Below are 141495 nucleotides of genomic sequence, written 5' to 3' on the forward strand. Positions count from 1 at the left end.
ATATATAATATATACATATACTGTAAATAAAAACTTTTGAGAGGGGTCTGGTATTGCCAAAAGTAGTTATATATATATAGTTAGTTGTTATATATATATATATATATATATTAGATATTTACTCACAAATTAATTATTATTATTATTGCTGTGCGAATATACTCATTTGAGGTTTATGCACATTATAGGACGATTATTATTATTATTATTATTAGTTGTAGTAGTATTATTATCATTGTATTATATTATTATTATTATTATTATTATTATTATTTATTTTATTTTGTCTGGTACTGTTGGCCTAAATTCATGTACAATATATTGTATAAGTCATCTCTGCTAATTAGCATGCATCAGCTCTGTACAGCTACGGTATATAAACCATTTGTTATTTTATAAAGTATAGGCCTAGCCCTTATTGTTTATACTAATAAAGTGTTTAAAGAAGGTTTATTGCAGGGACGACCGAGATATTCGTTTAGTAATAAACGTATTAATGTCACTAATTTCAACCTTTGTTCTTTTTTCTAAAATGATGTGTTGTGCTCTTATTTATCTACCATTTATATCCATTACTGTACACATCTTTCAATTAATATTTGCTAGTTGACCTATCTATATAAGGCATAAAATTGAATTGTTTGTTTGCCCTTCTTTTCTTTAATGATAAAAAGTGGCGGGTAGAATTTTTTTTTTTTTTTTTTTTTTTTAAGATACTCATTAGATGGGATAAAACCCACAGAGGCCTAGAATGGCAATTTTTTTGCCCCTATTTCTTTCAGTGAGTTAGGAGTGGGTGAGGAGGGCAAACAAACGCACAGTACAAAACGGACATGATACATAATGAGAATTAGTCAATTTAGGAACTCTGCGGTATATATACTTTATTGCCGGAATATCGGTGAATATTGCGTTACAAAATAAGTTTCAACATAAGTAGGCCTAATGGTCTACTTTATCGTCACTGTCCTTGCACGTTTAACCCTCCTACGTTGGCCAGGTTTACGTGCGCTCTTTGGGGTGACTGGAAAAGTAAGGAGACCATCGGAAGAAGTTATTGTCCTTTTCTTCTTGGGTGGTGCGGCATTCATAAAATCACTAAAGATCTTGTCTTTATCGTCATTACGCTTTTTTACCCAATCATAATGTTTTACTCCATATTTTGCTACCCATGGCGATAAAATGAAATTACCAACTCCATGGAGAGCTCTGCGAATATCGCATAACTGGAGCTGAACAATACTTTTAATCCTGTCTACTAAATCTGGTAGTTTGAGAGCTTTCCAATTCGTGCTTAGCTTTAAAATATTATTCATAGATTCACAAGAATTGTTCTTCCAATCTAATGGAATCCATGTATCTCTTCCATGCGGAATAATTATAAATTGAAGAATCTTATCACATATCTTCTTAAAGTATGCTACAAAATCTGGTAGTTGTTTAGTATATTGTTCATTAAGACACATAGACAGTTTCCTAAAACTAAATTCATCCTGACAGGAAACCAATCCATCACTTTCACTAAATATATCGTTCAATACTTTTTTAGAGTTCAAACAAGAGTTCAAATTTGTCGGAAAATCAAAAATATATTTATATTTTTCTACTCGAAAATTTTAATCGTCTGCCATTCTTCATTTATAGTTTGAACTATCAATTAGCATAAACACTGAGGACCTATACTTGATAAAATAACAATAATGGCTTATGTAGCTGCAGGGCTGATATATGTCAATAAACTAGAATACTGTACAATCGACAAATTTATCTACATAACATACAATAATAAAATTGAGCGGTTCCGATGCGAGTAGTTAATTGATGAGAATAAAAATGTATAAATAAAACAATTTTATTTTTGTAATCTTGAATCTATTTGTTTATATTCTACCCGTAACCCAATGAAATTTTTGACTTCGGATAAATTTGTCGTACTGAATCTTATTTATTTATATATCTATATGTATAAGTTTTTTTCTTTGTTATTCTTTATATTAATGCAGAAAATCTCCTTTCCTCAATTGTTGTACACTTGATACAAATCCAATAGACCTACCAATTTTCTTTGTTATTCTTTATATTAATGTAGAAAATCTCCTTTCCTCAATCGTTTTACACTTGATACAAATCCAATAGGCCTACCAAATGGAATGAATTCTGAACTGACAATTTTATCTTCCGTGGGAGTCACACCCACATTTATTTTGTCAGTATATATTTTTAAATTTTCTATTTTTATAACAGATATATAATTTAAATAGGTATACGGCCTATTACATTAACATATAATAAAAATAATATAGCATAATAATAATAAATAAAAATAATTATTCTTAATATTATTATCATGTGTAATAAATAGTGCAATTTTGTACATTAAATATTACTATTAACAAAACATATTTTTCATTTTTATTATATACAATTGTTAAGTTAATTAGACTTCACGTGGAGTTCCTTGAATACTTTAGAATAAGTCTCTCGATTATAATTATAAATTATTGAGCTTACACTCCCAATGATACGGTGTATCAAAACCAACAAAATTACATTAAGAAACACAAACACAATATTTGAAAGAACCTTCCTTTCATTTTTTATCTATTTATTTACCATTGAATCACAAAAAGCGGTACTACTGCCATTTATTTATTTATTTATTTTCATAGAAAACATCTCAAAATACCATCTTTAAAAACATTATTCATAAGAATTTAACTAGATTTGTCTCTGGGCTAAAACATAACATAACTACAGGATCAATACAAATAAAAAAAAAAATAAAAATAAAAATAATAAGAGTCAAAAACACATAAGTATAAAAAATACAAAGCAGATACAGTAATAAATACAGTTATTGTAGAATAATAGGCCTATACATACAATAGGCATACACGCAGGATGAAATGTAACGTACTGTACCAAAGAGTATAATTAGACTGTACGTAGTGAATGTTGTAGAGGTCAAGGTTGAACGCGTTTCTGGAGACGTGAATGCGTTACAGAACCTCAATGTCACCGCATTACCTTCCGAAGCACGGCGGAAAAACCTGTAAAAAAAAAAAAAAAAATCATTTTTACCATATTTTGGATAATTACCGTACTAAAAGTTGGTTTCTATTGATTATTAAGTAGTTTTCTACTCTCGTGTGGTAATATTTTTATCATTTTTGCACCCGTGTGGTCGCGAGTGGTCCCGTGTGGTCGCGAGTGGTTCCGTGTGGTATTTAGTAGGACCGCATCCACATTCCACGACGAATAAACTGCTTGACGCTTAACACAGATACCATTTACAAAAACATCTTTTTTTAAACGGTTTTAAAATACTAGCAAACAAGGAAAATGAATAATAATAATATATAAAAATGCAGTATAGATTTCTCTTCAGCTAAGTAATTTTACTCATAATTATAATAGGCCTATATAGGCCTAATAATAATAATTTTATTATATTATCAGGTATTTTTATTCATAAGTGAAAACCCATATGAATGATAAGAACGGCCAAATTTACATTGGAATATCTAAAGTTTGACACGATTTTTTATGGGGTTACCGAATGCAAGCCTTTGAAAGTCGGTACATTTTAGGAAATTCCCTATCTTATAACACTAGCTCAAAATCCTGTATGTAGCACCAGTTTTTTTTTGGGACCCAGTTCACGAGCCTCGTTTTCGAATACCGCGCTCCAAGATCGAGTGCCGTCACCGTCATTGTGGTCGCCCATCCCTCTATTTTAAATTAAAAATCAATCGTTTCATCCCCGCACCCCCCTTTAAGTACTGCGTCAATAACATTTAGTTTAGATATAAAGTATTTATTAAAGTTTTCATAGGTTTGTTTTATACGGAAGCACCTAGGTGCCATTCCACATATTTGTCAATATACAATTTGTATTATGTCGACTTGTCAAGATAATCTATCTCGCCATGACAACATACAACTTTTACTATGTTGACTTGCCAAGATAATCTATCTCGCCGTGACAACATACAATTTTTACTATGTCGACTTGTCAAGATAATCTATCTCGCCATGACAACATACAATTTTTACTATGTCGACTTGTCAAAATAATCTATTTGACAACATAAATAAATAAATAAAGAAAAATTGATCGCCCAAACGCATCAGAGGTTATTTTCGGGCGTCTAGAAAACAAAAATTTCTCCAAAAAGGTGTTATCTTTTTCGGTCCCGGCCCCTCCCCCCTTCGGACATCTGTGGATTCGCCCCTGAATTGGCCTACATGCCAGCAACTAAAGATATAGGCTATTTATAATGATGTAGCTGGGCATGTATTTTATGGTGATAATTAAAAGATGAAAAACAGTGAAAGTAAGCATTGTTCTGTGTATATCATTTGAATTTCTTAAATTTCGAACGAATGACCGCTGATTTTCGTGTAATTATGTACCCATTTTTGTCTTCTAATCGGATTAAAATCTGGTCGAATTTTGGCCGATATCGAAAAAAAGATTGGTTGGCCGTGAGATGGCTACGGGTGTTTGGCCGTGAAAACTGTTGACTATCTGGCAACCCTGTTTCGCAATTCATTACATGGTTCACTGATTATGATCTGAGCATGTGCAGTAAGCATTCGCTTGGCTGCAACAGTGTTCGGTTGACTGTATGTATTTGCATAAACAAACAAGGAAATCGTTTCCAATCTCAGGTCATATGTTACTGGTCATTTGAATTCATTGTTGAGGTAAAGTGTAGTCATGATTTAATATGTATACCGTGTGCTAATACGTCATTGGGCATACTGGCTAAAACTGTTACCATGTATATACAATACTTTGACATCATTATCTGTACTCTCAGTGATAAAATTTCATTGTATACAAATTAAATATTATTTTATTAAATAAATAATACCGTATATTTGTGTTTCTCCCCCCCCCCACCCCCACGACAATTGTTGACTTTTTTTTTCTACCATGATTCAACCAAACACGGTTCAGTCACACACGTCATAGCTTTCTCATTCTTCCAAAAACTTTTAGGCGCACTCGGTTACTCCGCAACTTTGAAAGACTTCCTTTACTATACAGGTATTATGTTTAGTAATAAAGTCCGCATGGCCATTCGGTTATCAAGAAAAATGTGTGGTGTTGTTTACAGTAGGAATCGTTCTAAGACAGGTCTTATATTTACTTTTATTTTTAGCTCATGACTCCATCCCATCATTCCTCCATACCGGATTTACTTGATCTAATAGCTCTATGGGTTAATACTAGACGATAACATAGTGTCTAGCTCCCGAGGGGGCATAGACACAAAAACCGCTTATTATAACTCAAATAGCACGCATCATACTTTAGCAGCGTGTGGAAGCGACGCATTCACTGTAACAATGAAGCGGCTTTATTAAAAACTATTTTATCCATGATCAAACGTCTCTTTTTTACTTTTTTTTTCAATTTCCAGACAGCTTCGCGGCCCTCTAAAAATGTTTCGCGGCCCAAATTTTGGTCGCGGGCCATAGTTTGCGGAACGTCGGTCTAGAAAAGTAAGATCTAGAAAAGATCTTACTTTTGTAGACACCCATCGGACGGCCTCTTGCAGTTTTATACTCTTTGGTTTGTCGAAATAGTTGAAAAAAAGTCTTCGATATGTTCAGAGTGAGTCATGGCAATCATGTAGGACGGCCAACAAGAGTTATGCAGTTACATTAATTAATGGATTGTGTCATTATGATGTGGTTTCCTCCTCCGTAGAATTAGGGATTGTGTGCCTTGGATGGTGGTAGCATTGTTGCAGGCCAGTTTTCACTTCAGCAGGGGCGGCCCCGGTCCTCCTTTTGAAAAGTAAAAAAAAAATTTATTCCCCAAAACGCCTCAGAGGTTATTTCGGCTGTCTAAAAACCAAAAATTTCCCCGGACCCCCTAGAGTGGTGTTATCTCGATCTGCCCCACTTTCAGCCCCCTTTTTGGATATAGGCTGGATCCGCCCCTGTTGTACGTTACTTTTCGGTATGTGTGTTGATGTGGCGTGCGCACCTAGGCTTGAGTCTTTTGCTTTAGCTCACTTTATTTTGCCGAAACATTTTCAAAATTTTATGTCATTTTTGAATACTTTCAATCACCTAATTTGAATTGAATCCAACTAGGCCTAGGACTGTTTATCATTCCTCCAACATTATTTTCCTCCCAAGCCTCCAACATTACTTTCCTCCCAAACCATGCACTATTTTTTTTTGTGGATGGTGACATGAAATGTGTCAAAAAAAAAGTTTTATTTGCTACGACAAAAGGCAAGAAATGTCATTTGTCATTTCCCTTTATTTCAGGACGTATTTATTCGTGCTTCAGTGATGTAGATCACGACATCATGGAACAACAGCACTCTGAGTCTGAGGCCTGCATTTGGTGCTCTGCACCGCCAGAGAATGCACAGAAGAATTTCAGAGCTTACATTTCTATACCAACCCCGGATTGGGCAAATACGGCAAATGAGGACATGTCACATTGTTTGGACTGTGTAAAGATGTACCATCGTGGAAGGGCTGTTGTTGTGGCGGAAAAGCCTGACATTGAGCAAGTAAATCCTTTTCAAAAGTTTCATAATTGAATAATATGATGAATATTGTTTTATTGATGTTGCATTATTGTGAAGGCGATGACACTGATAAAACAAGTTATGTTGACATATATTTTTGGAACATAATATGAGGCATGTTGTGGCAAAATGGCTAAAGTTGTAGCAAAAATTAAAATTCAAGTTATTGGTATTTTCAGATCCGAGTATGTGATCTTTAAAATGAGGGGTCATTCATTCAAATTGGACATTTCAAGCCTAAGTTATTGGAAAGTGAAAGTACAGTACTCTTAGAATCAAGATAAACATGATTTTGAGTAATTGCCTTTCAAAGTTACTTGTGCACTGTTTAATAGAATAAACTATTAAAATAACATTCAATAAACAATTTGTTGAACACTTTCAGAACTAATACTTTGGTACATGATTAATAAGACATTAAACTGTTAACCTATATGAAAAACAAATTTGGATTTTTAGGCAATTTTCGAGCTCCCATACTCATTTACTCAATACTGGCCTGTGTGACAACTTAACCATTTCGCCACGACATGCTTCATATATTTAACACAAATAATTTGTCTACTTCCTCAGCGTAAGTGATATACATCAGAGCATGGACCTAGGCCTATCAACAACCACAGTATGAGACGGTGGTACTAAACTTAATTACTGGTACTGGTACTTGTAGCCGTCTGATTTTTTAGACATTCGGCAGCCATTGAGATTATGTTGGCGTTTAAAGACTGCATATTGTGATGAGGGACCCGTGTAAAAACAATTACCAAACACAAAAAATATGGAAAACTGAATGCTATTAAAACTAAACAAATGAGTTGTGACCACTGGCAAAGGCATTGTCTTAATGATACACACATAAACAGTTGTTTTTTTTTCAATTATATGGCTTTTCTTTTCCCATAATCTTAAATACACTGTAGGCAATTTTTTCCTGTTTCTAAATATATATATGGTAATAGATTGCATCTGCAGTCAATTTATATCATCCAGTTGAGTAGATTTGCTGCCCCATAAGGTGAGATATTGTGGTCTGAGTAAAAAAAATGCCCAAAGCATTCAGTGGTTCTGATATAGGGATTTTCAAATCCGCTTTAATAAGTGTAAAGTGTATTTCTGAGCAAAGCTAGCAAAGAATGTCTTTAGCCCTGTCTAGACTATCAAAAACCTGTTGTATGCCCATCGGTGGGATGGCCAAGGGGGTGGGGGGGTGCTACAGCCATAGTATCGGCACTTGTCACGAACAGCACGCTCGTCTATGGTTCTGGTGGTGGAACAAGACTTCTTGGATTCTTGGATAAGGACCATAAACCGTAGGCCCGGTGCACTTCGGTATACACGTGTTATAGAAATCCAACCACATTATTACATATATATATATAGTCATGCTTTGCCTATTTAATGTATGGTCATGATGTGATGTCATCATGACCATGTTTAGGCATGTCACATGTTTTTGTCAATAGAATTTGATAGTGTGGACAGGGCTTATGTTTTGACAGGTTGCATATTATAAGACCATAAGAGTGTTGTCTTTTACTATATGTCACCATTCATCAAAAAGTAGTTCGTTTTTTCTCTGTGATAGGCTCTCTTTCCCACTGAGGTGCATAGACTGCAACATTCCTTGAACGAATGTTTGGTAGACCTATCTACTGAACATCAGGATATTTTTGATAGTGATAGTGATAGTGATGATGCTTCTAAGAGTGATGAAGATATGTTGGACAACTTCTGGGAAAACTCACAACAGGAAGCCTGCCTTCTACCAGTACCAATGCAGGAAATACTTTGGTTTCCATTTTATCTTCAGGATGAAGATGTCAGTAAGTTTTACCTGCTTTTTTTTTTTTTTTCTTTTTTAGTTTCTATGGCAATCCTACATTGAAAATGTCCCCCAATTTTTATTTGATCTAATGCTATAGCTCGCTTCGATTTTACATTACAGATGAGATATTTTGTCGTCTTATGAAGGTGCTTCATAGAATTGATCCACTTGTCACTGTTGTTGATAAACCTCTTAGCGGATTGTTTATGTTATTGATTCATCCAGATATTAGGGTAAGCATATTGGTGTTAATAGTTAGCACTTAGATTTACAAGAATGCAAATGCTTCTGTGGCCTTTACAATTGCTTATCCACTTAACCCCTAAGAGAATTTTTATTCATATTTGACTGGTAACACAAGTAGCATGCAATAGTCTATGTCGACATTCAATAAATTTTTCAATTTTGTAATAATAAATAAATTACGATTATAATGGTCACATACAGTATTTGATATTTTGCTTCTTCCAGAGGATACAACATGACCAGAAAACTGTAATATTGTGTAGAAGCCCTGAACAGGTTAATTTTTCTTAACCAAAAGCAGCTATACCTCTATGTCTTAACAGGCGCGGATCCAGAAATCTTCTTACGGGGCCCCAATAGGTATTCCACACCCACCTCAGCCCTACCATGGTTGGAGCTGAGGTGAGCAAATTTTAAGAATAGGCCCCTCTAGACGCTTGGAGATGGCACTCTCAGATGGTAAAAATGCTTTTTAAAAGCAGTGTTCCTCGACAAAATTATTGACTTTGAATACTACTATCCTACTTTATGAATCATGCCTGTTTAGATGTAAACATTCTGATCTCTTTGCCCCTGTATTGGGTTGTGATAGTCTCATTAACATAATAACGTATACAATCACTTTTTTGTTAAAGATATCAAATTGGGCGAACAAATCAGTAGCACACCTTGGCAATCATGCAATCGAGAGCTATGAGCAATTTACCCATGCGATCACTTTGATGTTGTCAGTCATATCCTTCCGCTTATTTGAAGATCGCACACTTTTTTGTGAGGAAGCCCCGAGTGCTCGTCCCATTTTATCCTCGCATTTGTTTCCTCATAAACAGTTGGTTTACTGGCAAGGTATGTAACTATTTCTTGTTTATTTCTACAAAGTGTTGCTATTGTAAGGTCCTTTATAGATAGCTGTCCCATAGCAAAACAACAAACTGCTTTTATATTTGTGAGCTGTCATGACAAAATAAGTCTTGTGGAAGCCAGGTCAATTTGATATATTCAAGAAAAAGATTGAGTTTCAATTTCAGGGGCAGATTGCTATAAAACAGTCTTAACTGGTAGTCTTAACTCCTCGAGTAAAGCTGGCTTTATCACTTAGACGGTCTTACTAAAGTCACTCCGCTATGACCATTGCTATAAAACCATCTTCGCTTATACTGCGTTGGGTATTGAAATGCTACAAGGCAGGGATAAATTTTAACAGACAGGGACTAAGGCAAAAAAAATTGTATGATTATGACACCGGAAATGGCAATCTCGTACCTAAATTTTATTATAAATGTTTCCTTTTTTCTAAATTTTTTTTAAAAATTGTGAACAAAGTTAAGGGGGGAGGAGGGTTACCTGGCTCAGCTGGCCCCACTTAAATCCATCACTGTAGTCCACACGTACCTCAGCCCCACCATGGTTGGGGCTGAGGTGAGCAAATTTTACAAATTGGTCCCTCTAGACGCTCAGAAATGGCACTCTGAGATGTTAAAAATGCTTTCTCAAAGCAGTGTTCCTATACAAAATTATTGACTTCTTCCTGAAAGGAGCTATGGTACCCCTCCCGTGACACCCATCCCCTCATGGGCGTTGCAAACGTATAATCAAAGACTTTTTATAGTGATTCTATACTGAGAGTAGCAAAGCAAATTATGATTATGACACCTCTAGATGCCTGGAATTGGCACTCATTCAGACGTAAAATTTTAATATTTTATCCATTGACAAATTTAGGGGTTGCTGCCCAGCTGGGCACCTCACTCTCATCCCCCACTGGAGAAATATGACCCATGTCCTACAGTCGATGTCAGAAACACATGCTGTTATGTATCAGCAAAGCCCTATTGGCTCAGGGTGCTATAGAGCGAACACACAGGGGCACCGAAGGGGACCCTAAGGGTCAGTGGCACTACGGACCACTGCACAAGAGCGTTATGCCACTAAGCATGGATAGCTCTTCTAGCTGGGTACTACATTCCATAATAATGGCTAAAAAAACTTGTCTTATGTCTCCGTCTTTTGGCCTTTTTTACATCCTGATTTATGAAATCAGCGTCGGGCATATAGTGTTGTTGTATTGAGTTCGTCATCAATTAATAGAAAATCCAAAATTAGAGAGAGGTAAAATAATCAAGCTCTCCTAATCACCCATTGCTGGACCAGCCACTGAACTCATAGTTACACTGCTTTTTCCCCCTCTTTCCTCCCTTTATTAGCTTTTTTCAATTATTGCTCCCTCTTTTATTTTTTGGTGGGACTGACAGGGAGGGGGTGGCACCGGCCCCCGTGGATCCCAGCTGGATCCGTCCCTGCATTTATGCTGTTGTTTTGTTGGCAACTTGGCAACATTATCCAAGGACCAAGATTTAGTGGAATGGTTCATTTTCATATATCTAATTTGCCACCTTTCTCCTCAATCTGCATGTGAGTGTTAACCTTGGGACACCCAGTATCACTGGCTTGGCCAGCCATCCATAGCCAACTTGCCCATGTCACTATGTTCCATTCTATCATTTTTGTATTTAGAGGCTTGCTGGTACTGGTACTGGTACGGGCATTTATAATGCGCCTCTTCCTTGCGGTTATAAAACGAAGTTCCTTTCCCTGGTCATTGGGTCCACATGTTGCTGCTGCTAATCAGCGCAGGAGCAGGCAACCCTACCAGGTTCCCATTTATACTCCTGGGTGGAGAGATGCAGATAAAGTGTCTTGCTCAAGGACACAAGCGAAATGCACAGCGAGGGATAGAAACTCCGACCTCAAGGTTGGGAAACCAAACCGTTCCCACTGCGCCAAACCGCTTCTACACAATTTATATAAAAGGAAATTATAACTGCAGTACAAAAAAACCAAAACTATTGATAACAAATATTGGACTACGACTTCTATTATTTGTAAATTTCAGGCTTAAGTTGTCTTTTGTGTTGGATCAGTGAAGAGAACTTGAATCAACTTGGAAGCGAATTGCACTCAAATATCACCAGGATTTACTCAACAACTCTTACAGAGAATGAATTTAGTAAGTACAGTATCATGTTAGCTCTACAGAAGGCAATTTGGAAAGAAGAAGCATTTAATTATTCTTTGATGATTTCCAGTGGTTGCGATTTTGCGAACTGTATATATGGTATTGATTTCAGATACCAGCTGTATTGTTATTAATTTAATCATGTTGTAGCAAGGTTTTTGTTATGTTCTTCAAAAAATTTTTGAACAATGATATGTTACGCTGGCAACATCATGATTCACAATTGTGCACAGTCCGGTGTAGTCCAAATTTGAATTGGTATTTAAGATTTTTAATTTAAACTAATAATTTAATTTATTTGTGTGAATTATTTATTTGGTTTATGTGGCAGAACATCATTAACCAACAGAAATAAAATATTGTCATTCAGAAAGTACTGATGAACGCAACTCATTTTGGCCAAAACTTTTGGGCTTCCAGCAACTCATCGACAAATTGGGATTTCGTATTTGGCAGTATCTAAACGATGCACCAGATGTGGTTTTCAACAGTATCTTTAACCATCCAAGTGTCAGAAGTGCAGTCAGTCATCTTAAAATGTGAGGTTTTTCTTTTATTTTTTTGAATATGTCAATTTACTGGTATTGTAAACACAGTTGACTTTGTATACTGACTCTCTGCCTAGTGCCAGAACCAGGCCATCATTTTGATTCTTACCAGCATACAGGTACAGATCACTTTATTGTCATTTACATTGTGATTGAGATAAGGTTTCCATAACTGCTTCAGTAATGAGTTTGTTTTGAGCATTTGTGTTAACATATGGATCCATTATTTTTAATATTTTCAGGAGACATACAGCATTGGAACACCAACCAGTAAACAGAGTGCATGAGACAACTCCATATGCCTGGATTAGACCATTTGGGTCCTCATTGTTGGACTATGACTCCATAGCTAAACATTGTGTTACTATGGTGCTAGACATACTGACAAATGAAATGAATGAAGCATTGACTAATCAGATGAAAACTACATCAAATCAACCAATAGGAAATCGAGAACCTAGTCTCTACATGCAGCATTCAATTTCAATTTTGGTTGAGATTCTGGAAAGTCTAATTACATGTAACTTTTTATGTGTGTCAGTAACTTGCTTTGAAAAATGTCTTAACATTATGGTGCTCTTCTTAAAAAAGTTTATGCAACAGCAGGGATCTTCTCAACAATTTACAAGTTGGCAGTCATCTCCACTGAGATTTATCAGAAACCTTCTGAACATTTGTGTCAAAAAGAAGATCTCTTTGACTGAATCTCAGCTCTTAGTTAAAGATATTGATTCATGTACAAATTTTATGGATGTTGACCAGAATGTACTAAACATGTGCATACAAAATTTTGTGGGACAGCTACATTCTATGAGAATTGAAGATACAGTTAAGGTCTACAATGATGAGGGTGCAAGTACTTCAACAGTATTAGAAGATAACAAATATGATTGTACTGGTCCCTTTGAGCCTCTTGTTTCCATTGAGGATGATTTTCCTGGGCAAAGTCCGGATTATATGTTTGAAGATTCATCAATAGCAAATAATGTGGAAGTCGATGAAGTCATTGTTAGTGGTTCAGACTCTGAAGACGAATTGCCCGAGGCTACTGGATTGTTGGATGACAGAGTGATGGACAAAAAGGAAGAAATCCCAGACAATGATTTTTACGAGTCAAGTCCAGATTTAAATTTTGTAGAATCATTAAAAAATGAACACCAGCATTCTGTTGGAATTGAAGATAAAGTTAGGGGGGTCAGCAATGATGAAGGGGCAAGTACGTCTACAGCTTCAAAAGAACATGCTAAGGATTATTGTAGTTGTCCTTTTGAGCCTTTTGTTTTCATTAAGAAAGAAATCCCAGACAATAATATTTCTGAGCCAAGTCCATCCAAGAACATTGATGCAGGTAAGTCATTAGTAGTAAAAGGTTGAACTTGTTCTAGTAAGTTCTAACTGTGAAATTGAAGAAGGATTCCCATGTCCCATTAAGGGAAGGAATTAGTGATTGAATTTATGCAATTTTTTTGTACATAACATCAGCAGTTACTCATCATTTTCCGCAGGGTGTTGTTATTTAGAATAACAACTCCCTGTTCTGAGTAAATATGCATAAAAAATAATTATGATCCCCATCCAAAATGGAGAAATGCTATCTACCAAATCACAATAAGATTGGAGTTGTTTTTTATCCATTAAAATCCAGAATCAGAATAAAAATTGAATTTGTTTTTTACTCCTAAAAATCTTACCCTAAACTGTTCAGATTTTTTTTACCAAATATCCTGGAAACTTATGTTTTTGTATTTTTATAGACATTGAGCATGTAAGGCAAGCACCCTATACTATGCAAGATACGGCACCAGATACTATTCCAGATACATTTACTGAACAAAGTACTCTATCATATAGTGAAGCCCATTTTTCGCCGAATACTGGTCTGGACCCTGCACAAGACACTGCAATACATTCTGCACCATATCTTGCATTAGATACTGTACCATATTCTTTACAAGACAGTACACCAAATGCTGAACAAGACACACCACCAGATTATTTACAAGATACTCTATCACATACTGTAATGGATAATTCATTAGATACATTATCAAATGATGTAGCAGGAACTGTCAAAGACACTGCCCCACATATTTTAGACACTGGAGTTAACAGACTCCGGGAATTGATAAAAATAAGTAAAGAAAATACAAAAAAGGGTCATCAGATTGTACAACATGTTAGAGAAGCTAAGGAGACAGTAGGTCTGACTACTTCTGCACTAGATTTGACTTCAACACCAAAAAGGACTTCAAAACCTGTTGGTATTGATTCAAAAGTCAAATCAAGTTCAAACGTTGTTGGGAGTAGTGCTACTCGAGCAAGTAAGTGGTCACTTGACAAACTCCGGGATTCATTAAAAACAACTGAAAATAAACCTATGAATATTAGTCAGTTTATAAAAGTACAACAAACCAAGAGAGCTAAGAAGTGTAGAACGAACACAAGTTCAGCAGAAGGTCAGACAGTAAGTCAAGATGCTCTTCAAGATTCTTCAACAGATTGTGTACGAGCAGCACCTGATCCACCAGATATTGCACAAGATGTTTTACCTTGTACTGTGAAAAAGTCTCTACTATATAATGCAACAGTTACTATAAAAGACATTGCACTAGACACTGCACAGGAAACATTTGAACAGGACACTGTAAAGAAATCTGCAGCAAATACTGTAACAGTTACTGAAGAAAGCATACCGTATACTATTCAAGATACTGTATCAAATATCAAAGTAAATGATGCTTCAGATACTTCATCAGATGATGTACCAAGAAATAACAAAGGTACCACCCCCCATAGTTTATCTCCTTATAAAATTTCACTAGACAAACTCCGAGATTCATTGAAAAAGACTGAAAAGAAAACTATGAATTTTAATCAGTTTATTAAAGTGCAGCAAGCCAAGAGAGCCACGGAAATTAGACAGAACAGAAGTTTGACAGAAGGTCGAACAGTAAGTCAAGATGCTCTTCAAGATTCTTCAACAGATTGTGTACGAGCAGCACCTGATCCACCAGATATTGCACAAGATGTTTTACCTTGTACTGTGAAAAAGTCTCTACTATATAATGCACCAGTTACTATAAAAGACATTGCACTAGATACTGCACAGGAAACATTTGTACAGGACACTGTAAAGAAATCTGCAGCAAATACTGTAACAGTTACTGAAGAAAGCATACCGTATACTATTCAAGATACTGTATCAAATATCAAAGTAAATGATGCTTCAGATACTTCATCAGATGATGTACCAAGAAATACCAAAGGTACCACCCCCCATAGTTTATCTCCTTATAAAATTTCACTAGACAAACTCCGAGATTCATTGAAAAAGACTGAAAAGAAAACTATGAATTTTAATCAGTTTATTACAGTGCAGCAAGCCAAGAGAGCCACGGAAAGTAGACAGAACAGAAGTTTGACAGAAGGTCGGACAGTAAGTCAAGATGCTCTTCAAGATTCTTCAACAGATTCTGTACGAGCAGCACCTGATCCATCAGATATTGCACAAGATGTTTTACCTTGTACTGTGAAAAAGTCTCTACTATATAATGCACCAGTTACTATAAAAGACATTGCACTAGATACTGCACAGGAAACATTTGTACAGGACACTGTAAAAAAATCTGCAGCAAATACTGTAACAGTTACTGAAGAAAGCATACCGTATACTATTCAAGATACTATATCAAATATGAAAGTAAATGATGCTTCAGATACTTCATCAGATGATGTACTAAGAAATAACAAAGGTACCAACCCCCATAGTTTATCTCCTTATAAAATTTCACTAGACAAAATCCGAGATTCTTTGAAAAAGACTGAAAAGAAAACTATGAGTTTTAATCAGTTTTTTAAAGTGCAGCATGCCAAGAGAGCCACGGAAAGTAGACAGAACAGAAGTTTGACAGAAGGTCAGACAGTAAGTCAAATTCCTATAGTATATTCTGTACCAAAGAATTCACCAATGTCAACATCAAAAAGACCTGAACAATGTCCTTTTAGTGATTCCAATGGTAATTCAAGTTCAATCGATGTATGTAGTACAGATACTGAAGTAGAATTAAACTTTTCAAGTTCAGTGATGAAAACTAAATCTAAAGTAATTAGGCAGTCACACTTTATAACAACTGAGCAAAGACAAAAAGCTGAGACATTAACTACTCCAATAAGCAAATCAGGTTCTCCCATTGACAACCAAGTTGCATCTGAAAAGCATAATTCTTTGATCAGTGAAACAGTAACACAAACAAAAAATATTCATTCCAACCAAGTAGTCTTTGGAACTCATGAGAATCTGCAGGTCCAAGAAAAAATTATGATGGAAGCTGCAGGAAGGTCTCACCAGCAAATAACTTCCAAAATTTTAAAAGATGCAGCACCAGATACTGTACAGGTTGCAGTGCCAGATGCTGTACAAGATGCAGTGCTAGATACTGTACAAGATGCAGCACCAGATACCATACAAGATGCAGCGTCAGATATTGTGCAAGATGTTGAACCAGATACTGTAAAAGATAATTTTCTATATACTATAAAAGGTGTTCTACCAGATACAGTTCCTGGTACTGCTAAGTGCGCTGCACTAGATCCTGTAGAGGACACTGCGGCAGATCCCATAAAAGATGTTGCACCAATTACTGCAACATACACTGAACAAATTATTTTGCCGTATACTGTTCACAAGTCTGTACATGAAGCTGCAACAAATACTATGCCAGATACTGTAGAGGTGATTACATCAGGTCTTCCCTACATGTATACACCAGACAGAATCCGAGATATAAAAAACACAAAGACAGAGAAAATCGAAAATCTTACAAAGTTGATTAAAGTACAGCAAGCCCAGAGAGTTGCGGAAAGTGGTGTAAAAAAATCTCTGTTCATTAGTTTTGAATCAGTAGAATGTGAAACAACAGCAAGTTCAACATCTGATTCTGATGCAAGAATTCAGACATTGACAGATGATCTGACAGTTGTCCAAAGAGAACAAAGACAAGCAGTGGAGACATTAAACCTACCAGCAAACAAATCAGGAACATTAAATCCAGATTCTCCCATTGATGAACAGATTACATCTAAAAGGCATGATAACCCTCCAATCACTGATGCAGAAAATATGTCTCTAATCCAAGCAGTTCCTGGACCACATAAGAAACTTTCAGAAACAGCTATGATTAAAGCTGCTAATAGACCTCACCAGCAAAGAAATCCCAAAACTCACCAGGCAGAAAATTCTCCTGACCGATTCAAATCAAGAAAAGCATCATTTGCACAAGACCTTGAGGCAACTGAGTTACAAACCAGATTTATGTCTGTGACTCAACAAGAGAGATTTCATTCTGATGTGCCCTCTGAGACATTAGCCACCGGCTCGATAACAACAGCTGTTAGCAAGGAGACCAGTTCATCATCTAAAGCTACTGCAGTTCAAAGTCAGTGTAATCGTATCATTAACCTTGATCAGCTTATTGCCATCGTGTTGTCCTGGGATCCAATGTGGCTTGACAAGCAAGGTAATGTATTGTCTTGTAATTCTGGGTTCATAGCTGTGGGAGTCCTTACGCAGGGAGTATACCTACTCAATGTTGCTATTATATAGCATATCGACCAATATATTTAATGTCAAAACCTACCTAACCAGGTTTATACTGGGATAGAGAGAGAAACAGTTGTCAGTGAACTGCCTTTGCCCAAGAGTCACAAGCAAGATTTAATATGCTGCCCTCAAGGTTGAGAGTCTGAAACATAACCAATGTGCCAATAGTCCCAATAAATTTTAATTGATGATTAAATGTGTGTTCGATAACTAATTTAATGCACGCTTTTGCGTTTTTAGTACATTTTGATGGTAAATTATTAGGTTTTAAAATGCCTATTCAAGAAAGCCTATTGTAAACCATTCAGATTATGAAGTCATTCAGGCGTAATGAACGGTAACCAACGTCTGGTTGACAACAAAGGGTGCCACCTGGTGTTGTAACGACATGACTGTTGAACTCTATATGGGTTTGTAGACAAACCCATATAGAGTTGAATAGCTTGGTAGTTAAGATGCTCACCTTCCAATCTCATGGTTCTGGGCTCAAATCGTGTAAAATTTTTTTTTTTTTTTTAATGTAATGTTAGATTTATATAGTGCTTTATACTGAAATAGTCTTGAAATTTCGCTTGAGGTGTAGACTAGCTACTCTTGTCTATCCACAACAGGGGCTAAATGTACCAGTACACTGGGGTAGGTCCCTACTCTTCTCAAAAGATGTACTGGGTTCACATGTACTTTAAAGTTCACATGAGCCAAATTGTGTACATTGTTTATAGTCCTAATGTAAGACTTTTTTTATGCTTTGTTTCGCGAACTTATTTTTTTAAACATTGTCAGAGTAGGACGAAAAAAATAAAAATAAAATTTTGTCTTCATATTTAGCAAATACGTTTGCCAAAAACATCCAGATGGAGGAGAAAAAAAAGGGATTTTATTGGTGAATGTAAAAAGTGTAATAATGGGATGGTTAAATGCTTTAAATTTATATACTGTAATTAAGAAGAATTACATATCTTATTTTTGGAGATTTCAAAGCAGCGGCAGGCATAATAAAAATAAGAAAACATTTTTTTTCCCCTGACATTTCCATATTTTTATGGCAGTGAGTGCGCTAATTGGCCACAAATTAAATTTATTTTTATTTGAAGTCATTATTGGCGAGCGGCTGGTTCACTAAACAAGGTATAAAAAAGTCTTTCCTTATCCGAGAAATGTTCCAGCACAAGAACCATAGACAAGCATTCTGTTCTAACCAGCGTTGATGGCTGTACGCTGGGGCACCCCTGCCATCTAACTCCTCTCCATAAGCCTTGTTATGAGACTTAGTTTATGTAGAGCAACATCATGTTTGTCAAGTAAAGGGATTTCCACCTATCTAATAAGACAATGGTAATGAAACAATTCATCTGTAAATCAATGAAAACTAAACTTAAGTTTCATTAACGTTTGATACTTGATCCTTTTAATTTTTGTGGTTTTTCCAGATTTCACCATCAAAGACATAATCAAAATGGATCACTATGGTAATTTCTTGATTTAATTTATACCTTATGTTGAAGTAGACTAAGAACCATTTGATGTTGATGTGATGTCTCTAGATCCTTTTCCATATTTATTCTTTATGTATTAATATTTACATTATATACCGGATAAGACGACCCCCAAGTTTGAGATTAATTTTTTTCTGTATGTCAGCCGTATAAGTTTTTCTCCTTTACCTCCTAAAGTAAAACCTGACCAAATTGGTGGGAAACTGAAGAGTGGCTTGATGAAAGTTCCATTGAGGTTTGACTCCATCCATTCCTACATCAACATCTTTGTTCCTCTGCTTTGTCTCGAAAGTTGGCACTACGTAAGTTGTTCATCCTTTAATTTATTTAGATTTTTATGGTCACACATGATCATATGGTGATTCTGGGCAGGACTAGGTATGACTTAATAGCTACACCTTATCTGCCATGTTGCAGTAATGTGCAACAGAGCTTCAACTGTTTTTTCCTTTCACATACATTGATATAGAAGTAAAGAGGGAAGCATGCGTATCGGCGGCACCAGCGGGGCAGGGGGCCCCCATCGGTCAGGTCAAGTCCCTCCATCGGCCAAAGCTTGTCGGGCAGTCAGACACAAAAAAAAAAAAATATAGGCCTAGTTTTCCCATCCCAGTACTGTACTGCCTACACCAAGCCCAATCTGTCTCAGCAATCGCTTTATCTGGGTTTGATCAGTCAAGCAGAACATAACAATGGTGTATACCATACCCACCCCCGACTGTTCTGACTGTGTCATTAAGAAATCGAACAGGTATTGTACAGTAAATGTAATTAAGATGAATCTAAAGTGCATTCATTTGTACATCTTTACATAAGGTTCTATAACGTTGCACTTCGGTTCTCTATAAAGATTTTTCAAGATTTTAACCCAAGTCCCTATGTCATCCTAACCGCCAAGCAAAAGCTCCAGTCTTATGCCATACTACTTCTTCTTTTCTTCTTTTTGTTCTTAATAAGGAACTGACTTCAAACTTTAAGACTCTGCTACTCCAGCTCAGTTTTGCATCTAAGTATCAGGCTGTGTGGTATTCTATTTTTTAACTTGGTTAGGTATGGGGACACAAGGCTTCCACAATAAGATTCATACTATTGTATTAAAAGGAAATCCCTTAACAGTTCTTCTTATATTGTATTATATTTTATTTTATGTATTTATTATTTAAAGGTTCTTCAGGAATATAAAAAGAATAAAGGAACCAAGGGTAACTATATGAGAATGGACAATGTGATCATGTCTGGACATTTCTTAACATGCAAACGTAAGTTTTTTATTTTTTTTTCATTCGTATACCCACTTATCTCTCTGAAATACCTAAGTCTTAACTGGTGTTTTTGCTTAGCAAAGTTTTCTCACTATTTCAAACATCAAAGATAATTCATATGGACAATGAACCTCCACTTCATTCCTTTAAAACTTAGTGGTGCTTGTCATCATGGCGATGAAAGCAGCTGGGAATCAATGAATAGATAACATTATAATAAATGGATCTCTGTCGTACCTGCTTCCAATGTCATTAACTATGCTATTTCGGGGTTGTCTGTTGTGAGTTCCCAAATAAAACCATAGTTTTCTACTGAACAGTTAGATAGTTTCTTAAACTAAGTTTAAGAAACTATCTAACTGTTCATTAACCACGCAGCTTAGTTTTCTACTCATCATAGTTTTCTATTTCTGTGAAGTTGGTGGAGTGGACATGCATCAGTCTTTGTCATCTTTCGACTTCTTCCCTTAATTTTTTCTGCTCACAACTTTGTTGAAAACCAAAAATGAATAAACAATAAATAGAAGACAATAATATATAAGTAACCATAAATATATAACAATAATAAATAGAATTTTTAATTAAATAAATTTTGTTTTGTGAATTCTGTTGAAAAACTGTCAATCAAGGTAAACAAATCAAGTCGACATTTGAACTGTAATCTGCCTTGTATCTTTTCAAATTCCAGGAAAAATATTTTCCAAAGACTCAGAGCGGAAATATCCCTGTAAAGAGGATTTGGTGATCTTGTCGCTTAGTCTTAATACGGCTACATCAGGACAAAAGTTTCCAAGCTATCGAGTATTTGCCATGGTAACAAAGACAGGCATCCACTGGAAGAAGTCTTAATATCGGATAAGTTTCGGCCTTCCAGGCTTCATCAGTGCAGCTAGGGTACAGAATCAAACGAAATATTCGACCAGCTTAAGCAGAGCCCAGACTAGCCAAACCACCACTAATGATTACAGAGCCAAACCTAGGCAATATTATACACAGCCCATGTGTGAATGCAAATAGTGGAACACAAGCTATGCGGCTCGATTCCAGTAGATACAGAAGATATTTTGTCATTCTTAACATGTCCTATGAAATTCTTACACACAGCACTAATCCGTGAATTTATTTTTATTACCAAATTGTTCATATTTAAACAAGTACATGTTTCTATTTGTTTGTTTTGTGTTTAATTATAAATAAATAATTAAAATAATAATATTGATGATTATGAAAGATCAAACAAATGTCTGATGGTATATAATTTGTTTGCCTTTTCAGCATCCCAAGGGATTTCTATGTTAGAGGTGAAGTTGCAAGTGAAGGTACCACCACAAAAGGAGAAAAAATTCATGACATACATTCGAAAAAACAATAACATACAAATACTGGTAAGTTTGTACTTCGTGGTCGGGGGTTTCGAAACTCAGGCTGTACAAGTCGCGTGTGTCTTTGGGCAAGACACACTATCGGCGTTCGTCACTCTCCCAGCAATATCAATAGGTACCGGTATATGCTGGGAAAGTAAACGGACTCCAGTCAAATCCATCAAAGCATTGAACATTCTGGCCCCAAGAAAGGGAGATGGGCACTTCGGACCTGTACAAGCTCAAATACACCTTTTATAAATTGTAAAAAAAAAATCAATTTTAAGGTTCACAAAATACATCAGATCTTGACATCTCCATGAAGGCATACCAGAGATCCAACTAATTATTTCTATAAAGTAAAAATATAGGACTATGTGAGTTCCTACCTTTACTCCTAGATAGGCTTTGAGTTTTCAAACAAAGGCTGGCACTGACCACACTGCTTGCGTTCCTGGACAAAAAGTTACTCTTCTTCACCATGAATTGGTGCTTGGTAGGAGGTGAATGATTCAGAATGAAATTGGTGGTGCTTAGCAGGAGTGAATGAGGTTACATTATTGTGTATGGTATCATTTATTCAAACATCTACTAGCATGTTCTATTTTTTTGTGTTAGGTTGTTACTAGTATGATGTCACGTCTTCAGCTTTTCATGTGTTTCAAAATTCTACAGAAGCACTTGTTGTCTGGGGATATTTTGTCTCCCGGCGTACCACCAGTACCACAGATGATTGCTAGCCCTCAACCATCCAATTTGATAACGGTTTGTTTTCAATTTCACAATATTATATTGTATATATTTTTATTATACTTTACTAGTGCACTGTATCTACTTGTCTTTTACATACTGTACTTTGTTTGAATCATGATGTAAATTATGCAGCATGATTGGCTTAGATACTATAATACATACTCCCAAGTATCGAAATGCACACCATCAGGTCGGGATTCAATATTTCGACATTAATTATCAGGAATAAAAAATTATCCATATTTGCAAGCTTATATGCACAAGTACCAAACAAAAGTGTTTGAACAATCAAAACATTACCCCATGTAGGTGACATAGTTATGAATAAACTAAAGATCAAAGCATCCTTACCCTACTGATCAAAGTTATCTACAAAAAAGAAAGCTCCTTTGAAGCTTTCAGCTCATTGTTAAGCAATAGGTGTAGCCTACGTATAGCAAATGCTTCTATAAACAATAGTATAGACCATATTTTGCGAACTGTCAATAATGTTAGTATTAGAAAATATTAAACCTAATAACATTCCCCATCTAGAGTATTTAACAATGACTACTACTCCTTGCTTTCACATTCAGAAGCTGGATGAGTGTCAGTCAGAAGCTGCTGATAAGATTTTTACTTGCATGGAGACAGAGTTAATGATTCCAAGTATCAGCCTACTACATGGTCCTCCAGGGACTGGTAAAACACGGACCATTATCAACATTATTGAAAGAATTTTGAAAGTAAGATAACATTTATGTATATGTGTTACACTGTAATAATTGATTCCATGCACTATTTGTATAGCTGGCACATCGACTCGGAAACAATGGCATATCTGGAGATATTAACATGTGCTAGGCTGATGGATGTGCAGGATGAAAATGTGGGTAGCGTGGTGTCCTGCAGTAATTCAAGTGCAATAACGTAATTGTTATACATGCAATTATTCAGTAGGATGAGGTAATTCATGTAAAAAAATCACCCGCATGTCATTGACATGCAAGTATTATAGGCTGTATTTTTCAAAAATAAATATAATGAAATAGTATATGATTGTATTTATAAAATATGTTGTGCTTAGACAATTTTATAATGTTTTAAAAATAAAATTATGAATTCATAAGCGAATGAAATTAATTTTAACAGAAAACAAGACCAGTAGACAACACCAGGCTACATCAAAACATCAATATGGAAAACCGTTCCAGAATTATTGTGTGTGCTCCATCCATTATAGCTGTTGATCGACTGATGCTGAAAGTTGCAAAGATGTGTTTGGAAGACGAGGAACAGTTTGGCAATGGAATACGTTAGTTCTGTTTTTGTTCTGTAAGAAGCAAAATAATAATAGTAATTATGTTTTGCTTCATATAAAAATAAGTATAATCTTTATTATAAGTCAGTGGTGATATCATCACTTTCATTTGCACTGAATTTTCCTATCCCTGACTGATCACTAATTCAATTTTTTGCATCTCATGTGCAAAACGCTCAAAGCTGGGGTGATTTTGCTACAGCACATCGCGATAGAATATTTTGTTGCTAGGCCAAGCTATGAATGCACACAGCAAACCTAAATCTTGCTCTACAGCGCTGGTTAACATGAATGAAGCCTAGACCATCCTAGGCAATGCCTCAAAAGGCATAATGGTTATGAGATAACCAGGTGATTGACTTACAAAAAACTGAAAAATAAGACAACACTGAAATAATTCATAAAAATTCATTTTAATCTATTAAACAAATGTGTACCAGAAGGTTAGGCCTACCTAATAAACTTCATTAACCACAATCAATTTATCAGTCTTCTTTGTATCGCGAAGATTTGGGAAGAGCTGTGTGAAGAGTGTCAGTGCGCGTACTAACAAATCATTCTAGTATGTGCAGATAATGTACACGTACAGTGATCACTTAACCGGCTACCGCAACCAGCCGTTTGATTTATGATTACCATATGTAAGGCAACCGCTTTGCAACACAGCATGGCCATACAAAGGTGACTGACCTTTTTTTGATATTTTTAAATGTTTTTGTTGCAAAATTTTAAAGATAATTTAAAGTATATTTATGGTCATTTATGTTTTAGCTTTTAATTCCATTCTGTAAATGGCGGGTTTCCCGCTGTTAAATGTGATTGTAAGTAAATAAATGAATATTAATGTTGATTACCTTATGAGAAAATACTTATATTTTAACATTATTATTTCTGTATAGATAATCCAAAATTCAACTGTGGTTCATACAATATTGTGCGTGTGGGTAACAGTGTGGATAACAGGTGTATGCGATACCAGCTCACCACTATTGTAAACCAACAAATGCAACATGGTAAGTTACAAATGCAACAAGTGACTGAGAGTGCGTTCACTTGTTATTAGATAGATAATGTAGACAACTTAGATGTTCAGAGAATTTTGAGACCGAGGGCAAGTAAGATATCAGTATTCAAGGGCTATAGTAAAGTATTTGCTAGATGCAATGTTCCCTGAATGCACTTTGGCTAGAATGTGCAAAGCAGATTCAATTAAGAAATTGAATTTGGTTTCCATATTTTCATGTGCTCGGCTATCACACTTCATGTTCTGTCACAAAATGTATGCCTACTGTGTGACAATGCATGGTCTATAACAATAACAACTCTCCCTGACTGTGGCCATGTCCAAAATTCTATAACAAATTTAAGATGGCTGATGGCACCAGAGGCGGATCCAGAGTTGTCCAGAAGGGGAGGGGGTGAAAAATGGGGCCGATTGAGATAATACTGCCCCAGGGGTCCGGGGGAAATGTTTGTGTTCCAGATGCCCGAAAATAGCCTCTAAAGGCGTTTTAGGCGCTCAATTTTTTCGTTTTCTTTCTTCTTTTTTTTCTTGTTTACCTTCCAAAAGGAAGTGGGGGGGGGCCCTGCTGGCACCACCCCCCCCCCCTAAATTCGCCCCTGCACACGATCATCTTAAAATTCCACCTCCCCATAACGCACTATTAAATGCCAGAAGGCTCTCTTTGTTTTACCCTATGTCTTGTAACAACCAACTATTTTGTCTAAGCCATCTTTTTCCCACTTTCATGTGCCATGATCTTATATAAATTGTCACAAACCTCACTCTAGTCTTTTTTGCCTCCTGGTAAACATATTCCCTATGAGGATTGAACTTAAATTGGTTATGACAATTTTATAGTCTATGCAAATGTACAGGAAGGGCATCAATTAGCAAGAAACTTTTTTTTTTTATTTTGAAGCTATTGAAGTTTTGAATCTATGTGTGTAAAATATGTATTGATATGAATTATTATATTTGAAATCTAGCAATTAAAAAAGATAACAATGTGGAAATTGCTAATTGCCAGAAAAAGCTTGATGAAGCAATATTACGCAGTGCATGTTTAAAGCTCAGTTCTGAAGCAAGTCCGGTAGAGGTAGGTAAATTATTTGTTGTAGTACGGTAGTCTAAAGCAAAGATGTTGAGTCGCATGGGTGACATAAGACTAGCCTTATATGTTGGTTGGCTTGCCAAAATGTTTTCTGTGAGACATGGGTTGTTTATTGTCCGGTTTTCTTGCTTTTGTAATGTAGTTGGTTTATATAGTGCTTTATACCGAAGTCTCAATGTGCTCGAGGTGTGGATTAACTTGTACAATAACTTGCTTCTCCCCTAAGGGTTTCTTTGTGCCTGAGCTACCCGGAAAACCTGCACCAGCTACGTGTATCTCTTGTCTGTTCACAACAAGGGCTTAGCTCAATACGCCGGGGTAACCCCCTACTCATCTGAAAAGATGTTTTGGTTCTTTAAAGTGCACATGAGCCAAACTGTGTACATTGGGCCTACGGTTTAGCGTCCTTATCCAAGAAGACTTGTTCCACCACCAGAACCAGATGAGTATGCTGTTCAAACCAGCACCAACCAATAGGTGTTTAGCTTGCCTGTTGACTAAGAATCTAAAAAGAAAAAGATGTTTTATGAGAATCTAATGATCAGTGGAAGTTTGCACTCATTTATATCATGGAGGAATAAGATGAAATAAAGTTATTCCTCTATGTTTATATGTAGGTATACCATCAATAGCAAATCACAAGAGAGATACCTCAGGATTTTTACACTTACTGAACAAGTGGCATAGTTAAGCATGAATGCATGCTCATTAAAATCTGTAACCAAGTGTCATTTTTCTGATTTTGTACTTTATTATATAGTGTAAACAAGCTGAAGACAATATAGACTGTTTAGAAAAAGAGTTAAAAGATTTGAAGAAGAAAAGCATCGAGGCAATTGTTTCTGTAAATAAACAAAATATGCAAAAAGAAATACTTAAGCGTGCTGATATCATTTTCTGCACTTTAAACGGTAGTGGCTCCACCTGTTTGAATACACTTAAAACAAGTCGACATCCACATTTCAAGTATGTGATCGTAGATGAGGTGAGTAGGATATTCTGTAATTATAATTTTCATTGTAATTAGTATTATTGATGTTACCATTCAGAATTTTGAGCTCCCTTCTGACATCTGGAATATTAATAGTTTGACCATCACCACTCATTAAATGATTTTTTAATTTCTTTTTTCTAGGCATGCCAGTGTACTGAATTAGACACACTGATTCCACTACAGTTTAAAGTGTCTAAGCTACTACTTGTTGGTGATCCTCAACAGCTCACAGCCACAGTGTTGTCAGAGGTTAGTGTTCTTAAACAAATAAATATAATCATTAAACTTTTGGTAATGTAGTTTTGTTTCTGACCAAACGTACCTCTTCCATGACTTCTGGAAAGCGGACAATGTTACTTCAAGCAAACAAAATCTTCTACAAACAATTTTGTGTTGGGTAAGCTGTTAATTATTAATTAAGTTTGCATTGTCCACAGAAAGCAAAAGAGTTTGGCTTTCAACAGTCTCTGTTTGAACGTATGTATAAAAACTTCAGAGGACAGCTGACTCTACAAAGGAACCCAGTGCACCTGTTGAGGACTCAGTATCGAATGCATCCAGAAATCTGCAGCTTTCCATCAAAGCACTTCTACAATAATAAATTAAAAACCTCTCTGTAAGTACCTGATTTACAATTTTTCCTGTCTTCTAATACCTCCGAACATTGTACTGAAGCCAATCACAGATAATTTTATGTCACTTTCTCTATTCTCCATTTTTCTTCTAACCAACTGTCCCTTTCTTCACTGCTGCTCTCTTTTTTCCAGTATTCTTCCAACTCTCCTAACCTTACTAAGCAGAATTTGCCAGAAAACAATGGATATTTCAACCGATAACTTTGTTATTACAGGCCTGAACCTACCAAAAGAAACTATGACTCCTTTCCATTTAGACCTTACTTGCTATTTGACATCATAGAAGATGGAAAAAGGTCAACAGACAAGTGAGTAAAGCATTATGCTGTTTCAGGGCCTGATATGTTAAACAGCAATACATATTTATAATGCCTTTAATTGATGCTGATGCTAATATGCAACTGCTACTTTAAATATATAATTCATTGATTGATGATTAGATAAAAGAAGAATTTGTAATATTTATAGCTAATTCATATGAATATATAAGCTGCCCTAAATATTTTTTTAGGAAACTTGTTTAACAAATATCTTAGGGTTTAAAGCCCCATTCCCGGCAAAATTTCAGTTTTTAAGAAAAATCTAATTTTTGTATAATGTTATAAAGATTTATAAATATAATACGGAATTGCTAGTTTAACTGAATTTAGACATTCCTAAGAATGAAAAAAATGTAAAATAAGACTGAAATTTGATTTTTTTTGTGTTCCACACAAAAAAAAAATGCGGATGAATTTTTTATTTTGATTTTGCGATAGGTCGTGAGAAGAAATATCGTAGGCACCGAAAACATTTGCCTATCCAGCGCTGCTAGGCTAGGCCTAGCCTTACCTCGATTTAGGTTCTGTTATCACACATAAAAACGGACGACATGATATTTTCCGTTGCTAGTATTGACACTTGTGAAATATAATATTTCATAGGAATTATTTCAAATTTGTTAAAAAACTGATTCTGACTGAGATTTTGACACTTAAACAAACATATCTCAGCCTAACCGAACGCTTAAACAAACATATCTCATCCTTAATCGAACGACCGCATTGTGCGAGATACGAAGTACAAAAACTAATCTCATTAGAGAGGGCGCACTTTATTGACTGTATAAAAGTATACGTAAAAGCGAGAGTATTCCAGTGGATTTGATCTACAACCTCTGAATTTGCCTAGTAACGATGAATTCGTCCAGAAAATGGTAATATTTTATGAGAAATAGACTGTATTTCTCATTTTTTTTATTCTTTTGCGTAAAACTAAAATTCATGCCAATATTTTTCCATGATTTATAATAACTGGAGTAATGCAAATGAATATTTTCTAAAAAAAGTCAGTTTTTAGTGAAATTTTGCCGTGAATGGGGCTTTAAGAATAAAATTACATTTTAATTAGAGCAGTCAATCCATAGATTGTATATCTCCGTCTTGTGCCTGATGAGTGTTTCCATTATTTTCTTTTATGTAAATGTGCCTGATGAGTGTTTCCATTATTTTCTTTTATGTAAAAAATCAAATTTCTGTGACCATGAAATTCCTAAGTTTTTACGTAATCTTGCTAACAGACGTCAGACAGACAAGTAGCGGTGATTACAAAGCCTCCTTGGCGGACTTAAAAATGGTTTTGCCATAAAAGTATAATTTTTGAACGCATGAAATGAAGTGAAGAGTTCCTAGTATTCCATAATTTAATAATAATATGAATCTCAAATTTTTTTGTTTCAAGTTATAATACAAAATCAAAGCCTTTTTTTATCAGGCCTTTAGACTATCACAGCTAGCATACATTTAGATGTACTGTAAATGCAATGTTTTTATTTTTGTTAGGGATATCATAAACAAAGCAGAATGTCAAATGGTATCCGCTTTAGTTTCGCTTCTGGTTGCCATTGAGAAGTTTAGAATTGGCATCATAACACTGTGTGAACAACACAAGATTTTGCTGAACGAAAAAATAAAAAGGTAAACACAAGTTTTTGTTAAATGAATATTTGCAATATCCAAAGTTTATTTGATTATCCAATAAAATCAATTGTAAGAAATGAAATAAAAACCTTAATTCAGTTTTACTCGCATTCCAAATGTATGGCCACAGAATCCTATTTGGATACTTTATAATACATTCATACAGGAGCGGATACAGAGATGTCCGAAAGTGGGAACGATAAAGGTAAAACTACCCTAGGGTCCGGGCATGCCCCCGCGACTAATTTCTGTTTTCTAGACGCCCGAAAATACCTCTGAGGCATTTTTGGCGATCAATTTTTTCTTTTATTTTTTTTTAGTATCAAAAGGGGGTGGACCCGGGGCCACCCACCCCCTCCCCAAATCTTCCCCTGTCAAATTAACACTTTGTAGATACATTTATATTTTTTTGCGCTGTACAATTATTATAAATAGAAAATGATTCAAATTGAATAATATTATTTATTTTCAACATAATTGTTGTGTGTAGTAAATAATCTTGATTAAAAAATATTCAAAATCACCTGTGAGGTTGAGGCTCAGATCCTGGGAACCAGGTATTTGGAATTGTTGTGCATATTAGACAAGGCAGGCTTAAACTTGCCATTTATCTTGGATGTAGGACATGTTTTTGCTAATGACACTATAAATAAAAATAATTTTGTATTATACAAAGGTTATTTTCTTCTTTTTTGTCTCTTTAAACTTGTAGACTGACCAACACTGATGAAAGTATTGGGCAAAATGTTGAGATTTCTACTGTTGATGGCTTTCAAGGGCATGAGAAAGATGTCATTATTTTGTTTTGTGTCAAAGCAAGAGGGAGCGGCATTGGGTTTGTTTACTAAAATATAAAAAACATAAAGCTCTTTATCAAATTTTGTGAATTGTCATAAATGAGCATGATGATGTCATACCCATATATGGGTGTGACATATATAGATGTCATTATTTTGTTTTGTGTCAGAGCAAGAGCTGTCTCTTATACACATATCACAGGTATTTGACACATAAAATTTGATAGTGTTGACTGAGCTTTAAATATTTAGGCTATGATTAGACTGCTATCCTCTCTATTTGGGGAATTGTTTAATCTGAACCAACCTGGGTTGGCTCATGTTTATCATGAAATCGCTCTCAACCCAGACAACTTAACTCAGTCAAAGTACCCGAAGGTTCAAATTTTTGACTTCTTACTCTAGCTTTTGGTCACCATTCACATTTAGCGAAACAAGCTCATGATTTTACTAGCTAAAAACCGAAAGGTCCACTGATTAATCTCAGATAAGATAGTATAATACATACTCCAAGTATCGAAATGTACGCCATTGTGTTGGGATTCAATATTTCAACATTAATTATGTCATCATCAGGAACTGATTCCTAATGATGACATAATTAATTTTGAAATATTGAATCCCAACACAATGGCATACATTATACAATTTTACTAGCTAACTTTGGTCAAATTTATGCTCCCACTGGTCAACATATACGTAGTGTGCACATTTAACTTGTTTACGGTACTAGAGATATTATTGTACACCAGACTAGAAGAATTATGAAACAAGTCATTTGGCACACTGAATTCACACAGTAGTTCTAAAATCCTGCTCACAAACTGACAGAGAGACAGTGATGAATTCCTAACTCATTGGTGGAGGTAATAATAAGCTTTTTATGTTACGATAATAATATAATGGTGATAATCATCTGGTTTTATCTGTTTTTTTTTATTTGGTTGTAGATTTGTTGGTGATTGTAACAGAATGAATGTTGCCCTTACTAGAGCAAAAATGGCCCTCTACATTGTAGGATGCTTCAGGACCCTCCAGGTATATAAAAAAATCCCATGATCTCTGTGAAATCAATTATTCCATCCATCAGTTCATTCATCAAGCCACCATCCATCCGTCCATCCATCCATTAATCCATCCATACATCTATCCATCCATTCACCCATCTATCAGCTCACCCGTCTACCAACCATTCAGTCAATGAATCCATCAATCCATGAATCGGGATTGTTCATCTGTTATTTTCTGTATATTTCTGTTGCCTAAGCTGTTGTTTTGTGTATCTTGTTTTCTACTTTTCATTGCTGCTATTAGCAGAGTATTTGTTTTCATTATTAACATGTGTGTAACTGTGTGAAATAACAGTGTATATAAGTTTGTTTGTTATATGTATTCATTGTATATTTTCAGAAAAATAAAGATTGGGGAGAGCTACTGAGAGATGCAAAGCAAAGGAAGCTGGTACTCCCTGTACGTGTTGGGCAATATGATGAAGTTGCAGAACTGTGCAGGAAGGACCCTAGGTCTCCCAGTGGTAAAACCAGAAGAGAATGTAGCTTTGAGAAAGAAGCTAAGGAAAAAGGAAAGCCTTTTGCAGAAGATAATGGGCAGGGAAAATGTCAAGCGAAAAAGGCTAGGAAGGAAGAAAGGGTGCTAGAAGAAGGTACTGGTGTACAAACTAGAAAGGAAGGTAGCCAGATAGGAGGGAGTGGGAAGGCATGCCCATGTATAGGTTCTAAGGGCCATAGTGTGGAGCCAAGGGAAACTTTGAATCTTCCCTCCTCAAGTAGGAATGTAGAATCTACATATGGAAAGAATGCTAAGGAGCTTGGTGAGGTCATAAAATCTGTAAGTTTAAAGCATCAACATGGCCCTCTTGTAAAGGAAATCTCAGGTCTACTTCCAAACCCAGATAGGAAACGAGGCAGAAGTAGTAGCCAAATAGGAGATCAGCAACATAAAAGGCAGAAACGAATTGGGACACAGGATGGAGGTACAATGCAGCAGTGTAGAATTGACACCCAAGTTGTACAACCATTGCAGAACCGTAAAAAGCATGTTAGTTGTGGCGATCTGCAGCCTAATCTAATGCAGGAGCATGGGGATGTCATGCGTGGCATTCAAGAGAGAGAACTAGTGCAGAAACGTAAAAGACATATCAGTGATGGTGATCAAGAGACCAGTCAAAGGCACCGAAATGAAAGAAGTGGCAATACTGTCAACCAGGAATGGCAGGACACCCAGAGAGACAGATCTTCAAAAAGAACTACCACTACCGTGACAGAACCGAAGCTACAACCACTCCAGCACGGAAAGAAGCGGATAGCACACAAGCCCAGAGGACAGTCGTGTGGACCCACTTCATCATGCTTTGACAGAGAAGGCCAGGAACCAAAGCCACACAGAAATGAAGGATTTCAAATTGAGGCAAGTAGATCAATGCAGTCAACATGCTCCTCTGCTAGAGTTAAGCAAGTTACATTTTCTGAAGAGACCCAAGTTCGTTTTATTGAAAAAAATGACAAGCTAGACATGAATGTGTAAACAAGTAAATTCTCATATAATTTTATATTTTAAAAAGAGGTTTGACAATGTTTGTATACTAGATATATACAGTATTTATGTGTGTGCCGAATGGTTATTAATCAAAATGTTTTCTTTTTTAACAAACCAATTAATATGTACTGACTTTTACTGACATTTTCTATGTTCATTCATCATTTTCAGAGTGACGACACTGTTGTTAATTGGTTTGTTAAAATAGGAATTTTCTTACATCGTATCTACAAATGAGATGAATGTTTTCAACTATATTAGTAACTGTTCAAATGTTTGGACTGTACCTAGGAGTATGTTAAAATCAACATATTTACATTACACTTTGGATTAAGTATGTTAGAATGAACCAGGGGCGAATCCAGAGATGTCCAAAAGGGGGGGGGTGCGAAATCGGGCTGAAAGTTGTGCCGATAGAGACAACACTGTTCTAGGGGGTCTGGGGTCATTCCCCCACAAAATTTTCGTGTTCTAGACGCCCGAAAATAACATTTGAGGCGTTCTGGGCTATCATTTTTTCTTTTTGTTTCTTTTTTCTTTTTTTTTCTTCCCAAAAAGGGGGGGGGGGCCGCAAAATCTGCCCCTGGTGAACAAAATATGTTATAGGCAGATGAGGACAAATACATTGTTCTGTTGCTCAACAGCTGTGATTAGAATATCAGGGTCGGTCAGCCAAGGAGAAATTATTATATTTTTCTGTACTATAGTGGACTTTTCTTTTAAGCCCCTTCCCTTATATTGTTACTATTTCCACAAAACGACATTAAGGAGCTTTCGATTGCACGACGACGGTAGGACGTACAGTAGAACGTAATGACCTCACTAAAAGTCATTTGCGCATGCGAGAACGTTAAAGTCACCTCGTCGAGTAGATTCTGCAGAGAATGTAGGATGCCAGGTAGGACGGTCACGCATGAGCGATTCCGTTCTAGCGTCGCATCGTCGCACTAATCAAAAGCTCCGTAATGTAAAAACATAGGTAAACATGTATTTGTGAGGCAACACATTTGCTTGTTGGACGTGCGAGTATTTCTAACACTGTTCTGATTGTTCAGTTGCTAAGTTGACACAGAGACCTCAGAAAGATCAATTGTGTATTAGTGTATATAAATGTATAACTCATCTTGAATGCAAGTAATATTAGTGGATGGCTATCCATTGCAGTAGCAGATCCAGGATTTTTTCACTGGGGTCGGAGATATACAGTACGTAGTAATCATGGACTTATGGTCATTGGCGTACTAGAAGTCTTGAAATGGGGGTGCTGATGCAGGGGGTGCAAAGGTGAAGTGGGGGGGCCCGCTCGATTATCAGTTGAGGGGCGCTAATTCACAAAATAAGGTGATTTTTAACTACTTGACCGTGATTTGGGGGGTGCGTCTTTGGTAGCAAGTAATTTTTGGGGGTGAGGGTGTGCGCACCCCACTAGATACGCCACTGCTTATGGTCTAATGGGTGGGTTGGTGTGTTACCTATTACTGCATATCCCTTATCTAAATGATTTCAGCCAGTGGTGTAACAATCAGTCACGGAGTAAGAAAATGTTGGGCCCTATGTTTATTATATCTCGATTTGCAGTGCCATGAAATTATCTAAGGATCCCCTTCAAAGTAGAATATATGCCCTACCAGGAATTACATTGTTTTCATTTGCTATTTTTAGGTGTAAATATCTATTAGATCTGTTAAAGCATGCTGTGTCTTTGGTGCCCCTTTGGACTTGATGCCTGGTGCTCAAGAGAACCCATAAGCATTCAGCGCCACTGTTTCAGAGTTGGTTAGAGATTTTTTGGCTAGTGGGGGCTTGCGCCCTCATTATCCACACTAGATCTGCCACTGATGAGTATGTAATGTAGTTTTGTATTGATTTTTCTAGTTTGATACTGCTATCTTTCAATTATAAGCCAGAGTCACATCGATTTACCCCCTCATTTATCTCTGTATATAATGATCATATAGTGGGTTTGGTGCTGTTCATGTCAATTTCCCTAAACGAGATGTGGGAATGACATAGGGATGGGCATGGGCAAAATTTCATGGTCTGAAAGTCTTGTGACACTGGCATTATGGCTCTTTTGCCTGCAGTATTTGTATAGAACGGTCTTCACACTTTTTAACTTTTGATACATTTTATAGCTCTTTTGCATGCAGTATTTGTATAGAACGATCTTCACACTTTTTAACTTTTGATACATTTTATGGCTCTTTTGCCTGCAGTATTTGTATAGAACGATCTTCACACTTTTTAACCTTTGGTACATTTTATGGCTCTTTTGCCTGCAGTATTTGTATAGAACGGTCTTCACACTTTTTAACTTTTGGTACATTTTATGGCTCTTTTGCCTGCAGTATTTGTATAGAACGATCTTCACACTTTTTAACTTTTGATACATTTTATAGCTCTTTTGCATGCAGTATTTGTATAGAACGATCTTCACACTTTTTAACTTTTGATACATTTTATAGCTCTTTTGCATGCAGTATTTGTATAGAACGGTCTTCACACTTTTTAACTTTTGATACATTTTATAGCTCTTTTGCCTGTAGTATTTTTATAGAACGATCTTCACACTTTTTAACTTTTGATACATTTTATAGCTCTTTTGCCTGCAGTATTTGTATAGAACGATCTTCACACTTTTTAACTTTTGATACATTTTATAGCTCTTTTGCCTGTAGTATTTTTATAGAACGATCTTCACACTTTTTAACTTTTGGTACATAGTTTAGCTTTTGTTTTTATATGCATGCCCATCATAGACTTAATGTTAACTACTGTATTTTTACTGTTGTACTGTAAAGTATCTGCCATTAAATGTACCTGATAACAAAAGATATGACACTCAAAAACCTATATTTGCACTTTATGTATACGTTGTTTAGCTTCCGTTTTTATATGCATGTTCGTCATAGACATGTTAACTATTGTTACTGTAGGCTGTAAACAAAACCTGCCAACAAAAGATATGACACTCGGAACCTACATTCGAACTGTATATATATTTTTTTTAAAGAAAAGAAGATTTCATGACACCTAAAACATACGTAAAAAAGCTGACATAAAGTCAAGTTGTCAAGAAATAGAAAATTTATTCCATCACTGAAAATATAAGTTTACTAACACAAAAATTAATTACCAAATCAAAGGAACCAATTTTATTCAAACACCTCTTCAAAATAACACACTTAACTAAACTATAAAAAGGAGATCTAAGTAGAGATTTTTTAACTTCTCTAAAACCATTATTACAAAAAGTTAGTAATCCATAACAATACAAATATACCTGCAGTCGACTACGTACACCAAACACTCCCACGGAACAAAAACGTCACAACTCATCTAGAATGGACAATTTCTGCTTCAACACCCTCGAATTTGAATGTACCTGTAAAGAAAATTCCGCATGCCAAGAAAATCTTATACAAAAAAATCTCGGTATACTCAAATACAAGAGACAGATGCACTTTTAGCACCTTTTTTTCTCTCTTTTGTGGTACATTTACCACTATTATTCATCCATAACATATGTTTTACATATCAGATATTCCGTCAGAGACATACCAAGGGTTGTCCCCTTACATAGTCGTTGTAATAAAAGAATATATTTACAATCAGACAAGCATATTTAAACCGCTCATATAGTGGTATAAACAACATCAGTTACTGACTCGTATAAACATGGCATGACTTTGCTTTGGCTATCAATTTTTTTTTTTAATTTATAAACGTGATGGTTGTTTTCATAGCCTATCGTTCTTCCGATCACAACAAAAAATTCACAATTTTTTTTTCTCCTTTTGCATGAATTTTACATATAAGTAAATCGTAAGTCTTAACGTACCGTTCAATACACATAATTCCATCTGACTTTAAATCAAGAACAATCATACCAGAGCCAGTGGATTTCTGATCAAAATGGTACATACGCTATGTTTATATAGGCCCTATGCATGGGTCCTTAAAATATATATATTTTTTATTTATATATCGTATATATATATATATATGTATATATATATATATTATTTATATATAGTATAAACCTAGATATATACATACATAAACACATACATTTATATATAGTATATACCTAGATATATACATACATAAACACATACATATAGATACATGCATACATATACATATATGTACATACACTACCTACACACACAATCCCACAAGTATATTAAAATATGCATACATACACACAATTACATACCGTACATATATCAATGCTTGAAGTTTGAATTGTTTGAGTTTTATTTCATAGATTTTATCAATTTTCTTTTTCCAAACACTTTTCCATTCAATAAGGTCATAGTGTAATACGATTTGCCAGTACAAAATTCCTTTCGGCATAATAATATATTTTTGTATTATATTTCTATATATAATTTTGTTACTTGCCTTATATAATGGTATCGCATCCAAACTATTATACTCCAGCATTTGAAAATCGTTTTTGTTGTGATCTACGATATTACATTTTGTAAAATGATCTTTTTGATTAGTCGACCATTCCTTTGGAATAGCGTTTTTTAGTGCCCAATATATCATGAACCAAATGCAGCGGCGGTGAATAATCACTTTTAGGACTTTGCATTCCACCAAATGGTAGGCCTACAACAGACAATTAAATGTGATAATTATAAAATATATATTCTACTCCAAGTACAACAGACAATTAAAACTTCAAGCACAACACAACACAACACATGGCCGGCGCAACCGGGAGTGGGGAGGGGGGCGGCACCCCCACTTTTTAGCAGAAAATATATGTCTATGGAGACTTGTATGATCGGAAAGAAATGCAAGAAAAGAAAGAGGGAAGAAAGAGGAGAGGGAGCCGAAAGAGAGTGTATCCAGTTCCCGACCGAGTTGCATTTTCTCGCAATTCACATTGGCGGATCTGGGGTAGGGGTTAGGAGTCCCTTGGACAAAAAAACAAGAAAAAAATTAAAAAAAATAACTTAATTCTAGACCTAAATTTTCGTGACCCGTGAGCTGAATTTTTTTTTGTTACAATAAGAAAAATATAAGTCGGGGAAAGCTCATTTCCCGCCATCTAGGAATTAAAATTTTGTCGGGGCACCCCCTTTTATTTTTGGGGTAAATCTATTCATGGGAAAAAGATTACGTATGCAACGTATGTATACCGGTTCGCACATAATAGTCCTATTTTACTGTAATAAGAATGAGAAAAATTTACCTGACCGTTTTCAAGGGGAAAGCCTTGAATTTTGAAAAACTTGAAAGCTCATTTCCCGTCATCAGGAGTCAACATTTTCCCGGACCCCCTTTCTTTTCGGGATGATTTATCGATTCGTGGAAAAAAGAATACGTAGGCCTATGCGACTACTCAATTTGTTTATGTATACGCACATAAAATAAGAAAGAGAAAAATTTGCCTGACCGCTTTCAAGAGGAGAAAACCTTTAAATTTGAAGAACTTAAAAGAAGTCGGGACTTCAGAAGTCGGGAAAGCTCATTTCCCGCCATTTGGGATTTAACATTTTCCCGCATTAGACTTTAAAATATCGGTTTAACTACTGTTTATAAATAAACATTGGCAACAATATAATGAAATAAAAAACAAATAAAAAAAATAAAAATATATCAAACAACAATTATTCCTTAAAATTAAATTGAATAACACGAATAGACACCGTCCATAAACACTTCGACAATACATATGCCTAGGCTTATGATATGAAATACATTAATTAAAATGATAGATTAAACAAATCTTTTGTACCAGTCTAAATTACATTCAAAATTATTTCCATAAATTGTTATGGAATTAGTACTGGTTACTTTAATGTTATTTAATTAATTATTTATTTATTTTTATATTAATTGAATAGGCCATACTGAATACATTGAATTGAACATACTGTTAGTATTTTACATGTTTTTATAGTGCAATAAGGTACTGTATAGAGAAGCAGATCCGGGGCGGCTTAGAAATGTATCAAAAATTATATACAGTAAACATTTTATATTTATGAAAATATGATTAATACTGTAGATAAAATTAATTTAAATATGTATAGTAATTCCTGAAATGCAACATAATATATAGTCAGTATAATAAGGTAGAGGGCGTTCTTCTTTGTTTTCACACTGGCGCAATGGGTAACCGGCAATGCAACAAGATGAATGCAGTGTCCTTGATTTTGTTGTTTATTACATTACTTCTAGATATTCCATGTAATATTTTTGCAAAAAAACATTTAAAACTGAAACAAGTGCATGTTGTAAGTATCATAAATGTATAAAAGCTTTTGTTTGCAGGAAGCATTTCCTGCCTTAACCAGGAAAGCCGAGATCACCTCTTTCGTTGAACAGGCACGGCACATTACATTTGCATGGTCCTCCTTGACAGGCCGAGGGCGAGCGATCAATCGTGTTCCTGCTTTACCGGTACCCTAGCCACATAGGCCTATATTGTGTACACTGGATAAATCCTTGTCCAAAAAGGCTTGGTTCTACTACCCGAACCCTGGGTGGGGAGCGACTCGGACCAGCACCACCTGCCTTAACCCTCTGTCACTTGGCTCGCATATTTATATATTCATACACTTCAGATATCATTACTCGGGTTAACCAGTGTAGTTATGAGACTTTTTTAACTGCAATCATTTTGTTTTTGTCCTGAAGTTATATCGCCATGGCAGTCGTTCTCCATCACACAGATATCCGAATGATCTGTATGACGAATCTACATGGCCTCAGGGATATGGAATGTTAACACAGGTAAGATATTTTGTATTGCTCATTATTTGGTACTAAGTTATTCAATTTTCTATATAATGATTATTCTTAGAAATTAAAAGAAATATTTAGAGGGCTTACAATTTTGTTATTAGTATAGTAGGCTAAATATATGTGCATAAATAATTATCATAAAGATTTTTTCTTGGATGCATCTACTATGATAAGGGAATTTTTTTTCAAAAGTTGGATTGAGATCATTGAGTAGAAACCGTAGAAATTAACTTTATAACTGTAAACTATAAAGGCCAATAGGGTTTGTCAAAAGCAAAAGGCAATAGAGTGCTTCTTCGGAGAAATGCAATGCATCTGACAGACTGCCAGTCGTGGATTTTTTCCCGCCCTCACTTTTCCTCACTCATAGACTTCAATCATCACTGCAGATTTGTGTAATATGTGTCATGAAATCATAATAATTATTTTGCAATATTTAACAATTTTACAGAAAGGCATGAAACAGCAATATCTCCTTGGACAATGGTTAAAAGATCGTTATGTGGACAACTTCGGTTTTCTCAATCATACATACATTGCAAAGGAAATTGTTATTCATAGTACAGATACACATCGCACTGTTATGTCCGCTCAAAGTAATCTTGCAGGTTTGTACCCTCCTAATGACGCCCAGGTCTGGAACGAAGAAATACCTTGGCAACCAATTGGGATTTTCACATACCCGGGTGATCAAGACCGTGTAAGAAGACCACATTTTTTATATAGTATATCAGACTAGCTTTTCAAACTAAATTTTTTTTTTTTTAGTGATTGAAGTTGTTTTTACCTTACTTTTAGTACTGCTTTTCTCTCCTTGCTGTAGATTGAATCTTCACCTTTTTCTTTCTTTTCAAGAGAAGTTTGATCTGCTTATTTTCCTTTTGCCTTCTGAGGAAGTTAGCTGGGTCTATGGGTGAAGTCCTGTTGCCCTATGGGACCTAAAGCAATTTCTCCACTTCTTGGTTTGACGATTGTCTGACAGGTGGCTTAAACCCCCAGTGCTCCAGCTCCTCCCTATCTGCCAATGGCTCCATGTAACTGAAACTAGCATAATTTTTATTGGGTGTTTTTTTTTCTTTTTTCTAAATGGTATCAAATCCACCAAGTAAACTGAGTTATATCCTTTGGCTTCTTTGTGAATTATTGAGGCACTGAGAAGTCATTAGAAGCTATCACTTTGTAGCCTTATTTACGATTGCCTGTGGGTATTCTTTTTCATATTTTCTGATATCATGAATGTGTGTGGCCAATGGGAACATTTTTCCAGTTGTCCCTGTTTGTCACTGTTGCGTCACTGTTGCTTCTACCATTGTTCCATTTTTTTTTAGGTTTTAACATTTCATGCTCCATGTCTGAAACGAGATAGACTGATGGAAGAAAAATCACATCCGCTCTATAATAAATTCATTGAAAACAACAAGGTAATTTTTGTATCACATTTACATCTAGTTCATACATTCAACTATATAACATATATTGTAAATATTATTCTATATTTATTATTCTTTGTATTGTATTATATTAGTATAGTCATGAAATCATAATGAAAAGAATATATTCCATTTATAGTTTTATTATTCCATTTAGTGGTTATGTATCATGTCATTTTCTTACTACAGGAAAAAATAGACTACATCATTGCTCATGCAGGAGTTGACAGGAATATTAAATCGTTAGGACAAGTTGCTGATGCATTATATTTTGAGGTTTGTAATATTGGATCCACTTTAAAATGCTCAGTAGAAAAATACTTTAAAAGGACCCCAATCAAACATCATTAAAATGTATTGTATTGGACATGGAAATTAAAACTTACAATCTTTTGGCTCGAAAACCCTTTGTATTTGAAAGCCCAATGCCGATTAAACCTCAGCATAAAGTGGAGTGGAGTTGAATAGCGTGGTAGTTAAGATTTTTGGCTTCTAATCGCACTGCGTTAAATTCCTGTCACAGCAGAACTTTTTCTCAAGATTAAAAAGGAACTCCACTCCATAAGCCTCAATAGCAGACTTGGTTTATAAAGCATCGTTCCATGTTGTAAGTGGTACTTGCTTTGGATGTGAACGAAAAAAAAAGTACACTGGAAATGTCACTTTATGCCCCCCCCCCCCAAGAAAAAAAATCCTGCCTTAGATGCATGGTATTGCTTTTGCTTAATACTCTGTAATAGAAGGATACACATCCTATTATGTCTACAATATATGTATAACAATTCTCAAATTTCACGTATGTTAACCAATTCAAATTTTGATTTTTATCAGAATGAAGATGGTCGTAACTTACCTCCTTGGACATTAACAGATGTTGTTGGATGGGATGGTACTTACTATAAGTGGTTAATGATGCTAAAAGACTTCCAGTATTCTGCTATATATCAGAATACAAGTACTGAATTGAAAAAGTTACTTGGGGGTATGTGTTAAAACATCTTTTTTTCAAATCATCTTTGTCTTATGTGCGGATCATCTGTAACCCGCCGATTTACTACTGAAATAAAGGTACAAACTGTAAACAGGAGATCTTATACACCCGACATACAAAAATTGTCCTAAAGTCTTCTCAAACTCAGGGGCCGTCTTATACGAGGATTGCTTAATACACAGCATATACGGTGAATAATGTATGAAAGTTAAACATCATCCAAACAAAATTCCTGGAAAATGTTATGTTTTTAATTTTAAAATTCCTATACTTACTGTATGCTACAGCCGAGTTCGCATAAGTCGAATCTAATGGGACTGGCATAAAAAGTTCGAGTTATACAGATTTCGACTTGCACATTTTCGAAAAAAAAATATTAACATAGAACAATACTATGTGTACTCAATGCCCACAAAATCGAATTTCACGCAAAACCGAACATTTTCTTAAGTCCCAAAATCATTCCTATTCTTCTTTTAATAATAAAATACTTTCCGAAAACATTAAACTCCCTATTCCAAATCTCAGACGATTTGTCCAATTCAGGACGGTAACACTCACTCGAAAAACCAGACGATAGTTTAACAACATCGTTCAACGACAAGCATACCAGACGCTGTGAAAACGAGACGCTTAGCTATACTCGCATTACCATGGAGATTATCTGTTAATTAACACGACACACCAGTAGAAGTTTTCTTGGTTAATTATGAAGTGAAATTTACGCATTCCAGTGTTTTAATAAGTGTATATTCTTGCTTTTAATCCTTAAAAACCATTTGGAATCAACCTGCAATAAAGACGGAACTCTACAAAGCAAGTTTCTACTGGTTACTCTTTTCAGTAGACGTCTAATTCAAATTCGTTAGATTCGTCGGTGTAAATTTCAAATGCACCTCATTCATTCTTTAAAATCAAGACGCTTTTCAAAACATATTGCTAATTTAATTACGGAGGAAATTTGTAGAGAATAAAATATAATTTGTTACGTTTATTTAGATTTGATTCTAAAATATACCACGAGGGTTTCTTATTTGCTTTTTGTTTTGTTTTATAAATTTGTTTAATTAAAACATTCTTGATTACACCGAGTTTGTTTCTGTCACGCACTATGAAACTTTGGGCGATCTGACGTCATCATAGCCGAAGCACATGTCTAGTCTGCAAAACACCCCACGAAAATGGACCAATTGGCGGGCAGGCAGAGTTTTTGGGGGCGCAACCTTTTCTATTTACAACTAGACTGCCGACCAGCAAGTGGCATTGCCCAACGAAGAATGTGTGCTAGAAAAAACATAATCAGACCTAAAGAAATGCACGCAAAAACAATATAAAAGTCGCATCAGTTTTATTGGTAATAATTAAATTTGCTGAGCAGTACAGCAAAACAACAGGTACTGTACGTATTATTAAATAATGTGTTGAATTTGCGTAGGCTAGGCAGTCAAAAGTATCCAGGGCTTTGATAAATTAATTAAATAGCTAGGCCCTGACTACAACAATCTTGTTCGAAATGGGTTCAGTACAAGTTTTACAAACTAAACTTGACGAAAAACTGAACATTAGAGCCGGTCCGGAGGGGTGTCTGTATTGTGAGAATAGACTGCAACTTACGACATACGATCATGCGAGCCAAGTTCCACAGCGCGCTGTCTGAGATGTTAGTTTGACATGGCTAACTTGTTGCCGTACAACAAGGATTGAACTTCGTATTTTCCCACGGCTGTGTATTTTTCCCACGTGCGCTACTAAATTTGGAACTTCGACTTGCGTGGTTGAAATTACTTTAAAATCGGCCTATCCCTGTCTCTTATACACATCTAGATGTGTATAAGAGACAGAAATTCGACTTATAAAAATTCGAATTAAACAAACAATTTACACAGTAATACATAGGAAAGAATTGGGACTTTTTCAAAAATTCGACTGACGCGAATTTTCGACTTAAACAGAGTCGACTTTGGCGGACTCGACTGTAATAACTTTTCTTTTAAAACAGAACAAGTCTTTATTAAGAAAACATATTTAAACACATTTTTACTCTTTCCTAAGGTTCTCTTTTGGGAGCAATGGCCTCTCACTTCCGTGATGTTGGAATGAATGTGCCGTCACCCAAGCTTTACATGTATTCTGCAGTAGGTTCTCGATGTCATATGCTACCTCATCACAATACCATGTGACAATTAAGTTACTACCAATTGGCCATTATGACTGAGTTTATCATACCTTTTGGGATTATTATTAGTCTAACCCCGGTATTCTTAAAACGAACTTTACTTGTAGTTCGACTAAATGACGCGAACCTCCACTAAAATGACACCTCCGCAGGCCGATTTTTTTAGTCAGCCTAGGGTCAGGCTAAATCGCCGACTTGAAATATTTACCCCACTAAAAACATGTTTTTTGTAACTCACTATAAAGTGAAACGAAGAAAAACGATTGTATACGCAGGTTTGATATATCTTCGGTGTGTTAAACAAAAGAGACATTAAGTTCAGCTTCTAAAAGGAGAAATTAACATGTTTCTTCCAGTCACATGCGATAGTTCCTGATTTGCACGAAATCCCCTCGCGCTGCAGTCACGTAGCTTCGCCATAACAACAACAAAGATGGCGCCGCCCTCGCTCGGGCTCAACTATAACAACTATAACAGTTCTCCATAGAAAGCAAATTTTCAGTGACTGTTCAAATTCGAATTATGAGGAAATACGTTTTTGAACCACAGACGGCAGCTTAATATTCATCCGCATTATCTCTAAAATTTTGTCTGCTATTAAAATTAGCTCTTTTCATTGGTTAGTTTGATAGTTGTTGCTTGCCAGTCGTCTTCAGTTTAACTAAAACTAGGACTTGATTTAGTCGTAGTTAAAACTTCGACTACGTTGTTTGTGAATACAAATTGAGGTTGAAGTTGAAACTAAATGAAGTTCTAGTTCGAAGTTCGACTAAAGTTTGTTTTAAGAATACGGGCGTAAGTCTAATGTTTTTTTAGCTAACCATCTTTTACCACGTTTTTGTCTTAATTCAAACCACTGGCCTAGAATCAGTGGTTAAAATATCGATAACAGCTTTAAAGTGGCCTTTTTTCAAACATCAAGTATTTGGGGTCTTCTTTATCAAAAAGGAAAATCTGAACCTAAACTTTTTTAGGTGGTTAATCTTTGTATTAATATTCAAACTTACTTAACTGTTAATTTTCCAAATAAGTTCATTTAATAATAAAAATAATAAAATCTTTCGTTTCTTCATTATAGATATTTACATTTAATTACAGTACTAACATTTTAATTAATAGTTATTGTATTTTTCCAGCATGATTCAAGTGTAAGCAGTCTGCTAAGCAGTCTGAATTCTTTTAATGATAGACTGCCTCTGCCAGCATCGTGTATTCTTGTTGAACTGTATCATAATGTTGCTGAAAAGTGAGTATTTTTTGTTAAAGTATTTGGTTTATATACAGTAGAACCCCTATAGAGGGTAGGAGAATAACCTATACCGTAACTCACAGCGTCATTTTGCTGAATTGTGGTAAGTAACCCCCTACTCTTCCGAAAGATGTAATGGGTTCTTTTAAAGTCCACACAAGCCAGATGTGTACACAGGACCTCCATTTTAAGTCCTAATCCGAGATGACTAGGTTCTACTAACAGAACCCTGAGCGAGGACCGGCTGTAACCAGCGCTGATGTTAAGGCTGTAGTTAGCAGCGCCCTTGCCTTACCGCTTGGCCACTTGACTCAACACCTGGGATAAAAATGTGGGGGTCCCAAAACTTGGCTTCTATTTATCCAACTTGGACATAGAGACAGCTGTATTATGTGCATTGATATCAATGTAGTGTATGCCAAATTAGTAATTTTAATTGATAAAAGGAGTTGGAACCTGTCATTGATTCTTTGTGTCGTGCAGTGTTATTGATTCATTCTATGTTATTCATAACCAAATATCATTTATTCTTTGTATCTGCATTGCAGTTCTTTCACTGTAGATGTACTATATAGAAATGAAACAAATCGTTTAGTCGAACTTCAGATAGGCCCAAATGGAAACAAATGTGATAAACACTGCCCGCTGGAGGAGTTTTTGAAATACGTTGATTCAGTTACTCCTCATGACTTTGAAAAAGAATGCAAGATGCATATACATCATGCTGAGCCTTTAGAATGGAACACAGGTAGGAATATTGAGGTGCAGTTCATAAAGTACTTACTTTTTACTGCCACTACTCCATAGAGTTATAACAATGAAGTTACTACTCTGTATGAACTAAGCAAACTAGGTGTTTCGTTTAGAGCACTCAAATTATCTGTAATATTGCTCCATAAATGAAATTTGCAGTAGATTCAGTTCAATTCAATATTGCAATTGTTGTAGATTATAACAGGAGTCCCAGTTTGGAAGAAAAGCCTTCCATGAGGTCTTGTTGAGTGAGCTATTATAACATATTTAATTTTGTTTTGCTGTGCATGATCATACCCATCAGCACTGATATTAAAGTAGTAAAAACATGCAAATAATATAAATTTGTGGCCGATGGGTTATTTTCCCCGTGGTGCTTGCTTGTGGGAGTCCATGACTCCGGGAGACTTGGGACCCCTGCTGTAGTTTACCAGATTGAACTTACTTTTTCTAATCTAAACACCTATAACCTATATTATAGGTACATTAATCTTCTTTACACAGCATTATATTAATATCTAATACATAATATATTTTAATTCGTAATTAAATTATATTCGTAATTGAATATATTACGGTTGAACTTGCCTAAGTCAAATTCAAAATGCCATTGAAATATTGTTCGACTTGGATAAAATTTGACTTACAGATAGTTAGTTAATGGAAAACACAACAATTTTGCATGTAAAATAAGTTCGACTTAGAAATTATTCGACTTAGGCAGTCGACTTAGGTAAGTTTAACCGTATTTTTTAAAAATCATTAAGTTTGTAGATATTTAAATATTTGATTAAATGATTTGTCAAGTATATTTTAATATGTATTACATCAAATTTGTTTTTTTAACACTAGGTTGGTTGATCTTTAGTGTGGTTTTTACGATGTTCCTCATCCTAGCAGTTACAATGTGTATATTAACAATAATAACGGCATGCAAAGGTCCAGTTTACAAGCCGCGAAATCGACTTCAACCAATTGACTTTCATTTGCTGGGCAACGGGCTGAGTGAATCAGAAGATGAGGCTGTGTTCGACGCTTAGTATCGTTACATAATTTCCATCTACTGGGGAACGGACTAAGTGAATCAGATGAGATGAGGCTGTGTTCAACGCTTACATTATGTTTAGTGCGCTGCTTATTCTGAAGAGTAGCTAAATGGAACATTTAAAGTATTTATTACATTACAGTATATACCTCCACCACAAGTGTTTTTTGTACCAAATTTTCTGTGGGACAAATCTAGATCTTTCCCTTGTCGGCCAATGTGCCAAAGTATATTATTTCATGAAAAAAGGGTATTTTCTGGTCAAATTAAATTTTGAGATTGAGTAATTAGAGATTTGAACTAAGGAAAATTGACTTCCACAGGGTGCTCAACCAATTGTTCACAAATTCACTACTATTGCTACCATATTTAAATACAATTTTTCAAATGGGTGATAATATGGTAATTATTGGTTGTAATTAACTTATATATATTTTTACTTTACCATGCAAACCTTCAAAGAATAATTAGCATATTGCTGTTTATATTTGTATGTTTGTGAATTTTTCATTACCTGTTTGATGTGATAGTATGTACTTTGTGTAGATAGTATGTAAACAGTTAATTTTAGTATTAATATATTTATAATAGTTTGTCATTCCTATTGTTAGTGTGGTAAAACTGTTTACTACTTAAAGGTGATTTTGAATTATCCAGAGTTGTTGTAATTCATTATCTGAAAAAACAGCATCTGTAAATAATGTCATTAGGGAAAAGTATAAATATATGCTAAAGGCAAGTTGTATTTATGTAAAGTAGGGGTACTCTTAAATAAAGGGCAACAAGGTGGGTAATATAGCATATAATACAATGTCAAGAAAGCATTTGGTTTGGGGGTAAATACTTAATATGTGGCAAAGACAAACCAAACCAGTCACCTGTTTTTGACAAAATTTTGGAAATCTTTTTTATTGTACTAAACTAACCTTTATATATCTATACATAATACTATGCTGTTATTGTCCCCTTCTTCAATGCTAAAACAAAAATTTTAACCATTTGGTGATGGTCTCTGCCTAAGACGTGCCCAAAATGGTAAACTTTGAAGGCTGATTTCTCAATTATTATTTTTGAAACAGCTGTTCGTTTAAACTCTTATAACTTCATAATGAAATGTCGGATTTAAATGATTTCTTTTACCATTTCATCACTCATTTTACTTTTTAAATCTGTATTAATAACTAAAAATCGATTTTAGCGACGAGTGACTAGTTTGGCTTTTCCTTGCCACATATGCTGTTTCAACTTGTAATGATGCAAGTGTCAAATTTTGAAACACTAATAATCAAGGTTTTAAATGTAAACTAAAAAAAATGGATTATTGTGACTTAAGTGCAATATTAAATACAGCTTCCTTAAATAATTTGGACGTTATTATAATAGTACTGTATTTTATTTATGAATTTATTGTAATTTAGACGAGACTTTTTTTATGCCAAAACCCACCGCCCGCCAATAATGTTGTTTGGGCAATTAGCGCATCCGCCGCCATGAAAAAATTTGAACTTCAGAAAAATATAAAAGGTTTTTTTTTTATTACGCCCACCGCTGCCTTGAATTGCCCAAAAATAAGATGTCTTGCCTAAATTTATTCAGATATGTAGTTGTATAAATTCTGTTTACATTCAACAAAAAAAATTAATTTTATATTATCACCAATAAAAATTAATTTTATATTATCCTCCATATGGATGTTTTTGGCAAAACGATTTGCTGAATAACAAAACAACACTTTATTTTTTATTTGCTCTTCTCTAAAAGTATGTTCACGAAAAAAGGTATAGAAAAAGTCTCGCAATATAGGTTTATGTCTTTAATTTGGACGCAATTCTGTTAATTTGGCTGACACAAGATCCAGTAAAGCTTTATTTTAGCATTCTCATTAAAAAATAAGTACAGAACTAAGAACTGTTCATGATCTCTCTTTATTGCTTTAGTTAAATTTCATAATATATCTGCAATATTTTATTATTTTATAATTTATTTTGTAGACATTGTCTTATCCAACATTTGAGTCAACAATTGCAAACAATTTATGTGTTGGGATATTGTGGTCTGTCTTGGTGTACATCCTTACTGTCTCATTAATCTGTTCAAATCGGAGATCATTAGTAAGTAGTCTGATAAATGAAGGATTGTCCAGAGGTGCCGTGATATATAGGGTCTCATCCGGAACAGCTGATATCAAAGCTAAAGTTAACACTTGGGCTACAGCGGTATTGAGAGCATAAAGCGGGCCAATGCGATGACATTTTGCTTCCTGTAGCGGTCGTAGTACACCATATCCCATATTATTTCCATCTGGAAAAAAAATAAAAGTGATGAGTTACTATGATGAAATTCATACTGTCTGCAAGTTGTTAAATAAATATTACATTAGTTGGGTGTTCTTGGTGTTATCCTGATGCGTAAAATGAGATTTGCAAACCTGGAATGAAATCATTTTTCTCCTCTGATTTTCATTTGAAAGAAGTGCATTATTATGTTACTGATCAGAGCTAACAGTTTACAACATAATAAATATATATAGCATAATACTGCATGTCAAGTTGAGGGGCTTTGATAAATTATTCCTTCCCTCACTTTTCTTTCCACTTGCCAATAATGTTCATGTTTTTATCCATCAGGAATTACAACATATTTGGATTTTGGTTGTGTACCATACACATTATAACATTCCCTTACTTTCTGTAACCAGTAAACTTGTTCCCTGTCTATCAGTTTTAGTCCAATTCATAACAAATCGTCGTCTTTCAACACCAAACACTTCCGTATCATATTCCACAACTCTTCCCATAGGTCCGTCTGGAATTGACTGTATGGATGGGTTATGACCCAATTCAGGAAAAAAGGGGGTTTTGTCTGCTTTGAAGCATCCATTGTGCCATGCTGTGATAAATCCTAACTTTTGAAATTGCTCCACTTCCTCCGGTTGAAGTTCAATGCCAAGCCATCGCTCTTTCAGATGCTCTAACGCAACATCCAGTAGTTCCTTATCGAAACCCTGCCCTTGCTTCTCCTCCGCAACATGACGGAATCCTATATAACCAAACGAATCATTGTACCGTATCCCTCCTATTGTAGCAATGACCTCCCCAGAGTCTGTCAGTGACATGTAGTACCCTGATGGATCCAATCTATGAAACATTTTTAAATCTGAAGTCTTAACTCTACTGCCCTCTAGTGCTAAACTGTTGGCTAGAATGCCTGCTTCTCCTTCATGGATTTTCCTTGTTTTCACTGTTCCAACCTCTGAGCAAAGTTTCCTTTGGAATTGGCGACAGCTTCCTCGAATGGTAGTCAGAAATTTCATTGACAAACGGCCACTCGACATTTTTCTCTGGGAAAAAAATAATGAAATACTATGTCAACTTTGGCTTTTATGCTAATGGCAGCATATTATCACAGTATGACTAAAGAGGCACCAGAATATAAAAGCTTTTCATATCCATTTATTAGGTCATAAAATGAACAATCAGTATCCAGTAGTGATGTTGTTAGTCTGTGAGTGAGATACCTGGATAAACTGAAGTAAACAAGGATATTGTTCATTCACACAGGGCGTACAGGTGAACTACTGTAAGGCGATTCCATTATTATCCTTTTATCGAGGCAATTTTCAAAGGGAACATTGGCATTTATCAGATTATCCAGGTAAGTATTTACGAAAGACTGCCTGACACTTATTTCCATTTCATTTTCTTATATTATATTGTTATTGCAAAGCCAGTAGGAAAGTTCCAAAGACATGATGTGACATGCACCTCGTTTTCCATGTTATGTGCAGTTTGTTGCAAATTACATTGTGCAGTTTTGAAACTAAGAGGGTGGCACTATCAAGGCTGGCAGTGCCTGGAGACCTTAGAGGAACCTAGTACTACTGTATTTTCTAGGCTAGGCCTAGTGCCTTGCTAGCCGTGGCGCAGGATAAGGAGCATAGCATAGGGTTAGGGGCCTACTAGCTAGGCCAACACCGGCCCAGCCACTCAACCAGAAGCATAATATGATGAATATAAATATTGTTTTGATAAAAATGTCAAATTATGATGTTAATTATTTCGTCTGCTTCCATACAAGGCTTATTCCTACACTAACTTACGATATTGAAAAGAAAATATTATGCAAAACCACCACGTTTCGTACACCGCGCAACATGTAAACCATACAGCTCCAATATAAAAATGTATGAAGTAAATTATATTCTAATCGTTCCAGACCGCATTGATTTCGATTTTACTCATAGTCAATAACTGGTAAACAGGAAGTTAGAGAAACTGGAAAGTAAACATTAACGTTTCAGTTGTCCTTCTTTATCTTTAATAATATGATACGTTTATATTGAAAATGACTAATGTATGAGCAATACCTTTACAAATAATTTGTCTATATTAATTTAAAGGTGTTTGGTAAGTATGTCAATATCGCAATATATCATTTAAATCGCTGTCGTAAGAACCAAATGCTGAATAATACAGCTAGGCCTACAGCTAGCTACATCAGTAGCAGTACTAGTAGTAGTACAAGTAGTCGAAAGCCTCATTTGTGAGACAATATCGACGCCAGCCAACTGGCATATTACTTAGATTGGTAATGGTAACCCTACGCTAATCCTACCTTCCATCCTTGTAATTTTATGAGGATTTTTAATGTGGGTGCTGGGGTATTTTTTGTGCGTGGCTCAATTCCCCGGCCACTTGAAAATCAAAATTTGCATCGTACTAAAGGAACTGAAAACAATAATTTTTATTTTGCAGTGATTCATTATTATTGGCTGCAGTTGTAGTGGGTAGTATGTGTGTTGTTTGAAAGTTAGGACATGGGGAAGACATGCAAGATTGTAGTGTGTGGAGGTGCATCTGTTGGCAAGACCTCCCTACTTCAGCAAGCTCTGTATGGCAAAGTAGAGGTTTGTAAAAACTAGTGACAATTTTATTCTGTTCTTGATTTTTTAAATTCAAACATTGATCAAGGGAAAATATATTAAGATTTTAAAAATGTGATTTTAAACATGAAAATGCAATATAAAAAGTTTGCAAGTACCATTCATAATTATCAATGTTGTTTATTTCATCATCATCCTCCTAAGTCATCAATTTATCAAGTACTGTATAATAAGATACAATAAGTCATTTTTGCAATTGTAAAGGTGTAACAAATTGTCCCTCTACATGATGACCATGTTTACATATAAAAGAAATTTGTAACTTAATTATTTGATATCAAATTCAGTAATATTGTGGAGCTAAAATAATAATAGTTATATAATAATATAATTATGTAATTTATTATGATGTGGAATGACAGAAGGTGATAATAAATTTTAAAACAGTTAAAGATATCTGCAAAATAATTATCTATTCTTCTTCTTTAAAATGCTCTGTGTTAACTAGTGAATTATTGTGGGATTTAATTTGTAATCAATTTTTGTAATATATTAGATTCTATGCCAAATTTTGCTATTGTTTGATTGATTTTTTTTGTGTGTTAATGTAAGACTTTTTATACCTTGTTTGGTGAACCTACCTACTACACTGTACATTCACCAATAAAAGTGCATTTTTTATTTTTTCCTCCATCTGGATGTTTTTGGCAAAACTATTATTTATTATATAAATCTCACATGACCAAAGGATTGAACAAAATGTAATACTGCCCTCTATGTTTGATTAAAATTTTTTTCTTCAAGTATTTGAACAAGGACTTTTTAGCTTGGTACTGGTAATTGTAGTGCTCTACTTGTAGATATTTTGACATCTATGAACATTTAAGTTGGCATTTTGAGACTGCATATTGTAAAAAGAGTAAAAAAAAAAAGAATAAAAAAAAGTAAAAGAGTACAATGACAAAACCTGGACTATGAAAAACTTAGTGTTATTTTGCACATTTTATAGATAATTAACATAGATCGAATACTTTGTTTTTATTTCATAATTTTTAAAACAGTATATCATTTTCACAACTCTGTATTTATATATTTATTTTATTTGCATTTACCATTTTTATAATTTTAGGTGCTATGCAATTTCAATACTTTGTCTTTTGAAACTTTATTTATTTTTAATATTTAATATGATAATATGAAAAATATTAAGACACTGCTATTTATGAATATTCTATCAATTATTAGATGTGACCTTATTTTTCAGACTCCACCATTTCAGACAATTGAAGATATTCATGTTGCAGTCATTGACACGGACAGAGGTGTAAAAGAGAAAGTTCGTTTTTACGACACTAAAGGTTTGGTGAGTTAATGATACAAAATACAGTAATGTGCTAATTTTATAGAAACTTAGATAAATGTAAAATGCAACTTTATATTTATCATATGCGGTATGTATCATATCATTTATGTCACCAAATATAAAAACAGTTTTTCACTCACATAAGGGAGGCTGAATTATTAGCTGCTAGCCATATGGCTATGTGGCTATGAACAATATACAACAATACATTGATTTGAGTATTTTGTTGTACCAGCAACTCATCAGAAACTGTGAGAAAGTTTGATTGGTTCAAGTGATTGTTGTGTGACAGTGTAGTAGAAGTACTGTACAGGTGGAGGTAAGATAGAGGGCGCAATTGAGAGATGTGCTAAATAGAAATTGCATTGTTAAGTAAATGCTTTTGTGGTGTTAAAAGTTTCTGTAAATCTTTTAATAAACTTGGAACTTGATACACGATTACTGTAGTTTGATAAAAAATTAACTTATTTATTTGCTTGTTTTTCAGAATCCCTCAACAAATCAAGAATTACCAAAGCACTATATATCAATGGCAGATGTAAGCCAAATTTTACACCAATATCATCAATCAAACATTAACTTAAAAAAAATGAAATGAGAATTATTTTGTTTTGAGGTCATTTGCAACAGTTTGACTGAATTTTTTATTATCATAATTGATGTTAAGAATGATGTTTGTCCTACCTGACGTGTTATCGTTTCCCAAATACGGAAGTGAAGTGATTCAGGTTTGAATCGAACCCACAGCCTCCAAATAACGAGCCTAGTGTCTTAACCACTTGACTACCGAGCTTGTGCTTAGTGGCTAGTGTTGTATCCAATTCCCAAGTAGCAGCAGTTCTGCTTACTGTACAACTTTTCCATAAATAAATTGATATTTTATTGCTAACAATTTATATAAATGTTATTTTATTGTTCAATGTTTGGCTTTTTTGTTCTTGTAGGGGTTTATTTTGGTATTTAGTCTTGGCAACCTTGATTCATTCCATCAGATTGAGCAGCTGAGGAAGAGTATCAGTAAAACTCGAGATTTTAAAGATAAGGTTGGTTAACAAAAACAAACTACTTAATTTATTAATTCTTTGTGAATGCCATTTTTTAAAAAGATTTTAACGTCACCTATCTTAAAGCACTGTAAATAATATATTATTTTAATCATTATTATTATTATTAATATTGGATGATAAAAGCATGATGGGTAAAAAGAATCATGTAAGATTCTGATGGTATACGACAGGGAAATAATTATAAGCCTAATAGAAGATTTATTCATAAAACTTGTTATTTTTATTACTATTACTTTTTACTCTAATTCTTAGGTGTGCATGGTAGCGCTTGGCAATAAGTCGGACTTGGTTGAAGAAAGACAAGTTAGTGCTGAATCTGTAAAAGCATGGGAAAAGAAACAAAAAAATGGTAAAAGAAATATATATGTATGATTGTTTACTTTTTTATGGTTCATCGATCACCATTACGACTGAAAGATACTGCTTAATGGTCAGCTTTCTTTTGCAAGTCACTGTTTAGTTTGGGGAAAAAATGGTTGCTACTATGATTGACATCTAGTTTACATGCCCACCAGTTACTGACCTGCCAATCAGAATGGTGACTAGATTTGCATATTTGAACTTGCCTCCTTAAAGTAATTTTGCACACTGAACGTTCAGCATACTAAAAGAAAAATAACAACTACTTTACAAAAAAATAATTATTTAAATTTTTATGCAACAATATGATATGATGAGGATGACCATGATGATGATGAAAGGATGAAGAGGATGATGATGATTAAGATGATGATGATGAAGATGGTAATGATGATGAAATAATGAATAGGATAATGATGATGATGATGATGATGCTAATGAAAGGATGAAGGTGATAATGATGATGAAATAATGAAGAGGATGATGATGAAGGGATGAAGTGGATGATGATGATGATGAAAGGATGATGAAAGAAAGAAAAAGATGACGATGATGAAAGGATGAAGAGGAGGATAAGGCGGAGGAAGAGGAAGAGAATGATGATGAGAGTGATTGTGATTGTGGTTGTGGTAATGATAATGATGTTGGATATAAGATCATGAAGATAATGATGATGAAAGTAAAGATCATGAAGATAAAACTAATAGAGTTAGAGATAAAATGGGCAATTTTAAGTTTTTCTGACATGAGAACATATTATGTCCAAAAAATTACCCTGGATAATGTGAGTTATGGCCTACAGAGGGTGCTTGGCTAGAGAACCCACCCTTCCCCACTGACATTCCCACTGCTCTGGTCGTTGGATCTATATTTAAGTTGAAGTTTCTCTTTATTGTCACAAAAGGTTTATGGTATATGAAATTCTTTTTCCACACAAAAAAATAACAGTTACTTATTAATATTTTATTTAATAATAATAATTAGTACTCTCAGCATATATCTGATAGGTTTGTTTCAAAATTTTCTTATATAATTGTTGTTTGTATTTCAAGATGATTTGATTTTCAGCACTAAGAAAAAATGCATAGAAGGAAAAAAATATATGTGTCCATGCTCCACCCCCCTTCAAAGAGATTTTAAAAGTGTGCTTATCGCAAAAAAAAAATCTAATCTTAGAAGCTATACTATCCGATAATCCTTTAGTTTGTTAAACAGTCAAAGTTTATTTTGCAAATCCTCTCTCGAGGTTCATAAACTTGACCAAGGAATTCCCAGGCTACAAAGTTTTAAAACCGCAGCCAACATATCCCCCAACTATGGAGGTTCAAAACCGGGCCAGGAGAATCCCCAGCTGTGTATAATGCAAGCTAATTAGGAGTTAAATCAGTGGATGTTTAGGGTCTTAACAAGCATATATTGACCTTCTACTTACATGACAAAGTTAAGCTGCCTTCTTCAAAATTACCTCTGTCAGAACATATCAGCATATCACGGTCTGATTGGATATTGAAGCTGTCGTCTAATTGTCAATCATATGGAATGCTGGTGACAGATAATCTAACGTTTGGGTAAGCTCATGCGGAACTCTCCTAGTTAACAAATACTGGCTCCCAATGTGTAGCCGTCAGTCCATGTTTTTTCATCGCTAATCCGCAATTCAAGTTTTGTCACCAGTCATGACATGCTTTGAAATATCTTTCTGCCAAGCAAAAAATCCAATTTGTTCGGAGATCTTGAAAAATTTCCTGCTTTGTAGGGAAACAGACGAAGGTGCTCTTAAGGTTTGTCTGCTATTTTGAACAAAAATAGATTGAAATTGGTGAAACATTTAAAATGTGCTGCATCATCTGTCTGATAATTGATACAGTAAATTGATGAAAACTTTTTTTTCATGGCTTTTAAAGATATGTCACAGTCTGTTTTAAAATCTTAAAATATATGAAATAAAAACATTGAATTGCTTAAAAGGATCTTATAAGTTATCAGCTTGAAATGTAAAACAAAGTGAAACAATTAGTTTTTTTGCTGATTTGCATAATTTTGTAGAGATCAGTACCTCCACTCCCACTAGATCTTATCAGATAATAATATGATATAAAATTTTATACCATGCATTTTGCCCAAGTATACAAGCCCTGCTTACTTGTCTGCCCTCCACCTTTCACTAAATGAAATTTGCTGAGCAAATAAATTACCTCATATTACCTTATTTTCCCAGTCAGCTCCCCTTCAGTTAATTCTCCAGGCCCCCATACTCCCCATTAGCCACATGACACATACTTTACATACTGTAGTGGCAGCGTCAGAGAAGGTGAATTTCCCCCATCGGACAGGCCCAGACCAAGAGATTCCAAGTTAGACAAATTTCTGCAGATTCCCCCCCCCACCATATGACAACACAACAAGGTCGTTGGACCAAAAGTAATTATTTGCCTATCCAGATAATGTTATTTGGGCCTAAACCATATGAAGATTTTTATTTCTGGACCGTGAACGAAGCTGTAGGTGGCCACTTGTTTCAGACCTCTTTGTCGGACATCCCATAATTGACAAATTTTTTGAGCCACTTTAAATCTATGTATTTTACATGTACACATAAAATAATTTTCAGTTTACCATCCACTAAATGTGTCACATAATGAAAATTACTGAGCTGGTAATTCATTGAGATTTGAACCAAAATGGGCACTGTGGTAGTAGATTTGTTGTAGCATCTGGTCATTCTTCTCTCATGTAGCACATCATGATGCGTCACCTCAACATTATGTCAAATCATTGTCCTGTGTTGCCTTTATCATCGCATTCTACCTTTTGGTCTTGTTGATAATCTTGCACATTATGGTTTTATTATCTCCACATTCTTATCCTACTCCCTGAGGTAAATTCCCAGTCTGCAACACCCATTTACACCCTAGAAATGTTAAGACATGTCAGGCTGGGTTGATTCAGTACTTGCCATGTATGCCTAGAATTGTTGGAACATAATTTGACAAGTCCCAGGGAAATTAAGATGGCACAGGTTTCAGTGAAATGTTCAACAATTGAAATGATGAGTTTATATCCTATTGTAAATATTTTATATTCGAATGGTTGGTTTGTCTTTGAATGTAAGTTAAGCCACAGCCCAAATATTTCACCCACAATTTGGCCAAGCAATCATACATGGGGGTTGTAAACACCTTTTGTTTCATAACATTTAATGCCAGGCTCTGGTGGAACTTTATTTGCTATGTTATACAACTGATTTTAGACACAGAAGTATAGCTGGCGGGAAATGGGTGGTTACGCCTTGTTTTTCAGCACCCAGGTATTGGTATTGCGCCCCTTCCCTCCACTGGTGCCACCACTATGCTAGAACCAAATTTTCTCAGATCAGGAAATTTGGTCTTAAAACTGGAGGTCCAGTGTACACATATGACTTGTATGTATTTTAAAGAACCCATTGCATCTTTCATAAGAGTAGGGTGTTACCCCAATGCCCTGTTTCAGCCTGTGACGTTGTGGAATGATGTGAATATGAACAAACTAAGCAGTCTACAGCTGCTACAAGAGTCATGAACCACACCCATAAGCAATTTAGCTTAAAACTTTTCTCCCAAAGCCAGATTTACCAGCATTATTTGTTAGAATACCAACAGACCACGAGTAGAAATAACAAATAGGGCCTATTTGATATGAAAACCGTTCAGTTTCAAAGCAGAAGAAACTGTGATTCAGTCTTTATGTCACTTTGACTTGTTGTTTGTGTACTTAGGCAAGGCACTGTATTCCAAACATTTACCAAAACACCCATGAAACATTTTCTAGAATCAGTTAAAAGCTCAACTTTTCCAAGAGCAATATTGAACAACCACCTTAGAATAATATTTGAATTTGGTGATAAATACATGTTACTGATTGTTACTAATTTGACATTCACCACAAGACGTTAGTTAGTACTTGGAGGTTCAAATACCAGTGCCATACCATTATGCAATACTTCCTCAAGAAGTTGAGTGTGTATTTCATAGGCATTTGTTCTAATAGTGTGAAGTAAATAGAGGCCTTAATTTGATGTATTATATAAAGCAGTCAAAAATTTATTTTACTGATTAAAGAAATATTGTTAAAATTATCAGAACATGTGTTAAGATTAACCCACCATTTTTAGCTCATTATTAGTAACCAAATTTGATTTCAATTTAAATGTCATTTTTTGTGTCATTTTTGCATTGTCATTTGCCTTGTTTCTTTTTACACACTGTCAAATTTCTCCTGAATATAATTATGTTAAATGCCAACTCATGTGAGTGCTCAACACATGCAAATAAATGATGCGTTCAAACAGATACAGGCGATCTATCTCAACAATCATTTTATGTTTGTAAAGCCTTTATCATGTTTAATATCTTTTCTAGGATCTCACTGTTTTTAATTATATGGATTATTGAACTCATATGTTTGTCTCTCCATGGCAGTATCTCTATAATACCTTCTTATATTTTATATAAACTATTAACTACCAGTAATTGCTACTCTGTTTTTTTAGTTTTATATATTTTCATACATTTTATGTTCCATTACCATAGTATTATGTAAAATTATGATATTTAGTTATGTCTTTGATAAAATTCCAGAAAACCTCTTTCTAAATCCTTGTTTTTAGTTTGATAGTTTTTCAGATTGTTTGTTGTTTAATTCGCATAGACGTATGCAGGATGGTAATGTGCAGTAGTAAAACAGAAACATATTGAACTAATTAAACAAGTTTTTTTTTTACATTTACCTTTAAGTGCGGACCTACGAAGTTTCATCGACTGACCGGAATAGTTTAGCCGAACCACTCATCTACCTGACATCTAGGTTAACGCAACCTCCAGGTAAGAATTTATCCAAGTAATGCCACCGCTATCATCCTAATCTCATGACTCAACACTACTTCCTGTCTGCCATATATTTTTCATGCCTATTTTTGTACTTTTATACTGATTATAACTGCAGATTTTATCTAAAATATTTATTTATATTGCTAGTGGCAAGCAGGTTTAAATTATATATTTTTTTAATTATTTAGGTTAGTATTATAGTACAGTATACATTTATGTATTTACTAGACTCATCTTTTTTAAGTAAACAACAGCACTATTCTATTTTTAAAATTCAACTAAATGAAAATAATTTTTCATGATTTTTAAATTAGTATTAAGACATTAAAAAAATCAAATAATAAAAATTACAGATGTTATGTAAACATTATTATATTATAATATAGGATATAAAAATTATATAATGTATAACAACACTATATAATATAATAATAATTATATAATATAATGTTATAAAAAATCTATGTAAAGTAGTTGTTGATAGAAACATGTCAATTTACATTCGAAAGATAAACAGGATGAGTAAAGCTAGTTTCTATTTGCTGTTCACGTCACATGTCAAATTTGACAGTCAGAAAACGACCAGGAAACAAATCTCAAATCTACATAATCTTCTTTGAAATCTGCCGTTACGAACCCAAAAAAGTCTCGTCGCGGATCAAAATGTTAAATTGACCTATATTCCATGATTAGCAATCACCCAATGCCTTTTAAGTAGCGGATATGATTCGGCGTGTCGGGACCTACGAACTTGTCAATCGTGTTCCCAGAATGCTTTACAAAGTAAACATTACTTAATCGCGGTAAAGCCATGCTGAGAATTGTCGTCCGCTGCAGCATTTTAGATAGTGTACATATTTTCCCCTGGAGGTATGAATTGCTCAAATCAGCGGGTATTGCAAAGCAATAGTGTTAATGCCTATGTTTTCCGTATTGATGTAATTTGTATGATTTTAAATTCTATTTCAAATTTGTTCTAATCCTGCTGGGCCAAACAGATTTGGTAATTATCGTATTGTTTCTGTTTTAGACTTTCTTTAAAAAAAATTTACATTACAAGATAAATATTCTGACCCATTTTCTCTATAATATCCCTAATTATTCTTATTTGAAATCAACTTTAAAGGATTGTCGTGTAGTTAGTTTTTTTTTCATTAAAAAGGCACGAAAATAAGAAACAGATTATGTGAATACAATTGTTATTAATTATTGTATATTACCTTTATATTTTTAGAAGATTTTAGTGATATAAATAATATTTTAGTCATCTTTTTTCGTGTAAATATCTGTTGAAAATAATTATGGTTTTGAAATATCATAAAATATTGTTATTTTTTGGAGATAATAGAGAAAATATAATTTGTCTGTTTGCAGTCATCAACAAGGTTTTAACTAAGTTTCCTTGTGTTTGTAAAGATTACCAAATGCTACTTTATTTTTTTTTTTAAATTATACCTAAAACTGTCAAGTAAAGTAGAAAGTGCCAAGATAAGAATTTCACAAATAAAAGTTGTGTTCACAAAATCAAAGGATTGGATTTCTAATTCCAAAAAAGATTGTTCAATAAGGCCCTCTGGGGGACCCCTGGGGTGCCCCCTGGTTATTAGGCGACAAGAAAATATCATGAATACGTAGATAAGCCTGATTTGAGTGTGTTTACCTCTGGCTTAGAATGTAGGACGTTAAATCTTAAGCAAGTACATGTCTACAGGAACGGCACAAGTGTCTAACACCCGCAGATAAAAAAAATGATTGACTTTGGATGGTGTGTAATGTACTCCACCCATATTTCAACACACCAACACCAACAAACTACTTGAGGAACTGTTTTAATACATTTGTCAACACAAAATGTTTGAGTAACGCATACTTAAATGTTTCAAGATCCAAATGCACAAAACTCAACAAAAGATTACAGTATTTATATATACCATTATTGGAATAGCTGCTTTATGATAGCCTATAGTTTCCTGTTTGCTGAAGACAACCAATCTCGGCTACACCATAGACGGTTGCTGTTTATTTTGTTGTCATCGTTGATGTTTTTGTTATTATTAATAGTTATGTTATTATTATTATTGTTACACAATAACTATTATTATTATTGAAGAACTTTTTATTATTATTTATTATTATTATTGTTATTATTATTAAATATTATTGTTATTGTTATATATTGAAGATTATTATTATCTGGGAAAAAATAAGCATAAACATTTTACACTGTAATTGGACATGGAGAAAAGATTCAAACTTTGTTTTACTATTACGAGTTGAATGGCTGCTTGATTCTCAATAATTTGATTAAAGTTGATAAGTCTATTTCTTCAGGGAAAAGCATGAAATAATTAGGCATATTGAAGTTGAATTTGTAGCAATAATCAAATTTGAAATTAATATCAATACTTCTATCCTAAAGGAAAGTGGTAAATCAAAAATGTAGGTCTATATACACTTAATAATTGGAGTTCAACGTGAAGTACAGAAAAAAAAGTCCCCATTTCCACATTCCTTTTTTTTCAGTTTTGTGTCTCTTTCAAACAAGTATTCTTAAACATGGATAAAATTAATAAAAAATGTAAATAGCAGGTGGAAATATTTAATTGTCATAACAGGGTGGAAATACTCCATCCCCACCCTGTGGGTGTACCAATTGATAAACTTCCATTAGTATAGTCACGATCATTGTTATAAGTTGAAAAAAATATTCTATTTATAATAATGTTTTTTTAATTCAACATTTTTAATGAGTTTTCCAGATTGTGTTTTTAGAAGAAAAAACAATTCTAAGTGATTTCTAAGATCAAAGTGTCACTGTACTATGAATTTTGTTCGCTTTAAGATGTCTGAGTTTGATTGACAGCTGTCTTAGAAATCATTGGCTCCTCCCACTTACCATCAAGGAGTTGCCCTTGAAAAGTTTTCAAAAAGTTTACTTATAGATAAAAAGCAGACATTTTGATTCCATTTTCCTACAAAAGGCTTCCAGATAATTTTAGTAGAGTTTACAATAACAAAGCTCTGTCTACTCTATGAAGTTTTATGTCACAAATACTTGTGATTTGCCCATGAGTGTGATACGACATAATCATGCCCATATACTGTATGGGAAAATCACACAAATTTGTCGCATAAAATTTTATACTGTCAACCGATCTTACCCTTCATTTTTTAAGTTCCCACAATCGTTCTACTGATTATCTTTAGATAAAGTACTAATGTAGGATATTCAAATATGAAGAACACTCAACTCATAGCATTTTATGCATTTGGTGAATTAGGTGTTTTTTTCAGTTGATTTAAAAAAAAAAAGTGGATAAAAATGAAATATAATTTAGGAATATTTTATTTTCGAATGGCGCCATATATGTTAAACGATTGATTGATTGATTGATTGGTTGAGTTTATTTTGCTTAAAGGTCTTAGAGGTTGTATATGTCTAGATTTTTATTTCAAGTACTGCCTGTGCTTTATGTACCATCACAAAGTTGCACTCTGGCCAGAAACATTAACAAAGTAATTTGCAGCTCCTTGACTTTAGAATAATTTTCAATAAATTTTCACTCTAATGCAGTGCCCTCAAGTTGTGTCTGCTGTGATTTGCTATAGTGGATGTAAACATGAAGTTTTTGTGTTTGAGAACATAGACTGGGTAGCTTTTACACCTTAAATTATTAATGAGCAGCTCAGTGATATTATATTTCATATAATTATTTGAGTTAGCAATTACATACAATATGTCTCTTTGTTATACTGCATCATGTGTAGCATATTCTCCCCAGGTTACATAAATAGGCTAATTGGTTGTTTATTCAGTTGGTTTTTTTTTATGTGTGATTATTATGTGATTGCATTTTCATACCTAGACTCAATGTGAACTACTTTTCGGCATGTCCATGTGTGTTCATTCAATGTGTAAAGCATATTAAATCATGTCATACAAGTAATAATTGATTATCATAGTAGGTGGTATGTCTGACTAAATTTTTATAATTTAAAAATTTAAAAATTGAATTAGACATCCGTGTGATCGTTGCACTTGTGTGGCATAGCCGCGTGATTGTAGCACTCATGGGAACTATTGTGGGTATTGGCTGATATGTATTGTAATTGAATACTAATGATATAGGATGTAATAATTGTAACACTTAAATTAGATTAAAGTACTTGTTTCTCTGATAAAATCCCAGTGTTCGCTAAAGATATGCTTTTTTTTCGTAGTCTCAATATTCGGAATTTATAAATTAATAATATAGACAGTTAAATGAAGGATATATTTCGCTAGGGATACTATGCCTCATTATTAAGTTATAATATATTAATATGTACACTTGCCAAAATTATTTTCTGCTGGGAAAACACCAGCACTAGCATGTGTATTGCATTCTGTACAGTATTTGTATTTGTATTGCTTTACTTTTCCTTAAAGATTTGGTCACGAATATGCTACAAGATTCTGTCTGTCAGATTAACAGATAGTGTGTGGTCAGAGAATGCTTTTCCAGATATTTGATCAAACAAATCCTTGCTGTGCCTTTATTATATTCTGTTGAAATTAAGGCAGAGTTTGGTCAATCACATGTTTGTTTAGTTTTACCAATAACAAAATCTAATATTGCTTTATATAATACACCACCTATTGTTTTTGATCCAAATTTCATCTTTTTACAAAAACAGACAAACAAGAAAACAAGTCACAAATGACCTAACAAAGTCATCTAGTCACCGATCATTTTTGATGTATGTTTTGTTTTATATTATGATTGTTGGTATTATTAACATTTTTCTCTCTCTGTCTCTCCAGCAAAGTCATCATTTCTCAGTGGTGGGAAAAAAAGCAAATCTGTGGAGCCATAGTAAGACATTTGGGGTGAAATTCTGTTGAAATATTCATGCAAGGTCCTACCAATAAAGAAAGAAAGATACTCTTTATTTTATATAGCTACTGGACGAATAAGTTTACCAATCAACTTCGGCTAAAACGTTATCATGGAAAAGCAAATAAAGAATATACATGTCTACATCAACCAATTGAAAGAAGACAAATTATTGGAGAGTTAAAGAAATAAGGAATCTAGGTTCAATAAGCGTATGTTAGACACCATGACAGGCAATCCATGTGTCTGAGGTAACACGTCACAATTTGGAATTATAGAATTTCCTTCAACAATGGCTGTACACTCTTTACTCTGAGATTCGTTTGTAAAAATCTAATTAGTGGGTAAGAGTTTGTTGACCTATGTTATTATATTAATTTCATCATCTTGTGATTCGCACTAAGACCTATCAATCAATCAGTCATATTTCTGATTGACAGTAACGCAAAGAGAAAGTACCGTTATAGCTTACCAAATCACGCAACAGGGAAAAGCATTCTAAACACATACCCTTACATGGCCTCTATCAACATATGGGGAAAAAATCGGGGGAAAGGAAGGCGAAGAAATGTTTAGAGGAGTGTAGAGAGTGACAGAGTTGAGAGAGCAGCCGGAAAGAGAGAAGGATAGAGTGGTAAGAGCAGCCGAGAAAATAGAGAGGGGACGAGAAGCCAACAAGAGAGTGTTTGCAAGGCTTGTGTATGCACACAATGTTATCTATGTTTTCACAATTTTATCTATGTTTTAACTCCTTTGACATAGTTTCACTCATGTATTGATTTTGATACTTAGAAGCATTTGGTTATCAAATGTCTACTGGTACAGAAGATGGTTCTGATAGGGAACGTATCATTACTGTAAGGTCTGTAGATGGTCTAGTTTAACCATAGAGATATTATTTCTAATAATAGGTCTGTAATTCAACATTTCAGCCCCTTGAAACAGGTAGAAGATGTAGTGGAAAAGATAAAGTTCGTCGGCAAAGCTGTTTTTTCTTAAAAAGTATACTGGTTTAGAGTTTAGAGGAACAAACAGGGAAATTAGAGGAACAAACATGGAAGGATGTGACATACAATTTTGAAATTTAATGAACTTTGAACCTTGTATGTGTTGCCCCTGTCCCCTTTCAGTCAGGATAGTGGAAATATTGGAGTATAATATTAAGTTTATCCATAAATATATTTTAATATGCTAGGCATTTAAGTTGCTGAAAATTATATCATAGGTTTAATATTGCTGTTCAGAAATTTAATAAGGTAGGGAAAGGAAAGTGATTATAATATATATATTTATAGCACAGATGCACCTCATGCTTTACCAAAGAACTTAAAAACAACAACAAAAAATTAATGCTTAGGTACAACTACATTCCAGAGTATTTCCGAACTTTTGTATCTAATACATCAGCAATTTATTTATATGACCAGAGAAATTACAGTATGTACCTTAACGGTCTTGCCCAGATATTTAGAAAAGATGTAGCAAATCTCATTTAAGACTTTTTGTTATCTTGTGAATCTCATTTAAGACCTAAGGATTTGAGTTTAGAGTATACAAACAGACACTAATGAAAAATTAGTGCACTTTGGGGATAGGAAAATAACATTGGGAGTTACAGTTATGACATCCCGATTGAGTCATAAAAATAATTATCAGGTCGTGATTTGGTGGTGATGATGGCGTAATTTGGTTCTTGGTTTTGGTATGGCCATGGAGGAAATATATTAAGACTATGATGCCTTTTTCCACTACTATTTTCACTTGACTCTCATTAATAACATTATAAGCAATACAATAAAAATATGACAGCTTGATGTTATAATACATTTGTTATTTTACTTGTTTCATGATGTAATGCATTATTTAGTACCAGTGGCATAACAAAGAGGGCTGTAGCCCCTGGCTAAGGCTTCTGTGGGCTGGGGTTGGGTAGGGAGTGTGTTATTGGGCCAAGTCTCCACGTGCTTATGAAGTTTTAATGGTGTATTTTGATTTTGTATGCGGTATGCTCTTGAGGGGCCATGCTTGGACGATTTGAGGCACATGTACTTAGTCCACAAATATTCCAGGGCCCTTATGGTTTGGATTCCCTAGCTTTTGCCAGTGACAATTCATTGGTGTTACGCTACTGATTAGTAATTTGAAGATAAATTAATTTGAAAGAGTATAACTTAAATAGTAACAATTTATGATATAAGTTAAGCAATTGTTAAGATATTGTAATATTTAAAAGTACCTCGTAGTAAACAATTGAAAATATAATCTTTGCATCTTAGATTTTTTTTTTAATTGAGTTTAATGAAATTATTTATCTATTATCTTACTGTATTGTTTATGATATACAATCTATATTATCTTCAGTCAGCTGGAATCTGACTTTTTAGTGTATAAATTGAAGAGGTCCTTATTAATCGAGGATGCTCTTATATAGAGCAGGTTTGTGGCGTAAACGTGCCTGAATTTTAATAATGAGATAATGATAATTGAGAATGCTTTAAGCATCTTTGTTTTGATATATGATTATGTTGTATTTAGGAAAAGTTAATAACAACACAAGTTTATAGTTTGTAGTTTTATCAGTAATATTATAATATGAAATTTAAAATATGAGAATTGGTTTAGCAAGAGTATCAGAATTTTAGATAAAATGTATTTCAAAGTTTTATCTCAATATTAACAAAAGTAGAAATCTCCGACCAATCTGCATTCCAGACATTGAATTCCCTCCAGCTGCATAGTTGCTATGGCAATAGTTAGCGTGTAGTGTATGTATATAAAAATATATAATTCATTCGTGCCTGATAACAATTTTTCTAATTGTTGATGATATATTTTCTACATTTTCCACACATTTTTGCACTGATATGTGATGCTAGTCTAACTTGTATTTCTCAATTTGTGATGTTTGTTGAAGTTGGAAATCTTACATGCCATATTATTTTAAATTCTACAATGGTGGTGTTCATGCTTGTTCAGGTAATAGTTGTGTATTAAATTAAGTTATACGCATTGCACAACCAATCGCAAAATGGATAAGCCGAATTACAAATTTTCAACAAAGTATGCATGAAGTTTGTTTCAACACTTAAAATAGTGATAAAAGAATACCACTGTATTTTTCTCATAATTGAAATTTAATAGCAATTAAAAATATCAGTCAAATGAGGTGAAATGAATTATTGCTGCCCTCATTCTCTTATATAATCACATTTAGATCAGTGATTACACTTGATTGTGAAGAGTATAAAATAATGTATTGGTATAATGTTATTATGTTTTATGTATTTGAAGAGAAAATTTGATTATGATATTTTGAATATTCCTCTGTCTGTCATATCAACCTGTTTTCGAATTGAGTTGTCAAAATATGTTACAAATGCGGAGTTTAGTAGTTTCAAGATTTGAACTTAAACCATCAGTGTCTCAGTGAGGTGATTCCCAACATCAACCATCAATTGCTTGTCATCAAAATAAGACAACAATTATTTTGAATTACAATATATGGAGTTTTTTAATTAAAAATTGGTCATCATCACAAAACTTTCTGTGTATACATTTTTATAAAGCTGCATTTACTAATTTTATGTGGTGATTGGAGATAATTGTTTCCGGCTGATCATTCCCACAATATCTCCATGTTAATAAGAATCGACCTATTGCCTCCTTTCCATAATGTGTTTCGAAGTGGTAATTTTACCCATTTATTGTTGAAAAGACAAGCTAAACCAGTCACTCGTTGCAAATTTTGGAAATCTATTTTATTGCAATAAACTAAACTTTAGATATATACACATCGTGCTATGCTGTTTTCTTCCCCATTTTCAATGTTAAAACAACGATTTTTAACAATTTAATGATGGTTTCTAAGAAATGCCCGAAGTCATAGGCCTAAACTTTGAAGGCTGATTTCTCAAATATTGTACTTTAAACAGCTGTATGTTTAAACTCGTATAACTTCATAACAAATTGTTGGATTTAAATGATTCTTTTACCATTTTATAGCTCTCATTTTACTGTGCAACAACTGTATTAATAACTAAAAATCAATTTTTGCGGCGAGTGACTTTAGTGTTTTGACAAATACATCAACTGAAATGAAGGTTTGAAAATGCCTAATGCATTCCATCACGTCTTTTTGGTAAACAATAAGATCAAAATAATAACCCAGCAATATCATAAACCTGTAATTATGAGAGTATGTAGATTTTTAGATTTTATAATATTTTAATTAACAATTAAGCTTTAATTAATTATTGCAATCACCAGTACTTTTGAATGGTTTTGTTTTCACTTGCCCAAGATTTAATTGAATAGTAGAAAAATAGTGCACTTACATGAAATAAGTAATAAAGAAAATTGTAACTAACAATTTATGTGTTTGAATGTTTTTTTTTTCATTATATATGCGTTTTTTGGGCTATTTTTCACCTAGTTGTTTTGTGGCGATTCTTACATTTGTATGGTGTGTAGGTGCCCCAGAACACTTTTGTATGATCTATAGGTGCCACAGAACAGAACACAACCAGAAAATGGCAGTGTTGAAAATACCATAAGCTATACCCTTTTTTTTTTTTTTTTCAAAATGTTGTGATTCATTCCAGAACATAAGCTCATCTCATAACCGTCGGAAGCATTTTGCAAGTGGTCCGGCCATTATAAGAGCGCGATGGGGGATAGTCATACCCACCTCAGCCCGCAAGCCATGGTTGGGTTGAGGTTCGAAAAGTTTAGGAAATACTAGGTGGCAGAAAATATAGTAAAGTTCATCATAACATCACCATTATAGTCAAAATGAAGCGCCAACAAATTTCTGATGTACATTTATCATCGATTTTCGGCTACAGATCATTTGTATGTGCCAACAAATTTCTCATGATCTTTTATTATTGATTTTCCGCAACCATAGATATCTAAATAATATGCATGATGTAGGCCTACCATAGAAAAAAAACCTTTAAAACATTGTCTTTTTTATGTATTCACTTTACTTTACTTACTTCAAAGCCGTTAGTCCACATCCACCTCAGCCTCATCATGGTTGATGAATAATACCTCAAGATGGCCGGAATGACACTCTTATCAAAGAATATTATATTCTTTGCTATAGTAAAATTCATCATCATCACATCACCATGATCTCTTATCTGCAATTTTCGGCAAAGATAGAGATCTAATTAACCTCTGTATTGTACCATATAAAATAAAACTGAATTGTCTTTGATGCATTTACTTTATGATTTACCTACTTTCTGTGCCGAAAACCAATATACTTGTTCTCATACTTCTCAAATTATAATAAAGGCACGCGCACTCGAGTCGTGTGTTACAGATAATTCAGATGTTAGTGGGCAGGGATACCGGAATCTTGCTATAAGAAGATGTACAGAACTCTACTTTGGCTGTACAGCGCTCTTTCGTTAAAACCTGGGTCATTTTTATTCATTTCAACAACTTTCAGGCATCTTCTTTACTTATGAAATTACATTGTGATCGAAAAGTTAGAGGGACCAAACCCCCTTAAAAATATGTGGGGGGACGTGTCTCCCATGATCTGCGCCCTGGTAACTAGTACAACCACTACGGTACCCTCAAGGGGCGGACACAACACCATGGTTGAAGAAATGGCTCTTCTGCTGGGAAATAGCACATGCATCCCTCACTTTAAAGGGTGATAAATTTAGATTGCAAGTAATTAGGGCCGGCTTGACCATTAATGGTCACATAACAGTCGATTCTTATCCTACAATCATAACATAATAATAATAATAATTATCGACAACATCATCACCTCCATCATCATCATCATCATCCTTAATATCATCATAATCACCACCATCATCATTATCATCATCATCATCATCATCATTATTATTATTATTGTTATTGTTATTATTATTATTGTTATTATTATTATTATTATTATTATTATTATTATCAATATTATTACTATTATTATTATTATCATCATCATCACCCTCATCATCGTCATCGTCATAAAGGAATGGCGCATTAGAAAAAGAATAATTGTTTTTTTATACTACTCCAGGTGGCGTTTTACATATAAACAATGCATTACTCAATGGACTACGAAGTAGACTTTATAATTAATAACAATTGTGAGTACAGTATTGAACATTTTGCATCGTTAATTCACTAGTTAAATAGGAATTCTGTCATCATTCTATGGTTATTATTTTTACTACGTTCGTTAGGCAGCCGCATTGAAGGCATTGACAATTTCCTCGACAGAAGCATTCACTGACATGCTGAATTCCATTCAACAACATACATTCCTAGTGACTCGCTAAAACCATCTAAAACCACCAAAGACCTGAAACTGGCTGAAAACGTTATTTACTGTAATTACAGCTTGGGGCTTGTTAACTTCCGTTCCTTGTTTTCATTGTAGATTCGTATTTGATTTTTGTAAACAATATAGTCCTTAATTAGAGGGATCATGGGATTAAAAAAACAAGGATAATCCAAGTTTGTATGGCAATTAGAGGAGAAATATTTATTAAAAAGTAAAAGACGGCTAACATATCTTCTGACCTCCAAAGGGAATAAATTAAATAACCTCAGCCTGTCCTTATATACTCCGCATAAGTTGGTATAGCTGGGGCCAGATTTATCAAACTAGAAATCCGAAGTCCATTTATTTTTTGCTTACGTCAAATTTATCAATATTGCTTAGCTCATGCGCAGCTTAAAAATAAAAAGTCGACTGTACGCAGCGCCATCTAATAAGCTACGATTTTGCTAAGATTGTTTGATAAATCAGCTTAAGATACTTGCTTTAGGGACATATTAACATTTTTGACTTGAGACATTCTAAGCTGAGATTGATAAATCCCGAGTCTGGGCCCCAGTAGCACATGTTGCTGTAATATAAACATTATTTTTAACTTGAAACGCAATTAGCGTTGCTCATGTAATCCGAGTTACCATAACTTATAAACTAACATCAACTCCCTCGTCCGACTCTAGGACATTAATTTGCTGATCCAAACAAATATGTTTTAATAGCGAATCCAATTGTGGTCAAAAATCACATGGGCGAACATGTACCGTAAGATTTCTCCCTATGAACCTCACCCCATTGATTTTATCCTGGAACCCTGAACAACCCTTTGTTGTAGACCCCGATCAGAATTGTTGGACCCCTATCAACATTTTTCCTGATTTTACGAACATTTTACTACAAAATCCTTAAATCGACAGTCTATAGAGTTATGTATAAATAAGAATATAGCACTGGTATAATTCAATTGTCTGTTAATTGACAGGAAAACAATTTTGTCATTCATATATTTAATTGTAATTTTGTAACTTACTTAAATATAATTATTCAGTTGTGGAATTAATTTGTTTATCTTTCAGCTCAAGACAGACGGTGCCATTTAAATTGGACCTCATTGGAAATGGGCTGGACTCCGGCCTAATTGGCGTTCCTGATGCTCATTACGGTAATTTTCTTGATCTCAATCCATTTTTTATCTTGCTTATGCATGTTGAGCATCTAATAAATTCAATCAATCAATCAAAAAGTATTATATCATGGAAAATGTTTGTATGAAGATTATAGTTATAGTATTATGTTTATCGTTTGAATATACTGTATTTATGAATCTATATATATATATATAGTACACTTTTTATAAATTTTATTTACCCATGACAGTCGGAATACTAACATAATTTGTTTGTGCTATTGCGATTTACTAGACCTACCCAATCCCATGTATTTAATAATCCTAACATCATTCCGTGGTATGATGATACTATAAATAATTGATATTTAATATGGTAATGCTGATAAAAAAAATTGTGGAGTACTATTATGTTGTATCAGCCACATTGTCCATTGCGATAACTAAATACGATAATGTTGAGGTTGGGGTGCTCCCGGGGAGGGGTGTGTCAGCAGGCCCTTCCCCAACCACCCTAAATATATTTTAATGGTACGGTAAAAATTGGAGAAAAAAAAGAAAATTATATTCAAATTTAAAACCTGAGAGTGGCATTTCTGGCCATTTACAGGTGCCATAATCGAAAAATTTCTTACCTCAGCCCCAACTATGGTAGGGCTGAGGTGACGGGAACCCTTCATCTGGCAAAGTCCCTCCCCGTGGGCTCCTCTACTTTAAACCACTGGCTCTGCCTCTGTATTTATTAATATATTATGTTTTGATGATACTGTACTCCATTATAATTCTTTCTCTATTTTCAAATCTTTTCTCAATATTTTTCTATTCCAGTGATGTAGACAAAGAAGCCACAACTATCAGGATAGAATGTTCGGACTCAATCGTGAAAGGGCAATAGAACTTACCAATTATTCATAGATAGCCAAAAATTGTGTCACTCATCAAGCTTCCTGCCAGCTGGGCTTTCCGGGCAAGAAATTCTGGATTGAAATTAATTAAAATATAGTGTAAATTTAATTTTTTAAATGTTTCCTCTGCAATAATCTCAAATATAAATGTTAGCAATATGTAGTAATTCTTATAGGCTTTATGTTTATTAATATTGTATTATTACTGCTAATGTTTATCTTATTAATAGAGAAAGTAACCCGTTTGTTTTAAAGAATATAGACATGTAAGATAATAAGATATAACATTTTGAGGATTAAAATCAGATTTATTAATTTGTGCCGGATGTACATAATATAGGCCTACAGTATATTATAAAATGTATATATAATTATATCACAACTTTATTTCAATGCTTGAAAATAAATATCAAAATGGAATTGTGCATTTCTTCTCATCTTATTTAATGTCTATGTTTACTGTAATAAATTCAATAACTAAAATATCCTTATTATAATAAGCTTATACCAAATGTGAAGAATTGCTTCATCAGTATGTGCTACTTTATCTATTAAACTAGCAATTCTTTCGAGGACACCCTCAACAAAAACGTGAAACCGGAAATGACGTGGTTGCTAAGCAACAAGCTCATGCATAATCATGAATATTCAGTGACACCTGTTCTAATTAGACTAACAATAAAATCTTTTTGGTCGATTTTGTCAAAACTGAGCTAAAAGTTTTTATTGTTAGTCTAATGAGCACAGGTGTCACTGAATATGCATGAGCTGTAGCCTAGCGACCGACGTCATTTCCTGTTTTGTAAAATTGGACAGCACCTTGCTCTGAAAAGTTTTGTAATTTGTTGGTGTCATGTGAATATATTTGGATAGAGTGTTTATAAGATATAGTAGCCTGTAATAGTGCTATAATCGAAGTGATTGTAATATATTTAATTCGATTATATAGGCCGACTGATTAATAATCATGAAATATATAATATTATTATTAATACAATTACGGCAAAGGAAGTACACACAATGATGTTTTATAAATATACAATTTACTTTTATTTCTTACACATACTCGGAAATGTTACGTCAGAACTATATAAACGTAATATAAATATAATATAAAGATTCTAGTTTTATATAATATAATATATATTATGCTTAGGCCTAATTATATTTAAGTATGTAATATCGTTGGAGAATTACTTGTTCGTTGTATAAGAAACATAATTGGCAAATTTGATTCAATTCCGGCGATCCAGTGATATATCCTAATAAATATCCGCGCGCGATTATTTGTAGAATTAAGACCACATAAATCCGGCTATTGATAGCATCTTGTGTTCCGGCAATTTAACACACATCGTGTTCCGCTCTGACAATAATTGTACATCGACTTCGCACTTATAGATGGATCGGTAGATTTAACCTGAGACACTGTAATAAAAGACATTGAACTAGTGAAAAAATACATTCAAACCATTTTCATTTTGGCATCTGTGTAGTTAGGCCTAATTAAGTATAAATCTTATTAGATTAAAAACACTTTTTGGAAAATTTATGACATTCATTCATGAGGTATAGGAATCAAAATTCAGAAAATAAAATTGATTGTTTGATTGATTTAATACATTATGTGAAGTGTACATGTTAATATAGCGTTATTTTAATATGAGTGGGTGAGCACGCTTCCCAACATCCCACCCCAAATCGAAAAAGGTCCAAATTTTAAGACAGTCAAAAATGTACGGAATACACACATTTTTTTTTTTTTTGTGTAAAAAAAGCGAATATTAAATCTTAACATTTGAACCAATACTCCATCGGACCCCTGTATCGCCCCTGTCTCTTATACACATCTAGATGTGTATAAGAGACAGGCTTAAGATACTTGCTTTCATACATACATACATACATACATACATACATACATACATACATACATACATACATACATACATACATACATACATACATACATACATACATACATACATACATACATACATACATACATACATACATACATACATACATACATACATACATACATACATACATACATACATACATACATACATACATACATACATACATACATACATACATACATACATACATACATACATACATACATACATACATACATACATACATACATACATACATACATACATACATACATACATACATACATACATATTCTGTATAGAATACACAATGCAGGAAATAATATTAAACTGTGTAAATACACCAAGAGTTTGAGAAAATTAACGGCCACTTTATGCTGCATTTTTACGAATGTATATTTTTATGCGATTGTTATCGGCCTATTTAAATCGTAAAAACGCATTTTACGACCAAAGGATCGTTTTTAAGTCACTATATAAATAATATTACACTTTAATAAATTAATTAAAATGAATTTCACTTAGCCTACTTTTAAAGAGTACTTAGATTTACATTTTGAATGTATGTTGCAAAAACATGTGCCTACGACCATGTCATTACGCAACAACAAATCTTTAGCTCTGTTTTTTACTGTTGTTTACATTTTCACTCAGATATTCCGGTTTAATGCCATTGTATGAAAATAACTCAAAAAAAAAATTTAGAGCACAGTCTCCAGTCTGAAAACGTAGGCCTGAACAACAACACAACAATTTGGATACCGCAATTAAATCTAACACTTTGAAGGCAAACAGGCTTGCACAACTGCAGTATGGTACACTCTCTACTTACTTTTTTGAATATTTTCTTAGAAGAAACACCATTCCAAAATTAAATATTTCAGAAGATGTTTTTGCGACGACGTGTCTACGACACAGTTCCGGTAGTTCACATACACGCTTGCTTCTACCATAATTTGGATATTATGAGACAGGTGCACAACCAACGAGGTATCTGAAGGAAAATTGCTGCCAAGGACAGTAGTACTCTACCAGACTAAACCTACAAATTATTAGTTCAGCCCTCACTCCTTATTGGTCTAGCACTTGGGCCGAAACGGTATCCGACCAGTTTGCCGAAACCCATGATTGCCGAATTAATGGCCTCTTGCCGAAACCCGGTTTGCCGAATCCAGTTCACTTAAATCATGACAACCTAGTTTGCAGAAACCCAGCTTGCCGAATCATTTTCCGTCGCCATCGTACAAAATACAGCATATTGTGCTTTTGAAAACATGATGGGTGGATCAGGGAAGAGCCATATTTACATTCCCTATTTTGTACCCGTGTAAACGCTCCGCTTTCTAGAGCCTCATTTGGAATAAACGCCTCTTTCGAAAACACCCCGTGGCCGCATATTTTTTCCTCGAATAAACTCCTCCTTGACTGTAAATAGATCTAATGGAAACATCATTCCACTTTATACTAATGTTTTTCTCCAGTAGAATTACATTCAGTGGGACAATGAAATTTCCCGACTTCTGAAGTATTTTTTAATGACTTTAATGACTGTTCTCCCCCGCCACTGACGGTTTTTACTGGGATGATCAAGCCGTCGTACCGGGCTGGGTAATAAGAGAAAAGAAAGAGGGGAGAGGGAGGAAAAGAGAAAGAAGGGAAAAGGAAAGGAAAGGAAAAAGGATAAGAAAAAAAAGAAGAGAAAAATAAAAACAAGAATAAAAAGGAAGATATCATAATGACCAGACTCACAACACCCTGCAACCCCTTCTCCACTTCAAAAAGTGTCCATAGCTCCTTTGATCTAAACCGCCAAATATTCTCCGCAGTGGCGTAACTACCGGGGGACACAAGGGGACATTGTCCATCTGTGGAAAATCTTTCTCCACCCCTTTAAGATGCCATTTTCACCCCCTGAAAGTGCCTAAAAATCACAAATTTCACGCATTTCTTGTTAAATTAGGCAAATTTCCTCTAAAATTGCACATTTTAGGGAGTTTTGATCAATTCCGACGAAATTAAAATTAAAAACACAGAAACATTTTTTGCGCAAACACATAATAGTCCCAAACTCAAGAAAGAAAATTTAAGATACCGGTAGGTCGTTTTACCAAAAAGAAGGGCCTCAATGTGTAACTAATGGTGAAAGAATATATTTGTAATAAATAAAGCCATAATGAAAGTGCTTATATATTCAGTTTAAAAAAAAACGTGTGTAGCCATAACATAAGCCCTAAACTAAAAAAAAAAAAATTGGTTTTTTTTTTATTTTTGAGGGTGAGAACTTGTGCTTGTCCTCCTTTGCCTTCTAAGTTAATTGAACACATAATAGTCCCAACTCAAATCGAAAGAACATTTAAGATAGATCGTTTTACCTAAAAAAGGGGCCTCAATGTGTATTGATAGTGAAAGAATATGTTTGTAATAAATAAAACCATGATGACGTGTGTGGCCTATATTATAAATAAGATAAGCCCTATGTCGTATTGTTTTTTTTTATATGGGGTGGGGTGGGGGGTTGATATGATAAATTACTAACCGGGAAAATTATTACCTTTGCCCCCAAAGTAATTTAAACACAAATATAAAACTGTATATTGAATATAATTACATACTTGGCAATATCAACCCACAGAAAATGCAAAAACAAATACAGTAAAGGTTCATCAACGTGGGATTGGATTGGATTGGATTTATTCGGTGTAAACGCCAAGGATAGCCCACGAAAGTCTAGAAGAAGACTTATTTCCAGTGGGGTCCTTCTGGTGGTGATTGGGCAGTACACCGGGAGACAATCCCCTACACTTTTCCGAAAAGTGTACTGCGTAACTTTAAGTTCTAGCTGAAACACAAGGAGAGGCAGCGATGGGAATTGAACCGGGAACCTAGAGATCTCCACGGTTCAGTGCACACACAGTGACTACCACCAGATCAGCCGACTGAGCTAAGCTGTTCTCTCTTTTTACACAAAAAAATAAATGCCTGCCTCGAATAAACACTTCCCTCGAATAAACTTTTAATGCCTCAGGGCGTTTATTCAACGAAATCGTCCTGCACCAAAAATTTATAATTTACCTATCCATATAACGTTATTTTGATTGTCAATTTCTAATATTGTGGTACAGTATAAAAAAAAAACCTCCCAGCGCGAACACATGGATTTTTTTTTAATGCCGGGACGCTGACGCTCGATAGTCAGCCCCTTGATTCGGGTGTATAGTAGATATCTATTTATTTATTTCATTTAGATATACATGTTATTATCTTAATTAAACTTTATACACTTATTATAAATATGCTTATAAGACATTTTATCTCTTTTGCTGATAGCTAAATTGTTTGATTTACATAATAAGACAAAAATATCATTAAACTACAATAAGCAGTTATATACCAATAAACAGAGATCGTATTAGAAGGCTTCTAAATTCTCAATTTCGCAATTCTGGAATTTGCCTCTTTAACAATAGACATGAAAAAGAGTTTCTTTTTTTTCCGATAAATCATGTAATTTTCTTCTTTTTTCTTTGAGAGTGGAAAAGAACAATTTCCAATTACGGATGGATGAATAAATAGATATCTATGGTGTCTATACTCCATCACGAATGTCATGCTGTTTTTAATGTTTCACTGCTTTTAATTGACTTTCGGCAAACTGGGTTTCGGCAAAATGGGATTTCGGCAAAATGGACTAGACAATCTGTGATTCGGCAAACTGGATTTCGACAATATGGCGAGATCCGACGAAACCTCACCACCAGGCCCTCCCACAGCCCCAATCGGACGTAATGCTCAGTGACGGCGCCATTGATTTCCAGATATGAAGATCCAAATTTCTCGACAATCCATGCTAGGAAATTTCACCCTGAGACTGTAGAAGTATAGTGTTTGCTACGATTTTTTTTTCGATGGGAAGTACAAGATCCCGTTTCCCCAGATCACTCCCTCACCGACACCGATGTTTTCCGACTTCAAATATAAAATACTTTTTCAGGAAGTGCCCTTATATGGCATTTTCTTGATTTGAGTAGACATACATTACTTTATAAACAAAGGAAAACAATAGAAAGTTCACTCATAAATGCTGGGACGGTGTTCGGAATGGGTAGTTTTTACCATGTAGTTTAGTCACTTTTTAATATATAATTATTATTTTATAAAAAAAAATTAGAAATACCGGGGTGACTTGTGGGGGGGGGGGGAATTTTACCTGCATTATATTTATTGTATCTAATATCTTGTTTACAGTTTACTACTACATTTCCTACTCTAAGACGATCCTTACAATGCTATTTCAATGTAAATATTATGTTTACAAATGGCTAGGAAAGGATACTGAGCCAACAGCCTTACAACAACCCTAGATGCCTGGAAATAGCATCTGGCAACCAATAGAGCCATTTCCCTCCTAGTGGGCGACTATATACCCTACCCATGCTCTGCATGTTTGGGGCAAAGTTGAGCAAATTTTGCTAAAATCAAAGATTAAAAAAAAGTTTTCAATTAATTCATAACAGGAGCTTGAAATGCATACTAATAGTGCACTTCAAAACACGTACCGGTACATGGTGAAACATTCAAATGACATTGAGGTGCAAAAATTATTAATATATAGTAATTTATAGGTAAAAGTACTGTATATGTATTATTTAAAGTAATAAAAATATGAGAATAATTGGTCCGGCCAAAGACATTAAAATTATTTTGAGTCATTATCTCGTAGTAGAAAATAAAATCTTACGTACGAGGTATTACAGTACAGCAATAATTAAAACAAAAACATCTTTATCTTTATCTTCCAACATTTCTAATAATCGTCCGTCAGTCAAAACTGTTATCATCTTAGCTGAATCCTCATTGTCTGTTACCATTTCAGCAATTAGTAACTGGCAATCAAGGTTATAGATGGTTGGGGGGGGGGGCAACACCACTATGAGGTAGAAGATTCCTTATATCTAATCATTGGTTGAAGAAAACTCATGATGTTGGCATTTGAATGATGGATCACTGACAGGTTGAATATGGGTCCCGCACAAACGACATCACCCACAAACATCACACACACACCACACCACACACACACACACACTTAACAACTCAAATCAACAACATGAACCACTCAAATCAACAACATGAAAGCAAGACAAATGTGACAAACTTGTTTCTTATACAGATTTTATTCCAAGCAAACCATGGTCAAGGTATACCCATGAGAGGGCCAAAACTTCCCTACTTGTATCCAGCTTATTAACTGTTCATAACATGCTTTTTCATTGGATAACATCAGCATGACATCATCACAGACGCACACATTTTCTTTTTTGTTGTTTTTAGCAGAGATTGTGATACACTTTAAAAATAATTAAAAATTTATAAGGCATGGAATAATGACAAACCTACTAAGTTATCATAAATCATAAAATTATTAGTATTCTGCAGCTCAAAAATAACAATTATGAAAATAAACATTGTTTAAGAATACACTTTGAATACAGAAATTATATTTTCTATAATCTAAATTTTTTTGATTTAAAAAAATATTGAGCAGACTTTTGATTCACATGTATATTTAATTTTATGCATGTAAATGCCACTTGCATGTACACACACTTTTATGTGTACATGTATCAAGGTAGTTGGCTGAAAAGATGAATATATTTATATGATCTGAATACACACCTTAGATTTCAACTCCACTATATTTTTAGATAATCTAAAGTGAATTTGATATAAACAATCATAGTTAACACAAATGCATGAAATTAGCGCAAGTTATTTCAGAAGAATCAAATGTAAGGCTGTTCCTTGATATTTTGAAATTCATAAGTGATTAAAATGGATGATGATTTAAAGAAAACCATGACACATTTGCAAAAAATACCTTAAAACAAAATACATATGATTTAGTAGAGTATATAATAACCTAAAAATGGTAGTACAGTATTTGAGAAAGAATTTAAATATGGTAAATGTACATAAGGCAAAATCAGAAATGAATCCAAATAGAAATAAATGGGAAAGATAAAGATTGTTACAGACCCCTTTTCCCGCCAACTTAATTTTGCAACGGACAAAATCTGAACCGCTTGACTATATCATGGAATTGAATGTTTTGGAAACAAAGTTAAGTAACCAGTTTACTTGTCACAGCAACAGCCGTGTAGCATTTTTCTTCACACTCACCTCCTGTGAGTGTTATTATGCAGTTTTCACCGTATTTGTTATTTATACAGCTGTGTATGAAACACAAAATATCTACTTGATCCAACTCAGACTTAACCATATAAAACAGCACTTGTATTATAAAAACGAAAGAATAAAACTTAGATACATATTTACAAAATGAAATTATTTAAAAAGTTTCATGCAAGGAACACTTTTTGGAGTAACAGGCACATGCATCTACAGTACCAGCAGTTAAATTCATTCGTCTTTTTCTACTTCATTTTCTGAATTAAAAACAAAGACATGAATTGTGCTGTTTTAACATGATCTTGAAAGACCGCATTTGGTTTAAAAATGCTCAATAAATATCATAACATAACTTTGATAATTTTGAGTTGAACTTATGATAAAAAGGCTCCTCTACTACAGTACTTATAACAATCACTCCAAATTAATCAGGTACTTTTTTTAAAGATATATATTTGAAATATATATATTGACTCTGTTGATGGAATCTAACAATAATCAATATTACTGAGGACAAGGCATTTAATTAGAATGGAAAAAACAAACAGATGAATCAATAACTTAGGAGCAAATTCAAAATTCACACCACATTGTTTTTTTCCTTCCTCCATTTCTCAGCCAAGGACCTTTCATTTTTTCATCGCTTATGATAAATCTCCCAGAATAAAGGGACTAGTATCAAAATACAAAAGTTGCGTCTAAATGTTTCTTTTTTTGTTTGTAACCAAATACTGATAATTGTGGAAAGTAAAACATTTGGGATAGAATAGTTATTAGGAATGGATCGCTTGGGATTCTACCTGTCGTTTCGGATTGTAACATTAACATCTTAGGTGATTGACACTACATAATTAGATAGTGAACACCTCATAAACAGCAGATTGAAAATATTGCATAATCATTAGTTAAAAGTGTGGGGTAAAGGAATCAATTTCTTTCACTTTGTAGTTCTCACTAACTTTTTATTAAGCATTCCTAGTTTATGTTATGATCATCACATTTTCATGCTAGACTTTCTACATGTTCCATGTTACCCAATATTCTCACTGAACACATTTATAACATAAATGCATTATCACATTCATTAAATGAAGGACTCTATAATTAGAAAATACAATCAAAGGCAGAGTAGGAAATTGTTCTTTTCAATAAACTTAAGTACCAGCATTTTTTTAATTCATAAAACATCAATATTTATGTATGTTTTCTCGTGTTTCCTTTTTTTTTTGTAAAAATAGGGAAATTTCCTACTGAAAGATTGTTCATAACTATCTAACATTGTATTATTATTTTAATTATCATTATCATAGATTATCAATACAAAAATCTAAAAAGTTTCTTTTCTGTAGGAGCCTAAATACATAGTTGATATGTTACACTTTTTACAATACAAAAACACATCCTATAAACTTATCTCATTACGTTCTCGCTGTCCACATGCATTTTTGGAATATAATCCAAAAAACTAGTTTAACATTCGTGCATAATTGGGTATATAATTTACTACCTTGCATCTCAATCATTGGTTACGGTACAGTATATGTCAGTGGGGGCACACAGGTAAGACACTTGGACAGCCTTATGGGAACACCATTAGCAACAGGTAATAATAGTATACAATAAGACCAATCACTATTTCATTAGCAAACTTTGATCTATAATTGTCTCCATGACTACACTATATTTTATTATTAATATTAAATATTAATAAATAATTCATTTTATTATTTTGGGAATGAAAATCAACTTTGAGCAACTTATTCTTAAATAGTAAATATATTATAATATTATTGGAACTTTTTCATGTCTCAAAGAAATTTGAGAACACGCAAAACCACTGAACTAGGACATCATATAATAATAGTACATCACATGATAGGGAAAATCCCAATTTATTTGGATGGGAATTATAAAGTATTAAGTGATATTTTGACCAGTTGATTAAAAAATGATATATTTAAATACAATTTTGCAATTTAAATAAACTAAAACCAAGGTTTTTCTGCCGGCTTAAGGAGTGATTTTGTGCACTTTTCATGTCCTTTTTTTCACTGGTTCTTAATCAAGGTGAATTGGAAAACATTTGAGCAAAGTTAACCAAGTTTTGTAAAGGGAAAGTCATCAGAAGGACGGAAATTGATACGTTCTATTATTTTAAAATTATGCAAGTTCCCATTTTTAGTTTAATTTATACCCTCAAAGGTTCACAGAAATTATGAGAATGATTGGATTATTATTACTCAACAGAAAACAAATAATTTCATTCTCTCTTAATCAAGGCACTATTGAAGAATATACCGGGGTTTTAAATAGGCACCTACAACATCAATACACTAGATACTGTAACCTATTGTCAACATAGGACACGTTGGTTTGCTAAACTTATCAGTTTAAAGGCACAAACTTTTTAAAGCAGACTTCCTACCTATGGAACCCTGGCTGTGAAATGAACTAACCAATAATATTAACATGAAACAATCACATGACAACTAGCCTGTCATTTAATTGGTCACTTAAGGTCAGCACCTATCACTAACAATATAATTTCTATTGCATGATTCTGAATCTGGTAGAGATAAGGGACAATTAAGAAACATGTTTTGATAGAGATTAGGATGCGGTCACACCATCTGCTCCATCCACCAGATGTGTCCAGCTTTGAACATCTGCGGCAATTCTTTCTAAATTCCCTTGACATCGAGTTGACCTCAGCATCTGACCCAAGGGAAGCAAATCAAAGGATACCCACCTCCTCTTATAAATGACACTGCTACTTCTAGGGTATGAGGCTGAGCGTACATTTCCTGAATGAGCGAGGTTGACAATACATGTTCCTGGGATATAGAGGGCACCTTTCTCTCAAGGTACATAATGGAGATTTTCCAAAAAATAATTTTTATATAACTGCTTATATAAGCATGTACTGCAGCAAAGCAGATTTCTCAAAGAAATACACCACAGAACACTTGCAAGAGTTTATTCTTGTGATAGAGAATCATTTGACAGCTAGCACTTTAAGCCAGAGGCATCAGCTAATATAGTTGCAAGTCAACACTGTTTTTATTTAAATTTTGTTTAAAAACTTTCTTTTCACATTATCCGACTATTTGATCAGTTGCCGGGTAGAATAAAGATTTAAAACTTTGGTTGCTTAACAACCAGCTCTGAAAACTAGATGCACTTAATCCTTGACCAATCGGTAGATATGGTGTTGAGCTCCGTGTTCGCTAGTGGATACTTCAAATACGTATGCTATACAGAGTAATGTTTCCTGAGTCTCAAGGTTCGATACAACCTACAAGGAAAATAGAGAAACCCAATTCAATAAAGCAAGTAATATTTTTTAAAACTAGAGAGCATATGTGTATATCCTGGGGCAGATGCAGGGGGGTACCGATGGTGAGATTCCAACCCCACCCCCCCCCTAAATTGTATTAAGAAAAATAACTGTTGGGTATGTATTGTTGATTTGTTTTACCGGTAAAATTTTTGAAGTATGTGTGCAATTTCCAGGCACCTAGTAGTCCATATTCTCAAAATGTTCTCACCTCAGTCACAACCATGGTAGGCCTGTGTGACTTTCACACACCCCCTACCGCCAAATCCTGCATCCATCCCAGATATCCATACTCATGATGAAATTATATTCTGGATTAAGTCTGGAGATTGTATTGCAAACTATCTGATTTCTTTTGTCAACCAAGATGGAGAACTGGGTGAAATGGTATAATTTCTGTTACATTCATATGGACTAGAATCATGGCTTTGTGACTCATAACAACAGAATGCCTTTGAAGCAACAGATTTGGGTGACAAAAAACAACAGAGTACACTTTGTGTTACAAGGCAATACCAAGATACAGCATATGGGATCAATATCACCTAATTAGCTACAACATCGTTTTGTGTGCTTTGCAATACCCAGGAGGACCAAATTTTGATTACATCTGGCAACACCTGATCATCCTTTCATTTCCTCCTGTCTGCTCATCCCCTACCAGCAATCCCAGGGGGGCAAACATACGCCCTGCATTCTAAAGACTGGGGTCATTTTTGATCGACAGAAAAAATGTCAATGAAGCCATGCATTTTGTAAAGAAGTTGAGATATTCTTAGCTATTTTGTCTCATCACGTAAATTGAATTTAACAACAGGAAGAGGTTTGTGTCAAAATGATTTAATAAAAGCGATATCGACATTTAGTGTGTGCATGGGTGCACGTAAAATGGGTGCACATTAAATGTGTGCATTTAACCTGGAGTATGTGTGCATATCGGATTTTATCTATGTAAGAGACATTAAAGGGTAGGCTCTACATGTAAACTGGAGTATTTCTAAATAAACTGAAGTATGTTTATACATGTATATGTAAATTGAAAGTATGTATACATGTAATGTGAAATATGCATACATAGATCGGCCTGTTTGATGGGTTTTGATTGGCTTGTGCCCTCTCCCTCCCACCTCCTTGCCAGTGCAATCACTGAGCGTTTATAACAAAAATTAAATTGCAACAGGTGTCCAAATAAACTGATCACAAGCATGTATTAATATTATTATTAGCAGTAGTAGTATATAGTAAGATGTATGCACATTAACTTTGATGTATTGCAGAAAGGAAAGTGTGATATATTGTTTTGGTAATTCTGTCAAATATGATTGCTAAAACAAGCCAAGGAGGATAAATATTTAAGTTAACTAAACATCTGGGTTGCCATAGTACTCAGAAAGATATAAATTCAGGAAATTATTAATCAAGGAAACCAGCCATCCAACTTAAATAGCTATTTTCTTCAATTCCTAGTTCATATTTTTAAATTGAAATCTAATGGCATGAGTGAAAATGAATGAAAAACATTCTAATTTTTAATTTTTTTTATGAAAGCAAAAAAAAATTATAAAATGGGCAATATATTAATTAGCCTAACACAAGCAGCATATCTTTATAATTTAAATCATTTCAAAAATATATAAAATTCAAAAAGTTATTATTAAGGATTTTAAGTAGAAGATTTGTTGCCATTACCAATTAATATCTTCACAAGTATTAAAAGTCACCAAGTCTTATTAATAATTGAGCATTAGTATGGAAATCATTAACATTTACACTACATCACTACAAACCAAAAGTTAATAATTTAATTTTCAAAGAACATTATTTGCCATATCCAATTGTTTTGACATTCCTTTTCCTTAAGAATCTCAATCTTAAGAATCTCAATTAAATTGTAAATTAAGTATTTCCTATCGGCTGAATGAAATTACATGCCTCAATGCGAAGATAATCCTTAATATTTTGTAAACTTATAATTTGGTGCTAACAGAGAGTGAAGGAAAGAGAGGATTAATTTAAACATTTATAAATTATCATATTTTTTTTTGTAAAATTATATTATGTTGCCATCATTATAAAAATATAAATAAATTTATGCGAGTTCATAAATTAACAGATAGAAGTTCACATATTTATTGCAATACCATGTTTATGATACATAGATATGGAGAATTAGGGAAGACCAGAATAATTGAAGCATAATCTAACAATAATAAATCCAGTTTTTATATCAATAATGATATAATTATAGCATATTGAGAAAGAGCAGGTTAATATCAATATTTATATGTTAACAGTATATCATCATTTCTCAAACTGTTCTTTCTGATTTTCGTGCTGGTTGGCTTGGTCAAAATTCATAAGTGCTGTATTCCACTGCTCAGTGCTAACCACCATAACTATACCCTGCTCATATATCAAATGGGCCAAGAATTGCTAAGTATCACTGCACTGCTTCTCTCCACCCAGAAATAAATGGGTACCTGGTGTGGTTGCCTGCTACTGTGCCAATATGGCAGCAACACTTTGGCGTGCAGACCCAACGACAAGGAATAAAAAAGCGTTTTGTAAAGGTGCTATAAAAATACTCCACAAATAAAAATAATAAAAATTTGTGGAACAGCTAATGGGGGGCTTACCTGTAAAATAGTGAAATTTTCTAAGACACTGTTCATCATGTACTTCTCTGGCAGGTGCTTCAGTTTATGTATGAAGTTGATCATGTATTCGCACATAGGTGACCGGTGTATTCTGAATACAAAACGGTTGTTCTCATATCTTGCATATTCGGTCTATAATTAAAATTAACAAGAAATTATTATCAGCTGATTGGAAAAAAATATCACTAGGAAGAAGCTGCTATCAATGTCACTACAAACTAAAAGTCATCAATGTCACTAGACCAACCAATGTCACTACAAACAAGATGCCATCATTGTCACTAGATCAATGTCACTACAAACAAGATGCCATCAATGTACTAACAAAGAAGCAATGACATCACTATGAAGACGATGCCATCAATCCCACTAGGAAGAAGATGCCATCAGCATCACAAAAAAGAAGATGCCATTAAAATCACTAGAACGATACCATCATTGTCACGAGAAAAAACATACCATCAATATCAATACCATCACAATTATTATAATCTGATAATTTCCAGCTATTCTTATAATTAGCAAACCAAACACTTTAAACCAAACACCCAGATAAGTTGCAGATCTAATGCAGTACACTAATAGCCTACAATAGCTGCGACTTTGATTGTCTTTGGCTGTAATGCAATTAGGTATCATATTAAATTATACGCATTTACTGAGGTTTACAAGCAGACAGATCACTTCGACTGCCTGCTTGTTCATGTCTGTCAGTCAACAACTATGTTCTTGTCCAGTGAAATAAAACAGAAACTAGCCTTCAATTCTACTTCTCCTATCAATGTTGATATTAATAGACTGTGCAATGCATCAGTAAAAAAAAGGTTTGTTTCACATATGTTCTGTGTCAACCCATCTGGCTGGTGTGAGGGTACTGTTAGCATAAGGCTTGTACTGGCGGAGAAAAATTGTTGAAAAAGCGAGGGTTGGAGGACATGTTGTGGCATGATTTCTGGGCACGGTTTCACACAAGGGAGCAATTGATGCGTGTCTTGTTTGTAATAACTGCTGATGGACAAGCCTTCATCACTGTATTGGCAAATCAATTTGAACATACATAATAATTCTTACACAGCTTGCACCATATCAATAGTTCTCATATTCAATACTCCCGTCTTTCATCAACTCCTTCAATCTCCAATTTTCCAATTAAAGCATTGAATTGCTCATTAATAATAATAATAATAATAAATATAATAATCATAATACATGATTTACAGATTTACTATACTACGAAAAATGCATAAATTAATTACCAGTTAATTTAGGGTCAATCTTTTTAAACAATCATTATATAAAGCACATATTATACAATTGTATTAATGCACTGAATAAATGTGAGTGCTAGACAGCACTTAATTAAAGACAATCCAAGCCAGTCACTCCTTGTAAAAGTCGATTTTTAGTTATTAATACAGGGCTAAACAGCAAAATGAGAGTTACAAAATGGTAAAAGAATCATTTAAATCCTATGTTTCATTGTAAATTTACAGGAGTTTAAACATACAGCTGTTTAAATAAAAGTCTTTGAGAAATCAGCCTTCAAAGTCTACAAACCATCACCAAATCGTTCAAAAATGTTGTTTTAATGTCGGAACTGGGGAAAATAACAACATAGCATGATGTATACTATAGGGGTTAGATTATTACATACATAAATTTTTTAAATTTTGACATTTTAAAATTTTAGCCATTATCTCAGAAACATGATTTGCGAGGAGCGACTGGTTGGCTGGTCTTCGCCACATATAGAAACAGCATTTTATAGGCCCCTATGCCTATACCATACATATTTTTAAAGTTTTTTTTAATGGAATATAAGATATTAAAATAAATGTATTGCCCTCTTAACTATTTAATGATTACAGATCACTAATTTAATTTACTAGTAGAAATTTCTACCAATTATTGGTTAAATTTTTATGGTGGCACAAAAAATAAATTACACAATATAAATTCATCTTTGAGTTTATCTAAATATGATGCAAACTTTAAAGGAAATAACATTAAGAAGAAATAGATAAGAAAGGAAGTTTAAAACCACAGAAAATCAAGTCAAGTTTCAGTTTGGCAAAGTATCAGTAAATGTTACATCTACCATCTTTACATACAATGTACATAAAAATATTAAACAACTACTTGTGAAGAATATACTTAGACCTGAACTAAAGAGAAGTAGGAGCTGAACAATTTTCCAGGAAAGTTAAAAGTTATTACAAATAATCTCCATATTCCTGATACACAAAAAACAGATAATACTAAATCGATGATATAACTCATCAATCACTTGAAATATCGTTTCTTTTGACTACTTGTGGAGAACGTTCTTGCAGCTGGACTGAGGGATGTGTTAAACAAACTTCAATCATTTTAAATATCTTGTATCCGATTAGTTTGTGCTTTGATCAATACTGTGTATAAATTATTTTGCAGTGGTGTGTGTATGAGTGTGATACAAAACCATAAGACAAACACCAACATTGCCACCCCGCCCCCTACAAATAAATTGTCTGGATACTATAATGGTGTACGTTAGTCTCTCGTTTAGAACACCCACATAACAATTACAGCATTTATGTATATCAGTTTTTGTAATCTTGTCCACTTCCACATGAACAAACAAATCTTGATGCTTTGCAAACAGAAGTGTGCATGGTCTTGATGAAGTCATCATTTATAATTGATGATGTCATCCTTTATAGATGATGTCATTAATGTTATGGTTACACTCACCTCAACTTTTTCAACCACTTGTTTTCCAAAAGAGCATACTTTAGTTGAACATTGGATTGTCATGTTCTCCAAACTTTCATACCTGAGAGAATTATGAAAAAAAATGTTGTTCAATAATATTAAGAATAATTACAAAAAATAACCATAAACATATGCACTATTATTAATAATAATAACGCTAATATAGCTATTATCAATTAACTAATTTAGTATTAAGTATAGGGACTTCCATATTTACATACAAGTTAACTATGCAAGATATAAAATATAAATTAGACAATTCTGTAACAATTGTAGAAAATTTAAGAGAGATAATCATTAGTCCCAAATGTAAACAATCAGTTTAAAAAAATTTGTTATGCTTTCCAAAAAAAAATAAAATATATGTGAATTTATGCAATACTTCCTTTCACATAAATATAAGCAAGTACATACAAAATATAAACAGACACAAATTCTTACTGGCTTGTTACTCCATAAAATGCATTGCCATCTTCCGTCATATTTGAATTAAGATCAGCCTAGTAGAAAACAAAAGAGAAAGATGAAAAATGTTTAAGAAAAGGTGATTCAAGATCTGGTCTAACTACACTGTTTTAGCTGTATATGATAATGTATTTAATAAATCACTTATTCATTTTCTGATACATTTGCTTAACATATAAGATTAAGTTGTTCAAATTTATAGCGCCATACACAAAAACCAAATTGAGCTAGGCCTATATAAGCAAGCAAGATAGATTGGCATATATTTGGGGAAAATATTTATTGCTTTATACTGTATTAGTAAGTTTAGCTGTTCAAGCTACAACGTTGTGGAATTGGTTTTCAGTTGTAAAATAAAGTCGCTATTTTTGGTCAGACTTCTTTTTCTTCTCCTACCCCGTTCCTATGCTACACCTTGGTCCCTTTATAATAATAATAATATGTCGTTCTTATATAGCGCTTCATGCCTTTACAAGGCCTCTAAACGCTTCACATTATGTAGTTTTATGTAGTTGGATCTCCAAATTTTGTCCAAGCAATAGCCAATACAATCAGTGCCTAGTAAAATATCATGTAATTCTACATAATCTACATTTAATAAATTAAATATTTGAATTAAAGTATTTGTAAATCAGATAACTGTTTTTGATCCGAGTGTCATAAATCATCTGGTTCTTTTGAACAGCAATTCAATGCGATGATTGATTGCATTTTTGAGGTTTTATCCAGATTTTGCCAGGAATAGTATCGTAAAATTAAACCAGTTGAGCAATGATGCTTATAGCATTCATCCCGCCTTGTTGTGAATGACACTAATACTCTGTGACATTTAATAGGGGTTAGATCTGCGGCTTCACACATAGTTGTCGACACAGCTACAGTCACTACGATCGCCACCTGTGCATACCAGTCTAGCGAGACAAAATGACCAGGTGTTATGTTGGTTAGGTTTAACTACTTCCTGTTGCATTGCGATATAACTTGACACAGACAGGAAATGACAACATTGCCAATCCAATTACAAGAACATAACCACCGAAGGTCATCATGAAATTTCACGCGTTAGGTCAAACAATTGACTACTATTAATATAATCGCTGTCATATTTAACATCACCATAGAAACCTTAGCAAATTAAGTTAGAGTGATGATTTAGAAATAGCTGAAGATCGTTGAAAAATAACTATGGCTTAGGATATACTACATCAATCATGCGTACCAGTGATCACCGTGAAAACAACTGCGAACATTGGTAACCACGACATGAAATTCCATCGTAAACGAAAATATGCATGAACAAATATTGTTACTTAAGCCACTCATAAGATTTGCAATAAGTTCATAATGTACGGTCTGATAACCTTCCTCCTCAATAATGCTAGGATCTTGAATAATATTTATTCAACATATTGTTTTTAAATAGTGTTGATTAATGCAAAAACAACGGCCCACAAATATGATTTAAAAAATACTTTTGCGGGTCGCAACAAAATTGCTGTTAGGCTCTACAAACTTACCCAAAACTTGACTAAATAAAAACCCTCCTGTGGGCCTTTGTCATAGAGTTCTTTTAGCCCTCCTTTCTTCTCTGGAAACTTATCATATATTTGACGGATATCAACAGACTACAAACGGAAGGTAAAAAAATATGGAAGTTATTAATACTGCAACAGACAGACTTAAAATACCAGACTTGAAATACCTGAGGGCCAGTACAAAAATATTTTATTCTTGACTTTATATGGGAAATGATCAGTCATGAGCAGGGGGGTAAAAAGGGTGAGGAAGGGTAAAAATGTTATTAGTTTTTATGTTTTATTGACAGTACCGCAAATTGATTGACATGTTAGATATCATATGCCTTCATGTGGTTGTAATCATAATTACGGGGCAGAATTGTTCGGTTTCCGGTATGTCAAATCAAATTCCAGAAATCACAAGTCACGTATGTTGTCAAATGACATAGCAAATTCTCTACCTCCTCAAGCAGGAAGTTGTACAACTTACCCCATTGTCTTTTTTTTAAAATAAGGGACACAAAAACAAGCTTCTAACAAAGCTGGTTAAAAAAAAGAGGCGCAGATGTGTCACCTGTTCACCTTATACCAACCCAGATTAGGAGCGGACTTATCTGGTAAATGTGACTAACTGGCGCTGGGATACACTACGCCACCTGGTATAGGGTGCAGTTTATATACATACCACAATCAATGTGATATAATATTAATTGATAGAGCATTTAATTAACAGCCCATTCTTATAAAAAAATTTTTCTTATATTTAAACAATCTTTGAATTTGAAAACCCAAGTTTATTCCTCATTAACAGGAATCTTTAATAACATTAAACAATTTTTTGTTTACTATTTTGGTTTCCATGCTACCCTCAGGTATATAAATATGTATACCTCAGAGAAGAAGAGAGGTTCACAGATACCAAAATAATAATAGAGGAATCCTAATTTTTATATATAAATATTAAACCTATGTTTTTTCAGTTGAATTTAAGCCACATTTTTTGACCGAAACTCCCAAAATTGTGGTTTCACACACCAATTTAAAAATATCCAAGATTGTTAGTGATTCACGGAACGTAATATTGCTAAGATATGTGTACGGATGGAACATGACAGGCCGCTCAGAGGTACAGTGTTCGGCTGAAATTAATACCACATGATAGTGATATAAATGGCAACTTTGGAGTGTTGTAAATACATTATACATGTTTAAAATAGGTCATAGGTCATTAAAAGTGTAGCTCGAACTGAAGAAATCTTTATTAGGAACATAAGCAGACAATTTTCAAAATTAAGACAAACTCATCCTGACTGTACAGGCAAAAGATATTTGATAGTATCTTAAATTTTCCAAACATTTGGTTGTTATTTGACTTGCCATTTGATAAAATTGAAATTTTAAGAAGTAAATATAGGCCTATGGTATTAAATATACCATGTTATTACCTCCGATTTACTGTATTAATAAAATACTACATAAAAAGGAATTAAATAGGGGAACTTACTTCTAGCATTGGGTCCGAATAGCTGACATTTGAACCAAGGTGTACAAAAAGGTGTTTCGCATACTGCAATAACAATAGGTAAAAGGTTAAATTCAAAATTTGTGCAATCAAGTGGCATAAATATACAACTAAGTGCATGAATTTTTAATGACATCACTCAAGATCACTGTATCAACAATTTCATCTTTGTAAGTGGATGTTTGAACTGAGTAACGTTTATTTTGATGGTGAAAAGAATGATCTTATTATTACTGATAAAAACAAGGGCTAAGGTGACGGTGGTGAATATGATGATGATAATGATGATGAGGATTAGGAGGAGGAGGGAAGGAGAAGAAGGAGGTGAAGAGGGAAGGTGATGATGATGATGACGATGATGATGATGACGATGATGATGTTAGTATTAAAAATAATGAAAGAATTGATAATGCTGGTGGTAATGATGGTGATGATGACAATGATTTTTTTCACTTTAAATCAATAAATGGTGGCGAAAATGGTGATAATGAGGAAGAGGAAGATGACAATATTAGTATTCAAAATAACGAAAGTAGTGATTATAATTGTGGTAATGATGGTGATGACAACAACAATGAGGATGATGATTATTTTTTCACAATTTGAATTAATAAATGCCCTTTATTGTTTCAATTGCAATTATGTATCATTGAACATTTCAAATACAAAGCTATGATAATGATAACGATGATACTGATACAAATGCGGTAGTACAGAGAACTCACATTATCTTGATCTCTTTGATAGTCCAAAAATGCTTGGAACTCTACAAGTCGAAGCTTGCGTGTACCTATGGAACGACCTTCCCAGGCCGGGGGTGCACTATTTGGTGGGGGTGGTGCAGATGTATACTCGGTTGTTTGTTGTGGGTAAGGCTGGAAAGGTTTGTGACTGCAAAATAAGAGTAATGGAAGTCATAACCTTTAACTTATTTTCAATTTATTAATACTGTACCATGTTCTGCTATAGAAATGAAACAAACGTCTGTTTAAAGTAATTGTTTCCACAAACACTAACTGTAATATTGCCTCCTCATAAAATAACCAATCCACTTTATCAATGTTTAACTTCTCCAGTGCTAGTAAGACATTTATGTGTTTGATGTTATCTGAATTATTTTCTCAAGTTTTATCGCCATCAATGTATGTACATTACATATATTATTGGAATAAAACTGCTACTACACAATTTCATACATGTACTGTACTACTACTACTACTACTACTACTACTACTACTACTACTACTACTACTAATAATAATAATAATAATAATAATAATAATAATAATAATAATAATAATAATAATAATGACATTTCAGGGACTATATGCCGGTAATCCAAAAAAAATATTATGTTTTTTTTCTTACTTCTATAAATCTATTTTATATTTCATTGAATATTATGGTGAACAGAAACTGAAAATTTGCTTAATTAATTTTTATTTTTTTCTACTGACTTTATACTAAAACCAAAGTAAATATTTAACCAGGAATCCTCTAGTGTTTAGAGAATACAACTTTTTAACATGTTGGCGTACCTGGAAAACAAGAGTTAATGATTGTGTGAAATGAGATTCTCAAGGTAGACTACTTACTCTTGTGATGGGCCTGCTTGGGGCAAAGCTGGATTCCAAAGCTGTAAAATTATATAAAAAACAGCAAATTAAATAAAATTTTATACTTTAAAATACAGAAAGCACTGCACAAATGTACTTAGATCATGACAGCCTTTGTCATCAAAAATTTTCTTTTTATTTAAAATGGGTGTTGTTTTTTCTAATCATAGATTATAAATTAGATTCTGTTGTGCAAATGTTTTTTTAATTTGTATCTGGTCATCAAAACACAGGGAGAGAGAAGTTGTGTAGAACACAGCTGGCCAATTCTAAGGAAACTGTCCATTTGGTCAAAGGAAAAACAGATGTTTTCTAAAGGAAATAAAACAGGGTTTTATTTACTTTATACCTGGGTTTAGTTCCTTTCTGTCCAGTTATAAATGCTTTAGATATTATCATTTGTGATTTCTCATCTTGTGAATCTAAGCTAGTTTACAAGTGCAACATTAATACAAGATGATGCAAGATGCCAATTTAGTAAATCTAGTACAACCAATGTTTATGAGAATGCAACACAAGGTTCACTGACTTTATGGTTGTTGTTGTTAGAGGAATAAGACCGACAGGGGATAGGTGGCGTCACAGCTTAGACATATATATTAATTAGCTGATGTTGTATAATTATTCCCTTAATGGATGATACCATTATGATAATTGTGTTCCAGATACTGTTCAATCTGAGTTACACTGATTTCAACTCCCTTGTGTTAAGGATTTTAAAATTTGTATTCAAGATTTCAATTCATCATAAATTTGGGATCATAAATAATTTGTAGTACACTTATTAATAATGAAGTGCTCTACAGAATCACATACACGGTCTCTCAGCAACGGCCTACTATTGGTATTATGTGTGAAACAAATGTTTGAATTTGTACAACGCAAGTTGTATTTTGATTGTAAACAATTATCTGCACATGAATCGAAAGATGTTCGTACCGGTGCACCAGTGTTATAAGGTGATCGTAAAGGTGACGGTCCAATAATACCGGGTAAACTGTGCGGTACAGCTTTATTATGAATGGCGGTAGCGGAGACAATTTGAGCAGACGACATTGCAGCCATACTTTGAAGAGCTTTATCTTTTGCTGCTTGATCCTACAAAATGGAGGAAAAACATACAACAAACATTGTCAGTCAGTTATACTTGGTGCAAACATTCAACGTTATTTAAAAAAATATAGATTTTCAAATTTTTATTCTTTTCAGAACAATGTTTTCTTGACCAGCAATTTTTTAATTGATATCATTAATAGCATTAACAATAAAGATCATTTTCAATATAACCTTAAACATCAGATTATTTTAACTCATCACCAATGATCACAATTTATCCAATTCTAAATCAAGAGTGGCATCACGATTTGCCTGATGGGACACATCTAATGTCCCCAACTGAGGGAGCCTGCATCACCGAAGAACGCATAAGTGTTTGTGGGCAGTCATAAGTGTTTGTGGCAAAAAGCTGCCCAATGGATGGGGTCCAGGGGACAAAGCCCAGAAAGCTCTAACAATTTCGGAATTTTAAAGGCTTATTTAATTGGTATTATATTCTCATTATAAAAATTGCATTGAATTTTTTTTCTAGACTTGAGATTTTACTCCGTGATGAAGGGGTGGGGGGCGGTTCCTGGACTCCCCTGTTATAAATTAAAATGAACAACACATATCAGGCTTAGCCCTTCCAAAAGGTCCCATTCAACTCTTTAGGTTGATGGTTGTTTTCCTTCAATAATTAGCAGAAACAATTGTATCAATGGTCTACATAATGTGTAGGCCTACCACACCTCTCCTGGTACTATAGGCTTGGAAGTACCTTGGCTGCCTAGACCTAGGCTCATTTAGTTTTGTTTTAGAGAAGTGAGACAGTGTAGTGTTTCAAAACTACAAAATTAGCCTCACAAATAAATGACCAAGCTTAGTTATAGATTAGCGGCCGCTCTAAATATTTGATATAGGCCCACACCTATTTAACATTCCCATGACTGTACACACAATGGTACATCAAGCCAAGTATTTATGTATGCATAAGTCAGTTTGATTAAACTTATCGTTCCATCGTCTCTTTACAATGATGTAAATATATCCACTACCAAGAACCAATTAAGAAATTAAAATTAAAAAGGATCGAATAATATTTCTAAAGATATTTTGAAAAGATAGAGCCATAGTATATATTAAAAAAACAAAACATACAATGTTGAATGCCAGTAATATGGCAGAATTATTTACAAACATTATCAACAAAATAAAATATTTAGTAAATATTGGTAACACTAAATATTAACTATCTGAATGGATAATAAGATATATAAATAGTAATAGAACCAATAGCGCAAGACATACTAATCAAGTTAATGGAAGTGTACTACTATAACAACAGAACATGACAAAACATCATTATAACAGGAAGACAAACAAACATTGATATACATATGGTGGTAATAGACACTGAAGATAATTTGTGCTTATTAGTATAACATGCTGATAAATAAGTATAGTTGTATATACGAATGAAAATTAATTAGGTTTTTATGTATACATATTACTACAGAGCTAAACCTACATCTATATAACTGAGCCAAATCCACTCAACGTAAATCTGTAGTACTTGTTCTTTGCCCAGTTAATAAAAGTTTACTAACAAAATTTTATAAGATGCCGAAATGTAGGTAGGTTTAGGGAGACTTCTTAAAATGCATACTTTTATGTGTCTGAATGATTTCCTGTCAGCCCTCTCCAGCCAATAACATATATGAGAGTCAGCTCTAGGTTTCACTGGCGAGGGCTCCAACTGGAGTCCACACCCACCTAGGGCCCACAGATAAGATAGCCCCCTATTCATGTCCAGAAATGGCGCTCTCAGACTGTAAAAATGCTTTATTAAAACACTGGGTTGTTCCCTGACTGGGGGTACAAGGTTCTCTCACAGGGAGTTCCCCAATATGCGGTAAAGTGATACTAGCTGTACCTTTCAGCTCTTAACTTCTTGGAAGAAATGTCAGAAAAGTTAAATATTAATTTCCTGCATATATTTTATATAGAGCCTTGGAAAGAAAGAGGAAAAAAACATGTTTAAGTTATTGTTAAGAGACATGCTAATTAAGCTGAGAATAACAGAATTTATTCTTTATTATTTAATCTTTCTTTTGCTCGGTTCTTGTGTTTTAATTCTTTATATCAGCTTAATTTAAATTTTGTAAGCTATTTTTAATTTTTACCACTCATTATTTATATAATTATAAATAAAAAAACCATTTTTTTTAGATTACAGGTACTACCAATTTTTTTAATCAAATTTATAAAACAAAAGAATAAAACAATGAAGTCAATGTACCACAGACCTGGCAAACCTCTGTGTCTGTTAAAAAACACTTTCCGATTCTTATGGATAGTTTGGTCTGGAAATTAACATGAACTTATTGTTCGTTACCTTTATGGTTCGTTTGACATCTCTGGACTTGCGCTTCGCAAGTACTTGCATATGACTCGACACCTGGGCAAAAAGCAGAAAAATCAAACACATTCTAAAACATGCAGGTTGGTAGAATGGAATAAAATGCAAGCCGTGCTGCTGGCCTACCTTGCACATCGCTTGGAGCTCCCTGGCCTTGCGCCTGGCTAATACTTGTATATGGCTAGATACCTAGGAGAGACAGGCAAAAGGCAGAACAAGCAGTGAGAGATGACCAGTGCCACTAGAACAACGTGCCTTTATCCTCAACGTGTAATTAAAGGTGCGTGTTAACACAGACTTATATACACGTCATTAACTTGCTAGCCAGCAGTTAACAAGTACTAGTAGAACTTGCCTTTTCGTCAACGTGTAATGAAAGATGCGTGTTAACACAAACTTTATACACCTACTCAGTAACTTGCTAGCCAGCCGTTAACAAGTACCCATAGAACTTGCCTTTTCGTCAACGTGTAATGAAAGGTGCGTGTTAACACAGACTTATATACACGTTGGTAGCACTGCATGCAGGCAAGTAAGAGTAAACGTTAAAGAACAAACAGATGGCATTGTTTGCAGGGATCAGAAACTGTTGAAGTAATGTGCATGTATTAAGAAGACTTTAATACCAAATAAAATCAAAGGAAAAAAGAGACCATAAAATAAAACAATAAAAGTACATCACAACAATGAAATTATTGAGTTACAGCACCCTCAATGTAAGAATCCCAATTAGCAAGTGTAAGAAAGATAATAGGAGATAAAAGAACACTGATACACAAAAAGCATCAAAATCAAAAATACATAATAGAAATTTTATTAAGTATAGTAATATTAAATAAAATGCTTGTGTAGATATTGTTTATACTCAATTTGATGAATCTGAATAAGTTATATAATTTAAATAAAATGAAATCTATACGTATTATATAATAATACATAGAATACCAATTATTTAATTCTGTTTACCACTCTTGGCAATTTAAACAAAACTTTTCTGGCAACTATTTCTGATCTACTGACAGACTAATATTGAATCAAATGCAATGAAATTGATGTCGGGGAATTAATATGTTTTCCTTGCAATATATAAATTTATTAGCAGCCTAACATCCAATAAAATATGCTGAGATTTGACGACATAAATAACACAGTGTGATCAAACGTAATAATTTTTCCTTTCAGAGCTCAGAAAAACTTCCAATTAACGTTAAGAAAAACTATTCTTCTACTTTATGGGAGTAAACTTGAAAGGAGATCGTTAGGTTATCTTTAAGAGATGTAATAAACCAGCAATTAATCATCCACTTTCATAGGCCCAATTAAAAATGCTTTTAATTAATGTAACTCGTCAGAATGTAGAAGTTGTACTAAAATGGTTGTAGCATTAATAGTTCCACAGCTATAATAATTGGAACTAGATGCCTGTCGAAGTCAAATGGGTAAGAACAGGAATAAAAATTGATTTCTAAACATGGTGCAAAATCCGTTGAAGATTACACACACACACACATTTTGAGGCTTTTTAATAATTGTTATAATATTGTACCAGCAAAAAATCTTAATTGCTAAGGAGAAATTATGAGCATATGTGAAAAGCTATTTAGAAGATTACATTTGAAAATCCAAACTTCAAAAAATCTTTAAAAACACATAAATTTATTGAATGACTTTTCAGGTGTAAGTAATGTTGTGGGATGGAGGAGAGGAGGGATGGCAGTGTTAGCCATGCAAAATTGTTAATTCTTGTAAATATTATAACTGAGAAAATATATATAGTAATAGAAAGAGAAGACTAACCTTTTAATATTTTTATTATTATTAAATTAATCAAGTTTAAATCCAACTGAGGTTTGAAAATAACAGTGTCCTGAAACCTGAATATTTCCTCCTTCTCCACCTACGAAAACTCATAAATTTAGCTAGCAAACAGCTGTCACTCATTTATAACTGTAGCAATTTTGGTAAATAAAGTCCCATGCTGAGTAGTTCAGTTGACGGAAATAAAACTTAAATGGTATACAGTACTAGTTCTACTTTCTCGAACTACAAGCAACCACCACATTAAAAACACAAACTGAAACTAATTCAACTAATATTACCATGTTGTGCTCATTTTACTGGTTAATATTCTAGAATCAACATGGATCTCAGTTGGAATGTCAATGTTATAACTTCTAAATAATAATTTAACATTAACTCATAATTTTTATATTTAATCAATTATTTTATTTTATTTCATTCATTCATTCATTCATAAATGTAAATAGTTTTGTTAGTTCCACTCCTTTGTTCATAACGCAAAATACCAAAAAATTCTGTAGATATCCAATCATCCTCATAAGCAATATAGGTATCCCTGTGTTTGTTTGAGTATTGACCTAGATAGTAACTACAGTATGTATGTGATTTGGTGAAAATGGTGAATGTGAGGGGGTTTAAAAACTGGTCAAGAAACAATTAGTCTATTAGAAAATATAAATTAATAAAAAAAAAACAATATCAAAATCTATAGATTATTTACAATATCACAATATCTATATAAAATCCAATATAGAAACAATATTCAGGTAAGCAGATTTAATAACTGGAATAAGTAAAACAAAAATCAAATGTAAACTAGTTAGGTTTAAGAATTACATTTCATAATGTGATTAAAATTGATTAATTATTTAATTGAATACATCATTATTCAAATACTGTAATCAAATTTAAGGTTTCCAAAAAATAATTAGCATATATTGCTTATTAAGATATTTTCTGCAAGATGACAGACAGTCTCATTAAAAATAAATATATATTCAAATTGTTATTGTGACAGCCGTCCATTGCATCCTTCGAGACCTAGATATTCTGACTTCCAAATTCCATCTCTGTTATCTTATTACTTAAATTTGATTAACGATACAATATTTGACATGGTGTGAATTCATTCTGTAAACACACAAAAAAAAAGACTGTGGTGTCTGTCCAATAGCAGAAAAGTATTGTACATAAACAATACCAAATACCAAATATATTGTGAAATTGTATGCTTTAATTTTGGCATCCATCTTAGATTGTATTGCACTTTATGAAGACTGGACTTTCTATTTACAAATTATACCACAATGTTTATTCAAATGCAGCAACAATATTATTCTGATAAATGGTCAACCTACTGTAATATTACCTTGCACTCCAAATTATTGTTGAATATAAATATATTATTAAGACACTACTAACAGATTATCAGATTAGCAAAATCACACTTATTAATAGACTAATAACAAGGGATTATCCTAATCATATTTCTAATAGATTATTAATATACAATAGATTATCACTTTCACATATTATCAGTAAGTTATTGAATAATACTACAATATCAAAATAAGAGATTATCTAGATTATCACAGATTCAATAGATCATCATATATTTTCAATAGTTTATCAGATTATCAACAGATTATTATAAATTATCTATAGATTATTATAGATTATCCAGAGATTACTTAATGCTCACCTGTTTTCTTGATCTGGATTTTCCTGTCCTAAGCTTAATATACCTTGCTATGAGTTCATTACGACCTGTCAAGATAAAAACAAAATAAAAATATAATTTGTGGAGATAAACACATAGAATGAAATGTCCTTTGGACAAAATCCCATTTAGAAAATAAAATTTCATTCTGTTATCAATTGTCACAGTAATGCCTACATTGTAGTCAGGGATATACATAGATATAGCCAATAAGGTTGATGGATAACTCAGGATGTATATTTCAACCAACATTAAACAATAATTTGTGCTCACCCTAATTCCCTTAAGAAAACTTCTATTCTAAGAAGAAAAAAAAATCAACAAACGTCGAAAAAGTTTTTAATCTTTTTTATGGAAAATAGTTTTTATTATAAATACATAAATATATTTGTTATGGTTATTGGCTTCTAAAACACTTCTATGCAAAAAGTAAAAATACAATTTTACAGCTCAGCAATTTGATGATTGCCCTAATTAAATCAAATGATTAAACTAAATAAGCAACTGATTGCATTAGTCTTTACATTGAAAACCTTAATTTGACTAATAATCATCATACTTGATACTGAAAATTCATTTATATTATTCATTAAATAAAAAGAGGTACCAATGCGATTCATTAAGAGAATTAAAATGATTGTTATGGAATGTCTGAGGTAAAAAATTTAAAAACCCTCAGAAATTCAATTTTAGACATTGAATTCAGTAAAATTCTAACTGGATTATATTATTTATAAACTTTATCTTGTTTTTCCTGGTTATGGGTATTAATATCAGTATGTAATTTGAACACTGATCCAAAACTTGTAAACATTTTCAAAGCTTTTCAGACCAATTTCTGGAATGAAACGTCCAAAGCCAATAGAGCAACTTGTTGAAGCAACGTGCCAATCGCCAATCAAAACTCGCGTTGTTAATTGCTTTTGGCGAGAGAACTGGTGAATGATTAAGCATGCTCGTGGAATTGCAGAGTAATTTGCCAAGTACATCTCGTACATGAGCATATAGACAATCCTAACAAAGAAACTCATTAAAAAAATTATTATTGTGATGATAAAACTAATTTTAGTTGCTAAGAATTGAGCCTTATCAGAATTATTTTGTTAAAGTGTGATTATACCATCTGCCCTTACAAGTAATATAGAGTGTTTATATCATTATTAAATTTATATTCATAAAAACGTGCAGTGTGATTAAAGGAAAATTAATTAAATACTAATCCCCTACTATAATGTTGGTAAATTTATTCTCTGATGAATAAGATTATAATATAATGGTATTTATGTTTTCATTTATTAAATACTTTTCTTTATGCTCATTGTCAAAAATACCATACCTTATTCTGAAATAAATTTACAAACATTTTATATTATTTATCATTATTTTAAAAAGTAACAATATTAATTGTCATTGTAATATAGGGATTTTTCTTTTACTATCTTTACAAACGAAAATTGTACCATTAAGGAATAAATAATTTTACATGTGTTGTGAGTTGGATGGGACTTTCATTTCACTGTAGTGTAGTACAGCAACCCTAGGTCTGACATATCAAGGATCTGTCTAATTACCACATACACAATTTATTAGCAGATAATTTATTCACATTTTAGCGCCTGCTAGTCCTGAGAATGGTGATGTATGTGGGACATGTGTTGGAGTAGTAGGTATATCATTTGTCTCGATTTGACAGTCAACACGTCAACATGCAGGAGAGATTAAGAAAACCTAATCTAAATGGAGTAATCAAGGAGGAATTCTTTTTGCTTCATAATCATACATTTGTTCAACCAAGAAACATAACAAAAACACAGGTTTTAACTCCGAACAACAACTACATCATGTTAATTTCTACGCTTTATTCCTTTTGCCTTTTTTCCTACACGCTTACTAACATCAATAATTATCATAATTTGCAATAAAAACTCAAATAAATTAAAACAAGAGTCACATGTTGAGACCAAATCAACAGCATTCTTGCTTCAGTTGAATACTTCAAATATTTTGACTAAGACACTTGCAAAAAGATTTATACCATATTTTGTATTCAACACATACCAAAAAACAGAAAACACTATACATTGAAAGTGAAGGCATAAATTGTTTGCAAGCAAGTGCTGCATTCCATAATGTGACAATTCACTAGCTACAATTTTTTCAAAATATCTTTTTCCAAAATTAACTATGTATTTTTAAAGTTGATGCTTGATATTTAAAACTACTCCAAATAGTGAATGCCTTCTCTTTTATATATAGGCCTAATATTTTCTACTACTGTATTACAACTACTTATACTGGAACTTGTTAATGATGCCACAGTGTAGACTATTTAATCTGTGTCAAACAAATTAAAAACATCAAATTCTAAAGTACTGATATTATTTTTAGACAACAAAGGCTTCTAATACAAACTGCTAAAATAAAAATACCCGAGTGACTTAAAACAGACCATTGTTTACATTAATTTTATGCCTTTCATCAATTAAACACAGACATTACTGATCTTATGTTTCACATAAATATCTAGCCAATAGTACATGAGGAGAAAGGCATTAAAGGTTAAAGGTGAAAGTTCAATTTAATAGCATAGATATGAAGTAAATCTTGCATTGACCTTAAAACAGCAGTGTTTTTCATGGTTATTCTTGCTATTGTTAAGGAGATTCTTAACCTACACCAAGTTTTTAAGCCATGACAATAGTGACAACAGCAAGAACACAACAGAATCAACGATCCAATAGAAAACTCCCTTTCATCCATTGTTAACACAGTATCAAAACATGGTTTCTTTCAATGACAGACCAGCAGACATACAAAACACTACCTCATCATCAAAGATCAGACTATAAAAAAAAACTGACTCAGTGCCTGTTTTCTTATACAATACTCTTTGCCTATTGTTTAGCACTCTATTGAAAACCACACACAAAACACTATAGTAAATGCAGAGCAAAATCACCTCATTCTACACTGCCACCAGAAAAGGTGCTGTGAACATATTTTGCTGCAGGCTTCCTGAAAGGTTTGCCAGAATTATTGTTGGAAGTTGAAATAAGATAAACGTGTAACAAGATTATAACGTCAACTCACTGAGAGTTTGGATTAGTTTCTTGTTCGAAACATAACCAGGATTATGCGACATTTCCTTCCCTACATGCACTGTTACCCGATTACACATTTTTATCGAATTTGATTGACGGATAAATCATATGTCACATATGTTTTGCTTTCCTTTCAATCTTTGAGAAAGAATAGGTTCATGACGGATTCCATGCTTAAATACCACCTTGTCAAACAAACCACCTTCCTTTACCTCAAACAAGTTTTCAAATTCTAATCTCTATATTCCATTTTTAATTCTCAAAAATTAACACAACAAGATTCTATAATTAATACCAAATTATTTTTTTCCTCATATCAACGACATGTGACATGATGAATACTGCCCTCTACATAACAGACAAAGAGAGTCCAATATCAACAGCAGTTGACAGATGAGACAGCATACCTTAACTACTAGTAGTACCATGAAGGTGCTAGTACTAATCGAGCACAGGTTCATGTTACAGCCAACTTGAAGGTAATGGGACCCACTAAAACAATCACCATTTACCCTCCGACTTACGCTACCCAATTAATGGTTGTATTATGTCTTAAATACCTCCACCAGAAAATGCAATGTTACAATTCTGCAAAAAATTATTAACATTTAAAAAAAATTTTTCCAGTTAAATTGAAATTGTTGAAAATCTGATATCTACAAAGTTGGTATTGGTAAACTATCAGTACTCATTCAATTTAATTATATTTTATGCAATTAGGTGAGTATGTAGATTAACATTCCATGGAAAAAATTGATTAAATATAATTATTTATTGTTTTGCAATAGATGCATTTTGAAAGAATAAATCAAATGTTAATTTGATTGTAATTATAACACACAATGCCATGTAAATTTTCAAGAATTATTGGTAATTAAACATGACATGATATTTAAAGAATTGGAAACTTTGAGGTAAAACCTCAGGGGCTTTACTTACTATGAATAAACAATATTTTTTTGATAAATTAAATAAGAAATATGTATCACTGGGTGTTTGATGGGAATTCAGTGACTACTGATTTACACATTTCACATTGTATTAGGATAATACTCACAAACCTCTGGCTAACTACTTACTTCATTATCTATAAAAAAATTTAAAAAGGATAGAAATGATAGAAAATAAAATAAAGTGTTTTTTTTTAAATAATCTTTTGAGCAATTTAAAATAAATGTATATTCAAAAGAACTATAAATAATAATTTTAAGTAATAACCAAATAACCAAATTTTTATTTTTTTTTATTATAAATTATTTAAACATTTTTTTAAATCAAGATAAGGTTTGTGTGCTTCCCCCCTCCCCACAAAAAAAGAAATACCATACAACCAATTGCCAAGTAATGATTATATTTTAAAACAGTTGCAAGATTGGTTTCATTTTCATTTTCTTTCTTCCTTTTATTTTCAATGTCAAACAGTAACATATGTCTTAAATACAATACGCTTTAAAGTTATCTACGTTGGACTCACTTACATAGAAAGCATTTGGTACAGGGGTTGTGGCAGGGCCAGGGCCCCTGTTTGGGAGAGCTGGCCCCTCATTGGGAGGAAAAAACACACTTCATTGGGGGGGGGGGGGAACACACTTCGTTGGGGAAAAGAAAAAATTATACATATTTTGACATTAGTAGACTCTGAAATCGTTTAAATAAGACTTTGAAAACCCGTAAATTGTCATAGTTTATGGGACTACGCCCTCTGGATCATTTCTGGAAGATTTTAAGCGATGCCCGACCATGCCCACTTACGTTCTCATTGGGTAGTCGAAACCCCAAGTCGGGGACATCAGACCCCCCATTGGGCAAATCCTGGTGCCACCCCTACTTTGGTATTCGTTCTGTTAAACTGGATACAGTTAACATAACAATTAAGCTATAATAAGCAATTAAAAAGGTTGTATGGCACTAAGAATCGAGTATCCATGCTGAGCAAACAAAAATGAGCAAACAGTTACCACTTACTAGATACAGGGCAAACACAGCAGACATCCTATTTAAGAATAACAGCTTCGCTACTGTAGATGCAGCATTACGTGTATAGGAATGAGAGCATACACTCGCTGGGAAGATGTCAGATATTGGTGTGATCATATGTAAATTACTATACACTAAGCACTTATTTATATTATTTGGATATCACTCATGGTGCTAATAGGTATTAATATAAAGATTAAACTAAGTAAAACGATCAACAACTATTGGGATTCAAATTCTCTATTGCTTGTGTTCCTGAATATGAACCCTAAAACAAAAGCCATTATACTGTAGCAAGACCAAATATACCTCCTTGGTAACACATACAATGCAATCTTCTGAGTAAATACCAAGTCTTCCTGGTTTCATAATTTATTTCCTCCATTATAGATATTATAGGCAAGTGTAACTAATAAGTCTTTGTTTTCTCTATTTTCTACCAACTTTTGTTTAACAAAAAGATTTTACAATACGCAGGTTTAACATGTCAAAGAATAGCCATGTTGTGAAAAGCAATGTTTGTACCCGTCTCAATAGCAGCAAACGGATCTTGTGTCCTGGTTGAATGAACACAGCGCTGCAAGCCTATACAAGAATTTGGTTTTAGTAAAACAGGTAACACCATTGCACTGGTTGGCTTTCATCTTTGAATCAGACACAATACACAAGCCCAGCAGCTGGTCTTGGTCCTCGTGTAAACAACAAAATAATGTTTAAATTTAAATTCCCGCTTTCGCATTAACCGAATCCCTCTCATAGAAAAAAATCTGCACTGATAGGGTCACAAAGCAAGTGTGAAATGGGATAAATTATATATTGGATTGTACAACCAATAATGGGTACCTTTAACGTTAATAATTCAATGTGATGTTAATTTTTATCTTTTTACACCTGTCATTATATATTACATTACACAATGAATGTATTTCGGATTTCAACAACTGAATTTTTGTAATATATTTCTTTATCATAATAAATTCCAGTTAAGTATTCACGAAGTAGACCCAAAATTATTCAATAAGTTAAATAAATATTTTTTTATTTAATAGTTTTAAGTAAATTAATTAATTTGTCGCATTTCCTAAACAATAATAGAATGAAATAAGGTATATTACATCTTACAGCTTTAGAATCAAAATCATCTCTCCCAAATGTGACTCATAAAATGCGACTATTTAGTACAGAAATGAGTCACTCAATAGCCTCAAGATGTTAAAATGATTGGACCTAGTTAATAAGATACCACTGTTCACTTATTGTACATGCAGACTGCAAGAGTCTATAAGCAATGGCTGTACAAGAATCCAAATAAACTGGTATTAATATTATAATGTCATGGTTTTAATAGATTTTGTCTCGTTCACAGACAAAAAATATTCCAGAATAGTAACCAACCACTTGTACATTCTACTTTTTTGATATTTGATTGCCAAACTAATCATTTTAAATGTATATTATATTGGTATTTTTACAAAGTCTGGTCCATTAATTAGAGCATTAAGCATCTCTGCTGGCTCCATACAGTATTTGACTTTCTTAATGTTTTCTATACTATAATACATACACTACAATACGTAAGAAATGGAAATTTAATGAGAAAAGTAAAGTTATAATTTTAATATTTCCATTTAAGGCCATGTAAAAAATTTACTCGTTTTGAGGTTGAGGTAAGCGTTTTTATATAATATTAAAAACCAGTTAAATAACAGTTCAATTTTCAAATGGTCAAAAAGTTTTCATTCGTTGTTGGGGGCGCCACTTAATTAACAGAAATTTTATTGTTTGCTTTGTTTCTAGGGCTAATGAATAGTGATCGTACAGTACATGTTTCTAATTGAATTTCTTAATTTTTTTTATTTTAAAGAAAAAAACAAAAACTAATTGAGCTTGGAGGGTCTACTAAACAAGGCCTAAACTCTGTAAGGAAATATAACTATTCTTCAGAATAGTTTCTGCAAATCAGACTTTTTTATCATAAACTTCAGGCCAACATAATTAGCTTATACAGGGCAAATTGAGCTTAGTTTGATCCAAATCAAAATTAGTTTAATTGGAAAAATCTGTTCCTGTGCAATATTTATCGCTCAAGTTACGAAACCTCACCTCCACTTCCTACCTCTACGCTACCACAACAAAATCGGATCAAATTTCATGGGTATTTACCCAGTATTAGACTGATTAATTCAAAGATTTTTTTCAATAAAGGAAATGTTAAATTTAAGATAAGAAATTCTTATAACAAATATGTATTGACGAGTAATGTTTAAACGTCTTCTTGAGAGTTGGCACAAAATACCCTGGGGAAAATATAAATGTAGTCTACTGAGACCTATCACAATGATTGTTTTGAATTGTCAACTGAAATTGGTTCCAGCGTGCTCGCTCTCCTGTCGTTTCACCTTTATCCTAAAAACAACACCCTCCGCAATGGCCAAGTCAGCATGGAGTAAAATCCAAGTCTAAGGTTGTGCTTGCTGAATGTTGAATTAATTGTCGACATTAGCATGAGGGTAAAAGAAATACTGAATCAATTGCAGAGAAAGCAGACACAGTGAAATTAACCCCTAACCTTGACTCTAATACACTTATAAAATCTTTGAAAAGTTCTATGCTTAATCCTAAAAGACCAGTAACAATTGCAGTTATTGTGTTTAATGAGGTGAAGCGTACAGCATCTAGCATTAGCGATCTGTCTTTAAACTATAGTTATAAATATATCATTGTGTCACTTCTTAAATTGATAAAGAAATTAAATATAGTAATCACTGTCATTCTCCTACAATACTGTACATTAGAGCAGCGATCAGGGGGCGGATCCAAAGATGTCCAAAAGGGGAAGGGGGATCATTGAGGTAACATCACCCTGGGGTCCGGCGGCATGTCCCATTTTGGGCGATCGTTTTTTTTTTTTTTGTTATCTTTCCTTTTTTTTCTCCAACCCTTAATCTGCCATGGTGATTTTTAGACATTTGCCAACAGAGAACTAAACCAAGGAGCCTAGTGCATTTGCATTCGGTAAGGGTTCCTGATAAAATTCCTGGTGGGTGGCAAAGTACATAAAACACAAACAAATCTGTTTGTAGATCAGAATTATGAGTTCTAAATCCAATTTATAATCAATACTAAAAGCATCAGAGAGTGATTTGGTTATATGATAGATATGTTTGCAAATTAACTAAATTTTAAAAAATATACTAAGTTTCATTTTTTACTGTATATTTTGTTCTTATATAATATAACAATATTTGATCAATTTCATTTCTAATATTTGATACTCAAATACTGTGGGATGGTGTGGTAATATTACTACTATCCCCTATCCAAAATAGTTGACCCCATCACACTTGACAGCACCTAAATGACTGACCCTACTGTACTGTAAGTATGAAAGTAAGATTCCTTTAATAACAATCAAATTTGCTTTCATTCACCAGGTTTCACAAGAACTTTCATTCATCGAGGACTGTATCCAAGTCAGTAATTGTTCCAACAGAGAATGAAGAATAATTCATCTCATTTGCCAGAAGTTGCTAATTCCAGTACCAGCAACCATATGTGGCAAACACAAGCCAAACCATTCATTCGTTGCAAAAATCAATGTTTTGTTATTAATACAGTTTTAAACAGTAAAATGAGAGCTATAAAATGGTAAAAGAATAATTAAAATCCAACATTTCCTTATGAAGTTACAAGCATTTAAACATACATCTGTTTAAAGAACAATATTTGAGAAATCAGCCTTTAAAGTTTATGATTTCGAGCATTTCTCAGGCAGAAACCATCACCAAATTGTTAAAAATTGTTTTAACATTGAAAATAAAAGCATAGCATGATCCATGGATATATAAAGGTTAGTTTAATGCAATAAAATGGATTTAAAAAAAACTTGATATTGCAGCATGTTTTGGTCAGTATCTCTGAAACACGATTTGCGACGAGTGACTGGTTTGGCTTACCTTTGCCACATATGTTCCTTTATGCATGTACTTAAATAAGAAATAAATTATGCCTCCTCATATAATAACAACTCGAAAACAAAACAAAATTCACTAATGCATTTTCAATAATGAAAAAGTTCAAAAAGATACCAAGCTTAACTTACCATACATCTTGCCTTCGTCGGATAAGATAATTTTTCGTCTTCCGCATGGAGGATAGATTGCTAATGCTTCTTGGAAACTTTGTTCGATTTCCGGACTCCAGACTCCTTCAGCATCATTGCCGGGATCCTCGTCAGAGAGGTTTCCCCCTCCTTGGCTACTCTGATTCCAACTGTCGGTCATGTCACTACCTCATGCTCCTCAACATCTATGGGAAGAAAACGGAAGAAAGTTTAACAATTATTCTTTAATTGTTGGTTACTCAGTACATTGCAAAATAGTAATAATTATACTACATAACCAACTTTGTATTTAACTACGGTAAGTATTAAACTTTTTACAACTAATGATTAGTAAATTATTTACTATAATGAATATAACAGTTTTCACGGCGTAGACAATGAATTTGTGGACTCGCGTTAAGACAATGTAGTGTGGAAGCCAGACATCAAAATCAAAATAAAGTACAGTAAATAAAAATTTAAAAATTAATAAAAAATATGAGGAAGAATTGATTTTAAATACATAAAACTATATTTTTTTTTTTAACCAAAAATCAATTTTAAAAAGAAAAAAATAAAACTGTGATCTTTTATAATATAGTAAAAAAATAGAGAGGAAAGGTACCATGTCTGAAACAGGTAATGTAGGTAGCTTTTCGGTTGGGAAAATAATTAGAAAGACTGCAGAGAAGCTGTTTAATCCATTATGAAACTTCTATGAAAATTCTAATATGTTTAGTGAACCAAGTTGAATAAAAGGAAAAAACATAATTATCTATTGAATTTTACAATAGGCGAGGTTCTTAGTGGTAAATACTATGAAAGGGTAGTTTAATTGTGTGAACAAGTCTAAAGCCACAGAAACTAGCGCAGAAATCACTTTAACAATCTAGAAGCTGTGGAAAGGCTCTCTTTCAAATCTACTTGTTCAGTTAACAATAGTAGGTATTGTTGTGAGCAAAACAGTACAAGCCTCTAGTTGGTTGGGATTGAATCCCATGCCAAGGATAAGAAAGGTGAAGGTAGAATTTCAGAGGGACCAGCTGATCAGATCTATCCCACTCAAGAGATCACATTTTCAGACGTCAGTCGCCATTGGTGATTAATAAAATAACACAGCTATACCTTCCCTCATTTTATAAAACATAATATGATAAACAAGTTTATAGAATTATAGTAGAAATAAAAAACGGATGTAGAAATAAAAAATGGATATCATACTTACTACATGTAAATATGAGTTGGCTTGGAAATGTGTTTAAACAATTTTAAATTACCTTGTTAAAAACACATCTGAATATGATTAAAATATATATGGTAGAAAACAAAAGATTTTTGTTTTCTGAAAATGACTTCGTTATTTTTTTTATGTTAAATTAAATTTTCATAACTTTTATTTTATCCTAAGGCCGATTTATGAACACTATTTCATCTGGTGCCCTTAATATACTATGCATTTTTGATAAACATATATAAGGTTAATTTCCTTTATTGCCCAATAATCTCTTTCAGAAGATGTGAAACTATTGTATAATATACTAAATCGTAGAATATTTAGATCCAAATAGGTCTACATCATCACACGTCGTTAAGAACTAGTACCGATATGTATTAAAAATACTGATAAAGATAATACACGTTAATTCCCATTGGACAAGTAATGTACAGTCTATAGCATAACAAATTCATGGGATGCATGCAAAGACCGGAGTAGTTTCACACAGTATAATCCACTAAGGGGCTGTTCTTAACATCTGCTGGTCTTGGAATAACAAATACAATTAAAATATACTAGGAAACTACACATCTTAATGTCTTTAGTGCACAGCTTTCAAAGTACAAGTATTTGCATGTAAACTTGACAACTATACTAACACTGGCTTTCTGACATAAAATCAGTATCATAAAAGAGTCAAATTAGGTTAAAAAACTACAAAGTAGCTGTACTTAACAAGCCAGCCTATTGGTCTCCACTTCTGTTAGTTATGAAAGGAGTAACTGCCTATTATTATAGTTTAGTAGTGTCAGTACATACAGGTTTTATCAATCTTTCTTACTATTATTCCTTCAGTCATAATTTTCCAGCCTTAAAATTGTTTACAAATAATCTGGGTCATTGGGGGGAGGGGGGTGGAGACAGTGTTCGTAGATACCAAGATACTTTATTTGGTCTATTATACAGACTTGAACATTTAAAAAACTGGGGGAAAATCCACCTCATTTCCTTCAAATTTTAAATATTCCAAAATCTGTATCTTATTAAACTGTTCCCTCAGTGCCTTAGAAAAATTAATTGTACGTCATACCAAAAATATTTTTCCTCTGGAGTCGGTATTTAAAAAGTACTAAGATCACGTTCAAATATTTTAATAATTTCACATCTAACCATAAAATATTACTTATATTGTATATGTAAACACTGCACATCAAATATACATTTTTATGGTTATTGGCAAGGTATTCACTAATGAGCTGGTCAATAGTAATTAGAAAAAGATAATACAAAAAAAATGTAATAGTAATTTTTGGTGTCGTGTTTGATATTTCAGTTGCATATAAATGTACCACACAGTGATTAGTACAATTTACTGTTAACCTTGATGTAATGCGCTGGAGGACAAGACAATCTATTCTCAATGAAAATTGATCTCAGTAAAATGGGTGAAAGAGACTCTGCTGCACTAAATACAGAAATACTTTTGTCCTAATCAATAATACAAATGAGTAAAAACAAATTAAATCGATTTGGTGAAAAATCAGAACATACTTAAAATAATTGGTATGAACATAAAAAAAAATCCCACAAATAATTGAAGTTAAACCAGGTATTTGATAATATAAACAAATGTCCAGTACAGTATAGTATTTAAATATTAGTTTAGGAGAAATATTGTTGAATTATACTTATTGTTAGTTATAATAAATATTTATTGATGTTATAGAACAAAATAGTTCTTATCAAAAGGTCTATGTCTGTTGTTGGAAGTTGGAGAAACTTTTTACAGCAATTTAGTTTGCTTTAAATGTTTATCCCGTCTCTGAATTTTGGTATTGTTATTTCTGTTCGTTTTGTATTTGTTGAATGAAATAAAAATGAAATGAAATGATAAAATAGACCCACTTCAAACAAGAACCAGAAATTATACATTTTCACCTTTTGATAGTAAATAAAATATAATTAATACACGTATATCAGAAATCAGAAAATTTTTAATTATCAAATTTGATGGTGTATCTGAATTTAAGTTTTCTCATAAGGACAAATGAATTCCACAACCCTTCAATTTCCTTCAGCTGTTTCTGGAATAATTACTCAACAAGAAGTGGACACAATTTTCATTTGAAAATGTAGAGCAGCATAACTTAAGGTGACGTCCATCATACTAGTTCAGAGAGTGGATTTTTGCCAGGATGCAGGAAACAATTTTGTAGACCTAAACTTTAGAAAAAAGTTACATTTTTTTTATTTAGAAAGATTGTTGGATTTGAGTAACAACCAATAATCAATAATATCCAGAATTATCAGTAAGCTTTCATATAAGCATTAAGATTGGTTGTTTTAATTGCTACAACTGTAGTCTGATAGAAATAGTGACACTGGATTGGTTACCAAATTGTAAAAGCTGGCCAATCTAACAACTAACAAAACTAGTGCCAAATTCTCAGCTTATATAAGTTATACTACCATAATGATTTATGGTACTAAATTTCTGATAGAAGAAATTGATAGCTTAGCAGCCATGCCTGTAGTTTCAAGGATAACAATATTTTCTCCTATTAAATTTTATTCATGATTTTGTATTTTTTAGGGCCAGGTCATGAATTGTTCTTTAATTATAGTGTATAAAATTAAATAGCAAATTTCCTTTGTAAACAATGTTTACAACAATCCTTCAATAGATCCTGTATATCTTTATAAACTGACTTTTTTTTGGAAAATAATTTGTGAGAAGTTATAGGAAAATCACATCATAATTTCTTCACGATCATATTTCAGATGGTATAATATAAATATGGTATGAAATAAAACAAGAAATTAAATAAGACTATTAGTAATAATTGCAGTGAACATGTAAATCAAATGTGTTTATTTGATAATAAAATGTAATTGCAGTACCACAATTCAAAAGTGATGGTAGAAGAAGATAGAACAATGTATTACTTGTACACTGAAGAATTAATATACAGAAAACTCAATAAAACTGTATGATCAAGAGATGCATTAGACAATGAAAACAATTTATTCAAAAAAATGTATGTGTACAATCTAAGACAAAATTGAGTTCCATCTTTATACAATTCTTATATTTTCTGATGCAACAAAGCTTCATCATCCCAATATAGCACTCGTATATAATTAAAATTTTTAATGTTAATAAAAAATGTAATTGCGGTACCACAATTCAAAAGTGATGGTAGAAGAAGATAAAACAAAGTATTACTTGTACACTGAAGAATTAATATACAGAAAACTTAATAAATCTGTATGATCAAGAGATGCATTAGACAATGAAAACAATTTATTCAAAAAAATTGTATGTGTACAATCTAAGACAAAATTGAGTTCCATCTTTATACAATTCCTATATTTTCTGATGCAACAAAGCATCATCACCATATACTGTAGCAGTCATGAATGTATAATTAAAATTTGTAATGTTAATAAAAAAATTTAAAAAATGGTTGCTGAGTAAGCAACTTTGATTTATATGGTGTAAACACCAAGGATAACCCACGAAAGGCTGAAGAAGACTTATTTCCAGTGGGGTCCTTCTGGTGGTAATTGAGCAGTACACCGGCAGACAATATCCTACTCTTTTCTGAATAGTGTAGTGTTCTTTAACGTACACACGGGCCATAATGCAAACAGGACAAACGGTTGAAAAGTCTCATCCAAAAACGGTGCGCTATCATAACTTGCTTTTATCCCTCTAGCTGAAACACAAGGAGAGCAACCTGTTTCTTATATAGCTTTTATTTAAAAAATTCATTTATACAACATCAAATTAAGTTTGGGATCAGAGATTGACCCAATCTTATTTCAAAAGTCTATAAGGCTTCACCAGGAGCACCCCCTCTCTCATACCCTTTTTATAGTGCCGGCTTCAGTTCCATATAGCAGAGTACTTGCAAATGGATGTGGACGTAAGGTACTGTAGTTGATACAGCCCATGAATTTCACGTCGGCAATCGCCGACCATATTACCAAGCCAGAATTGCCACAGGACAGCAATTTTTTGCTGACCTAGGCCTAGATCTCTTTGCTTCAAAAACTGCTTGTAAAGTCAGAACTTTGACTTAAACAGGCTATACCAGAAACTAAATTTGACGTACATTGTCAAACCAAGGAAATTTCGTAGTTCCTAAAACAGATTTGTTTGTACAATAATTATTTTTAATAGGCATATGTACAATGTGTGTACAATCGTCTTGTCTTTTTCGCCTAGCTAGGCCTGGTCGTTTTGTAGGCTAGGTAGGAGTGACGCTAGCCAGCCAAGGCAAGGTCTAAAACATCGCCCAATTGAAGCTACGTGGGCTGCATAGATTGTAATGATTATCTAAATCTATTAGTCTTCATTGTGCAGTATTATTATCATATTTAAAATGTTTTTTAATCTAAAAAGAACCAAATTAAACATATTGTAGGCCTAATCCTACCGCCGTTTAAACACAGATACGATCGCATCATGACTTCACTTCTCAGTGTGGTGTACATGTGTGGAAAACCCCAGATATAGATAGTTCTGGTTCTGGACATGCATGGCAGTTTTGAACCAGACAGCCTGTGATGATACGATTGTAGCTTTTATGAAAGTGATATTTCCCATGCTAAAAGATAACGCTAAAATGACATTTCTTTGGCGATTTTCTTATGCAAAACTGTTATACTACACTATTAAAATAATACAAGTACAACTATTCTTTCACCAACAATATATTGATTTAATAGAGATAAATTAACAAAATCACAATACTGTAGATGATGATGTAAAGTCGAGCGTTTGGGAAAATCGTAGATACTATAGGCCTAGGTAGTAAAAAATTGCCGAGACTGGCGACCTCAAAGAATTTAAAGTCGGCAACGACCTAATTTTTTACAAATTTCATGGGCTGTTGATATGTGATAAAATAAAGAACCTTTAATCTTCTTTGGAATTAATGGCCTTAGTTAGTGACATAATAAAACAGTTCAATCCACTTTATTACACTTCATTCTAAAACCAAGGAGAATAACATGATTATTGTACCGAGTAAAGGTCAATAATTAAAACATTAATTTAAAATAAATTGATCACATCCGCACTCAGGTATTTATAAATCCTATTATTACCAGGAAACCCATTTTATTAATGAGCCATTCATCTTTTAAATCTTTGTACATTTTAAATAATTTGTTATTAGTTGAATAAAATTTGTTTTCAATGTGAATTTAGAAATGATGGTACTTTCCCAAAGGTAAATTTTTCTAAAACGTTGTACTATGAAATACACTCAACTCTTCAAATTACGTCACCCTTTGTCTGAACAAAGTTTGTTTGAAGCGTTTGAATTTTGTAGAACATCTCCATGGTAAGGCTAAGCTTTACCAGGCTCTGCTGGCTGCACCTTAATCCGCATAACCCCACACTAACACACATTTCTATCCCTGCCCCAGACTACTAGCACAGAACTGTTTACCCTTGCCTACTAATAAAAATGCAGTTGTTTCTAGTCCTACCGCAATCTATTGGCTTGCTTACAATACATACTTTTTACTTGCTGATTTGTACTGTCAACTCTTATGATTCCTATAGTATCAAGTGACCTTACCTTTATATATAGACCTGTTTACATAATGAGTCACAAAGGGCTCGGGTCCCTCTGTTTTTTTAACAAGGCCGTTGTTGGTGTCATGATCGTGTTTTCCTAGTATCATTCTAACGACAAGAGCAACAAGTGAACAGTGGTTATAGGAAACGATATATTATCAAATTGCCAAATACTTTATAAGAAGGAAACAATGATAATGTACAATATGTCATAGAATAAAATATATTTATTAATACAACAAATATCAACAGTGACAAAATGAAGACTTGGAGATTAAAAAATATGTTAAAGAACGAAACGTACAAATGTAAGTGTGTGGCTTGTACTTAAGTATGATAGGGTATAGGAGCTATTTTAGGACATGTGAGGTCACTGCTTTGATTTTCACCTAGACTGTTTTGTTTCTTGATTGTTTATTCATTTAGATCTGTTGCAATAAATTACTGGTCTTGTTTACTTAAACAGTAGGATATGATAAACCACAGTTATGAACTACAAACAGGTTTAAAATCTAGAGATGACCTTTGAACCCTCATTTCAAATCTTATTTGTTTATGTATATATTATTGTTATATTAACATAATCTATATTAACATAATCTTTGATATCTTGTATCCGGTGTGTTTATATCACAATCTGATGATATTTTATCAAGTTGGTTCATTCAAATACAAATTATTGACTTTGTAAAATATTTCTGATTTGACTTAAAATTTAATTTTGATATTATATGACAGAATTGCAATTAACTTTTTATTTACCCACCAACAAAAATGAGGATTGAATTGAAATAAATTCACCTACAATTTGAAGTTGACAGATAAATACTGGTGTTCCTAGAAACTAAAAATATTTCGGAAAATTGAAAACTTTACCGTATCAATGCACAAGAGAAATATTTAACTTCTGAATCGTAAAGTGAGATTAATAATTGTCAGAATATCTTCGTATACTGTATGCTTATCCGTACAAATTGATTTGATTTATTAATGAATTGCAAATTAAACTATAAAATCTGAAACTAACAGGAAAATCCAATATGTATACCAACTATGCCCATGGCTCAAATCAGTAGAGGAATTGAAGGGTGGTCAGAGGGTTTAGGTGTGACTCTCTCATGGGATTCATCTAGCCTAGCCTAGCATGGCCTGGATGGCTATTAAAACACTATAAAGCAAATGAATGGTGGTTGTAGATGGTTGGCGCATGGTTGGAAGTTCTTTTAAAATTTAAATCAAGATGGACACATATTTTAGTATTTATATCTACCCTATATCCACCTACCTGTACTGTACTCTACAACAAAAGACAAAAACTCAACATTCATGTACAGTAGTTAAAAGATAAAAAAATTAGCTATATAAAATTCCTAGTATTGAATGAAGGACGAGCACCAAAACTATGCTGTGGCTGATCAGTTTGAACTTTTTTGTACAATCTAACAAAAATGAATTGTCATTCTGACTATTAAAACTGTGGACATGAACATAAAGAGAAATTTTATATAAAAAAAATTAACATGAAAATTTGATACTTGAAAACAACTGTTTAACATCCATGAGGGACGGGCCAGAAACTTGTCTTGTGAATTGGGGGTTGGTCATTTCCCCCGTCTGTAAAATGAGATGGATTGTGCTGATCTACCGGTCAGTAAAATGACAGGGGGTCTTAGGGAAACATCCCCTTCATCCTCCAGGGATCATGTATTGTTTTATCCAAATGACATTGTCAAATAAAATTGACACAAAATTCTGAAAATGTTTTCCGTTGCTTGCGTTCTCAAGCTGATAACATTCTTTGTGTGAAGGGGGAAAAGAGGGAGATGTATGACATCAACAATTCCATTGAACCGCTCAAAACTTATAGGTCAGTTGCAAATTGGACTGCTTCCTGAAAAGGGGGATTTTTGATGAAGTAATTTTGATGCATGTATCCAAGGAGAACGTCCAGTGTTAGAGAAGTCAAATTCAATCAGTCTTCAAGACACATATTAACGTTCAATGTTCCCACTGGTCTTCCTGATCCAACACTTTTTTTCATTGGTTATTTCATTTTCAAATAGAAAGTAGACTTAAAATACATAAACTTACGTTGCGTACAAAACAAAAGGTAACAAAATGACAGGGAAGAGGAGGAGACTTTTAAATAATAATTCCATCCAATACCAAGGCAAGTAATATGGCAAATTTTTACTGGTCCAAAAGTCTGCATAAAAGCCTACAGGAGTCCCATATGCAGGGGTCCCTGAGAATTTCTTATTTATAAGATCTGCAAAGACGTTTTCCTACATTGATACAAATAAACAGAAATGGATAACTTTTACAGCATTTTCTATTGCGTATCTAAATAGCAAGGCTTGAGAGTTATTAAGTAAGTCTCATGCTATACACAAGGCATGGTAGATTAGAGGTGTCATATGTATTGAATTAAGACTGTGGGTATACAATGAGTATGTGAGAACTGGTAGGTAAAGTGCCGAGTTTAATTTTTAAAATGACAAATATAAGCATGTCATGCTAAAAATGTGAACAATGGCAGGTACAGTGATGTCATACTGACTTTGTGGAACATGATAAAACCTCATGCTAAATATACAAAAGTATTAATACCTATTAATCAGTCTAAAAGATTAAATACAATATTAGTTTATTGTTCATTTTCTTTACGTTCTGATCTTTATCACATATTTTAGGGCAAGCTTCGCAGAATTACCAGCAACTCTACAGAATGCTTCATTAAGATACAATACTGTACAAGATTTGGGAATTAAAGTATTTAAGTATAACACATTATAAAAAATAATCTATTTAATAAACTAATAAGTGCCAAGCAAGGTACTGTATACGACTTTAAATATGCAGTTTTAAAGTACCTAGGAGATTTTGTATACCCTTTCAGAAACTATTGTTTATATTTATCCTCTTACCAACTGGTATGGTGAGACAGTTTAAGTCAAAAGTTCAAAGTGCAAAAGCTTTGTAAGCAAAAAATTCTGACAACACTGCGAAAGATTCAAGGCTAGGTATGGGAGGCAGTTTGTGTAAAATAAGGACTATTTAATTTAGTTTGTTTGTGAGGTAACTTAGCTACAGTAAACAAATTGGTCATTTGGGAACCTCAATAAACCTAAACAAAATTAATTTGGTAGATAATCTTTTTTTCTGCCTAACTACAGTACAGTACCCTGTATATTTTTTTTTATTATTGTTCTATTTTTGGAAATGTCATAAATTTTTATAATACAGTATTAATGAGATTTATAATTCAACATAGAAAAATGGCTTTTAATTACCAGAACTGTGATATAAGTTCCTGCTTGTATGCCAGCGTATAATAATATGAATGGACTAATAACAATTACTACACTTACATTTTTCATTCTTGTACTTTGTAGATAAAAGTGACAGTTATCCTCCTCCTTTATATCTCTGGACGGATGAACAGACAAGTAGACTGGTTATTCGTAGAATGCGGTGGACTTTTGATAAATCTGTTTCCCAAATGTACTATCACTGTATAGTATCTTTGTTTGAATGTTGACTGTAAAACCAGGCTAACTTCTAATCTTATCATTAATTCATAAATAGATGAACAAAGCACTTAGCTGAAACAATTCTCATAGTGCAAGACACTCTTTTTTTCCATAACCATTAATTTTTAATTAAAATTTAAAATTTCTAATAAAGTGACATATTTTATAACCTTAGTATTAGACGTATGTTTACTATTATTGTTTTAATAAGATAAATCCAAATATTTAAGCTCCCTAATGTTCTAAAACTTTCACAAGGCAAAATTAATTTTAAAAAATATATTAACACGTAGAAAATTCAACAGAAATCACTAATAACTGTTTGCAAACAGTTTTGAAAAAAGGACAGCAAGTTAGCGCACCAAGTTTAAGACCTGGCAATTCCACACTTGCCTCTGTCCAGTGGCATATCTACTGTAGGGGTGTGCCAGGGGCGTACACCTCCAAGAAATATTAGTTCCCCCAGTCGTTCCCCAAAAATCACCCTCAAGAAGTTAAAAATCACCTCAAATCACCTTATTTTGTGAGCTACAGTCGTTCCCCCCACTATCGATTCCCCACTTCACATTCGCCCCCCTCCCATCATCCCCCTCCCAATTTCAAGAATCCTGGATATACCACTGCCTGTGCCTTAAAAGACGCAAGACACTGCTCTAATTAGCTTGTTCCTCCATTTGGATGTTAAGCCATTGGTCCTATGTGCTCAGTAGCACTGTACCTGTATGCAGTAATGATAACTCAGTACACGATTCAAAAAAGATTAGTGGGACTATATCCCAGTCTACTGACTATTAAAGGTAGGCACCACATTTCAGGTAATTTTCCTTATATACTGTACCCGTACATCAATTACAATTAGTAACCAACTGTCTACCTGGCTTACATTATACAAATGTATAGTGGGCTTTTTGTAGAAAAAAGAGAAAATCGTGTTGTTTTTTTTAAAATCCAGATACATTTTACTTGGTTAAAACTGTTTACAGTTACACATTTTAAAAGAAATATGTAATCCATATTAACATTATTGTAATAAACTATATTTTTGAATTTCAAATCTGTAAGTTAGTCTTCAATTTCTTTTAAGAAAGCATGTACACTAGCAGATGGCAACTGCTGTATGTAAAACTTCCGGTGATCAAAACAAATCCAGGCCAGACAGTTACAACTTAAAATTAAGATTTCAAAAAGCTATCAACTACGTTTTTATATCATCATCACAAAGGTTATTATATACAGTACAGGTAGTTGTCCAAAAAAAGACAATCTAAACAAAAATGGAAGTGAACTGTACTCATACTTCTGGCAATAAAATTTCATTCATTTTGCTTCAAAGAAAGAGAAATCATTCAACTGTTAATAAAAGAATATTAGATTTTGAATTTTGTACAAATAAGCTTTGCTAACGTTCTAAGAATTCTCAAAAAGAAAATCCACATTAAACAGACATCTGGATTAAAATTTAAATACGGGCAATTTAAATTTACAAAAAAACATTTCTATCTTTTTGAAATCAGCAATAACAAATGCATGGTTGTACAGTATATAAACAGTGTCAGTTCCAGCAGGAGAAGAGGAAGAATATCAAACTATGTTGGCCACAAACAGAAGTCTTACCAAAAAAGGAAATTGGGAAATAATAAGTCTCAAGAACAGCTTAACATATTGGTTATTTTTTTCCTAAGCAACAGGAATAACACCATAGGTACCCATTCAGGCTTAACCCCCCTGGGCACTCATTATGGCTTCACCCCGAGACCCCACCAGTCTTTTTCCGGAAATTCTGAGACCCTTTGAAATAAGTACTGTATCAGCAGCAATCAGAATGAAAAAATAGATGCTAAATTCAATGCATGGATTGAGAATGCATGTCAGAGCTGTAAAAAGGGGTTTTTTTTTGCTGGATCAAGGTCTAGTTTTGCTTTAAAAATTGCTAGCCCTTATGTATCAGATATTGAATATTTTTCTAGTTTTAATAATAATAATAACAATAACAATAACAATAATAATAATAATAATAATAATAATGTATTTATTACTAGCCCAGCCTTAAAATACTCAAGTCCTGGACCCAGGGCCACCAACTTTTTACAGCCCTGCATGTAAGCATTTATATGGAATGACAGCATTGTAGATTATCCAGGAATCAACGCATGGAAAGAAGAAAAAATATTAGAATGAAGGCAGGCATGAAGTTGGAATGTACACTGATCCTGTATAAAATGAGAAATGTAGACATTACAACTGTACATGTATGGAATTAAAGAATTTATTCAAGGAAAGGTCAGTGCAGTGAAAAGACACATAAAGAGGCCGAGATAGTTTGAAGACTTGTTCCACCACCGGAACTAGGAGTGAGGCAGCCGCAAACCTGTGCCGTTATTGTTGACTATGGTTACGGTTCTCTGCCTTAACTTGCTCAACTCGTTTAACTGCATTGATTCTCTCTATCAAGAAGAGATTAATAATGAATTATATAATAATAGTTAATTATATATTACTGTTGGGCATGTGCAAGGAGCTGATCCCAGAGCCTTACTGCTGTTGTTGTTACCAAAACTTTAGAAGCGTCCAGCATCGTCAGATTTGAATAAACGTGCAGGAAATTTTGTACACATACAGTACAAAAAAAACTAGAGGTTCTGTAAAACTAGAGGCAATTTCCAAAAACGTTCATCACCTTTTTTTTTTAAGTTGGACCCAGGGTTCCCCTTCACCTAAAAAACAAAACAGGGGTTTCAGCAAGGACTGTACATTACTGCCATTACCACTAATGGGCAGGTCACATGGATGCCGCGGTTGGTTAAGGATGTGTTCTAAAGAACTTAAGGCGCCTTGGTATTCAAATTTTTTTTTTTCAATTTTAAGATTATTCAATTTTTTTTTTTCAATTTCAAGATATTTTAATTTTGTACAAATGAAAATTCTAAATAATATTTTTTTTTGTACAAACACACATCCTAATTATTTAAAAAATTTCTATTTTATGCGCTTCCAAAAAACCCAACATAATAACTTATATGCCTGTATTATATTTAAGCGTGAAGGAACGTGCAGACCAGTGAGCGGTCGCTCTTGTTTTTATTAACCTTTTCTTGGTGATATTTTCTTCTAAACACACAATCTGAATAGAATTGAATAAACGGTGCCTGTAACTGGTGAGGTTGCCTGCTCTTGTGCAGCTATGGCACATGTGGACCAAATGACTAAGAATATAGAATGTATGGAGATATGAAATGAGAAATGTATGAAGGAATAAATATACTTGATTCATGGACACTACAATTAATACTATAAAAGCAAGGATTTACACACATTAAATAAAAGTCTACTATTGATTTTTGGCTATTTTTAGCCAAGTTCGTTCAAGATTCTATTTTTATGTAACACATTACCAACAAATTTTGAATGATTAATATTTTCATGGTGATGTAGTTTGGAAAATAACTTCTACGAAACAATTAATCCACGTAATAGGATATACTACTGTAATAGTTTGACACTATTTGTTTAACAGCTCATAACTTCTATAAATCATCCAAAGAGCCAGTTGAAATAAAACAAAAAGATCTGATAAATCAGGACTTATTATATTAGTTTTTGCATATGTTTCAACAATTCGTCCCCAAAAGAATTTATGAGCTATTTGAAATGGAATAGGAAAAATTACACAGGCTGGCTTACAGTTCAATTAGTGTGTTTACTCTCATACTATGTTTATCACCTTCAGGAAAATGGATATTTTGTGAGGACCATTCAGTTCCTACAACTTTATCTTACTTAGCATCCGATTTGGAAATTATTACAAATAATAGAGGAGAGATAAAAACACCAATTTCTTCTTTGTCCTTGGCATAATAAAACAGGAAAACAGATCTTAAAATCTTCTGGAGAATTTGTGACAGATGTTTAACTAAGCCAACTTCTTTTTCAAAAGTAATAAAAAAAAAGAAGTGGGCAGGAATTTGATGCTGGCCTTCAATGCTTGAGGTGATAATGGGTATTGAGGCTGACCACTTGACCATAAGGCTTTTAGGATGTACATGGAGGGATACTTCAATGACACAAAAGACTTTTTTTTCCCTTGACCATTAGTTTCCCTTTTAACTCCAGATGTAAAATTTTACAGAACAATTAAATGGGTGAATAAATTATATTACTGTACTGTACTTCAAAAATTAAAAAATAATATCAAGGGTTAACAATTAATACAGGCTTTTTGAAGAATTAAAATTATTAATGAATCATAACAAAATAATAAAACAAATAACAGTTGTTTTACAATATGTAAAAAAAAATACATAAAAATTCAAAAATAAATAGGCAGAGGGGGAGGGGGAGGGGGTACCGAAAACAAGTACTGTTTGTACACTTGTGAAAATTTTAATAATTGTGAATGACCCTTACATGTAACTTTAGCTATGCAATGGGTTAACAATCATTCTTTTTATAATGCTTTAACGATGGTAGATACAGCAGATACAGATGTACATACAGTAGCACAACTGACCAGTAGCAGTGCCACAGATTCGCCAGCAAGGGGTTCAAGACCATTCATGAGAGAAGTTCCCACCAAGTTTGAGTAAATTTTAAGAATAAGCACCTTCACAGTAGATGCTTACAAATGGCATTCAAGTCTGTAGGCCCCCTACTTATAAGCTTTTACATGTTTCATTTGGCAATTTTTAAAATTAGTTTGAGTGCCTATTTTTAGTTTCAAATGAACTTATGTTATTTTGAAGGGTCTCTGTGGGGGTACTCTGGCACCACTGCAACTGACAACAATCCTATACAGTAAGTTATTACACTTGTGTACATTAACCAATATACTGTACCCAAGTGATGTCAGTAACCATGGTGATAGTTCTAAGTTTGGGCCTTCTTTTTTAATTGTGTGATTCTTCATGATAAAATAATTGAAAATGTCCCTTTACCTGTTGGCTATGTACAGTATGATTTGAACAGATACTTTCAAGCAAGAAAAAAAATACTGTGATACTATAGAGGATGTTAAAACACATCATATGCTATAATCATTATAGGTCTAATGGGATTTTTAAAATATTTATCAATTCAGAAGTATGAACATAGTGTTTTACAATTAGTAAACTCTTTAAGCTGGTTTGTATTCAACCTACTGTAATGCATAGACATAAGTCATTTTAATGTTTGTATCCATCATAAATGCCAGAAAATTATTTAATGTTATATTTATTCCTTAATATTTCCAAATATTATTTAATTATTTGATCAAAATATGTGAAATCCCTAGAAAATCTAAAAAATTTATGTCATTCAGTTATATACATTTTACAAATATAATCTAATAATTATAAAACTTACTTGTAGGGACCGGATTAGGCGATTTTAAATGTTTTCACTATAGTGTACTGTATTAATATATAGATATTGGTATTTTATATTCAAAGATGATGGTGGATATTAAGTAATGTAAATTTTCAATTGGCAATCTGATAAAATGACTAGTCTGGTAGTCTTCCAATCTTGATTACAAAAACATAATTATGCTAGAACACAAGCTCTATCACAAAATACAATGCATTCATTCAACAACAGGAATATGGCTTTACTCTACTTTATATTAATAATTCTCATCTTCCCAGGGTAGTCAAAAATGTTACAGGGGTAAAGTGTCAATTTTTCTTCCCAGAGCTGAACAGAAGGAATCATTTGTCCACTGTTCTTATGTTAGATAGATTTGGCACTATACTTATCTACACTATTACTATTATCATTATTACTATTGATCATAATTATTGTTCAATTCATTAGTTGTTTTTTTTTCCAAAGAATGCTTTGGCCCAACTAGATAGATAAAAAAATGGGGAAAAAATGTACTACAAAAATAAAACCAATTGTGCATGTGGTATCAGCTATTTCACATCGTTACATTAGGCCTACACTTCTTCAAGGGTGTTCAAGAAAAAAATAATAGGCCTACTGTCTGTAGCAGTTGCAAAAAAAGGCCCAAAATATTGTTCATAATATTTTGTTTAGGCCTATATATTATCTATTTCATGAAAATATAACCTTAAATTCACAGGCATAATTGTAGCTGTTTATTCATAAATTGATTTGGTTTGAATAAATCATTTTTAATTTCAGCTCATGTATAAAGTATGCTGTAGCATCAGCATACGCATCTATAATCATTTTGCCTGCAAGCCTTAGCCTAGGCCTAGCTTCAGTATTTGCTTACAAACATGGTTGCTAAGCATCTGATGAGAGATTCTCAACAGAATTCCAATCAGACGAGCTTCAATTGATGACAATCAAAACAAGAAGAGCTTATAGTGGAAGGCGACCTAATATGGGAGAAACGATATTTGAGAGTCTTGGACCTGCTTGAGGTCCACCATTAATATCCCTAGGCCTATCGAATCACGGTTGGTTAAAAACACGATGATAGCAGAATCCAACCAAGCATCGCATACGCGATTTGAGCGCCAATCAAAATACTGCCGTGCGTTCGTGACAATAACGGGGTTTAGAGAGCCTACATGTCCGTGTCCAAAAAAAAACTAACGATTAACCATGTTCGCCTCCCGCCCAAACCATCCGGTAGTAATCTATCGGAAGAAAAAGTTCCGATAATATTGTGCGAAACGCAATGGCTTCCATGCTATTTCTAAGAATGTGTTATCGCTGGTAGAACTATCTTAAAAATGAATTTGTAGCTGCCTCCAAAAATAATTCTAATCAACTCCGGAAGTGTGGAGTTGAAAAATGACAAGTATGTCAGTGATGCGAGATTCCAGGAGAAGTTTCGACTACAAAACTGTCTTAAGATTTTTGCAAAAGATAACCTAAAATATCATACTCACCAAATAATAATATGAAAACCCAAGGCACTAAATGGTAATCAAAAAATCGAAAATCTACGTCAGAAATCAGCTTTTTAACAAAGATTTTTGGCGTTCCAAGCGTCTTTCGTAAACTATGTGAGGAATGAAACGTGGAATGCAAACTGTGGAAAGCTTGCAAGCACCACCAAGGCTCCACAGGGGGTGGGACCAGACTAAGCGACAAAGGTAAGGAGAATTACAAATGATCAGAAGCACCACGGTCATTCGCGTGCTACCTTTAATTGCAGTCAACTTATAACTGAATTGAAATCTGAAATAAATATATTTTTGTTATAGAAATATGTGTTCTTTGCTACGGTCTTTACAGTAATGGAAGACCTAGCTATAATCTACTAGCACAACTGACGTAGTTTTTTAAGTACAGAACGAAGGTCGGATATATCAAGCATAAATAGCGAATTGTTTTTATCTCTACTATGAATCAAACACGTCGTTAAACATTCTTTTGAATATGTATTTGTAATTTATTTACATTGAACAGAATCAATTAGTTTTTTCGCTATGCGGGCCTACCGTATAAGCTATTAACGATTCTAGAATTGGTAAAATAATTTATTGAACATTTTGTTTTCAATTAATGATTGATTGACAATAATTAGGCTACTGGCAAATCGTTAACAATTATTTGCAATTTAAAATGATTAATGATACTGTAGCCTATTTCATTGTATAAATTAAATGCCTAGGCCTATATAGATTTCATTTGCAAGAAGGATTTGAAACATAAGCAACGATATCATTAGTGTTCTTCGTGCATCCCTTATTTTTTTTCTCATAGGGGGGCCTATATTAATAGGTAGGCCTATTGTTACAATTATATCATTTTATTATTATTATTATTATTATTATTATTATTATTATTATTATTATTATTATTATTATTATTATTATTAATAATATTAATATTAATATAATTATTATTAGGCCTATTATCATAATTTATTATTATTATTATTATTATTATTATTATTATTATTATTACGGTCTATAGTATTATCAGTATGCCTTATGACTACTAGTGCAGAATTAAATATACAGTAGGTAGACCTATTTAATAATTGCTTGGAACCAGCGGGATTACAGTATCATGAACCAAGGGGCTGTCTCTTATACACATCTAGATGTGTGGGGGGGGGGGGGGGGGGGGGGGGTGCGCAGACGGAGCGATCGCACCCCCTAAATTGAATTAAGAAAAAATAGTTGTATTGTATTGTTGATATGAACTACCGGTTTTTAAGGTATGAGAGTGCAATTTCCAGGCACGTAAACGTTCATGTTCTCAAAATGTTCGCACCTCAGCCCCAACCATGGTGAGGTGCTGTCAACTTTCATGCACCCCTACCTCCAAATCCTGCATCCGCCCCAGGAGATTCAGAATTTTGAATATTTAAAAACTGGGGGAAAGGAGTGTACCACCCTTTTTACACCTTTTCCCCCAGTTTTTAAATAGTCAAAAATCTGTATCTCATTAACTGTGTGAAAACAATAAAACTGAAACTGAAACTGCTCTCGAGTTTTTGTCAAATATAGTTTTAAAAATCAGTTGTACAGCATAGGCCTAGCCCTAGAAAAATTCCTCCGGAGCCTGGTTTAATATACCTAATGGTTGTGTTCCGATTATGCCGGTTGTAGCATTTTTGATTTGCATGTTGTTAATAATTGTCATTGATAGCAATTAAAAACAATTACGATAAATGTAAACATGATCTTATTATAACAATTATTATTAATACATTATTATTATTATTATTATTATTATTATTATTATTATTATTATTATTATTATTATTATTATTATTATTATCAAAGAAATACAATAACAATGATGTTTTTCCTGATGTATAATGTTATGATTACGAGCCTGATTTATTACACGTTACGAGATGTAATCACCACTCGTTTCGTCGCAAAAACGTGATCAACTTATTTGAATTATTAATACTTTTCAATCAATCATGTTCAGTTTACAATACCAACATTGTAAAAGTAATTTCAATATAAAAAGAAAATTTAATGTATCTTGACGTCCACTATGATTTGAATATTGACTGATATCGCCAGAAATTGGTGTGTTTCGCCGTGACAAACAAGTCAGGCTATGGACAAAACTTACAAGTAAAATACAAGGGTATACCGTGTTACTGTACTTCTAATGCCCTTATTTAAGTTTTGTATACTGCATTTGATTCAACACAGAAATTATTAAAGAGCTAAATATTCTTTAGAAATGACTTACGTGTGTTTTCTTTTATCCATTTACACGAACTCCATTTGATGTCAAAAATAACTTGGAATGGAGCAGATTAACCAGTAAAAACAGATATTAAGAACATTTTCTATTGTTTGCCAATACCGGCTGATATAAATCGACGGGAAATTTAATAGCAGAGATATAGGGCCTATAAATTTAACTAATAGGGCCTATAGCTGCTCTAATCGAAGCATAGAATATACTGCCAACCAAATAAGTTAGGCCTAATTAATTATTCACTTCATGGCGACCTGACAAGTCCCAATTTGTGATCGGCGGATTTTAACAAATTTGGAATAAAGAATAGCTATCCATCTCTTATATCATAATGTTCATGCCTATCTTATTGTATTGTCATCATCGTCATTATTATCATTATGATGATCATCATAATCATATCACATCATCGTCGTTATCGTTATCAGTGGTTCCCGAATTTTGCCGATGGGCCGACTAGAGGCCTCGATCAGGGTCCCGGGATAAAAAATCTCTGGTAGGATTAATGGATTTTTATGGATCAGTATGCCTAAACTTGAGGCCATAACTTTAGGAATTGGAAATCAAAGTAACGTTATTTTTGGATAGGCAAATTATTATTATTTTTTTTTTTTGGTCCGACGACCTCGTGGCGTCACGACGGGGGTCCAGACCGGTCCGACGGGGAGGAGGATTGTCTCCTCGGACCCCGCTCCCCCCCCCCACTTATAGTGTCGCCACTGATCGTCATCTTCATCGTCATTGTCATCGACATTCTCCTCCTCTTCATTATCATCCTTAACAGTATTAGGCCTATTAGTAATATGACAACTGACCTAACATTAAAATTTAAATTATCATCATAATCATATATTATTATTGTATCGTCATCATTAAATAATAAATTAGGTTAACATTTTATATTCGACTAATGTAATTAATTAATTTAATTATTTCATTCAAATGCATTGAGAAAAATTAAATAAATATGCTTTTGTTTCAATGTCATCAAGTCGAATAGGCCTATTTAAGGCCGGATCTGAAAGCATCCGTGTAACCATCATGACGAGACTGGTATATCACATAATGTAGCCCCAGCATATTAGCAATTCCATTCACATGATAGGCCTATCTGTTATGTGTTTGTTTGATATTGATGAAGATTAAATTACTAATGCTGACGGATGTTTAGGGAAATATTTGCCTAGGCCATTTCATATCTCCGTGGTAACCATACGCAAGAAACGGTCTAGCTCTGATCGGAATGTCAATTCTCGCTACACGAATGCGAACAATAGAACACCACTAAGTATGACCTCATTCACTTGGAATGATCTATTGGCGAAGCAAGGTAGAGCCCAATTTCCGGAGGGAGAGCTGTATAATAAAATAACGGCTTTTCCTGAATTAGTTATATCGTTGACTATGCTCTCTTTCACTGTCCTTATGGATCTCTGGCTGAAAATTCAAGAATATATTTAATATATCGGTATTTCGTTATTTAATATTTGGCTGGCCAGACACCAATTTGGGCCACCTGAACGATGTGATTCAACAGGGCAATCGCAGTGTTTGGTTTACAGATAGGCCTAGTATAGACGGATTTACGTAGAGCCATAGCATAGACCCATCGTTTTATTGTTAAACCACAAATCCTATACTGTAGGATTGTAAATGCTAACGGTCTTGTAAGTTTACGTCTCGTTTTGTTGTACCTGTTACAATAACTTATTAAAATGTTTTGTTTTTGTTTTTAGGTAATACTTCGAGAACGATAAATTCAGAATATGAATTTTATTTTTAGGCCTATTATTATAAACAAATATATATATAGGCCTACATGATAATAGCATATTAATAGCACTGCAGTGCTTGAATAGGAACGTGTACTGTTATTATTTATCTATGGGTTTATTGTGTCTATTGTGCTATGCAGCAAACATAATTTGATTACCATATATATACATACACATATATATTATACATGTATATATCCGATTGGTATCATTTAAATCCCTTAAATCCAGTCCAGGTGCGGTAGCCAAATTAATAATAAATTTTGTACATGAGATCTGGCATAACAAATAGAGACATAGCCTAACACTCATTGGATGATGTTAATACAATTAAATGTTATATTATTATTTATTATTATATTTGATTTTGGACATTTAATAATGAAATAATAATGTAATAACTAGATGCTGCTCACGGATAACAGCATTTGCTACCGAGTATAGCTAAATCTACTAGAAACCCTCATTAAAATCAATAAAGAAAATTAAGAAAAACAATATATAGAAATTATAAACAATCATTAACTAATAGTTCGATCATCAAAGAATGAAGTTGGCTTTTTTAAAGTTGTATATTATAATTGATTTAATTTTTATGTAAATTATTGTGTCATATTGATTAAATTCTTTAAAAAATGAATTAATAATTGATAATACTTAATGATTATATAAGCTAACTTTGAACTGTGAGATGGTACTTTTTATAAACTTTCATTTATAAATTGTTATTTATTGAACTTTCACTGTATGCTTAGGGTATCTGGTTCCCAGGCACATCAAGCCCGCACTGGCGTCACATCCGGTAAAACATCAAGGCCAATTTGCAAGAGTAGGGCTAGGCCTAATATTGCAAATGGAAACTGATCATAAATTGATGGTTGGAATTGTCTACACCCATTAGCGGGAATTGTCACGGATGAATCATTGAACAATTCACTGATTGTTAAGTAGTGACGTGGTAGAGATTATCTTCTCATTTGTGTTCGTTGATATCGCTTTTTAATTCGATAATCTACATAGGTCTATTTTATGAATAATGATGACACAGATTACATCATCATTAGTAGGCCACAGGTTTTCTCGATACCAAATTTTATGTTAAATATATCAACAAAATATAGGGGGTGTTTATAAAACGAAGACCGAAGACCCAAAAAACGAAGACCCCTATTTTTCTCTTTTATTTTGATGATAATAAGCCAGGCTGTCACAAAATCAAAATTACGAAATTTTCTGGGCGTCTGTTTGTGAAATTTTCAAGGGTATTCGATATAGACACCCTATATGGGTGTCTACAAAACGAAGACCTCCAATTCTTTCCCAATTATCTTATTGCAAGTATTTCAAAATCATCATAAAACAGTTACCAAAGACCTCCAATTGAGAAAAGATTGGAGGTCTTCGTTTTTTTGGTCTTGGGTCTTCGTTTTATAGACACCCATATGGTGTCTATAAAACGAAGCCCCTTGAAAATTTCACAAACAGACGCCCAAAAAATGTCGTAATTTTGATTTTGTGACAGCCTGGCTTATTATCATCAAAATAAAAGAGAAAAATAGGGGTCTTCGTTTTTGGGTCTTCTTCGGTCTTCGTTTTATAGACACCCAAAATAGGCCTCTGGTTTCCATAATGTATGCTAACACAGAGTGAAATTGCTCATTTTGTTTAATTGAAAAATATATACACCTACTAGGGAGACGTTGAAAACACAAAACACTATCCAGTATCAGGAATTCTTTAGTCTATTCCTTGTCCATTTCTGTTGAGGCTGAATGCCAATGATAGTGATATGATATTGTTGACAATACATTATGGTTCTGGTGGGTGAAGCCGACCTCCTTAAGACTTTAGGTGGGGAGTAAAACAGGAGGAGTAGAAACAGAGTCGAATGTGGTTTGTTGTAGTTAAACATGACGGTGGAGTGTTCGAATTCTGAAGTCTACGCCAAATGAAAAGTACCGGTACACAGTGGCGTATCTACGGGAGCATCTTGTCAGTGACCCACCCCATACGTAAAAAGTTCGCGCCCCTTATGCCCGTGACTGGAAATTTGTTGAGAAAAGCAGTTAAAAATCACCTACCACCTTACTTTGCCAGCTAACGTCCGCTTATTTAATTATTGATGCCCCACTTAACATTCAGCCCCTCACACGTCAACCCCTCCCCATTTTAATACTCCTACGTACCACTGAAACCGTTTACAAAAATGATCAAAAGAGCAAGAATACCGTAACTTAATCTCGATATAACTAGATTACTCACAAATTCGATTTGCGTAGTCAAAAAAGTACACAATTGTGGATACATGCAATTATATTCATTCCGACCCGGCCGTGTACGGTACTTACACGATGCCTAATTCCTGTAGCCCCTTGTTGCTGTAGATTAAATTTGAAATTATTATCATGGGAAAAATTGTGATTCCGTTAAAATAAAAGCTCAAGGACAGATTGTGCGGTTAAATATTTACACAATAAAATAATATTTTTGTATGTAACGATGTATTGAAGAGGCGTTATAATCCGAGTCAGTTTACAGTAAGGGGTTTTTGATGAGTCGTTGAATGTAGAATGGCTGATTGGACAGAGAAATCAAGTACAGACCTTCTGGAAATAAACGTTTATATTAATACGACTGATGTAGTTAACCTACGGGGTATATTGTAGATAATACGGATAATTTGTACATATAATCCAGTTAAATAACAATTGCTTCCAGAATTTAATTGTTTATAAGCTAAACGGAGGCTATCAGACTGAAACAAAAAGGAAACGTAGACCATACAGTGCAAAAATTGCCCTACAAAAATGAAAGTAGGCCACAGCGCAAAAATAATAATCAATATAGGCAGTACGATATATTTCCTGAAAACAACATACACAAAACTTTAGCCTAAACTTCGTTATAATAAACAAGCTTGTACGCAACTCAAAAATTGCAATACAGTGATTAGCCTATATTTATTTATTAAATTTTAATTTATGAGGATCGTGACAGCAAAGCTGACTCAAAGATGCCCTCGTAACACGAACAATAAATACATCCTACAAAGATAACATACCGGCACCGGTATGCAACATACATAAAATACAATTTTTAAAAAGATAAAAACAGATTGTGTGTAAAAAAAAAAAAAATCACTGAATTACTTTTGTGACTACATTTACGCATATAAATATAAATCACAATAACAACCAACAACAATATACCGAACGATAACAATAAAGATAACCATTCCGCTGATGATGAGGAGGATGATGATGAAAATAAGAGAATGCACAATAAAATTATAAAGCTCCTTTATGTTGATGATGCGTATAGTGTAACTGTTATGGAATATCGATGATTAACTACATTCGTAATTGATGAACCCATAATGATAGGCAAATGATATATATTTGTCACGGGAATACATCCCCATTTCTCGAGCAACGTCTTCAATACAATTCTTATTCCCGGTTGGTTAGATAAATCACGAAATTCTTACACGTGATGGCATGGTAAATAATGACATACATGCATAATATACATCAATATCAATAGGGCCTACTTGAAGATATTTAAAAAAAAGATGGTGATGAGCGTTAATATAACACAATGACGTCACAAAATGACGTCTTGATTACTATTTGATACCAGAATATTTGCATCTCAGAAAATTTGTGTGCTTGGTGTCATGAACTCAGTGTTTATTATTATTTATTCATACATCATCATATCAATCATTTGTTTTTCTTTCTTCCAACACACTATTTATTATGCTTTTTCTAATTAACACAATATTATTATTTCTTTTATTATAAAACATCCATGAACAAATATGTTATTATCAATGGACATTTTGAAGGAAATAATGGTCCTTAAGCTAAGGCTTCTATTTCCTATAGTGTACGAAATTACTTTACTATATCGCTTTATAAGTCAGTTGTGACATCCATCACCTTTTCTATGGCTTTTATAATCAATCACCTTGTTAACACATACCGGTAACCATTATGCCTTTTTAGGCTATGCATATGACAGTCTAGGCTTCATTCGTGTTAACCAGTGCCGTAGAGCCAGATTTCCTAGGTTCGCTGTGTCTGTCCGTTCATAGCTTGGCCTAGAAACAAAATATCTCATCGCGATGTAAAAAATCACCACGGCTATTGAGCTTTTTGCACACGAGACGCAAACAATCGGAGGCACTATATCGATTAGTGATCAGTCAGAGATAGGAAAGTTTAGTGCAAATAAAAGTGGTGGTGATGACGTCACCACTGACTTATAATATTTTAATTATAAAACACCGATGATCAAATATGTTATCAATGAACATCCGGTGCGCAAGCCTGTTAACCGACTTTTTCGTTGGAAGTGGGTCAGGAATTGATTCACTTGTTTCTGTACTTTTCACCCAGGCATAGGCCTATTAACGATTATTTTCTATCAGTTCTTACTGTATATTAAACCGTTGGGGCTTTTTGTATCGTGTGAAGAAGTTTTGTATCGCGTTACTAGACGTTTGGGCTATTTTAGATCGCGTTACCAGTCGTTTGAGTTACGGCGTTTTATATCGCGTATAGCTATCTTTGGGCTATTTTCATTTTGTATCGCGTTACACGCATTTCAGACAGTTATATATTGCGTTACCTTTCGGTGTTACTGAGTTTGATTTATCACCATTTCTTGAATAATCTATTTCTGACTAAATATAAATTGTCATAAATCATAGTTCATGTATATGCCCTGGGCGCGTGATATTTCGATTCCAGAATAACAGTACACACAAACCGGCGGCGTCCACATTGAAACAATAACCATGTTGACTTTATCCTGCAAGGAGGTGGTTTTATGGTTCGGTCGAACCCACTCTTTGAGCAAACCCTGATACACCAAACTATTCATTCTTTTGCATCAAAACCACCAAAATGGCGAAGTTTGAAATACATTTTGTGTTTAAGTACAGCATAGGCCTAAGGCCCAATAATACAAATTATAAGTTTATCCCCCCCGCTCGCATGTCTTCTATGGTACTGGGGGAAAAAAAATTTAGAACAAAAAAAATTGAAAAAAAAAATTTTAATTAAAAACTTTTAATTAAAAAAAAAAAATTAAAAAATGTTATTCATTTATTTTATTAAATAGTTAGTAGATATTGTTTGCATTATCTAAATCATGTTTTATTTTGAATATCAATGCACCAGCAAACAACCCAAGGGTGATATTTGGCTTTAGCTAAATAAAAAATATTTAAAAAAAGCCTTCCTCCCTCACAATTTTTCCTACCCAGATAAGGGTGATAAACTAACAATATTTTTTATAGGGCCTCATAAAGCCCGCATAATACCACGTGATTCAGTTGATGGGAACAGGCAATTGCCATAACCGATAACATTGCTTGGTTATGAATAATTATTATAAGATAGGCCTAGAATGAAGAGGCATTTATATACAAATTTAAATCACGATTAATCGCAGCCATTAATTAAGAATACATGATGTTGACCAGAAAATTTATTATTTACTAAACTTTCTTTTCAAGTAAGGAAAAATGTAAAAGTGCAGTCAAGAGGTTAATATATACATCTATCTACCTTTTATATGAAGATGTATTACCATGCACTGTTACAGGGTCATATTTACTACGAATTCCCCTCAAGCTTTTTCTGTAGAAATGCATACAATTTACGAGCAACAGTTTGTTGTTGCAGCAACCTGCCTGCAAGGCAACGTGCATCAGTAAATAGATCAATCATGAAGCATTAACAAGACACTGACGACATACGAATATTCTAAGTTTAATTTCGCATTATTTGACCAATGATAGAGTCGAGCGTATCTTATTCCGGACGCAGATCACGATTCACTGCTTTGGAACCGTGTCACATTTAAGCGCGTGCAATGGGTCCTTTGTGTTGAACATTCTCGCCATTGTTAGATCTTATACATGAATCTTGTAAAGCTCCACTGTTATTAGATACAAAGCTGGCAAGATAATGTATACCTCGCCTTTGTCTTGTGGACTAGACATAGTACGGTAACATACCTCATATACATAACTCGGTAATTTTATTATTACATTCGAAGCACAGATCCTCTCCGTGTACCATTATGACAAAGGACATTATATTTATAAAATTTAATTAAAAACAACTATAATAAACTACTAAAGGGTAATTTTTTCTACAATTGGCATCTTTAATTTAATTTGCTTTTTAATTCTCGTCTCGTCTATATATATATATATATATATATATATGAGATGCCTTTTCTGGTAATCTCATATGCTTTATGAGGGCGTGTGTTTCACATAAGTAAATAATAAAATAAAATAAAATGATGATGATGATGACGATGATGATGATGATAATGATGACGACGACGACAATATTGATGATGTGATGATGATGAAACTATTTAACCACACACTCACACCATGGACCTATTAATAGGTCCATGCTCACACTTACTAATAATCTCAAACACGACTTGAAATTTTTTACATACTGGTACTGAATCTTAAATTTGATTTGAAAAAAAAAAAATTGAATGATAATCACCAAGATAGCCCTAACGACCAGACAATCTCAGTGTTGGGTAAAATGTACAGTAATTGGCGCAGACAATCTGACGCGAACGTTCATGAATTATTCATATGTCTTCACGAGATTAGAAATGAAATATAATTCGATTGGTAATTGGCAGATGACACTAAACTTTGACTACAATGTCTAAGTACAATATGAATACATATCATGCCATCTAGGCATGTGTAATTCTGTAACGCTGCAAAGCGTTTACATTATATTTACGACGAGTCGTTTCCGGGGGTAAAACTTAACAACACCGAACACGTGTATACTCAGAAATCAATTAGAAGGCAAAGAAAAAAAGACAAAGTTGCTTAATATAAGAAATTTAATACGCCTACTATATTAATAAACGTGCATATTGAAGAGAACACGCGGAAAACGATATTTGTTACTAATATAGCATAGGCCTATTGCAAACTGAAGTCCAGGCTGGATACGAATATCAACCTCTTTGTTTCTTTATTTATAAGAAAGCGTACTATTAATTCACTTCACCAGGTACTGGCATGCAGGCTGTGCCTACACGTCTGAGAAGAGGCAAACGTAAATATTAAATAATAATAATAATAATAATAATAATAATAATAATAATAATAATAATAATAGTAATAATAATAAAAATAATAATAACGAATCATAATAAATGATGGCGATAGGCCTAATGATTATGATAATGACGCTGGTGATGATGTACCGTAGATAATAAAAAATATGATGTCAGTGATAAAATAATAAAGTAATTATAATAATAACTTCCTTATAAAGACGCACGTATCTATCTCAGGGTGTAGTCGTGGTACTATATTCCACTTGAAAAGAGCAATTCATTCCCTTTAAAATCTGTTATCCTATTTATCTATTATTTTAAAACATCCCCGTAAAATATGATTGTCGAATGATAATATTCGATCATGGTATGAGTCTACCAAGTTGTTTACTTTAAATCCTGAGAGGGTTTATAATCGCAATGGATCAGTTGTGGCTCAAAATAGGACGACTCCACAAAATTCCTCTATAAATTCGATGGATTACTAGGATTTTCAGACTTATTACTTCAAGGAACCCGGTTCAAATCCCTTGCGAGTTAATTATTAAACGGAAGAGAAATTATCCAGATTTTCTTTTACAGATTAAGGAAAATAGAGAAGTAGGCCTAAAACCGTTCTGATATAATCGGTTAAAAAGGTTGAAATCCGCGGGGTGGTTGGACCTCATGGACGTCCTATTAAATCTGTAAGTCGATGACGCTGGTAATTCAACGAACAATAATGTCTATTTCAATGTATGCACTACAAAAGATAGATATCTTGTTGAATGCTTATAATTCGTTGATTTATTTGGTACCGGTCGTTTAAAAAAAAAAACAAGGCCTAAGTGACCGTAATTACTAAAGCCACAGAGATTTCATCCCTTCTCTCGTGAATTTCCCAATCCTAACACTTAGTAATTGCTCCCCGAAATTTCCTGCAAGGGGCTGAAATTAATATAGTCGTTTAACTAAACATTTTGAATTTTTGCATGATGGAGTGGTGGGTTGTTTATTGAGGGACAGACATATGTAACGCCAGTCAACACAGGCCTAACTTTCTCAAAACAGGCTATCTTATATAAAAATACAATGCATGCGGAAATATTAAAAAATGAATAAAAATGTAGACCTACATAAGATACATTTCATCATCACAGACATACCGGTAGATGATAATAAACAACCCATTTGTTCAAATGGCAGCCTCGCCAAGCATATGCCAATTCGAGGTGTGTTTTTGTTTTCAACATTGTGTTCGTACCAAACATACCCAAACTAGTTGAATAAAGTAAATATTTAATGTTATTACAGCACTAATAATTCTACTGAAAAGTAGCCTATAACATTTAAAAAGAAGCCTAACGTAGGCATACCGCAACCAAAACCGAATATATTTGGAATAATTCAATTAGTGTGTAAACAAATCCTGTCAACGTCTGTATTAACGGCAAGCTAAGAGCGTTTGCGACAATGCCTACAATATATGAAAAACGGGTGTGAAAGTTTTCATTTTTACAAAAGTTATAATATTTGACTATTGCAAAATAAAAAAAGGAAATAATGCCTATGCAATATAATACCGATGCCTCAATCAAATTCGCTGTATTCTATCAACAATCAGACCTTCAATTGCTTTACCTCCTGCTTGTTCTTAATCGTTCGTTTCATTAGATTACCGTGTACCATTTGTTGTAAAATTAGGTATGTATTTTTATATTGAAATTTGTAACTTATTGTTTTTAATTTATGTGTGTGTATGTATGTGTGCATGTATGCATGTGTGTGTATGTGTATATGTATGTAGGCCTATATATATATATGTATATATGTATGTGTGTATGTA

General features: G+C 33.4%; 5 protein-coding genes and 1 long non-coding RNA gene across 9 annotated transcripts; 4 read left to right on the forward strand and 2 right to left on the reverse strand.

Moving 5' to 3' along the window:
• Nucleotides 1–3064: 3064 nt before the first annotated feature.
• Nucleotides 3065–35857, forward strand: LOC117104930. The gene is made up of 26 exons (XM_033245882.1): nucleotides 3065–3109; nucleotides 6295–6545; nucleotides 8149–8386; nucleotides 8509–8621; nucleotides 9270–9480; nucleotides 11528–11641; nucleotides 12021–12189; nucleotides 12441–13546; nucleotides 13953–17714; nucleotides 19228–19266; nucleotides 19471–19595; nucleotides 20459–20552; nucleotides 21831–21940; nucleotides 22535–22681; nucleotides 23245–23394; nucleotides 23801–23963; nucleotides 24869–24982; nucleotides 25959–26068; nucleotides 26844–27068; nucleotides 27219–27326; nucleotides 27515–27693; nucleotides 27928–28020; nucleotides 29533–29667; nucleotides 30383–30505; nucleotides 31418–31505; nucleotides 31878–35857. The coding sequence occupies exons 2-26, from the start codon at nucleotides 6336–6338 to the stop codon at nucleotides 33009–33011; spliced, it is 9060 nt and encodes a 3019-aa protein (XP_033101773.1). The 5' UTR covers nucleotides 3065–3109; nucleotides 6295–6335; the 3' UTR covers nucleotides 33012–35857.
• A 2332-nt stretch (nucleotides 35858–38189) lies between these two features.
• On the forward strand, nucleotides 38190–49340 carry LOC117105061 (lysosomal acid phosphatase-like). The gene is made up of 10 exons (XM_033246074.1): nucleotides 38190–39280; nucleotides 39684–39779; nucleotides 40243–40491; nucleotides 41120–41212; nucleotides 41411–41497; nucleotides 42053–42203; nucleotides 44265–44347; nucleotides 45525–45634; nucleotides 46186–46385; nucleotides 47243–49340. The coding sequence occupies exons 1-10, from the start codon at nucleotides 39155–39157 to the stop codon at nucleotides 47428–47430; spliced, it is 1383 nt and encodes a 460-aa protein (XP_033101965.1). The 5' UTR covers nucleotides 38190–39154; the 3' UTR covers nucleotides 47431–49340.
• Nucleotides 49341–49344: 4 nt separating this feature from the next.
• Nucleotides 49345–51653, reverse strand: LOC117105062. Its single transcript, XM_033246075.1, has 3 exons — nucleotides 51535–51653; nucleotides 50121–50775; nucleotides 49345–49736 (listed from the first exon to the last, which is right to left on the reverse strand). Exons 2-3 carry the CDS (start codon nucleotides 50767–50769, stop codon nucleotides 49435–49437), a joined length of 951 nt encoding a protein of 316 aa, XP_033101966.1. The 5' UTR covers nucleotides 50770–50775; nucleotides 51535–51653; the 3' UTR covers nucleotides 49345–49434.
• Nucleotides 50884–69218, forward strand: LOC117105063 (NF-kappa-B inhibitor-interacting Ras-like protein 1). Of its 2 annotated transcripts, none has more exons than XM_033246077.1 (8): nucleotides 50884–51089; nucleotides 52190–52341; nucleotides 53582–53680; nucleotides 54168–54218; nucleotides 54625–54723; nucleotides 55000–55096; nucleotides 59880–59966; nucleotides 64777–69218. In XM_033246077.1, exons 2-8 carry the CDS (start codon nucleotides 52252–52254, stop codon nucleotides 64827–64829), a joined length of 576 nt encoding a protein of 191 aa, XP_033101968.1. In that variant the 5' UTR covers nucleotides 50884–51089; nucleotides 52190–52251; the 3' UTR covers nucleotides 64830–69218. The 2 variants fall into 2 exon arrangements, with proteins under 2 accessions (XP_033101968.1, XP_033101967.1); XM_033246076.1 differs by lacking the exon at nucleotides 50884–51089 and adding an exon at nucleotides 51686–51841.
• Nucleotides 69219–70852: 1634 nt separating this feature from the next.
• On the forward strand, nucleotides 70853–73604 carry LOC117105086. The gene is made up of 3 exons (XR_004444852.1): nucleotides 70853–70965; nucleotides 72230–72315; nucleotides 73108–73604. It is a non-coding gene; the product is annotated as an uncharacterized LOC117105086 (long non-coding RNA).
• Nucleotides 73605–80240: 6636 nt separating this feature from the next.
• LOC117105103 (transcriptional enhancer factor TEF-1-like) lies at nucleotides 80241–128638 on the reverse strand. 3 transcript variants are annotated; one of them, XM_033246149.1, is made up of 14 exons: nucleotides 128484–128638; nucleotides 111300–111505; nucleotides 102102–102166; nucleotides 98726–98788; nucleotides 98576–98638; nucleotides 96082–96240; nucleotides 95122–95162; nucleotides 94252–94417; nucleotides 93509–93571; nucleotides 92005–92112; nucleotides 90464–90522; nucleotides 90002–90083; nucleotides 87248–87400; nucleotides 80241–84569 (listed from the first exon to the last, which is right to left on the reverse strand). In XM_033246149.1, the coding sequence occupies exons 2-14, from the start codon at nucleotides 111478–111480 to the stop codon at nucleotides 84456–84458; spliced, it is 1317 nt and encodes a 438-aa protein (XP_033102040.1). In that variant the 5' UTR covers nucleotides 111481–111505; nucleotides 128484–128638; the 3' UTR covers nucleotides 80241–84455. The 3 variants fall into 3 exon arrangements, with proteins under 3 accessions (XP_033102040.1, XP_033102041.1, XP_033102042.1); XM_033246150.1 differs by lacking the exon at nucleotides 98726–98788 and having other exon boundaries at nucleotides 84433–84569; XM_033246151.1 differs by lacking the exon at nucleotides 98576–98638 and having other exon boundaries at nucleotides 84433–84569.
• Between the last annotated feature and the right edge of the window lie 12857 nt (nucleotides 128639–141495).

Source organism: Anneissia japonica, unplaced genomic scaffold, assembly GCF_011630105.1.
Source record: "Anneissia japonica isolate Jap-2015-1 unplaced genomic scaffold, ASM1163010v1 scaffold287834_len5846547_cov211, whole genome shotgun sequence".
NCBI classification, from domain to species: Eukaryota; Metazoa; Echinodermata; class Crinoidea; order Comatulida; family Comatulidae; genus Anneissia; species Anneissia japonica.

What these genes read in the sequence shown, in the direction of transcription:
- LOC117104930 (XM_033245882.1), top strand. Translation starts at nt 6,336, where the DNA reads ATGGAACAACAGCACTCTGAGTCTGAGGCCTGCATTTGGTGCTCTGCA. An exon ending in AAAAGCCTGACATTGAGCAA is followed by an intron (nt 6,546 to 8,148) that starts GTAAATCCTTTT and finishes TCTCTGTGATAG; the next exon opens with GCTCTCTTTCCCACTGAGGT. An exon ending in ATCCAAGAACATTGATGCAG is followed by an intron (nt 13,547 to 13,952) that starts GTAAGTCATTAG and finishes GTATTTTTATAG; the next exon opens with ACATTGAGCATGTAAGGCAA.
- LOC117105061 (XM_033246074.1), top strand. Translation starts at nt 39,155, where the DNA reads ATGGGTAACCGGCAATGCAACAAGATGAATGCAGTGTCCTTGATTTTG. An exon ending in GATATGGAATGTTAACACAG is followed by an intron (nt 39,780 to 40,242) that starts GTAAGATATTTT and finishes ACAATTTTACAG; the next exon opens with AAAGGCATGAAACAGCAATA. An exon ending in TATCATAATGTTGCTGAAAA is followed by an intron (nt 45,635 to 46,185) that starts GTGAGTATTTTT and finishes TCTGCATTGCAG; the next exon opens with TTCTTTCACTGTAGATGTAC.
- LOC117105062 (XM_033246075.1), bottom strand. Translation starts at nt 50,769, where the DNA reads ATGTCGAGTGGCCGTTTGTCAATGAAATTTCTGACTACCATTCGAGGA. An exon ending in AAGTTTACTGGTTACAGAAA is followed by an intron (nt 49,737 to 50,120) that starts GTAAGGGAATGT and finishes TTTTTTTTCCAG; the next exon opens with ATGGAAATAATATGGGATAT.
- LOC117105063 (XM_033246077.1), top strand. Translation starts at nt 52,252, where the DNA reads ATGGGGAAGACATGCAAGATTGTAGTGTGTGGAGGTGCATCTGTTGGC. An exon ending in ACTATATATCAATGGCAGAT is followed by an intron (nt 54,219 to 54,624) that starts GTAAGCCAAATT and finishes TTGTTCTTGTAG; the next exon opens with GGGTTTATTTTGGTATTTAG. An exon ending in CTCGAGATTTTAAAGATAAG is followed by an intron (nt 54,724 to 54,999) that starts GTTGGTTAACAA and finishes TCTAATTCTTAG; the next exon opens with GTGTGCATGGTAGCGCTTGG.
- LOC117105103 (XM_033246149.1), bottom strand. Translation starts at nt 111,480, where the DNA reads ATGACCGACAGTTGGAATCAGAGTAGCCAAGGAGGGGGAAACCTCTCT. An exon ending in AGCTCCAAGCGATGTGCAAG is followed by an intron (nt 98,639 to 98,725) that starts GTAGGCCAGCAG and finishes CTTTTTGCCCAG; the next exon opens with GTGTCGAGTCATATGCAAGT. An exon ending in ATTCGGACCCAATGCTAGAA is followed by an intron (nt 92,113 to 93,508) that starts GTAAGTTCCCCT and finishes TTCCGTTTGTAG; the next exon opens with TCTGTTGATATCCGTCAAAT.